Source organism: Rosa chinensis, chromosome 4, assembly GCF_002994745.2.
Source record: "Rosa chinensis cultivar Old Blush chromosome 4, RchiOBHm-V2, whole genome shotgun sequence".
NCBI classification, from domain to species: Eukaryota; Viridiplantae; Streptophyta; class Magnoliopsida; order Rosales; family Rosaceae; genus Rosa; species Rosa chinensis.
The window spans coordinates 15,874,105-16,018,283 of NC_037091.1; the positions used below are offsets into that span (position 1 = coordinate 15,874,105).

The 144,179-nt window shown below is 38.5% G+C and overlaps 4 protein-coding genes and 1 long non-coding RNA gene across 9 annotated transcripts; 1 reads left to right on the plus strand and 4 right to left on the minus strand.

Annotated features, from left to right (window-relative positions):
* Positions 1-30,204: 30,204 nt before the first annotated feature.
* On the minus strand, positions 30,205-31,231 carry LOC112196256. The gene is made up of 2 exons (XR_002935069.2): positions 31,062-31,231; positions 30,205-30,347 (listed from the first exon to the last, which is right to left on the minus strand). It is a non-coding gene; the product is annotated as an uncharacterized LOC112196256 (long non-coding RNA).
* Positions 31,232-47,857: 16,626 nt separating this feature from the next.
* On the minus strand, positions 47,858-48,462 carry LOC112198886. The gene is made up of 3 exons (XM_024339981.1): positions 48,358-48,462; positions 48,003-48,246; positions 47,858-47,892 (listed from the first exon to the last, which is right to left on the minus strand). The coding sequence occupies exons 1-3, from the start codon at positions 48,460-48,462 to the stop codon at positions 47,858-47,860; spliced, it is 384 nt and encodes a 127-aa protein (XP_024195749.1).
* Positions 48,463-58,518: 10,056 nt separating this feature from the next.
* On the plus strand, positions 58,519-62,596 carry LOC121052788 (zinc finger BED domain-containing protein RICESLEEPER 2-like). The gene is made up of 2 exons (XM_040518657.1): positions 58,519-58,953; positions 60,386-62,596. The coding sequence occupies exons 1-2, from the start codon at positions 58,519-58,521 to the stop codon at positions 62,594-62,596; spliced, it is 2,646 nt and encodes an 881-aa protein (XP_040374591.1).
* A 1,464-nt stretch (positions 62,597-64,060) lies between these two features.
* On the minus strand, positions 64,061-98,996 carry LOC112200064 (calcium-transporting ATPase 10, plasma membrane-type). Of its 5 annotated transcripts, XM_024341065.2 has the most exons (39): positions 98,880-98,996; positions 98,660-98,772; positions 96,038-96,180; positions 80,989-81,103; positions 79,714-79,880; positions 76,717-76,862; positions 73,428-73,544; positions 73,308-73,347; positions 73,102-73,211; positions 72,886-73,017; positions 72,680-72,769; positions 72,493-72,562; positions 72,117-72,187; positions 71,955-72,038; positions 71,793-71,870; positions 71,640-71,711; positions 71,069-71,152; positions 70,909-70,991; positions 70,510-70,618; positions 70,359-70,414; positions 70,111-70,153; positions 69,941-70,024; positions 69,656-69,793; positions 69,469-69,534; positions 69,280-69,378; positions 68,889-68,999; positions 68,401-68,571; positions 67,919-67,978; positions 67,479-67,640; positions 67,261-67,377; positions 67,035-67,133; positions 66,621-66,758; positions 66,425-66,525; positions 66,216-66,261; positions 65,966-66,100; positions 65,595-65,702; positions 65,422-65,513; positions 65,156-65,282; positions 64,061-65,028 (listed from the first exon to the last, which is right to left on the minus strand). In XM_024341065.2, exons 6-39 carry the CDS (start codon positions 76,849-76,851, stop codon positions 65,017-65,019), a joined length of 3,240 nt encoding a protein of 1,079 aa, XP_024196833.1. In that variant the 5' UTR covers positions 76,852-76,862; positions 79,714-79,880; positions 80,989-81,103; positions 96,038-96,180; positions 98,660-98,772; positions 98,880-98,996; the 3' UTR covers positions 64,061-65,016. The 5 variants fall into 5 exon arrangements, with proteins under 5 accessions (XP_024196833.1, XP_024196837.1, XP_024196835.1 ...); XM_024341069.2 differs by lacking the exon at positions 79,714-79,880; XM_024341067.2 differs by lacking the exon at positions 98,880-98,996 and having other exon boundaries at positions 98,660-98,782.
* Positions 83,712-115,325, minus strand: LOC112198887 (zinc finger BED domain-containing protein RICESLEEPER 2-like). The gene is made up of 4 exons (XM_040518658.1): positions 113,205-115,325; positions 113,024-113,102; positions 112,857-112,930; positions 83,712-83,786 (listed from the first exon to the last, which is right to left on the minus strand). Exons 1-4 carry the CDS (start codon positions 115,323-115,325, stop codon positions 83,712-83,714), a joined length of 2,349 nt encoding a protein of 782 aa, XP_040374592.1.
* Positions 115,326-144,179: the final 28,854 nt, after the last annotated feature.

A 144,179-nucleotide genomic window follows, 5' to 3' on the forward strand; every position in this document is an offset into this window, starting at 1 on the left:
TTTAGCTGATCATTCCAATGACTAAAATATCGAATATCGAGGAAATATCGGTAGTCTAAAAAATAGAAATTTTAATGGAAATATCGAGGAAATTTTGATCTAAGTAAATTTTCAAAAAAAAAAAATGATGGAAATTTAGAAAATAACATAGAAATCTTTAATGAATTTTCATAAAATGTTTACATGATCAGTTACCTATAGTATTTAAAAAAAAAGTGATTGATAAACTTAATTGTATAATTATTGTAGTAATTTGGAGTATAACAAGATACACTGACACGACAAAGGTTTGGGATTTTACATGAGAAATCTCAAAAATGATTTAAATAGGAGATTAGGAGAGTTAATTATTAATTATAATAATATTTTACAATTAAATATATATGTTAAAAAAAATCGGTCTTCAAATAAACAGAAAAAAAAAAAACAAAAAAAGTAGAAAATGGTCCTTAGAAATACATAGAAAAGTTTTTTTTTTTTTTTTTAATAGAGCCAAACGTTTACTAGTTAGCAAATTAGATAATTAGAAGAATTATAAGTGTAACGTCCTGTATCTCAATTTACCTGTTTAGTAGTCATTTGGACGGTAAACGACAATTACTTTCACTTTTACTTTGTTTCGATTCTTTTAGTGGCCCTAAAAGTTGACTTTTTATTTGGGTCAAAATTTGAGAAAATAATCTTCATAAAAGTTGTAGAGGACATTAAACTGAGCGCGTGCATATGTGATACGTAAAAATCGGAGTTCGTATGTGAAAGTTATAAGCGAAAATGTGAAAATTATTGTTCATCGTAAGTAGTATATATTTGAATTTTTACTGTGGCAGCCAGTAACTTTTCATTTCTCTCTCTCTCTCCTCCTCCCCACATCTCTCTCCCTCTTCTCTGCAACTCCGGCCATCTCCCTCTTCCGGCCACTTGGGAATGAACAACCGGCACCGGTTGACTCCTCTACTCCTACCCAACCTCCCCACGGTGGTAACTCACGGCGGCTTGGCCGGAAAATGACGCATCGGGTCCTTGAAGTTTTGAGGAGGTTGGAATTGTTTGTGAATTTTCGAAGTTCTGAGTTTTGTGATTGAATTGTGGGAAATCCGGCCGTCGGATATCTCTCGTTTTTGTTGTGGAATATGTAAATTGAGGAATTGGTGTTTTGGGAGAGATTTGGGTTGAATCCGAGAAGTTACGGAGATGAGATTTCGTTTTAGGTTCGTAAATATTTTATCAGATTGCTGTTTATGGAAATATAATTGTGTACAGGGCAATGTCGCGAACTACGGCTAAATGAAGGAACTCGTTTGCGTGGTAGCCCAATAGTACTGTGAGTGGACCTTTGCTTTTAAATATGGATGCATGCAATTGTTGATTTGTCTTGATTTGATTTGGGAAATGAATTAGTGACTTAAATCATTGTTTTAATTTATCGAGCATATTAAACGGATTTAAATATTTTATAACTATGTCAATTGGATTTTCGAATTAAAGTTGTTATGCTCGATTTTGAATTTGTGATTTATGTTAAATTTCGTTGAAGTAATTTTCCGAGGTGATTTCCGGAATTAAGTATATTGCTATTCGTTGATTTGAGATTTTTGGAAAGCTTTTCGAAATGGGATTTCGATGAAGTTATTTCCTATTTGTTTATCGACTTTCGGTTTTGGCATTGGGAATGCCTTGCTGATAATCTAATTATTCTTTTAGTGTGTGGGACACGCTGTTGACTTATGTGACTTTTTACGAGAATTTCAGGGTACGGTTGGGAATCGTACCCGTGTTTTCTTTATTCGCGGGACTTATGGGGAAGCCTTATAGATTTACTGGATTTGAATAGTTTTTACCCACCATACCTGGGTCGCTATATTTTATTGCTAGCTAGCCTATTAGTACTCCTCCCTGCTTACTATGTGTTCGTGGGTGAGTAGAGCAGAGCATGGGATGCTCCAGAGTGTGGGACACTCCGACCCGAGCCTGGGAGGCTCCCTTCTTTCGTATGGTGATACTTCTTCCCCATATCTTATCGTTGCTTGACTAGTGGGGCTAGTCCGATTTTCACTGTAGCCAGCGGGGCTGGTCTTATCTTCTTGAGAAACGAGATTTCGGTTTTACGATATATTTTTCGAATGTTGTGACTACTGAGGCTAGTCGGTTTACCATTTTGAAATCCTTGGATTTAAAGCTAAATGTGTTTTACCATTTGTGCATGCATCGAGTTTTTAAATGAATAAATGTGGGAAAGTATGAAATCCTTTTTCTATTAAATTGTTTATTTTTGTCCACTCACGCTAACATTTTTTTGTCTACTTTCCCCTGGGCCTTTCGGTTTCTAATGCCCAGTTTGCAGACGTTATTAGTTGAGGTCGGGCGTACATGATTCAAGGCATAGTTGACGAATAGCTTCCGCACTTCTTCGTTTGGCTCTGATCTATTGTGGGTTAGTGTTTTGGGTAGTCTACTTTATGGGTAACTGGGCCAGTTCTCGGTAGAGTTATCTCTATGATGGGCCCCGCAGGGCCACCTCGGATTTCAAGGTGAAATCTGGGGCGGGTCCTGTCAATAAGCATGGTGGGAAAAGACTCAAAGAGCGATACATGACCATATAAATTTTTAAAGTTTTCCTCTAGATGTTATTCAGTTTAGTCGGATTGGATAAAGACAATGACTAGTTTTCACGAGCGACATATTGTGAGAGGTGATGATAATCTTGGAATTTCGAGAGAATATTAGGAATTTAGCAAAAATTTTGAATATTTCCTGAAATATCGGGAAAATTTCGAATATTTCTTCCAATATTCTCTTAGTAAGTAAAAGATATATCGAGACCCTAAAAAAACATAAATATCTTAGAAATTTTGAGGATATTATCGATTTTTCAGTCCTTGGATCATTCTCAGCTGTTCTTCCCCTTTCACGGCTGAAAGGAAGGAGAGAGAAAGGGAGAGAGAGAAAGAAAGAAAGAGATCTTCCGGTGTCGATTCCGGCAATTTCCGGCAGCAAAAATGGTATCAATCTCTTCCTCACCTCATGGGCTTTGTTTTAAGTATAATATTGCATAGATATATCGGAGGATTTTAGAGATTGAAAATCTGGCACTATCAAATTGGGGTTTACTGGTTTCTTAATTGTTGAGGTAGTTCTAGTTGTTTTCTGAACTTGGTGTAGTTGAGAAAAATTGTAACGTCCCGTATCTCAATTACCCGTTTACTAGTCATTTGGACGGTAAACGACTTTTATTTTCACTTTTACTATCGTTTCAGTACGTTTAGTGGCCCTAAAAGTCGACTTTTTGTTCGGGTCAAAATTTGAGAAAATTTCCTTCATGAAAGTTGTTGGGGACGTTAAACCGAGCGCGTGCATATGTAGTGCGTAAAAATCGGAGTTCGTATGCGAAAGTTATGAGCGAAATAAGGAAATTACTGTTCATGGTAATTTTTGGGATAAAAATAGAAACTTACCAGGGTAGGTTTCCAAAACCGGAAACCCACCCCCCATTCTCTTTCTCTCTCCCCGACTCTCCCTTCCTCTTTCGGCCGATTCGCTCCCCCTCCGAGTTCTTCCTCTTCCGGCCGCCTCCGGACGTAATCCGGCCAACCCCAAGCTCGGTTTCCTCCTCCGGTCACGTCTGTGGAAGCATCTTTGGACGATTTGGCCGGAAAAGCTCGGATCGAACGAATTTCCTCCCCGGTTGCAGTTTTGGATTTTGGCCGATTCCCGGCCATTCCGGCCACCTCCGGTCCCCATCTCGCCGTCGAAGGTTCGGTTTTCATCACTGATCATTTCCCCTATGGCCTTGTATCACGATTTGTTGTGTAGATGCCGAATCGACGAATTGAAATTCTAGGGTTCTTGAGGATTTCTGGGTTTTTGTTCATTGATCGATTTCGGCCGTTTTTAATTGTTATTTGGGAATGTTGTAGTTGAGAAGTTGAATTAGTGTGTTGAGAAGGTGCTACTGTCAAATTTTGGTGTCCATTGGAGTTGGTGGCAGTGGCGGCGGCGCCGCCACTGTGGGCTGCTGTAACGGCGGCTAGGGTAGCTTTTTAATTTCAATTTCTGGCTAGTTAAATTCTATAATTATCATAGAGCTTGTATGTGAAGTTTGGTGAATTTTGGAGGAGTTTGGAATTGTTTGTGAATTTCCGAAGTTTGGGAGTTTCGGTTGTTGAATTGTGGGAATCCGACCTTCGGATTTCCCTTGTTCCGATATGGAATACATCAATCGACGGATGGATATTAATGGTGAAGTTTGATTGGGTGTGGAAGAGGATTGGAGAAGTTGGGGTTTTGGGTTTTGAGATTTAATTATTGATTATCGTAAATATTTAGCAATTTGTTGTTTACGGATTATAATTGTGTACAGGACGTGATACCGACCTATCGCTCGACGAGGATCCTTACGCTTGGATACCACGTTAGCCGTATATCGTGAGTGGACTTTTATTTGCAAAAGAATGATGCATGCATTTATTTAATCGGTTCCGAAGTTATAATTTATTTATCAATTTACTTTCTCGAGCATATGATTATTTTCGGAAACAGTTTTGGTTAATTGATTTATTTGATGGTTTTATGGCGTGCGGGGTCACGTCATTGGATTATGCTTATTTTCCTTTATTTATTTATCTCCGATGGGATTCCCGGATTTATACTATTTATATTTTATTTATATTCGGTAAATTGAGATTTTTATGAGATTCAAGGAAATTAATCTTTATATTTATTTATATTCCTTTTATTTTGAAGATGAGATTATCTTGGCGTGTGGGACACGTCATTGGGAATTCATTTACGAGAATTGGGGAAGTTTTATGGATTTATACGGTTTTCGGATTTTCTGTTGCCATACTTGGGTGACTTATCATTGCTAGCATTGATTTTCCGCCTTTGTGGCGCGGTGATGGGATCACCGTAGCCCTCCGCCTTTGTGGCGCAGGTTACTGTCTTTGTGACAGTAATCTGTAGCCCGGTATCCTATCGCTACACTTAGTGGCGTAAGGGTATATTACGGGAGTCATGGGAGTATTTTTAGCCTGGGAGGCTATCACCCAAGCCTGGGAGGCTCACTTGTATGGCTATCGTCTTCCCCTACTCTTTATATTATTTTCGACTAGCGGGGCTAGTCCGATTTATTTTAGCCAGCGGGGCTGGTTCTTTTTCGTTGAGTATCGGAGTTTCCACCTTTTCTTTTATTCGATTGTGACTAGCGGGGCTAGTCGGCTTTCATGAGTGGAACTCCTTTTGTTTTACTTTCGTTAATCCTTGCATGCATCGGGATTTGTAAAGAAATAAATGTGGAAAAGTATAAAACCCTTTTTCTTTCAATTATTTATTTTTGTCCACTCACGCTAACGTTTTTATATACTTTTCCCTGGGCCCTTCGGTTTCAAATGCCCAGATTGCAGTGTTGTTGCTCGGTGTACGAGTGTGAGCCATAGTGACCGCACCTGCTTCCGCCATCACCTTCTGTAGGTTACCTGGTTAACCTACTATATTCCTTGTCTATTTATATTCCTAGAATGCTCTGATTACTAAGGGATATGTGACCCAACTTATATGTATTATATTCGAGGTCGATGACCTAACTTTGGTGATTGTAGTAAATTGTATCTTTCGGAGTTTATGTTTGATGTGGATAGCTTTGAGTTGGGTTGTTTAAATTTGGGAGTAGGGTGGCTCCAGGAGTTGTGGTTGGATTTTTTTGAAGTGAATTATTAGCTTTCAACAGGATTTTGGGTTACCCATTTTTAAGGGAGGTTATGCCGAAATTTTTGGTAAATCTCCTTTAGAGGTGGGTCCCGCAGGGCCACTTCGGATTCCAGGGTGGAATTCGGGGCGGGTCTTGTCAAAAATGCTAGGGACGTTGAGATGAAGCTGCTGCCAAAATTTGGTGACCATCGGAGAAGTTGGCCACCACGTGAACAAAGCCGGCGCATGAACAGTGGTAGCGCGTGAATAGTGACTTAAATTCTGTTTTTAGCTATTTAAATCACATAATTGATGTAGAGTTTGTATATGTGATTTTGGTGAAGATTGGAAAAGTTTTGAATCGATTATGAATTTCTGAAAATTTAGAATTTCGGTTATTGATTTACAAGAATCTAACCGTCGGATTTCTCTCGAATTTTTCTATAAATTGTAAATCGACAAATTAATATTATTGGTGAAATTTGGAGGGAATCCAATGAGAATCGAAGGCTTCAGATGTAGAGAAGAGGATTAGAAATTCAATTCCTATTTATCATGTACTTACATGAGCATTTGCAAGCATAATTAGCTATAATGAGCCACGCTCATGCTACCGCCAGTGGTACCAACTCCCGCCAAAGGAGTGACCTACGGGAACACAGCCAAACAGGCTACCGTCTGAGCCCCGGCTTACCCCCAGATCACCGCTGACGCGCCGCGCCAAGATAGTATCAGAAGCTCAGAAACTGGGAACTGAAGCATGTCAATCCCACATCGAAAACATGGAGAATATCAGCTCCCTCCTCACCTATAAAAGGTTCTCTCCTCTCTCCTCATTAATTACACATTTACTACTTACTTATTGTTATTCTGTCAACTAAATACATTGACTAACTTAGGCATCGGAGAAGAGAAGACTGCCCAACGCGGTCTTCCTTTGACCCCCTTTGTATTTTACTTGACAGGTAGCGACAGCATCAATCATATCCAAGTAGCGGTCCGCCCAGCGGACCAGCGTTAACCAAGGTTTAGTTACCGCTGAACTTCAAACATTAACATATCGTAAATTAAATTTCCGTCCTATTTATTCATTTACGGATTATTATTGTATAGGGTGACGTATCGAACTACTAATTGGTGAAGAAGCCCTTATGTGCGATCGCCTAAATAGTACAGTGAGTGGACTTTTGTTTTAAATAGTGATGCATGCAATTATTTTCTCGAAATGATGATTGATTTATTCAATTATTTATCGTTTTATTTATTAAGCATAATATTTGGCTTTGGACTATACTTTTGGCTTTTTTTTTCCTTATGAGTTTCAGAATTGAATTTATTATACTCGGTTTTGGACTTATGAATTGTTTTCGGGAATATGAATTGATTTTTTAAGAGATTAATTATGATTTGGGAATTGGATTAGTGATATTATTTTTGGATGTTGAGTTTTCGATGTTTATCTCCAATATATGATTATTATTTGAAATTATGATTTATATGATTCTCGGCGAATTATTTTCCGGGGTGATTTCCGGAATTTAGTAAAATATTTTATTTGTCGATTTTGAGCTTTCTGCCATATTATCGGACTTCTGGTTTTTGGAAGGATTGTTATATTTATTATTTCTCGACTATTTGTTTATGTTTTCGAGAATGTTTTGGCGTGCGGGGCCATGTCATTGGAATATATTTGTTTTCTCGTGAGAAATTGGGGAAGCTTTATGGATTTACTGGATTTGAATGTTTTCTTCACCATACCGGGGTCATTCTATTAGTTCTCCACCTCATATACTTTGTGTGTGTGGGTGGCAGTTGAGGTGATTGGTTCTCCTTCTCACGTGAGTGGCAGTCGAGGTTGTTAGTTGTCCTCCTCACATACTCTGTGTTTGTGAGTGGTAGTCGTGGTTATTAGTTCTCCTCCTCACACAATCTATGTGTGAGTGGCAGTTGAGGGTAGAGCCTAAGGGACTCATTTACCCGTATGGTGATAATTTCTTCCCCATTTGATATTGTTATTTGACTAGCGGGGCTAGTCCGATTTCTTCTAACCAGCGAGGCTGGTGTGTTTTCACGATCTTTCCTGTGGCGAGAAATATTTTTATAAATATTGCATGCATCGAGATTTTGGAAATAATTTATTTGTGGGAAAGTATCAAAGCCTGTTTGATTTAAATGATCTCGGTTATTTATTTTTGTCCACTCACTCTAACGTGTTTTTCAATACTTTTCCCTGGGCCCTTCGGTTTCAAATGCCCAGTTTGCAGGCGAAATTAGTTGAGGTCAGGCGTACACGGAGTTGAGGCATAGTTGTCATTGCTTCCACATTGTAGGGCTCATTAATTCTTTACTCTCTTTATTTTCACTTTAGAATTGCTCTGATAACCTATGAGATTTGTTTTATGTGAAAATGGAGTTGGTAAGAGCAAGATGGCTCCAGGAGTATAAGGATGGTTGATTAGAAGTGTGGTTTTATTTCTTTTCAGGTTAGGGTTGTCCAGGTAAGTTCTGCCGAATTTTCTCGAAAAATGGGCCCGCAGGGCCACTTTGGATTTCAAGGTGAAATCTCGGGTCGGGTCCTGTTAGTTGGTATCAGAGCATTAGGTTGTCAGATTCTGTAGACTCGTTCCTATTTTTACCTTGTATACTTGATGTTACTCAGTACCTCTTGAGTGATGGCCCGACTGTAGCGGTTCCCCATCATATAATCTTCAGTGCTGATGTACTCATCAAGTGTGTAAGGTACATGCCGAGTTGGTTGTTCCTTCAAGTACTATGCCTTATGTACGCCGACCTCATTTGGATTTCACCGCGTATCGGATTGCTAACTTGTGTTGCACCTTTCTCTGGTGATGGTAGAGTAAGAATACTCTACATGTTTGAGTTGTGCTACGAAATGTGAATCGAGGAAATATTGTGACTATTTCTTCTTCAATGCCAACAGGTTTGTTGGGACATGGTTTAAGGTGCAAGACTGAAGTTTTATTTTGTGCTTAATTGTTAGAGATGAGCAACCATAGTTTTCGGTTATCTCTATATACTATAATTGTTTTGAAATCAGGATTGTTGGTGGAAATGGAATGGGTAATAATGGTGGTTCTAATTTTGAACCAAGGTTCGGGAAATATGTCTTGTGATTTGATTGGTTGTTAAGTAACATTTGAAAGATTACTGAAAGTTGTTGGAGATTCTTTGGGAATCTCAGTGTTGGAAATAAATTGCCGGGAAATCCAAATTGAAATTTCTTGAATTGGACACTTTATGTGGGAGTCATGAATGTACTACCTTCCGGTAGACAATAGAGGAAAATTGAATAAATATCCTGGGTTGTTGTGGCTAGATGCCTTGTTTTCAAGTGACTTTGATCAGTGATGGTGGTAAGTGAGAAGTGGAAGTGATGATAGTAAATGGGAGTTGTGAGTAGAATGAAAATTTTAAAATTTTTCATTTTTGGGTTGTTGAGCTGACCAAGGTGTATAGGCAAAATTTCTTTGAGGTGAAGGGAATTGATTCCAAGTACACTGATCTATAAAATGGGTCTTCTTAAATTTTGGATTGTAATGTATTGAAAGACGGACAAAGAGTTGTCTTTTGAAGTTGATATGTGGTGGAAATTCAAGGAATTAGAAGGATAATTAAAGTTTTACAACAAAGTTATGACCTTGGTCAATATTTTTAATTAGCAGAGTTAGAATCAACTCTTTGTATGTGATATTGTGCAAGTGAGTGTCTTTAGTTATTCGTTTCAATGATGTGGTTGAATGAAATTTCAGAGATTTTCGGTTGAGATATTGTTTGATATCCAGGGTAATTCAAGCGGAATTACTATGTAATATGAAGTATGATTCAAGTTTTGAATAGTGGAGCGTTGAAGGTTGAATTGTGATAAGTTCGTGATGGAGTTGTTGCTAGATAGATGAGTTGTGATCTTATAACAGTAATTAGTGGCGTAGCTTTATGGAAATAAGTTTTTCAGTTGGCTTCGTAATTAATTTAAGTCACAGCTTGACTAACATTATAATTTTATTTAATTTTAAAAGTCAAAGATAATTTATATCTCATCATGAAAAGTTTTCTAAAATTTAAAAATATTTAATTAATAAAATATGTAATTTAAAAAAAAATGATTTTACTGGAATTTTATTCTAATATTTTAATGTTTATTAAAATTTTGGTATATAGTTTATGTTTCAAATGTTTTTTTTTTTTCAAAACATCCGAGTCCCCCTATTAAAATTTTGCTATATAGTTTATGTTTCAAATATTTTTTTATTTTTTTTCAAAACATGCGGGTGCCTCACTTTGAGATCAAATTCTGGCTCCGCCGCTAAGTGATATATGGTTATTTTTGTTGTTGTTGTTGTTGTTTGGTGTACGGCATGACATCTGGAAATTGATCTCTCGATCAAATAAATGGAAGAAGCTGCAAGGAAAATACTGCTGGTGTCCCACTATACCATGCCATTTGCATGACTTCTATCCACACGTCTTTCTTTTAGCAAACCCCACCTAAGAATAAAGTGATCGAAGCTAGGATCTCTTGGAAACGAGGTGTTAAGAGGAAAATGTTTTGTTACTAAACCAAATACATATTTATGTGCTAACAAATTTGAACACCATAAGAGAGAACTTAACTAACACATGCGAATGATCACGAGAGAAAGAAAGAGATTCGGATCACCGACATGTATTTACACTAATAAGCTAGAATGGCCGGCTAGATAACATCAAGTGCATGCACTCTTTAGTTATTAAAAAAATTAACTACAAATATAAAATAAAAAAAATTAAGATTATGTACCTAATAGATGCATAGAAGAATTTTCAAGAATAATAAAGCTAAATTAAATATATATATATACACACACACATAGGGCCCTTCTAGTGAGGGATCCATTTTTTGGGTCTTTTCTAGAGATAGGGCATTAGACCAACTTTTCGATCATATTTTAACATCTTAATCGTTCATATTTTAGGTACAAATGTGTAGATCACTTCTGCAAATTTTCACCCAAATTGATTATCGTTAAGGCATTCGAAACGGTGACTTAAGATTATAAGTATGAACGGTTCAAGTTTGACAGATTTGGTTCGTCATTGATTTATTCTAGTTTGAGACCTTAATGATCACCGATTTGGCTGAAAATTTGCAGAAATGATCTACACATTAGGACCTAAAAACTGAAGAATTGAGATGCCAAAATATGATTAAAAAGTTGGTCTAATGCCCTATCCTGATGCAGTCGGATTAATAACTAGGTTTACCAGCAATAAACCTAACAAAAAGGTTCTGGAGTCCACCAGAGATAAAAGAAAAAATTCTCAATTTTGATTGATAATATGATAAAAGATAAGTTCTGCAGCCGTTTAAGGTTGCTTATATTTGGGAAAAGAAACCCTAGGGCGACTAACAATGAAACCCTAAAGCCCACGGATTAAAACAAAACAAATCCAAAATAAACTAGAAAACCTAAAATAAAAAGAATGTAAAACTAGCCTAAAAATATTAAATCACGAATCGGATAATTAAGACGATACATTTTGGCCTAAATTTGATAGGGCTCACTAAAGTGAGTCTTGAAGATCTCGTCGTTCCCATTCTGGAAAGGTATCATGCGTCTCAAACCGACGTTCTGGCCAAAAGTTAGTTAAATCTGATTCAAATCAAAACCTGACTTTTCGCACGAGAAACCCGAAAAGTCCAAAACCAAATCTTCTTGAATATTCCAGCGGCTAGTAACTTGATTACACGTGAGTTACCTATTTTCCAATCACTTTTCTTGATTCTACGCCGCTTCTTTACTTTTATGATTTTTCGGCTAAACTGGGTCCATTCTCCTCCACTATGAAAGAACTCGCCCTCGAGTTCCTCTTGAATAAAGGACAAGAATAGGGAGACAAAAGACCTGAGAAAAAATTAGACAATTGAACCTGTAGATTATTGGCCGGATCTTCTGCATACTCTGATGGCACAATCATGAACCCAACACCAAAGATGAGTTTGTCATATGCATTTTGGCTTTCATAGGCAACCTTAGTATATTCTTCTCGGCTCTCAAGGTTGCATTCTTGAATGACATCTGGTTCTGAATGATTTATTTCAGGCTTGAAAACTTCTTCATTATTAATAACCATGTCAACACGAGCAATTTCATATTTAATCTCTTCTTCATCATGGATGATTTCCTGTGGGGCTTCTTCTGTTGAAAATTTTTCTATCTTCTCTTCAGTTAAACTATTACTCTCAACGGGCAAAGCAAACTCTTTGGACTTTAACTTATTCTCAAAAACCTTAAGAGGGTAATTCTTGATCGAAAAATCTCTAGGCAAAAATTTTTCGTTAAGAAGACCTTTCATCTTCCTCCATGTTTGAACACGCTCATTTCCTTGCCTCTGACGAGAACTCTGCAATTGATCCCACCAATAAGCAGCATCTTTTTTTAGCTTTCGAGAAACCATCTTAGCCTGCTTGTGTTTTGGAACCTCCATGATCTCAAAGAAGTTATCCACTTCAACCTGCCAATCCAGAAAATCTTCTACACCCAAGTTGCCTGAAAAGAAAGGAATCTCAGCCTTGACTTTGTAATCCTGGTCAGCTTGTCCTTGGTGTTCATGTTGCACAATTTCTTCTTCAGACTCAGACTCTGAAGAATTAACAACAACTTCACCACGTGGAGCCCTAACTCGCTGGCCTCCTTCCCTGCCTCTATTCCAATCGTTGTTGTTGTTTCTCTCTCCCAACAACCCACGAATTTCTCCAATCTGCTGGTCCATCCGATTGTTCATGGTGTTTGATGTAGGACGAGAATGGACCCAATTTAGCCAAAAAACCATAAAAGTAAAGAAGCGGCGTAGAATCAAGAAAAGTGATTAGAAAATAGGTAACTCACGTGTAATCAGGTTACTAGCCGCTGGAATATTCAAGAAGATTTGGTTTTGGACTTTTCGGGTTTCTGGTACGAAAAGTCAAGTTTTGATTTGAATCAGATTTGACTAACTTTTGGCCAGAACGTCCGTTTGAGACGCATGATACCTTTTCAGAATGGGAACGACGAGATCTTCAATACTTACTTTAGTGAGCCCTATCAAATTTAGGCCAAAATGTATCGTCTTAATTATCCGATTCATGATTTAATATTTTTAGGCTAGTTTTACATTCTTTTTATTTTAGGTTTTCTAGTTTATTTTGGATTTGTTTTGTTTTAATCCGTGGGCTTTAGGGTTTCATTGTTAGTCGCCCTAGGGTTTCTTTTCCCATATATAAGCAACCTTAAACGGCTGCAGAACTTATCTTTTATCATATTATCAATTAAAATTGGGAGTTTTCTCTTTTATCTCTGGTGGACTCCAGAATCTTTGTTTTAGGTTTATTGCTGGTAAACCTAGATATCAATCCGACTGCGTCATATCCCTATAAAAGACCAAAAAAGAGATCCATTAGTGGAAAGGGCCCGGTATGTATATATATGTATGTGTGTGTGTGTGTGTATATATATATATATACAGGGCTCTTTTTAGTGAGGATCTCTTTTTTTAATTTTTTCTAGGGATAGGGCATTTAACCAACTTTTCGATCATATTTTCGCATCTCAACCGTTCAGTTTTTAGGTCCTCATGTGTAAATCATTTCTGCAAATTTTCAGTGAAATTGATTATAGTTAAGGCATTCAAAATGGCAATTTAAGATTATAAGTATGAACGGTTCAATTTTGACAGATTGGGTTCGTCCATTGATTTAATCTAGTTTGATACCTAACGATCACCGATTTGGCTGAAAATTTACAGAAATGATCTACACATTATGGCTTAAAAACTGAACGGTTGAGATGACGAAATGTGGTCGAAAAGTTAGTATAATGCCCTATCCCTAGAAAAGACAAAAAAAAAGGATCCCTTAGTGGAAGGGCCCTCACACACATATATATAGACTCCTTTTTTTGGCCATATTAAGGGATAGCTTATTAGACTCACTTTTCGATCACATATTCAAATCTCCACCGTTCAGTGTTTAGGTCTATATGAGTAGATCACCTCTGCAAAATTTCAGCCAAATTGATAATCATGAAGACATTCAAAACTGTGATTTATAATATAAACATGAAAGGTTCAGATTGGACAGATTTGGTTCGTCCATTGATTTAAAGTAGTTCAATATTTTAACTATCATCAATTTGGCTGAAAATTTACAAATTTGATCTATATATTAGGACAAAAACTGAACGGTCAAGATGTCGAAATGCGATTGAAATGTGGGTCCTATAAGAGATCCCTTAAAATGGCGAAAAAAAAAATCTCTTAATAGAAGGGCCCTCTATATACATAATTATATATATATACAGTCCTTCTCAGGTAAGGATATCCTACCTTAGCCTTGGAACGGATTTTCAATTTTTGACCACTTTTCGATCACATATTCACATCGTAACGGTTCAGTTTTTAGGTCCTAATGTACAAGTCCTCGTTAAAAATCAAGGGCTGCAATTACTGTTTGCTTTTGATTTGTATCAGCTGCTACCATGGCAACTATGAGATTGCTACTCTTTCTTGCTTTATACTCTGCAGGGATTCATGTGATCTCCTCTCTTACGGACCAAAATGTCGACAGTATAGTCTAAAAATGTCGATGCTTAATTGCTTATTGTTCATACATTCATATCCTAATAAATCGGAAATTTAGGTAGAGTTTGTGTTACTATTCTTATGTCAAGTATCATATAGCTTTGGCAGAATTTTGATTGTAAAATGAAACATCTTGCACACATATATGTCTAAAAGATGATGATTTTTTAGTGTTGATTCAGCTAAGGTGATGAAGATCTTGAGAGATTCATGGAATTGAACCTATGGTCAGCTTTTTGTAATAATTGTTTAATTATCTTTTGGTCAGCTTTTTGTAATAATTGTTTTGTGGTTTCTGTGCTTCATTGAACTTATGTCCTGCTCCTTGTCTCATCAGGTTTACCAGTAAACTCTTATAGCTCTTGGCTTAAAGATTTCTGGGGAGGCTTTGTTCTTAGGTTAGTTGCTTGAGGCCAGCAGAACAGCAATTTCCTATAGCATCATGAAAAATATGTCCTATAGCATCATGGCAGGTACTTTTTTGGGGAAACAACCATAAGAAGAGAAATACATTTGGAATCTCCGAACTAATATGACCTAACTATGGTGCATTCATTTCTTTTCTCCCGAATGATACTGAAAACTCTCATTTGTTAGAACTCTCCGTTCATTGGAGGTATTAAATTTTGAATTCCTCTGTACAGAAGCAGCAGAGCTATAAACTTCACTTTGAGAGTCCATGTGGAGAATATCAGAATATTGGTCACTCTTGGAGAAACACATGATATGATTCTATATCATTATAGATCTATATATCGATCTAGGGGCAGTAGAGTCTCATCCATATCATTTGGGGTGCTCCACCCTTCCTATTGTCTTCTAAAAATTGAGGTTCAGATTCTGTTTTGTGGATCTTCCATTTCATTAATTGGTTACTTACAAGTGTAAATACTCTAATTTCTTCCAGCTGGTTGTGTATTATAATTGTACATACCTTGAAATTGTGTAGGCACAATGAGTTCTAGTACCAGTGGGACAACAAAGAAAGATCATGCTAATTTATAGATGTTCAATGTATGTTTATGTTAATGCTCAAGTCCGGCGGTAGCCGATTCCTTGCTTAACGCGGGTCCGGTGGGTGGACCGCTACTCCTAGGATTAGGTGATTCCTGTTATTGCAACACGATAGACAGGGCGTCAGAGGGAGACCGCGTTGGGCGGTCTTCACTTCTCCGATGCCTAAGTCAGTCACTGTATATGCGCAGCATAACAATAAATGAGTAGTAATTGCGTAATTAATGAGGAGAGAGGAGAAAACCTTTTATAGGTGAGGAAGAGGTTGATCTTCTTCTTGTTTCCGATGTGGGACTGATGTGCTTCGATTCCCAGCGTCAGGGGCTTCTGATGCTATCTTGACGCGGCGCGTGGCGGTGCGTCAGTGGTGATCTGGGGGCGGTCCGGGGCTCGAGCGGTAGCCCGCCTAGCCGTGACTTCGCAGGTCATCCCCTTGGTGAGATTCGGTACCTCCGGCGGTACAATGAGCGTGGCTCATTATAGCTAATTATGCTCGTTCTAGCACATGTAGGTACAAGTCCCTCAAGTCCCAGTCAAGGAGGGCAATCTTGGTTGGGGAGTTGATCAGCGGTGTGAAGCGTTACTTCCGCTAGACTTGCAACAGCATAATTAGCGTCAGTGCGTTGTCAACCATGGATTTACTGAGCAAACGCTTTATACCCTTTCGGGTGGGCCCCTGCTAGGCCTGCCAGGGAGTCCCCCACTCCCTAGCCAAGACGGACCTCCGGATGGTCGGCAAATTGTTTGTTGAGGGGAAGCTGCGCGGAGCAGAAGGTGTTGGGTAGCGAGCCCAATCTTAGTACCCAAGTGGCGGGGGTCAACGTACCTGATCAGGGTCGTCGTAGACTATTGACAAGTCCCCGTGTCCCGTAGGGACGATCTGACCGTGACGCCGCGTGGCGGTCGTTGTCAGAATGAGGCGTAGCCTCTGGATCCGCCGCTGGCGGATACCCCCCGCTGGATGCAGCAGGAAAACAGCGTCGGGTAGACCTGTTCGGCCGTGGTTACTGAGCGGAACTGCGCTCAGCAACGCACGGGGTTTGCAAGATGGAGAGGGCTCTACCGGCAGTGCCATGTATAGCCAGGGCTGTTTTTGTCAAGTGGAAGTCTAGCGGGAATTCGCTCAGCGGACTTCGACACTTGGAGGATGACAAGCTAGAAGTTCCGCTAGTGGGGTTTCGCTCAGCGGACTTCGATACTTGGAGCCTGGTATCGAAATCCGCTAGCGGGGTTTCGCTCAGCGGACTTCGATACTTGGAGCCTGACAAGTGAGAAGTTCCGCTAGCGAGGTTTCACTCAGCGGACTTCGATACTTGGAGCCTGACAAGGGAGAAGTTCCGCTAGCGGGGTTTCGCTCAGCGGACTTCGATACTTGGAGCCCTTTTACCCAAAAGTTGTGGCTTCTGTCGGACGCTTCGCCTGATGGTGGTGGACACGTGGCAAGCCCCTAAAGGGTTAGCGTGCGGAGGCGTGTCTCCTTCGTCGAGCCGTCTCCTCGCCATTAATGTCGAGTAATGATGGATTTCGTAACTAAGGCGACGCCTCGGTTAATCCGGAGAGTAACTGCAGCTATTGGACACGCGTACGGCTGGCAGTCGATGTCGTTTTTTAAACGGACGGCGTGGGATTGTTTGACGTTCACATAAAAGGGGGAAGGGCGCATATTTGGCACTGTTCTAAATTTCGAACTGTGCCCTCGTCGTCTTCAAGTGTTCTGTGTTTGAGATCGGAGAAGAAAGGCGAGGCGATATCGGCGAGTTCTTGTACGTGGACGAACAGACGATTTCCGGCTGCGAAGAGTAGTGTGCACACTGCTGTCAGAGGCTCCACTGTCAAGGTTGGTAATCTGGCCTTTTTCCTGTTTGATTGGGTGTCTGTGTGGTTGGATTTCTGGGTTTTTCTGTGATATGCTCTTTGTCGATGTTCTGTGAGGGTGTGAGTGGGTTTGGGGAAGGGTGGTTGTGATTGACAATTAGGGCTTTTCTAGATGGTCGAATCTGGGTTTTAGTAGGTTTGTTCTTGTTTTGGCATTTTCTGGGTTGAGTATTGTTGATGTTCTTGGGCACTAACTAATATAGGGATAGGTTAGATCCTGTGTGAGCTAACTGATTTGGGTTTTAGGGTTTTGGGATGGCCGATGTCATAGAGATCTCAAGCAGTGAGGATTCCGGATCTGAAGTGTCGTTCAGCGCGGCGGATAGGAATTTTATTGACTCGTTGCGTCCATCTGCCCGTGTAGGAACCTCACTGCCAGAACCGCTAGAAGTCGAGCCACTACAGACCATTCCGTGGGACGTAGATATGGGTCGTGCGTCGCGTCCAGAGAGTTCTAGGGCAGGGGAGGCTGCCGCTGTGCACACCTTGCACGAAGAGCGGCTAGAAAGTAATAGTGCCGCCAGCGATTCCGCTGGCGGGGGAGGTGGAACGGGGGAGGATACCGAGTCTACGTGGGTGTTCGAGGACAGCACCCCCATTGACGAGGCGGGAGGTGGGATGACAGCGGTTGCCGTCAACCGGCTGAAGCGGGTGTTCCGGTTGCCCGGCGCGGTGAAGCTTCGTCCGCTGTCGGTAGAGGAGAAAGCTTCGATTCTGCCAGTAGGCCATGCCGCGGTGCACAAGGCCATATTCCGCGAGGGAGTGACCCTCCCGCTGGTGCCCAACCTTCAGATTCTGCTGTGCGAGTTCGGCATCGCCTTTGGGCAAGTGTGCCCCAACATGTGGCGGTTACTGCTGTCGCTGAACTCGTTGTGGCGGTTGTCTGGCTGCGAAGGACCGACCGTGGCGGAGGTGTTGCATTTCTATGAATTGGTGTACGTGAAGCTCCAGGGTTGTAGAGGGCAAGTAAACCTCAGTCGTCGGCAAGGAGCGCCCAAGCTGATCGAAAACTTGCGGGAGTCAATGTAATACTGGCGGGGCTCGTTTTGCATTGCTACAGCGGGATGGGAGTACCAGGCGGGGGCTAACGAGGGGGAGCCGTCGTTTAGAATTAAATCAGAATTTCAGCCCATCCGAGGTTGTTTGTTGTTTCCGCTGAACACGACTGACGTGGTTTCTGTTTTTTTTTTTTTTTTTTTTTTTTGTGTACTCTACTGATGATGACCTGTTTGTGCAGCGGGGTTGCGGTACAACTTAACTCGCGAGGAAGAGTGCCGGGTAGCACGCATCAGAGGTTGCTGGCGGAACCGCAACTTGCTGGACTTCCGTCTACTTAGCGGGTGGGAGTTGCTGGTAGCTCAACAATTGACGCGCGCCGTTGGTAAGTAATCTTAGCTGTACCGTACCTTTGGTGAGGTTGTCCCATGCTAACTGGCCTACCACTAACTTTTGCAGAGACTCCGCCAGGAAACAAGGCTAGCCGCGACGCCTTTTCAAAAGCCATGGACCGCACTGAAATTGACAACTTCCTTAAAGCTATGTATGCTTCCGGGATGGCGGCACAAAAGACACTGGCGTTGAGCCAGTCGGAGGTTCCCGTGGTGCTGCCAATGCCACACTACTCCCATCTTGGTGGTGATGGGCTGCCCGCCGTCCAGGCGGGGACCGGCGGGGCGAGTGAAGCGGCGCCGAGGAAAGAGAGGGCGCCGGCCTTTCGGCGCGGCGTGGCGAAGAAAATGGTGCGCCCAACCGAGGGTGTCACCATAGCGGGGTTGGCGCCGCTGGCAGGGGGTTCGAGGCCAGCTGTTGCTGGGAGCACGCGGGTGCTCCAGCGAAAACTCCGCAAGCCGGACTATGGTAGGGAAGAGGAGGAAGTGGAGGTAATGGGGGCCCGAGAGCAGCCCAAGAAGTCGAGGCCGGCTCCGCCCGGGGCTGTCACGGACGTGACGAAAGAGGTGGGTTCGAGCGGTCTGGATTCGTTTGCTGCCTACGCCGAGTTCCTCAACGACGGTGAGCGGGACTTCCTGTATCACCTCTGTGAGCGGCTGGGGTTCAGCGGCCTGGAGGGAATCGTTCAGTCGACCGCCGTCAGCGAGTCGCCCTTCAGCACAGCCTTTGGGCACGTCGCCGTCGGGCTTCACGAGATGTTCCAGGCGGCGTCCAAGCAGCCCCTGGTTGAGCGGGAGCTGAGGGAGGAAGTGGCGGGCCTCCAGAGGGACTTGGGGAAGACCCAGGAGAAGTTGGCTGACGTCGAGCGGCGTCTGACAAAGGCCGACTGCGATGCGGTGGATGCCAGGGGCAAGCTGAACGTTGCCATTGACCGGCACCTGGATCAGAATGAGCGGTACGCCAAGCTGGAGCAGGACATGTCTGTGGTGCGGGACCGGGTGACTGCGAAGGAGAAGAAAATTGAGATCCTTCAACGGGAGTCCGCTGCTAAACAATCTGAAATCAAGCGGCTGGAGGGTGAAGTTGCTCGCCTGGAGGCTAAGGGAAGTCGTGCTGCGGCTGCCGCTGTTGAATCGTTCAAGCAGTCGGCGGAGCACAAGAAGGCGCTCAACGAGGCAGCCAAGGCCGGTGCCCTGGCCAATGTAGAGATGTTGCGGCAGAGGGGCGCCATTGACTGGGCGAAAGCTGCAATGCCGGTGGTGCAGCCGAGTAAGGAAGCGCCGCCGACAACAAGTATCGTTCCAGCTGTGGTACCTGGTCCTAGAGTCTGCTCTGGTAGCGAGCCTCCAGAAGGTGACTCCCAGCGGACGCCTACGCAGTCGGAGGCGTCCCGCGCTGGGTTCTTGGCGGCCCACGCCCGGGCGGATGGCACGATAGAGACTCCCAGTCCCACGGCCCGAGGGTCCGACCAGACGAGCCGCTCCCATCCTCCGCAGGCCGCCGGTGGAACTGCTGAAGGTAGCGGGGTCGACCCAACCAACCCTGCTGTTCCCGCCAACCCCGTCAACCCCTAAATAGTAGGAAAGTTTTTTGTATAGCCTTTGAGGCATAATGATGTAATTCTGTTTTGAGATGAATGAAATTTGTTGGCACCCAAATTCCAAGTGTTTCTTTTTGTTTGTGATAATGTGTGTGCCGCTAGAAGTCTTGATACTTGCTTTTGGTCATGAATGAAACATTAAAGGAATTAAAATTGGTCCAAGTGCACAATGTAGCCGACGTAGTCCGCTGACTGGCGTTGCCAGTTGCCCTCAGTGCTAGACTTGGTAACAATGATTTGAATAATTCCTCATTTCATTGATAGCTGTCTGAACAGCGTTTACAAAAGCGGGGTCGTACCCGTTGGGTAGCTTCCCTTACCTAAATATTGAACAAAAATTTAGCTAAGTCAAGATGCTCTTTGTAGTAATACCGAAGGTGTTCGGTATTCCAAGGGTGGGTCGTTGTGACGCAATCCTTGTCCATTAAGTAGAAGGTGCCCGGGCTAACGACCTCTACAATTTTGTATGGACCTTCCCAAGTTGGGCGGAGTTTCGTTGGCGGGGGTATAACTTCTTTCATTACCCAGTCCCCCAGTTGGAGGTTGCGGGCCTTAACCCTGGCGTTGTAGAAACGTGATATCCGCCGCTTATTCTGGAGATTGCGCAAATGGGCTGCGTCTTGCTTTTCCTCTAGTAAATTCTTGTCGAGGTTAACGTCGTCGCTGTTGGTCTCGGGGCAGTAACCCTCGACCCTAGCGGTTGGTTGGATTACTTCGATAGGCAGGACAGCCTCGGTCCCAAACATCATACAAAAGGGGGTTTCACCTGTAGCGGAGGTTGGGGTTGTTCTGATGGCCCACAGAACCTCCTGGAGCTTCTCCGCCCACAAACCCTTTGCCTCATCGAGCCGCTTCTGCAATAGTTTCTTGATTATCTTGTTTGCCGCCTCGACCTGGCCGTTGGTTTGGGGATGGGCGACCGATGCAAAACACATCTTGGTGCCCAGATTGGCGGTGAAAGAGATGAGTTCCTTATTGTTGAACTGTGTGCCGTTATCTGTGATGATTGCATGCGGGACACCGTAGCAGCAGTAGATGTTCTTCCAAAGGAAGTGGATTACCTTGGCAGTAGTTATTGCCGTTAGTGGCTCTACTTCTATCCACTTGCTGCTGTAGTCAATGGCGACAATGATGTATTTGAATTGACCTTTGGCGGTTTGGAATTTTCCCATCAAGTCGAGGCCCCACGTTGAGTGAATCCAGGGGCTGACGATAACCGACAGAGGTCCCGGTGGAGCGTGTGGAAAGTCTGCAAATTGTTGGCATTTGTGACAGGATCTTGATATCCGCCGGGCGTCATCACCAAGCGTAGGCCAAAAGTAGCCTTGCTGCATTGTGCGATTGGCCAAAGACATGGCGCCTGCGTGATTTCCGCATTCCCCGGCATGTATTGTTGCCAGCACGACCTTTCCCTCCTATGGGGTTAGACAACGAAGGTTGGGGTGTGTGAATCCCTGGCGGTAAAGTTTGCCGCTCTGCATGTTGTAACGGGTTGCTCTCCGCTGGAGCTGCCGCGCCTTAATCTTGTCCTCTGGTAATGTCCCGTTGCGCTTGTATTGGATAATCTCGTCCATCCAACTAGGATTGGTCTCAATGCTAAAGATCTCCGCCAGGGTTTTGGTGATACTTGGCCTGTCCAGGGATTCTACCCTTGTGTCTGCTGGGCTCTGGTGTGGTTGGGCGGTTGCCAGTCTTGCCAGTGAATCAGCCTTAGCGTTCTTTTCCCTGGGTATTTGTGTGATGGTGTGGAACTTGAATTTTTTTAGCAGCGTTTTGGTGTACCCTAAGTATGCCGCTAACTGCTGATCCTTGGCCTGGAAGGTGTCGTTGACCTGGTTAACGACCAATTGAGAGTCGCTGAAGATGTTGACACTGTCGGCTCCTGAATCAATGGCGAGGAGTAGGCCGGCAATGAGTGCCTCATATTCCGCCATGTTGTTAGAAGCTTTGAAGTTGAATTTCAACGCATACTCGACGCTAAGCCCCCCTGGTCCTGTCAAGATAATTCCGGCTCCGCTGGCCTTGGCGGAAGCGGAACCATCGACGTGTAGGTTCCAGTCTGATTGTTGGGGTGCCGACTCCACAGCCATAGCAATTTTCGTTCCGAGCGGTATATCGATCTTGGTTTCGGGCTGACGCTCGGTGAGCTCAGCAATGAAGTCTTCCACCGCTTGACCCTTCATGGCGGTTCGTGGTTTGTAATCAATGTCAAACTCGCTGAGCTCAATAGCCCACTTGCTGAGGCGCCCCGAATGTTCAGGGTTCTGCATAACTTGTCTCAGCGGTTGATTGGTTAGCACATGTATTGTATGGGCTTGGAAGTACTGGAGGAGGCGTCTGGCGGCAACGATGAGTGCGAGAGCAAGCTGCTCCAATGGAGGATACCGTGCCTCCGCTCCATTCATGCCTCTTCCGACATAGAAAACTGGGAGCTCGTCCTGGCCCTCCCGCCGGACGATGGCGCAGCTAACCGCTGACTGAGATACCGCTAGGTAAATGTACAGTGTTTCTCCTTGGACAGGGATGGAGAGGAGCGGTACTGCCGCCAGGTATTCCTTCAGGCCTTGGAATGCCGCCTGGCACTCTGGGTTCCAGTCGATGACCTTCTTGTGGGTATTTTAAGGACTTTGCAAAATGGGGCACACCTGTCGGTCAGTCTGGAGATGAATCGAGACAGGGCGGTTAACTTTCCCTGGAGGCATTGGACGTGCACCTTCCATTCCGGGTCCTTCAGGTTGAGGATGGCCTGTACCTTGTCAGGGTTGGCCTCGATGCCCCGTTCACTGACAATATATCCCAGAAATTTGCTGGCGGTGACGCCAAAGAAACATTTCTCCGGGTTGAGGTGCATGCCGTAGGCCAAGAGGATGGTTATTATGATTTTCAGATTTGCCACATGTCCGCTGGCTTTTATACTTTTGACCAACATGTCGTCTACGTATACCTCGATTATCTTGCCCAGATGTTCCGCGAACATGGCGTTCATCAGCCGCTGATAAGTTGCCCCTGCGTTCTTCAAACCCAAAGGCATCACATTGTAACAATACAGGCCTTTGTCGGTGATGAAGGTGGTGCATTCTTGGTCGTCGGGATGCATCCTGATCTGGTTATAACCAGAGAAAGCATCCATCATGCTGAGAAGCTCGTGTCCAGCTGTTGCGTCGACGAGTTGATCGATGCGAGGTAATGGGAAGCTATCTTTCGGGCATGCCTTGTTAAGGTTTTTGAAGTCGACTCACATCCTCCACTTGCCGCTAGCCTTCTTGACCATAACCAGATTGGAAATCCACTGGGGATAGATGACCTGGCGGATGAACCCAATGCCCTAGAGCTTGGCAACCTCCTCTCTGATAGCGCGGTACTTTTCTTCGTCGAAGGCTCTGTGCTTCTGTTTGATAGGGTAGAAGGATGGTTTGATGCTCAACTTGTGTGAGATGATTTCAGGGGAGATACCTGGCATGTCTGCATATGACCAGGCAAAGACCGTAGCGTTGTCACGTAGGAACTGGGTGAGCTCCGCCGCCAGCTCTGGGTCCAATTGAGCCCCTATGCGGACCGTCCGCTCAGGGTGCTCGTCCGAGATGCTGACAACCCTCAGTGATGTTTCTGGGTTGACCGGCTCCTTCCTTACGTACTTCTTTTCATCCTCCCTGGGGTCCTCAAAAATGTTTGGTGGCGGTGCCTGACTGCCTACAGCTAGGATCTCGTGGCGGCGGGCCGATTGTGCCATGGTAGTAGAATAACACTCGCGTGCCAATTGCTGACTTCCCCTGACACATCCTGTGCTGTTGGGTGTGGGGAATTTCATGAGCAGCATGTACCCGGCGATGATGCACTTGAGTTTGTTGAGCGTTGGCCGACCAATGATGGCGTTGTATGAACTCGAACAATCGACAACTATAAACTCCGTATGTATCTCAGCCATACATGGACTAGTGCCCATAACGAGCCGCATATAGTCAGAACCCAGCGGTTGCGTGACGTCGCCGGAGAAGCTGAGCAGTGGTTCATGGTCTTGGAGCAATTTTCTGTTTCTCTTAAGGTTGTTGTAACAACCGCCGAATATAACGTTGACAGCGGAGCCGCTATCAACCAGGATTCTTCCCACTGACATTTTGCCCAGAATAGCGTCAATCAAGAAAGGATCGTCGTGGGGCAGATGTACTCCGCGTTCCTCCTCCTCCGAGAAGGTAATGGGCTCCCAACCAGACCTTGGGAGTTTGGCGGATCTTTCGTAGCGGATGTTGCAGACTTCCTTTGGGTGATTAGCTCGAGCATAACGCTTTCTAGCTCTGTGAGACATGTTGGTGATTGGAGCACCTCCGTCGATTGTGTTGATGCGGCCCATGGGCTTAATATCGGCAATCACAGGTGGCAGCTGGCGTACCTTGAACTGCTCAAGCTTGCCGTCCCGGTACAAGGTCTCGATGGCCGTTTTGAGGGCGTTGCAGCTGTTGGTGACCGCTGTCCTCGTGGTATTTGCACCACCTGCCGGTGTTCCTTGGCTTTCCTGTTTTTGGGTATTTTCCCGGGGATGGCGGTGGGATCTGATCCTTGCACTGATTGTATATTTCTTCATGTGAAGCCGTGAGGAACTGAGGACTGTAAATACCGCATACCGCTGGGAAGATTCCGCTGATCCTTTTGCCGCTTGTTTTGGTACTGACCCTGCTGCCATTCCCTCTTCTTGTCAGTTGGCGATGTGGAGGTTTTATTAGCGGTCCCTTGCTGACTGGAGGAGGGTTGTGTCGATTTTGCCAATGCCGCTAGTGGCGGTGGGGCCTCCCCATATGTGATGAATTCTGCTTGGGCATGAATAACCGCCTCACTCATGAGGTGGTAGTATACCGCATTTGGATGATTGTAGTTGAGGTGATATAGAAATGGCCCTTTGAGGAGTCCCTGCTTAAAAGTTGCCGAAGCCATTGTTTTATCGAGATCACGGCACTGAGATGCTGCCGCTCGCCACCTTGTGACGAACGCCTTCAGTGTCTCCTCCGTACCCTGCTTGACGTTGAACAGTTGGCTTGTGTTGTGGTGCCCGGCGGACAGTAGGATGAACCGAGAAAGGAAAGCATGCGATAATGCCTGAAATGAGTCAATGGATCCCGGCGGGCATTCGAAGAACCAATTCATTGCCTCATTGTCCAGCGTTTCACTGAACAAGTGGCATAGGGTGGCGTCATCGAATCCCTTATTGTTGGTGACCTTCTTGAAGGTGTCCATATGGACGAAGGGATCAGTCTTACCGCTGTAATGTGACATTTTAGGGGTCTTTGCATACGCCGGTCTGACGGCTAGCAAAATTGCAGCGGTAAATGGTCCTGGCCTGGCCGCGAAAAGCGGGTTTGAAGCTGGTGCCGGGGTACCCGATTCCGCCCGGATTAACCTTTGTTCCAACTGCTGCATCCTCTCCAGTATTTGAGTGGTTGCGTCGCCGGCGGGATCTAGGCGGGTACTCCGCTGAACTGATCCTCGCCCGGGAGCGGGCGGGTCTCCCTCTGTTCTCGCCCTAGGTCTTGAGCGGTGGGTGCGCAGTGATGACTCCGCCTCCTGTTCCGACATTGGCTGGGGTGCAGGGGGTGGTCCTATTGCCGCTAGCTCTGGTGGGTGTAGCGGGACTTGCATGTGTACAACCGGTGCTGGCATCAATGCTCCCATGCCGGGTCGGCTATGCCTGGTGCTTCGTGACTGTTCACTTCCTGCCGGGTTGGCGGTTGCCTCCAGCGCTTTCTTTAGCTCGTCGAAGCGGGACACCAGGGTGGCCACCTGCCTCTGGGCTTCGGCCTTTTCCTTGCGCTCTTGTTCACGTTCTTTGTTTGCCTTGTGAAGATCCGCCAGTGCTAGCTCATACAGGGAGGCGAGGTCTTGGCCTGGCGGGCGGCTGGTACCTGGGTTCGTCTCATCGCCGGGGTTGACCGGGGTGGTGAATAATGCGCTGTTGACGCCTACCGCTGGGTTGGTAGGTTGGGGAATGGCGGATTGATCTGCCTGCTCTTCATCATTTCCCCCGCTGTGGTTAGTCATGGTGATTGTGGCGGGATGACCTTTTGTTCAAGGGTTCCCACAGACGGCGCCAATGTTAATGCTCAAGTCCGGTAGTAGCCGATTCCTTGCTTAACGAGGGTCCGGTGGGTGGACCGCTACTCCTAGGATTAAGTGATTCCTGTTACTGCAACACGATAGACAGGGCGTCAGAGGGAGACCGCGTTGGGCGGTCTTCACTTCTCCGATGCCTAAGTCAGTCACTGTATATGCGCAGCATAACAATAAATGAGTAGTAATTGCGTAATTAATGAGGAGAGAGGAGAGAACCTTTTATAGGTGAGGAAGAGGTTGATCTTCTTCTTGTTTCTGATGTGGGACTGATGTGCTTTGATTCCCAGCGTCAGGGGCTTCTGATGCTATCTTGACGCGGCACGTGGCGGCGCGTCAGTGGTGATCTGGGGGCGGTCCGGGGCTCGAGCGGTAGCCCGCCTAGCCGTGACTTTGCAGGTCATCCCCTTGGTGAGATTCGGTACCTCCGGTGGTACAATGAGCGTGGCTCATTATAGCTAATTATGCTCGTTCTAGCACATGTAGGTACAGTTTACATATATATGTTCTATATATAAGATCGACTAGTTCTATACATAAACACAGCTAATTTATACTGCCTTAAGGCGAACGCTTTGCTAATTAAAGCTCTCCTGAAAACACCTCGGCTACGCCTCAGTCTTTTAAAACATTGGTTAAGACCTGCGTTATAATCAGTAGGTAGGAGAAGTCCACTTCTGCTACTGACAGTTCTGGATATATATACATGAATAATGGATCAAGTTTTTTCTTGCGTATGTCTTCCACCAACCCCAGGACACGGCATCCAATTATATACATCGTCTAGTCTTTTCTTCAGTTTTCTTCTAACTTTTCCTTGTAATTAGGCCTTGAGGTGGACGTAACATTGATCAATCTCAAATTTTCACCACCGGGGGGTCAATTAATATATTCAGTGCATGTTATATGTTATTATGATCCTCCAAGAGTAGGTCCTGGATGTTTTCTTCTTTTCTGTGGTCGATCATGACGACAAAACGGGTACAGAACCAGTTAACATGGACCATAGTCTCTCATAGAAACCAGCTAGCTGCATGTCCAAACTACTCGATTAAGTTTTGGGCATGTGTGCCAGCTCGATCGGTCTGGCCATTGCCAAACCGGCCAGTTCCTTCTTGTCTAAAGCTACCTGCTTAGCTCTCCTTGTTAACCGAAATCAACGTCACTGACGACAAAAGCATTTCGCCTTCGCTAGCAATGTACGTCCCGCCATGTCCGTCATGCATGGATAGATATTATTACTCGTGGATCATCACGTATTGTTGTCACAATGATTGTGTTTCAAGGGTTTTTTCCTTTAGCATTTAACTAATAAACTCACCACTTATTGGCCAAAAGAAAAGTAGCTCTTGCTTGCGAAATAAGTAACACTGTTAAGTGCGGGATGGTATATACAAATTAGTAATCAGTTCTCTTGTAGCCAACAGGAAAATTTAGTTTCTCGATCTTGTTGTGATGTGATGTCATGATGGTGAACTGGGCCAACTGGCTGACCTAACTCTGTGGAATTAAACTAACTAAAAAGATCTTTTTTGAAATCTATGTAGGTAGAAATTAACTAAAAGTTATAATCTCACTCAAGCCATTAGACAATATAATTCTGATGTTGAGAAGAAACATGTAGATGGATCCAGTAGGGATGCAAGTTCTGGTAATTGCGCTACTTTTTCCCTTTTCCCTCGATTATCATGAACTCCGTGATCGAATAAGAGCTAGTCAATCGATCACATGCACCGAAGAATAAAACAAGAAAAAAAGAATCAGACATACTGAGTCAGTTACTGCGGTTAATACGGAAGATAGGTGGGTCGGTTTGGACTAACGCTAGGTCGAAGATCGACTTGGAGGTCAAGGTCAAAGTCTACGACTGAAGATGCACGGATTCAAATTTGCTTACTTTTTTTTTTTTTGTGGTGATCGATATCATCATCCTATTAAAACTTGACACGTCAAATAGAATTAATTTAAGGGTAAAAAATACAAACAGTACCCAAACTATGGTCGACTCCGAATTTCTGTACCCAAGTTTCCAAAACTATCACTTTGGTACCTGAAGTTCGGACCCTGACCCAACTTTAGTACTTAGAACATTATTGGCCGTTACGGAGTTAGTCAATTGTCAAACTTTGAGGGGTATTCTCATCCTTTCACTAGATTTCTTCTTCTTCCTCAAACTCTCTTCATTTTCTTCTTCCTCCCAACTCTCCCATCATCTTGGGCACGGGTGGGCTACGCAGTCGCGGGGCGCTGGGTGGGCTGCGCAAGCGTGGGACGCGGGTACATATGTTGGGTCGGGCTAGATAACCTGGGTACCATTGTGATAGTTTTTGAAAATTTGGGTACAGAAATTCAGAGTCGGTCATAGGTTGGGTATTGTTTGTATTTTTTTCCCTGGAGGTAAAGCTAGAGGGTCGGTTTTACCCCTAAGAAAATGCCATGTGGCATGATAGTTAACGCCGTCCATGACGGCAGGTACGAATGTTGGGTCGGGTGGGATATTTGGGGTACCATTGTGATATTTTCGGAAGCTTGGGTATAGAAATTCAGAGTGACCCATAAGTTGGGTACTGTTTGTAATTTTTTCCCTTAATTTAATACTTAAAATATATTTTTTTAACAATAATTATATTTTATAATACTTCATAGTTTCATATTGAGTGGTGGTGTCACCACTAAAATGTTGGTGATGAGCAAATTTGAATCCGAAGATGTACATAGAGAAAGGAAATGTAAAAGCCATATAGGACGGATAAGATTGGCTAGCCAAAACATTAGATACACACTTGCGTGCCTGAATGTAGGGATTTGGTAATTGGTATATTACTGGGAACTTCTACTAAATACATACATATATAACATATACATGTAATTTGACGGTGTCTAACTCATAAGTAGCATTTTTCTTTCATTATTAACCGTCAACTTTATGTATACATGACATACATGTTTTCAATATTATTAAGAGTATATCTAAGTGATCTTTTTAAGCAACCGATCAAACTGACAAACAAATCTTAGTTATATGTATTAAATTCAAATACTAAAATTATAGCAATTTAAAACTGTGTATTTAATATCAGCTGTCATATTCATTTGTCCATTACAACTCATCAAAATTATCTCTCAGTTGAGCATACCCCTCATATTCAAATTGAATTATTTTTATCACGTACAATCCTAATCAGATCAAATACCAGACAAAAATAAAAGTATATCTGGCCGAATCTTTTCCTCTACAACTCAATTGCCATAGCATTTCTGGAATATTCCTATTTAAATTTTGGGTGTCTGTCTTTACCAAAGGCTAAGAAAATCAAAGCTAGAATATTCAATTGAATAAGACTCGGGTATTTTCGTTGCAAAATCAAATGAATGTTTCATAATTTTCATGATGAAACAAATCGATAGTCAAACTAAACTTGGTCATTAATAATTATTCTCATCTCAAAGGACTAGAAAACTTGCAGAGCTCGTTTAATTTTAAAAAAAAAACGTATCGGTTATATGTGAAGGGATGTCGATCGTCTTCTTGTTTTGGCAATCCTTTTCTTTGTTGCAGTTGAACGAGAAAAATTTAATGTCATGAAATGAACTTTGTGGCAAAGATGTTGCAACATCTCATGACCGAACTTTATTGAAACCCCACGTATATATCAAGTTAGAAAAGAGTGGTTGAGTTTAGGCCTGGGCATAGTCGGGCTGGGTCGGTTATCAGGCCCAAACCGAACACCAACCGAAATAATCGGAAATCTCATTTCTGGAGTTGAACACCATATTCTTGCTGGCCTGGGCCGAATTTTCGGTTGGGCCGATTTCTTGAATCAGGGAGAGTTGGTTTCGGTTGTATTATAGGCCCAAATTTTTTATTTTGAAGCCCAATATTTATGCTTACTCTAAGTCAATTTTTAGCCCAGTTGGAATTTTTCAGTCCATTTGCAATTTACAAAATCCAAATGCATAACATTATAAACAAGAATATTCAAATATAAGCATACAAACTTGCAAATACATCATCCTAACAGTACAAAATTTCATCCTTGAGTTCCTTCCATCATCCTTGAGTTCCTTCCATTATCTGCAAAAAAAAAAGATCGAACAAAATTTCAGCCTGAGCAAGCAGAAGAAATAATTCTTTAATTTCATAATCTGAGCAAAAACAAGTGAGAGATCAAGAAAGTGCAAACAATACAATAAGCAAAGCACCAAACAATAAGCATAAACAACGATAAAAAACCAATCAGATTTCATGATCTGAGCAAAAACAAAATCCACAAACAATACCCCAACAATCATATAACCATTCTTTTAGTTTAACTCCTATGTCAGGATTGACCTACTCCATTCACAATTGAACAATCACAAGCTTTCTTCAACCAGCCCACATATGCAATATGCACAATTCCATTTTGGAAGTTATGAATGAAATGAACACGGTCTAATTGCTTAACAATTATACAATGTCATCTAATTTTTGACTTCTCCAAAACTCAGAAATTCAAACTCCATATACATACATTAGATCAGTACTCTAGGTACAAATGCTTTAAGCTAGCTATTAGCTAATTAATTTGTGTTTGTTTGTTTAGAGACGCCCCAAACCCAAGAGCCCAAAACCTAAGCCTCCTTTCCTTTGAAACAATCCAGTGACTAGTGTCATATAACAATTGAAATCATTAAATCAAAGATGTAAAACCCACAAACAACGAAACAATAACCCATCAGAAATCAAAGTAGAAACCCAACAATCTAAATTCCCAATTTGACGATTGTGAGTAGTTTCATCACATACCGGAGCTCGGACGAGTGAGAGAGATTGCTGAGAAGGGCCGGATTGCCGGTTCGTCAAATTCTTGAAGGTGGCAGCCGCGTTTTCTAGAAGAAGTCTTTTTTTTTTTTTTTCTAGATCTGAGTCTCAATGAAATGAGAGAATAAGAGATCGGCTATTCGGCAGTTAGGGTTTTCTTTGTTTCATTTAGATTCTGTGGTAAGGACCAATAAGTGAAAGACATGTAATATAAATTATATATTTATATATATATATATATCTATACTATTATTAAGAGAAGAGAGCTTGCTCTCCAAAACTGAAATTTTTTACTAATTTAACCTTTATATATTAAAAAACTATGAAATATTATTAACCAATAAGGATAATATGGTAAATTGTAAAATAGAAAAAAAATTTAAAAAGCAGAAAATGTAGTAGTTGTACGAGAAGTTTTTCCACTGACTTTAATTTCTCTCTCCACACACATAGTAGGTGGGCCCTGCTAGTATATATTATAATAACCGGTCGGGTCGGTTTTAAAACGGTTGGAAAAACCTCTAACACATATTCCGACCCGCATATAGTCGGTTTCGGTTCGGAAATTTTGGGATTTCGTCTTTCTTCTTTCGGTTTGGAAACCGACCTCATATTATTTGGTTCGAAACGGTCGGAAAACCGAATGTAAATCGGTTATGCCCAGGCCTAGTTGAGTTGTTTCTCTAACAACCACGACAATTAACCACGTCGTCTGCTTCTGTACTCATTCCTGTTAGCCTGCTTCCAGATCTTTAATCTTGATTATTGTACGTGAAATTGTTACTTTTACAAATCCCCTAATATAGATACTTGGAACTTTTTCACCGATTTCCTTAGTTCTGTTAGTTGAGTACTCTTAAGCAGGAGGTTATTATAGAAACTCAACAACGGCAGGAGCTACGTGAAAATGCGCTAAATCTCTCTCTGAATGATGCATGTTTGTGTAAGAAAGACAATATTCCTGCCCCAACCTTAACCTATCTCAACTCACTGGCCAAAAAGAAAAATCCTATGACGTGGAGTTTTCGAGCACATCATAAAGTGTTTCTAGCTACAGTAGCTAGCGGCTGGGTTGTAGTATTTTGAACTCGTATAATCAAGTCATTTTCACAAAGTGATTATTATCTCAAGTCCTTTCTCTATCAAATCTAAAGTCGATGTATACTCTTGATTAGTATTGTTTGTTTTCAAAGCAATGCCAGTCTGATGGTCCAGAATTTCCAGCACGCAGCTTATACTACAAATTGCAACTGCATCAACAACAGTAGCGACACTTAATTCATTTCCTTCAAATTCAGGCAAGGCTTTTCGGCAGTTGTTGACAAGTAGGCCGTGAATTCTTTTGACAAACACAAAAGCAATAAGTATGAATAGTTCTGTTAGCATCAGTAGCTTGCTTGGTGCTTAACTCAAGCTCATTGTCAAACTATACGTGTTTCAAAGTCCGTAGAATTGATGCCGAAACATAGACTAAATAGGCATTAAGATGTTGAGATGAATCAGATTGTTTTTCTTCATGACGCGTTGGAATGTAACATCTTTAACAAGTCTTCATTTCCAGTTTCTTAATCGAAGAATCTTGCTTCCCTTGTCAAAAAGCACATCATAAAAACTACTAGAAAGAAGTAGTCAAAAAACACATCAGAAAAACTACTAGAAAGAAGTAGTTAGTGTGTGAATGAATCTCTAATGCTTGTATTTTCCGCAAGCTAGCTACGAGCATGATGTAAGAGCAGTAAAGAATATGTTCGAGCACTCTATGCATTTGATTAATTAGTGGCTTGTCTTAGGCTTATACCCACCGTTCCACTCGATCATTTTCCAAACATAACCCTAGAACCCATCTACAAGTTGAGACCTGTAAGAAGTAAACTTGACAACATGTATATTTACATGAATAAAAATCAACTATGACAAATATAGGATTGATATAGTATTCTAATCTTAAGTTAGGATGCGTAAATCATTGTAATCCTATAACACAATAATCACATACATATGGCAGTAAATGATATAAATTGGAATAAAAGACAAAGGATGTGTAGAGAGACACTAACTAGGTTCACTGCCTCCTTCCATTGTTCTTCTCCTAGATCTACCTTTGATCTTAGTTTGCTAATGGAACCATTTGATTGAGGTTTGGTGTTCTAGCAGAGATTAATGCAGCATTGTTTATCCTTTATATCAGACAAAACAGTTATGCAGTTACATTCATTAAGGCACTGCTGCATAACTTCCTTATCTTTGTCAAATTGGTTTGATATTGATAACCACGCAATTTGAAATTCAAATTCAAACAAATTTCAATATATATATATATATATATATATATATATAAACTAGGGGTCGTCAACGGGCCGGGCCGGGCCCATTCATAGCAAGCTTGGGCCGGGCCGGGCCGGGCCTTGCTATATTTTTAAATAATTGTGGGCCGGGCCGGGCTTTATTAAAAATCAAAGGATCCAAGCCCGTCCATATAAAGCGGGCCTTGCGGGCTTTTTCGGGCAGGGTCGGGCTTGGCCTTGCGGGCTTTTTTGGGCCGGGCCTTGCGGGCTTTATTTATAAATAAATATTTAAAGACACAAGTTTTTTTTTTTTTAATCAAGCTTTGGAAATTCAATGGATAATGATCAAATACAACCAAAGATAACATATCTATATAACTATATTGTACCCAAAAAAATCTATATTTATATATAGATACTAATTTATTAATAAATAAATTTTTTAAGACACTAATTTTTTATAAATCTATATTTATACATCATACACTCCAAAGAGCTACATATAGCAATTCAAAGAAAATGAGAAACCGACCGTTGGATGAGTTTATTACAATAAATTATGAGTGTGGTAAAAAATTTAGCCAATTTCACCATATTTTTGAATCCGATCGGATTGGTCAACCGTAGTCACTTATATGTTTTATTGGTTGACCGATGGCATGGCAACCGCGAAACGTGCTTATTTTTTCACATCACGTTTGTATATATTCCATTGATGGATGTGCGTGGACATAAGATAAAAAAAATTTAATTTTAATTACAAACACATTGGACTATACCAATTTTATTCCTAAAGTTATATGACTTATACATTAGATTTAAATTGTTTAGGTTCATTCTAAAGCAACCATGAAGTGGAAAATGAATTCGGAGAAACCAACCACTCGATGAAGAGATTGTAATGTTTTATGGTGGTTTTAGAAAATCCAGCCAATTTGGTTCTCGTTTCGAATTCGATCAACTAGGTCAAACGTAGTTACTCTTATAAACTTATATTTATATATCATACACTCCAAAGAGCAACCCCTATCAATTCAAAGAAAATGAAAAAACCGACCGTTGGATGAGTTTATTACAATAAATTATGAGTGTGGTAAAAAATTTAGCCAATTTCACCATATTTTTGAATCCGATCGGATTGGTCAACCGTAGTCACTTATATGTTTTATTGGTTGACCGACGGCATGGCAACCGCGAAACGTGCTTATTTTTTCACATCATGTTTGTATATATTCCATTGATGAATGTGCGTGGACATAAGATAAAAAAAATTTAATTTTAATTACAAACACATTGGACTATACCAATTTTATTCCTAAAGTTATATGACTTATACATTGGATTTAAATTGTTTAGCTTCATTCTAAAGCAACCATGAAGTGGAAAATGAATTCGGAGAAACCAACCACTCGATGAAGAGATTGTAATGTTTTATGGTGGTTTTAGAAAATCCAGCCAATTTGGTTCTCGTTTCGAATTCGATCAACTAGGTCAAACGTAGTTACTCTTATAAACTTATATTTATATATCATACACTCCAAAGAGAAACCCCTATCAATTCAAAGAAAATGAAAAAACCGACCGTTGGATGAGTTTATTACAATAAATTATGAGTGTGGTAAAAAATTTAGCCAATTTCACCATATTTTCGAATCCGATTGGATTAGTCAACCATAGACACTTATATGTTTTATTGGTTGACCGATGCTGTGACAACCTCGAAACGTGCTTATTTTTTCACATCACGTTTGTATATATTCCATCAATGGATGTGCGTGGACATAAGATAAAAAAAATTAATTTTAATTACAAACACATTGGTCTATACCAATTTTCCTCCTAAAGTTGTATGACATATTCATTGTATTTAAATTGTTTAGGTTCATTCTAAAGCAATCATGAAGTGGAAAATGAATTCAGAGAAACCAACCACTCGATTGAGATATTGTAATGTTTTATGGTGGTTGTAGAAAATCCAGCCAATTTGGTTATCGTTTTGAATTCGATCAACTAGGTCAAACTTAGTTACTCTTATAAACCTATATTTATATATCATATACTCCAAAGAGCAACCCATATCAATTCAAAGAAAATGGAAAAACCGACCGTTGGATGAGTTTATTACAATAAATTATGAGTGTGGAACAAAATTTAGCCAATTTCACCGTATTTTCGAATCTGATCGAATTGGTCAACCGATATGTAGAATATATATATATATATATATATATATATATATGCACATATTCTATATAGAATAATAGAAGTATAAGAACTTCCACACACACACACAGATATATATTATATATATATATATATATAATCACACACACACACACATATATATATATATATATATCTCTCTATATATATATATATAAACACACACACACACACACACACACACACACATATATATATATATATATATATATATATATTATATATATATATATATATAAACACACACACACATATATAAATATATATACATATATATAAACACACACACACACATATAATATATATCTATATATATATATATTTATTATGCGGTAATGCATATATATCTTTTCTATATATATAACACACACACACACACACACACACACACACACACACACACATATATATATATAAACACACACACAAATATATATCTATGTGTGAGTGTGTGTGTATATATATTTATAAACACACACACACATATATATATATATATAAAATATTTTACGGGCTTTTACGGGCCAGGCCTAGCGGGCCTTTGGCTGGCCGGGTTTTTGCGGGCTTTTGCGGGTTTTTTGATGGGCCGGGCCGGGCTAAAAGCCCTCAGGGCCGGCGGGCCTCCATCGACCCACTTGATCCGCGGGCTTTTTGATGAGGCCTAATATAAACTATTTTCAATTACAAGTTTATATATACAACGTATTAATATTTATTTGAACTCTAAACTTCTGAAAAATATCAGCTTAACTAGACATCAACTAGTTCTAATGAGGTTTTACAATCTCCAACTGAACTAGACATCACATAATCTATTGTATCAATGAGTTGTTTCTTAAGTGTGCACTAGAGTTCAAAAACACCATCTGTCCTCAAAGTTCTATCAATTTTCCTTAACTACATTGAACTACAGAAGACTATAATGAATTCGCAAAACATTGATCTTCTGCAATCACAATATAGAGAGAAAAATTACAGGAACTACCTCAAGTGTGATTTATACCAGTTTAATATTTACAGTAATCGATTTGTAACATATATTTGATCCAAAATTAATTTCAACTAGATGAAGAGCTGTATTATCTTACTGATTTGGCATATCAGTATTAGGTTCTTCTACATATGTACATATTCACTGATTTAGTATATCAGTATCAAGTTCATCCTTATATGTACATGGTTCTGCACTTCTACTGCTACATATGTACATGTTCTACCTACAGTGACTAAATGTTGAAAACAAATTTTATTCAAATGATAAGATATTAGATGATGAATTTCATGAAGATACTAACTAATTAAAATATAATAGTTGATAGAACTAGTTCACATAAAATGCATCACATATGTATGGAGTCTAACACTCCCATATTCTTAACATGATCAATGAAAACAGAAACTAATAATACCTTGGTTAAGGGCTCTGCTAGCTGTTCTTTGGTGCCTATCTTAATCACCTCCACTTCTTTATCTCTGACACTTTCTCTAACTAAGAAATACTTAACATCTATGTTTCTAGAACCAGATGTCCTTCTATTATTCTTTGAGAAGAATACTGCTGCAACATTATCACAATAGATAGGCAAATGTCTTTCTATGGAATCTACCATGCCCAATCTCAAAATGAAATTTCTCAACCATAAAGCATGTCAAGTAGCTTCATAAATGACTATGTATTCTGCTTGAAACGTTGAAGTGACTATCAAGGATTGCTTGTTTGTTTTCCAAGAGATTGCACCTCCAGCCAGCATGAAAATATAACCTTATGTGGATTTTAAATCATCTAAGCCTGGCTTGTAGGATTTATCAGTGTAAGCTTCTACTCTCAATTCCTGATCCTCCAACTTTCTGTACACAAGCATATGATCTCTTGTGTTCTTCAAATACCTCAAAACTTTCTTCCCAGCCACCCAATGTTCATGTCCTGCATTGGATTGGTATCTTGACACATACTCACAGCAAAAGGTATGTCAGGTCTAGTGCAAACCTAAGTATACATTAAACTCCCAACTAAGCTAGCATAAGGTATCTTTTCCATTCCTTTCCTTTGCAATGAATTTTAAGGGCACTGACTGGCCTTTATGCAATTTATCACCTCTTGACATAGGTGGTTCATCAGACTTGCATTTCTCTAAACCAAACCTCTGCAGCATCTTATCGATATAGTTTTTCCTGAGACAAACCAAGTGTGCAGAAGGTTCTATTTTTGGTAATCTCAATTCCAAGAACATAATACGCTTCTCCCATGTCCTTCATATCAAATTTCTGCAGCAAAAACTCCTTGGTAGATTTCAGTAGATTGATATTGCTACTGGCTAGCAAAATATCATCTACATATAGGATTAAAAACACCACCTCACTCCCACTGACCTTGCAGTATATACATTCATCTAACTTATTCTCTTCAAATCCAAGCTTGGTAATGACTTCATCAAACTTTAGATACCATTGTCTGAATGCTTATTTGAGTCCATAAATGGACTTTTGAAGCTTGCAGACTTTCTTCTCATCATCAACAAATCCCTCTGGTTGTAACATGTATATCTCTTCAAGCAAACTTCCATTCAGAAAAGCTATCTTGAGATCCATCTGGTGCAACTCCAAATTTCAGTGTGCCACCAAAGCCATGATCACTCTAAATGCATCCTTTGTTAAAACTGGAGAAAATGTCTCATTGAAGTTAATACCTGTTTTAGAGAATTGAAAAAATTGTATTGTATTGTATTCATCTCACCATGAGGTTTATATAGGGTTACATCATGTATACAAAAGGATATATAATAGCTATACTAATCAATCGCACATTACAAGTATGTCAATCTCATACATTACGACTCTGTCAATCGCACATTACAAGTATGTCAATCGCACACATTACGAGTCTGTCAATTGCATACATTAAGCAATATCTATTGCATGGAATAGTCATTATCATTTACAACACTCCCCCTTGGATATTCCATGTCAATAGTGTTGCCTTTGCTTTGAGCTTCTAAGTTGCCTCGTTAAAAACCTTGCCAAGTACTAAAACCCTGTGGGAAAAAACAACCTTGGTCAAAGGAGAAAAAGAGAACAACGCTCGTGAATGTGGAGTAGTTGACATCCTTCAACACTCCCCCTTGTGCCGCTCAAACTTGGTGATGACGCTTTGATCATTGCCTCACTAAAAACCTTGCCAGGTAACAAAAACCTTGTAGGACAAAAATAACCTTGGTCGAAGGGCAAAAAGAGCACAACACTTCCTTCACTCTTCGAGATCGAACATGTAGACATCATACCTCCCCCTGATGTCAAGGTCTCCCCCTGAGTTCTACAATTATGGGAGTTCGGATAACTTTTTTAATCCGATGCTCTTCACATGTTTCTCGAATGTGGATTTAGGTAACGACTTGGTAAACAAGTCCGCTACATTATCCTCTGAACGGATTTGATTCACTTCAATATTTAGAAGTGTTTGTTGTTGCTGATTGTAAAAAAAACTTAGGCGATATATACTTGGTGTTGTCGCCCTTAATGAAACCTAACTTCATTTGCTCAATACAAGCTGCATTATCTTCATAAATGCAAGTAGGTTCATCTGTGGTAGACTTCAAACCACAAGTTCCTTGAATGTGTCTAACTACAGACCTTAGCCATATGCATTCTCGCACGGCTTATGTAGAGCGATAATCTCTGCATGATTTGAGGAAGTAGCAACAAGGGTCTGCTTTGTAGACCTCCAGGATATCGCAGTGCTTCCATGGTAAAGACATAACTCGTTTAGGAGTGACGTTCGTTTATGAGGGTCAGAGAGATACCATGTATCAGCAAAACCCATCAAGACATCGTTGTCATTTTGATGGAGGGGAGGAGGAGCACCGAAGGTGGCGTTTTGCCTTATGGAGTCCGATCCCACACTTCTGTTATTTCTTTTCTCTCTGTAGGGATAGAACAAGTCCATATCAATCGTACATCTCAAGTATTAAAAGATTGTCTTTATGCCAATCCAATGGCGGCGTGTTGGCGCAGAACTGTGTCGAGCTAACAAGTTCACTGCGAATGAGATATCCGGTCTTGTGCATTGAGCTAAGTACAATAATGCGCCTATTGCACTTAGATAGGGCACTTCAGCCTCTAATAAGTCTTCGTCCTCATCCCTTAGACGAAACGGATCTTTTTCAGGCTTAAGACTATGACCGATCATGGGAGTACTCACAGGCTTTGCTTTATCTTCATTAAAGCCCTTAATAATTTTTGAGTATATGCTGACTGATGGATCATAATATCATCACTACGGTGCTCAAGTTCTAGTCCGAGACAAAACCGTGTTTTCCCAAGATCTTTCATCTCAAATTCGGATTTCAAGACTTAGCAGTTTCCTTTAACTCATCTAGAGTTCCAATTAGGTTCATGTCATCAATATAAACTGCTACAATTGCAAATCCGGAACTTGTCCTTTTTATAAACACGCACGGGCATGTTTCATTGTTCTCATATCTCTTCCCAATCAAGTAGTTACTTAGACGGTTATACCACATCCGTCCAGATTGTTTCAATCCATATAGTGAGCGTCTCAATCTTATTGAAAATGCGCTCTGTTTTTTAGAGTCATTTGACTTGGGTAATTGAAGTCCATCTGGAACCTTCATATATATCTCTAAATCTAGATCCCCATAGAGATATACTGTAACAATATTCATAAGTTGCATGTCAAGATTTTCGGAAACTACCAAACTGACAAGGTAGCGGAACGTTATAACATTCATTACGGGAGAATATGTCTCCTCGTAGTCGATTCCAGGGCGTTGTGAGAAACCTTGAGCCACAAGGCGGGCTTTGTATCTAACAACCTCATTTTTCTCATTACGCTTTCTAACAAAGACCCATTTATGTCCAACAGGCTTTATACTTGGGGGTGTTAGCATTATAAGCCCAAATACCTGTCTCTTTGTTAGTGAATCTAATTCAACATGGATCACATCTTTCCATTTAGGCTAGTTTGCTCTTCGTTGACATTCTTCAATGGAGCGAGGTTCGATATCATCGTGTTCTATAATTCCTTGAGCAATAGAATATGCGAACACATCATCAAGGATAATAGAATCTCGATTCAACGTCTCATGTACACTAGTGTAATTCATGGAGATCTCCCTATTCCCTGGAATTTGTTCTAACATTGGAGCGTCCCCCAATGATGTCTCTTGGACATAACCATAATCCGGAATATCTTCATGAGACGGGCTATTTATGTCGATGATTAATGGATCTTTCTGTGCCACACTCACTTTCTTTCTTGGGCGAAAATCCATCAAACCTTTAGGCCTTCCACATTTCCTTGCTGGGAGCCCGGCCTGAGCCACATTACCATCACTATTGGTGGTGGCAGTGCCATGCCCAATACCCCTAGGGGTGGCGCCCATGTCCATGATCTTTAGGGACATCAATCCTTGCAGGCACGTTTGCAGCAAGTATATGTGATCTTGTCACTTTAGCGATATCAGAAAACGCATCAGGCATAGAGTCTGCTACGTTCTGAAGATCGAGAATTCTCCGCACTTCAATTTCAGACTGTGCGGTTCAGGGATCAAGATGAGATAAAGTGGGGATAGACCATGACAATTCTCGTCGTTCCTGTTGAACATTATTGTTCCTACCTCCCCCTAACGACAGAAAGACTGTCTCATCAAAGTGACAATCCGCAAATCTAGCGATAAATAGATCGCCTGTTGTACATGCATGTACATTTGCAAGCATAATTAGCTATAATGGACCACGCTCATTGTACCGCCAAAGGTACTAACTCCAACCAAAAGAATGACATCCAGACACACCGCCAGATGGGCTACGGCCTCAACGTCGGACCACCTCAAGATGGCGGCAGAAGCTTCTGAAACTAAGAACTGAAGCACAGCGATCCCACATCGAAAACTACGGGAAGATCAACCTCTTCCTCACCTATAAAAGGTTCTCTCCTCTCTCCTCATTAATGACGCATTCAATACTTAACTACTGTTATCGTGTCAACATAAATACATTGACTAACTTAGGCATCGGAGAGTTGAAGACCGCCCAGCGCGGTCTCCCTCTGACGCCCATTATATTCCACTCGACAGGTAACTGGAGCCTCGAGAACTATACAAGTACCGATCCGCCCACCGGATTAGCGTTAGCTAAGATCCAGCTGCCGCTGGACTTTTAGACATCAACACCTGTCAAGGGTTCTAAGTAGCGGATAATGGTTGGAGAGTCATATCCAACATAAATGCCTAATCGTCTTTGAGGACCCATTTTGGTGCGCTATGGCGGCGCAATCAGCACATAAACTATACACCCAAATATGCGTAAGTGTGAGACATCATTGCGTAAGTGTACACCCAAATATGCGTAAGTGTGAGACATAAACTGTACACCCAAACTGTACATTTCTGTCGTTCCTGTTGAACATTATTGTTCCTATCTCCTCTTAACGACGGGAAAACTGTCTCATCAAAGTGACAATCCGCAAATCTAGCAGTAAATAGATCGCCTGTCAAGGGTTCTAAGTAGCTGATAATGGTTGGAGAGTCATATCCAACATAAATGCCTAATCGTCTTTGAGGACCCATTTTGGTGCGCTTTGGCGGCGCAATCAGCACATAAACTATACACCCAAATATGCATAAGTGTGAGACATCAGGCTCATATCCAGTAACCATTTGAGTGGCAGTAGGCCTCAGACGAATGAGCACAGCTGCATGCAGTATTGCATAGCCCCAAGCAGAAACAGGAAGATTGGTGCGCATAACCAATGCTCTAGCGATCATTTGTAGTCTTTTAATGGCAGCTTCTGCCAGACCATTTTGGGTGTGAACGTGAGGAACAGGGTGTTCAACCTCAATCCCAATGGACATGCAATAGTCATCAAATGTTTTTGATGTAAACTCTCCAGTATTGTCAAGACGAATTGACTTAATGGGATGATCAGGGTGGTGAGCCCTTAATTTAATGATTTGTGCTAGGAGTTTAGCAAATGCAGCATTTCTTATGGACAATAGCATGACATATGACCATCGTGTCGATGCATCAACCAAAACCATAAAATATCTAAATGGTCCGCAAGTTAGTTGAATAGGCCCACAAATATCACCTTGGATTCTTTGTAAGAATGGAATATTTTCCTTAGTGTCCTTTGCATAGAATGGTCTCAATCCTAATTTTGCTAAAGAGCAGGCTTTGCAAAACGAAAAATGGGCTTTAGAAGCAACAAGGGAAGCATCCGGTTGAGCCACGAAGTCACAATTGACTTTAGAAGTAGAAAAAGGAACCAAGGAGGTATTGGTGGCGTCAATACCACTTTTCGGCCGCAGGGGGTAGGCGGCGCCAGCTCTACCTTGGATCGAATTATGGTTCTGTCTTCTTTTCGTTTTGAAAAATGGATGTCCGTGTGAAGTCTTTAATATACAGATCATCATATCACGACCGGGGTGTCCCAAACGGTCATGCCAAAGCCTATATGTGTAAGAATCCCATAAGTCATCTCTCATGATATGGTTGGATTCAATAATTTGAATAGTGGTTGCATACAACCCACTAGATCGACACATAAGTTTCTCTAATACTCGTCTATATCCGTAGTCATTAGAGGTGATGGAAAGGAACTCTTGTCCATTCTCACAATGTGTTCCCATATGAAAACCATTGGCTCTTGTATCTTTAAAACTCAATAGGGTCCTTCCAACCCTAGGAGCATATAGAGCTTCGGTGACTTTAATGCTTGTGCCATTTGGCAACATAAATTGAGCTGGTCCTCGACCATGAATCAATTGTGATGAGGACAACCATCGTAGTCACAGAAGATCGACTAGGCGTCATCCATAGAAATAGTTGCCTATATCGCAATATAGTATGTGTGGTGTCACTATCAACAAGGCATTCCAACTCTCCAGGAAACATATTGAAAAATAATAAAGTTCGGAATTAAAACATGTCCATGACATTGAATAATAATATGATACTTTATTAATAAAGATAGCCAATGATTACATCAAAGGTCCCAAAAAGTCTAATCCAAAATAAAATCAAACTAAGACATATTGTAGTCATTCTATCCGTTTGGTAACTCCAATCAAATATGACTAGGAAAGTAGTGAGATGTTGGTGGAGCGAGGCTCTCTTATGTACCAATGATCTCAATTACTTTCCTAGACATCATATTTTATTGGGTGCGCCACATGAGGAAGAGTTAATACAATTGTCACTTATCAACTAAGGCATATTGCCATTACAAAAATTCTTGGAAAATAAAAGGACTAATCTAATCAACGTATGCGGCATCCTTGTGCACTTCATTGTCAGCTTTGAAGTCCTCTATGGTGAGATGGACGTCTCCACCATTTTCTTCTTCTTCTGCAAGGTACACTTCTTGCTCCCTCAAGTCCCTGTATGCCCTATATCTTGCAGTTAGTTGCTCGCTTGCCTTGCATTGCTTGAACCAATGCTCACTTGATCCACATCGATGACACACATCATTGTGGTTGCCTCCCTTTAATTGAGGTGCACGTTGTGGGCGTTCCCTAGGAGGGTTGGTGCCACCACCACGACCCATGGTGCCACCACCACGGGCCATGGCGCCACCACCACGGCCAGGGTTTCCACCACCCCCTCTCCCACATGTGGCATTGCCACCGCGTGTATCCGCACCAAACTTGCGGTTTTCTTCCTGGTTAGGGCGGTTATATGGACCCATACGTCCCTCATATCTCTTATTCTTAGGGTTTCGCTCCTTGCGCCCTCTTTTGGGTGCATTATAATTAGCCTCATGAACGCTCTTAGTTCTAATGGGCCTTGAATTATAATTCCTCGCGAGTATGTTATCATGTTTCTCAGCTACAGATATGAGATTGATAAGTTGATGAAACCTCGTGATCCGTCCAACATTGACTTCAGTGCGGTATTGCTTTGATACCACAATAGCTGAAACGGGGAAGGTGGAGAGAGTTTTCTCAATTAGCTCTTGCTCTGTGACAGGTTGTCCACAAAACCTCAACATAGACTGTAGGCGAAGAGCTTCTGAATTATATTCAGCAACAGACTTGAAATCAGCAAAGCGCAGATTATTCTATTGAACCTTCAAGTCAGGGAGGAGGGAATCTTGGACATTGCCAAAACACTCTTCTAGGGCTACCCATAGCTCTCTTGCATCCTTGATCGACATATACTCCAATCTGAGTGCCTTGTCCATATGGCGTCGCATCAAGATAACTGCTTGAGCATGCTTTGTAGGTGTTCACACGAACACACGATCCGGGTTAGGTGCCTGGATTATGGGTAATATTCCCTTTGAAGTGAGGTGGTTCTCAATATCGGTTACCCAACTATGGTAATCCGAGCCTGTTGAGTCAAGCATGGGAAAGTCGAGTCCAGGTTCATTCGACATCCTGAAAATAAGAAGAGAAGATATATTAGTTTCAGAGCTAAACTTCCACGAAAACTAAAATAATAAGATTTCCGAGCTATGCTACCAAGACAACAATTTCCAAGAATCTCTTTTGGATTAGACCAAATAATAATGTTTTAATATGGTCACAATTTGATGCTTACAGACGCTCTTAGTCCAAGCATTATGAACACTCTTAGTTCATACGAATGCTCTTAGTTCGTTTAATTAGGAACACTCTTAGTTCATACGAACACTCTTAGTTCGTTAAGTGTGAATCCCCACAATTCTACTTTGTTAAATACTCAAAACCATTTAGCAACAAATATTCCAACATTCTGCAGAAAATAAAAGGAATTTAAAAGACAAGAATGCATGAACTTTAATCTTTAAAACTTACTTGTTGAAATTCGGAGCAGATTCGCTTCTGAATAGCTCCCACTTTGAATAGTGTACAGGTCTCAAAACTACTCCAATAAGGATGAAATTTGGAGGTCAGATAGAAGAGGCATAGACGAACAACTTTGATGAAGAAAATATTTTAATATGAGGTTCCGAACTAGATGTTCCGGAGCATGCAAACAGGGTGATCTGCACAGGAACTAGCGTGCTGCTGTGCTGCAGGGGCAGCAGGCGTGCGACGATGCTGCGGCAGAGGGGGGTTTTTTCTAGCTAGGGATTGGGTTAAAGTATCGTGCTGATAACGTGTTGTAGAGAATTGAAAAAATTGTATTGTATTGCATTCATCTCACCATGAGGTTTATATAGGGTTACATAATGTATACAAAAGGCAATACATAATAGCTATACTAATCAATTGCACATTACAAGTATGTCAATCGCATATATTACGAGTCTGCCAATCGCACATTACAAGTATGTCAATTGCACACATTTCGAGTCTGTTAATCGCACACATTAAGCAATACCCATTGCATGGAATAGTTATTATCATTTACAACAATACCTTCTTTTTTATTATATCCCTTTGCAACCAATCTGGCCTTGTGCCTCTCCACCTTTCCATTTGCATACTTTTTGGTTTTAAAAACTCATTTGCAACCAATGGGTTTCATATCTTTTGTTCTATCCACCAAAGTCCAAACTTCATTTTTGGACATGCTGAAAAGCTCATCTTGCATTGCCATTGTCCATTGCTCACTGTGCTTTGATTGCATAGCTTCCATTAGTGATACAAAATCTTCTTCCCCCAAATTAAGTTCAGCTTCAGTTAAGTACAACTTGTAGTCATTAGAAATTGCTGGTTTTCTGGTTCAAGTAGATCTTCTCACTGCTTCTGATGTACCAGCAATATCAACTTTTGAGTTTTTCACACTTTCACAATGCTGAACTTGATTTTCATTTACTACTTCTGCTACTGTATTCTCATTTTCAGATGCTACTGCTTCTGCAAGTTGTGTTCCATTGTCCAAGACTGGTGTAACACTACAATCCTGATATGCGATTGATGCATTGCTACAGTCCTGATTTAGGATTGATACATCACTACAGCCCTGATATAGGAATGAAACATCATTGCAGTCCTGATACACGAACCATTCTTCCATATTCTGATGTGCTTGTTCTGTGCTTGAGCCTTCACCTGTTTTTTCAATATCATCAAATATTTCATCATAAAAGGTGGCTCTGTGAGTTTCAAAAATTCTAGTGCCTCTTCTTGAGTTGTAGAACTTGAATCCCTTCGATTTTTCTAAATAACCAATAAAATGATCACTGACAGAGAGTGAGTCCAACTTACCATTCTTCTCCATGTTATAGACTCTTGCTTCTGCTTTACAGCCCCATACATGCATATGATTCAAGCTAGGCTTGTATCCACACCAAAGCTCAAAAAGAGTTCCTTTGATAGCTTTACTTTGGTGTTCTATTGCATATGTAGTTAGCCGTCTTTAAGGCTTCCCCCCATAAATACTTTGGAAGCCCTGATCTTGCAAACATGCTCCTTACCATATCCATTAAGGTTTTTTTTTTTTTTTTTTTTTCTCCTTTTAGAAACGCCATTCTGTTGAGGTGTGTATGGTGTTGTATATTGAGCTTTAATGCCACATTCTTCCAAATACATTGCAAAAGGACATTTGTGTTGTCCTTTCTCAGTAAACTTTCCATAGTATTCACCACCTCCATCTGATCTTACCATTTTGATAAGTTTTTCAGTTTGTCTCTCAACTTCAGTTTTGAATACTTTAAAAACATCTAAGACTTGAGACTTTTCATAAATTAAATAAACAAAACAATACCTAGAAAATTCATCTATGAAGATGACAATATAACAATTTCCACAAATGGTTTGGACTGGAAAAGGATCACAGACATCTGTATGAATCAGTTCAAGCAAGTTTTCAACCCTTTTAGAACCAAAATTTCTAGCATTAGTCATCTTGCCTTTCCAATAGCTCACTCGTGTTTCAAAATCACCAAAATGTAATTGAGGTAAAATACTTTGCTTGACAAGTTCTTGCAGGCTAGACTTAAAAATGTGTCCCAACCTTTCATGCCATAGAAAAGATGAAGAACTAGGATTGCTTTTCCTTTTGGATCCTAATAATTTGTTTATTGACAGAACATCCAGATGTTGGGATCTTGCATTATTAACACAATCGATTAACCAATGACCATCTATCAACTTAGCACCACCAAAACAAACACTTTTATAATAGAAATACATATCTATATTATTACTAGAAAAGCCATAGTCACCACCTAATACAAATTGAGAACTTGAGATCAGGTTTCTCTTTATTGCTGGAATACAGTAAACATTGTTTAGTTCTAATATAAACTTATTCCTAAAACATAATTCAACAACTGATACTGCTTGAACTGTCACCCTTTAGCCATTTGTTGCGCAAATTCTTGTCTCATTCCTTTTTGGGATTGTTATCCTTGATAATCCCTATAGTGAATTGACAATATGTATAGGTGAGCCAATATCAAACCACAATGAGTTGTCAAAATTAAAAACTTTAGACTCTACAAGAAAAATAGTTTTTGACAGAAATGTACCTTTCTTGTTCAACCAATTCTTGAATCCCTCACAATCCTTCTTGAAATGGCCTAACTTCTTGCAAAAGAAACATTTCACAGGACCTGAGATTTTGAGACATTTTCCCTTATCATTTTCAGGTTTCACAACATTCTTTGAGGTGCTTCCCTTAAATTTCTTATTGCCAAAGGTTTTCTTAAATTTTGGCTTTGTGATCAGATTCACACTTACTACCTTGCCTTTCTTAATTATTTCTTCTTCCTCCTGCACACAGAATGAAATGAGTTCGTTCAAACTCCATTTCTCTTTCTAAGTGTTTTAGAGACTCTTGATGTGGCTGTATAGGTCTGGCAATGTGTTGAGCAGTATGTGTACAAGAAAAGAGTCCTCAATGGTCATGTTCAGACCTTTCAGCTTTCCAGCGATGTCTATCCCCTTCATTATGTACTCTCTAATGCTCCTTTGGCCAGTGAACTTCATCCTAATAAGTTTGTTCATCAAATTTCATGTTTATGCTTTGTTAGACACCTTGTACTTTGTTGGATCATAATTCATATACATATTTGTCCCCTAAAACATGGAAATTACTTGTTCTAAAGTCCAAATTTAATGTTGACTAATCCAATTTCATTATTTCCCTAATCTTATACTTTTGCTTAACCTTTGTGTTTATTTATATATATTTATTATGTTTTTCTTATCATGCTAGGAAATGATGGAGAAGAATGGAAATGCACTAAAAAGTCAACCTTAGAACATTTTCTTACTCAGGCTAGGAGAAAGTGAGCTAGACAAGGAAGAAGGAGCGGCCGCCTAAACAAATGAACTCCAAATGAGCTGAAACTCTGCAGATCAATTCTAGACATCCTAAGAAATATTTCTTATGAAGAGTTCAAGAGCCAGATAGAAGTAGAAGGCCTTCAAAAAATCAGTTCAATTTTCTGCAGAAGCAAAACTGGAAAACTGGATCTGTAAGGAGTCCAGTAGCATTTTCAGCCCAACCACTATTCCAAAAGCTCTGAAATTCTATCAGGATAATCTACACTCATAAAGGAACATTCGTTATGAAGAAGTCACAAGCAAAATCTGAACTTTTGGTGGAGAAATAATTGAAGGAATAAAGGGGCAGAAACTGACCTAAAACCAGCTCAATATTCACATGTTCATGTTTCCTACCCACATGAAGAAAGCTAGATGCTTTTCTCTTTTTCCTTGGATATATTTTTCTACTCCATTCTCTTTAATAGGTCATCATCACTTCCATGTTTCTGCACTTTCATGCTTTGCTTTCATTTCATCATTACCCCATCTTTTACTTATTTTACAAACCACTCCTATACTCCACTTTCATTATTTTTCTTTCTCTCATCATTTCACTCTTCTTTTTCTTCCCTATTTAAACACATTCTCCTCTCACTCTCATGGACCAATTCCTTCATCCCATTACATCTGATTTCTCTCTTCATCTCCTTCACAAAACCTTCATCTCCACCTCCCAAAATCCAAACCCACAATACCCAATCTACTCCATCATCACCACCACAACTACCATCTTCCACCACTATAAACTTCATCACCACCACTCAAAGTTAGCCAAAGGAACATCATATCTTCAACACCATTTCATTCATCATTACCATCAAGAAGTTCATATCCATCCATTCCACCGTGAAGGAGGATTCAAGGAGCATTGAAGGAGAAAAATGAAGGAGAAGCTATCCATTGATTTGTCAAGCTTCAACTAGTTCTTTCTTCCCTTAACTCTTTAATTTACCTTGATTTACTTTATAGATTTGATGTCAATTTGTATGATTATGAGTGAGTAGTTACTTTGTTGGGGCTAGGGTTGAAAGCCGTAGCCAAACTTGTATGAATTGATGTTTTAATTGACATTTGTTATTATTTGTGATTTTCATCTTCATATGCTAATTCTCGAAGTGAATGCATTCATTCAAACTTAACTATTTTGAATGTGTTGTGTTTGTCATCTCATGAAAAAATGTTTAGGGAGTAGTTAACCTTGAACATTAATAGCATGATAGCATCCTCTATGTGCATGTGAGGGTAGTGAGTTAAAATCACCTAGATCTAGGATTGGTTTGCTTGCTTGATTATCTAAACTCAAATCTTTATGCATCTAGGAGCAAGGAATTGATACTTATCCGGTAATATAACTTGTTCTTGGATAGTTAGTTTCGCACTTATCCGGTAGAAATTGATAAAATAAAAGGAGTTTAAGCCTTTGTAGTCTTATCCGATACAAAGAGGGTAATTGGGAAATTAGAATAGCATCACTTGTATTTAAACTTCAATACTTGCAAGGGAGGTTAGTGGTAGACAATCCAACCCCTAACTTCATCCATTATATTACTAGTTTAGTTTAGAGTAATTTAGTTTACATTTGAGCATTTAATTTAATTTGGTTCACAACTCTATCCAACAAACAATTTCACTATCACCACAATGCACATACTCACCATGAGCCTAGATTTCCTTGTGAATTTAGGTTTGTGATTGTACATTTGCATATTCTAGCTCTCCTTAGGTTAACACCCTAGCTAGTGAAAGGAATCCAATCCTCGTGGGTTCGACAACCTTTCTTAAATCCCTATATTATTACTTGTACTCCTTATACTTGAGGGTGGCTATTTGGCTAACATACTTCTCTGCAATAGAGTTAAAATAAATTCTAGCATACTCAGAATCAGGTATTCCTCCTTTCAATGCATCTATCATACTCTTCTTCATGCAGATCAATGCCATTCTGTTGTGCCTATGCCACTGTACATACTTGTCTTTTGCTTCTTTGCTTGCATTTGCAGCCAATTCTGTAGGTGGTTCCTCCCTCAACACATGATCAAAGTCTAAGATCCACAGATTCAATTCTATATCACTCTTCCACTTCTTGTAGTTCAGTCCATTGAGCAACTCAATATGATTAATGCTCATGGGAAAATGCATTGCTGTTATGTGATGCAATTAATCTAAGTCAGTATGACATTCTAGTGTTTGCAAAATACGTACACCAGAATTATATATATGTCCCAAAATGCTATATCAAGATATGAAATAACATTTGAATAAATGCAGATACACAATACAACAAACTATAGTATTTTCAAGAAGTTTTAGTGTTGTTTGTAACACACTTTTCTCTAATATCATATGAATGTTCATTGAAGTGCATATGCTAACTCAAATAACCAAATGTCTGATCACTAACTTCTTTGGAAATCAGAATCATTAGATATATTTTAAGTTTATCTGAGTCTTTGTTCTCTATTGATACATGAATTAATTCATGCATTTACACAGCAGCCACTTTGATGGCAGGAAGTATAATGTGGATGACCTATTCTAGAAAACATTGCAGAATGCATATGAATTTGTATTAGTGGCTACTTTGGCAGCACACTAAGATACAATGAAACATATGCAGCATTTTATGGGATTTCTCATTATGCATATCAGTAAGTATAATCTTATATAGTAACTTTGCAGATGATTATAATGTGTGAAACAATGATACAAATGTACTTCCTATATAACCAGAATGTATCAATTGGAATATACATAATATAAATATCATTTATCATATCAAAAAGTGCAAAAAAAAAAAAAAAACACAACAAGAGAGCATGTTATTTCATATGCAGCAATATTAGAATAATTATTCATATTGATCATACTGAAACAGTATCATAATCAATCCTAATTTGAGCATGGTAGGCTCTGATACCAATTGTAAGAAGTAAACTGGACAACATGTATATTTACATGAATAAAAATCAACTATGACAAATATATGATTGATATAGTATTCTGATCCTAAGTTAGGATGCGCAAATCATTGCAATCATATAACACAATAATTACATACATATGGCAGTAAACGATATAAATTGACATAAAAGACAGATGGTGTGTAGAGACACTAACTAGGTCAACTGCCTCCTTCCATTGTTCTTCTCCTAGATCCACCCTTGATATTAGATTGCTAATGGGACAATTCGATTGAGGTTTGGTGTTTTAGCAGGGATCAATGCAGGCGTTGTTTATCCTTTATATCAGACAAAACAGTTATGCAGTTCAATCCATGAAGGAACTGCTGCATAATTTCCTTTTCCTTGTCAGATTGGTTTGATGTTGAAAACCACACAATTTGAAATTCATATTCAAACAGATTTCAATATATATATATATATATATATAACTATTTTCGATTACAAATTTATATATGCAACATATTAGTATTTATTTGAACTCTAAACTTCGCAAAAATATTAGCTTAACTAGATAATGTTGATGTCTAGTTCTAATGAGGTTTTACAAGACCCATCAACATTGTCTGCTATTTCTGATCAGAATAAATACACACATACACAAAAGAAAAGGACTATGAGCACCTGGTCTCACTACAAACCCAATGGCCTTATACCACCCAAGGCATCATAATACTATCATAGTCGTATGTAATTATCCAAAAATAACTTGCGAGGACTCTCCTCTCACCTGAAAATACTTTCTCAGCACCCAACTTAATGAACTATGAAAAGGAAAAGTAACCCTAAATACTTAGAAAATGAAAAGGAAAAGGAAGACAACCCAACCCAGCCCATCCTTCATCTCTCGATGGCTAAATGATGCACCGCAAAAGGAATGAAAAACGAAAAGCCGCGTAAAATATAAACAAAATTATTTGAAAGTTCACGGTCAATAAGAGTTTTTATTGCTGGAAAAAGGAAAAAGGAAATGGAGATTCTATTCATACCTCCTAAATTGTTATTTAGATCTCTACTGAATTTTTTCCTCAAAATTTTCCAATTTTATCCTTCACTAGTGTTTCTCTTTGTACCTTCTTTCTTTTCAATTTGCACTGATCTTTTCTACTTCCGCAACCAATTGGTGGAAATAGGGGTCATCATGAGCCGGGCTAAGGCCGGCCCCATCCTAAATTTTAGGGCTTAGGGTCGGGCCTGGCCGGGCCTAGTCAAAGTCAATAAAATTTAGGGCCGAATGGGGTCTTGTCGGGGCTTAAATATACTAACCCTTACCCGCCCGAAAGGCCTGAGCTACTAGGGCCGAAAGGGCTGGGTCGGGCCGGTCTTCCAAATAGGGGCAAATAGGAAAAAGTTCTAAATAGGGCCAAGTTGCTAGTAAACCTCCAAATATCCTGCCCGTCATTCTTAACAAACACATCAATATGGCTAAAAGAGCAAGACTTTGGAGAAACAGCAACATCTTCCGTCCATAACAAACTAATAACTCCAAACCGGCTAACACCCTTACCATTCTTTTTATTTATAAATTTACAGAAAAAACATTTCGCCAACCAATCCGACGTCTTATAGGCACCATCTCCGCAGCAGTACTGACAGAACCCGCCCCGGATTTCACCCTGAAATCCGAAGTGACCCTGCGGAGCCCACCTTAGAAGAAATTCTACCAAAAATTTGGCGGAACTTCCCGTAAAATGGGCTACCCAAACCTGTAGAAAACATTTACACTTCTCAATCAATTCATCCTTATGCTCCTGAAGCCACCCTGCTCCCCAAATCAACATCAGTCTCCAATTCACAAAACACACATCTCAACTCGAATAGCACAAATCCCATAGGTAATCAGAGCAATTCTAACAGAAAGGTATAAGAGGAAAACCTAATTCAAGGCAGATGCGGAAGCCATGCTGTTGACTATGCCTCAACTCTGTGTACGCCCGAGCTCAACCAATTCGCCTGCAAACTGGGCATTTGAAACCGAAGGGCCCAGTGGAAAGTACATAAAATACGTTAGCGTGAGTGGACAAAAATAAACAATTTTTAAACCAAATGGATTTTATACTTTCCCACATTTATTTCCTTAAAAACTCTCGATGCATGCAACGATTTAGAAAACAAATCATGAGAAGCTCCGCTCAAGAAAAACCGACTAGCCCCGCTAGTCACAAACAACTGAGAGGAAAGATCGAAACTCCGATACTCAACAGGATAAGACCAGCCCCGCTGGTTACACAGAAATCAGACTAGGCCCCGCTAGTCGAGAAATGATAGGATATGGGAAAGAGATATCACCATACGGGAAATGGAGCCTCCCAGGCCCTACCTACCCTCAACTGCCACTCACATATAGATTGTGCGAGGAGGAGACCAAATAACCTCGACTGCCACCCACGTGAGGAGGAGAATAAATCACCTCTACTGCCACTCACCAACACAAAGTAGGTGAGGAGAAGAACAAGCTACCTCAACTGCCACTCACCAACACAAAGTCAGTGAGGAGGAGACCTAATCACATAACCCGCATATGGTGAGGAAAAATCATCGAAAACCAGTAAATCCATGTAGCTTCCCCACATTTCTCACGAGGTAGATACCATGTATTCAACGACGTGACCCCGCACGCCAAGATTACTCTCAATCTCAAAATGGATAAGTGAGAAATAGGAATAAAACGACGGCGTGTCCCACACGCCCAAAATATTCTCAAATCCGTAACCGAAACCGGAAATTAGTATAAGCAAATCCCATTTCCAATAATCTCTCAAAATCTCCAAGAAACCAACCAAATCCAAAATCCTTAATTAGGCATTCCCGATGCCAAAACCTAAAGTCAATAAATAAATGAGAAAATCCAACTCCATCAAAACTCATCTCGAGAATCTTCTAGGAACTTAAACCGGCAATTAGAAATATACTTAATTCCGGAAAATTACCTCGGAAATAAGCAATTTGTCAAATAATATTATAAATCATAATCAACCTTTGAAACTCATTATCGAGAGCAAATCCACGAGATAAACCGAGATCGAATTCCGAAAATCAAATCATTTGCTCAATAAGTAATATGATTAAAACTAGAGCATTATTTAAGAAAATAAATGCATGCATCAATATTTAAAAATAAAAGTCCACTCACAGTACTATTCCGACGATCACGCATTCGTGTCCCGTTATCGAGCAATAGCTCGGTACGTCGTCCTGAACACAATTATATTCCATGAATAATTCTTCAATAATTTAATACGATTCCTAAAATCAATTCCTCATAATTACATCTCCCATTCTCCTCGGATTTAGCCCAAATTATACCACTAATACCAATTCGTTAATTTAAAGGTTCCAAGGCAGAACCGAGAGATATCCGACGGTCGGATTCTCATAATTCGATAATCGAAACCCTAAACTTCAAAATTCATAATTAATTCCAAGTTTCTCCAAAAATTACCAAACTTCACATACAAGCTCTACACGATTTATAGGATTTAATGGGCTAAAAACCGGAATTAAAACACTGCCCTACACGCCTCCACGCGCCACCCACAGTGGCGGCGCGTGGGGCTCACGCGCCGGTGGCCACCACCTCCTATGGTCACCAAATTTCGGCAGCGCCACCTATTCATCAGACTCAACATTTTTCATGTTCACAACATTTTCCAATTTTACCTCGAAGGGCTCTAAATTGGCCGGTGAAATTTTTCCAGAAAACTCCAAGAACCCTAGAAATTGCAAATCGTTAATTCGATCTCTACACTGCAAATTGAAATGAAAGACCTTAGGGGAAATGATCTATGTCAAAAACTGAACCTTCGACGTCGGTTTGGTGGCCGGAGACGGCCGGAATCGCCGGAAATCAACAAAACCCCCAAACTGCTACAGTGAACTTTACGGCTCGATTCCGAGCTCCACCGGCGGAGCCACCGCAAAACACCACCCCAGGCGTGACAAGGATGAAGAGGCGAACTTGCCGGTGCCCGGATTCCGTCGTGGGGTGGCCGGAAACGGAAGAATTCGCCGGTGGAAGAAAACGGCAGAAGGGGAAGGAAAATCGGGGAAGAGGAGAGAGAAAATTCGGTAGATTTCCGAAAATGGAAATCTACCACAGTAACTCAACTATTTATAGAAAGTTACCGTAAACAGTAACCATAAACAGTAACTTTAATCTTTCGCTTATAACTTTCGCGTACGAACTCCGATTTTAGCGTACCACATATGCACGCGCTCAATTTAATGTCCTCTATAACTTTCATGAAGGAAGTTTTCTCAAATTTTGGCCCGATCAAAAAGTCAACTTTTAGGGCCACTAAAAGTACTTAAACGACAGTAAAAGTGGAAGTAGAGGTCGTTTACCGTCCAAATGACTAGTAAACCGGTAAATTCAAGTTCGGGACGTTATAAGTACGCCTGGGGGAAGTTTGTTTCATAGGACTATCATCCTCCACCTTAATTTCTATAATAGTCCGGGACTCTTCTAACCCGACTTATGCTATATATACTAATACTTGACCTATGTTTAGTGCTCCAACTGATAATAAGAAAGAGCAACAACAGAAGAAAGAAGAACACCAGATAAGCCTAATTAGTGGAGTTGAAAACTAACTAAGGAGAACCAACTCAATTAATGATTAACCAAACCTTGAGGAACTACGCAAAAATCAGAGACAAATCTCAACCTTAAACTAATGAAAAAAAAAAAAAAAAACACGTGTAAAATTGATGACAATTCTTACCAGGTCAAGCAACCTAGACACCAAATCTTACGATTTACCTTTAGCCAAGTTGCTAGTAAACCTCCAAATATCCTACCCGTCATTCTCAACAAACACATCAATATGGCTAAAGGAGCAAGACTTTGGAGAAATAGCAACATCTTCCGTCCGTAACAAACTAAAACCTCCAAACTTGCTAACACCCTTACCATTCTTTTTATTTATAAATTTACAGAAAAATACATTTTGCCAACCAATCCGACATCTTATAGGCACCATCTCCGCAACAGTACGCCTAGGGGAACTTTGTTTCACAGAACTATCATCCTCCACCTTAATTTCTATAATAGTCCTGGACTCCTCTAACCCAACTTATGCTATACTAATACTTGACCCATGTTTAGTGCTCTAACTAGAGGTGGCAAACGGGCTGGCCCGGCCCATTTTAAACTGGCCTAGTCGTGCTTTGTGCCGTGCTTGGGCCGGCTCATTTATTATGGTGCCGGCCTATTTACTTAAATATTAAGCCGGGCCCGAGCCCATATCGTGCCGGGCCGTGCTCGTGCCGGGTCAATAACGGGCCGTGCTCATGCCTACCCACTATAAAGCACGATTTTAAAATCTTAATTTGAACAAATAAAAATTAATTTTATTTAACTATTTAGAAAATTAAAATAAATTAAGTTCTACAACGTTTTTCTTAATTTTAGCTTTTTAAGATTAGATTTCTAATAATTTTTTATATTCCACTATAAGAAAGAAAGAAAAAAAAAACTCAAAATATATTGTTTTTAGTATATTATTGTGAGATTAATCTTTATTAATATAATGAAAATTTAGTATCTATTATTCTTTCCTTCATTCTATAGTTGTATTATTATGAGATTAGTCTTTATTAATAAACAAATATAACATTTAGAAAAAATACTTACGTCAAAACAAGGATATAATGTTTTGTTTCAATATTTTGACAATATAAAATAAAGCATTGGTGGAATTATCATGAGATTTTAAATAAAAATGTCTCATATTCAAATCTCATCATTGTAATTTTTTAATATTTTTAAAAAGGGCTAACTACTGTTTAGTCTCTAAAGTATGGCTTCATTCTCGTTTCAGTCCCTGCCTTTCTGATTTAATCCCAAAAGTCCCTGAACTCACAATTTTCAGTCCAACCGGTCCATCTCCTCCATTTCCTCCGGTTGCTTGATGACATGTCAGTCACTCCTTGCCAGCTCAGCGCCACGTAAGGCATCCATTGTGTAAATTGACGAGAATACCCCTGCTTCAGTTTTTTCCAAAATTTCGTCCGTCTTCTTTCTTATCTTCTTTCTCCAATGTTCTCCTTCTTCCTCTTCTCCACTCCCCGTTTGCAACTCTGCATGAAGGTGTATGTAGAACAGTAACCCAAAATGAATTGAGCTGGATAATCGGGGTTGTTGCTTCTCACATGAATTTCTTAGTTAACTGTTGATATACATGAAACACATTAAGGGCCTCATTGGACCATTGACTATAGGACAAAGAATATTCATCAATCTTCCACAAAATACCTCTAGTTACAGAGACCAACACCAATTAGAAGCAGCAACCCATAGTAGTGAAAATCAGAGCCCCAAGACTTGTATCTACAAACCCAGATTATATAGGAGCCTCAATTGCAAGTTACCATTTCCAAGAACTAAAATGTTCTGCAGAGACTAACTGGTTTGAGAAGCAGCAACCTAGAGTTGAAATCTATACAAACTCATATGATGAAGGAGCCTCAATATGCAAGTTACCACTTCCAAGAATCAAGAAACTGAACTGGGACCAAAGAATCTTAGTCAATCTTCTGCATAATACGCCTACTTACAGAGACTCAACAATGGTGAAAAGTAGCAACCCAGAGTGAAAATCAGGGCTTCAACACTTCAAATATCTAGAAAACCCATATGATCAAGAAGCCTCCTTTTGCAAGTTACCACCTCAAAGAATCAAACTTTTCTACAAAACATACCCATATTGACCGAAATTACCAACTGGTGTGAGAAGCAGCAATCCCAGAGTGCATGAAGGCAGCGACCTCGTTCTCCACAGCGGCTCTGGCTCCGGCTCCGACCTCGTTCTACACCCACTTCATACCAATACCCCTCCGACCCTTTCACTCCCAGTCTCCCACACTCCGACCCTTTCACGCCCAGAAGCCACCGGAGCCGCTCCTCTGCTTCGATCTCCTCTCCGATCTAAACTCCGCCGTCATCGAAGAGCCCAAGGTCCCTCTGCATATGCTATTAAGACTTAACTCTTCGTTGATAATTGGATTGAAGTTCTATTTCATTGTAGTTTTTGCTATGGAAAATGGATTTGATTTGTGTTATTATGGAAATGGTGAACTGCAGGAGTCGATGGGCAGGCATGGGAGTGGAGAAGAGGAAGAAGGAGAACAATGGAGAAAGAAGACAAGAAAGAAGACGGAGAAAATTTTGGAAAAAACTAAAGCAGAGGTATTCTCGTCACTTTACACAATGGATGCCTTACGTGGCGCTGAACTAATAAGGAGTGACTGACACGTCATCAAGCAACCGGAGGAAATGGACCGGTTGGACTGAAAATTGTGAATTCAGAGACTTTTGGGATTAAATCAGAGAGGTAGGGACTGAAACGAGGACGAATCATACTTCAGGGACTAAACAGTAGTTAGCCCTTTTAAAACAAAATGAAATTTTGTGTTTATACCAGGCCGACCCACAATATGTCGTGCTAGGGCCGTGCCGGGCCAATGGGCCAATATTCTTAGGCCTAGCCAGACCTGTTATTCTGCTCAGGTCGTGCCAGGCCCGTGCCGTGCTCGTGCTTAGTGGCCCGTTTGCCACCTCTAGCTCCAACTAATAATAAGAAAGAGCAACAGAAGAAAGAAGAACACCAGATAAGCCTGATTAGTGTTGAAAACTAACTGAGGAAAACCAACTCAATTAATGATTAACCAAACCTTGAGGAACTATGCAAAAATATCTCAACCTTAAACAAAAACCAATCCTTAAACCAAGGAAAAAAAAAACACAAACGTGAAATTGATTACAATTCTTACCAGGCCAAGCTACCTAGACACCAAATCTTTAAAATAATTACAACCCATAAACAAATCATCTAAAATACAGTAGACAGAGAAAGAAGGTAGGGGGGTTCAAGGAGAGTGAAAAATATCAGTGCAAAGAGAAAGATCATGAAATTGAAGTCAAATAAGAGCTGTTGAAGGAGGCTGAAGCAACAGAATGGCAGAGTGATTCTGAGGCGAAAAGCAGAACCATAATAGGCTTCCACTAGGCCTGGGATTTTGAACCCGAGAACCGGTGGAACCGGAGGTTCGGTTTGGTTTCAACTTCTGAAAACATGTCAAAATGGAAGCACCGAACCATTTTAGAAAACCCGGTTCGGTTCCGGTTATGCTTTTTCCTTACTCTCCGGAACCGTTGGAACCGGAATCCATGTATAGTAGCTGAGTAGCCCATATATTCATTCACTGAAGCCCATGTATATGCAGAACTCAGGCCCGTTTTTTTGCAAGTCAACACGACATCACGACTTAAACACTCGACCTAAACGGCTTAACCTAAAAATCTCTCAACTCTCAAAGCCTCAAACACTCAACCTCAGACCTGCAGTCGAACTATCGAACACAATGCACTTCCCTCAGTTCCCTGATTCAAAGTTCCAAACCCAGAATCCGTCTATCTTCATAACCCCATATGTGCTTCAAAACCCAAAATTCCAATTCTTAAATCCCAGTTTGTATCCCAAACCGACAAATCGTAACTAATTCCTAATTCCCAATTCCTCCCAAATCGTTCAATACTTCGACTGCAAATGAGTTTGAATTCACTTTCTTCTAATTCAAGTACTCGGAGTCCTGGAAATGAGATTATACCTGCAACATAGCAAGGAGAAGAGACTGAAGGAGCTCAGTCGCATCATCCTAGCACCACAAAGAAAGGTGCTGCAAAGATTGCTACTACAAAGAGAAAGAGGGCAGAGAACGCTCAGAAAGTGAAGAAATCTAAGGAGAGAAGTTGGATTTGGGCACATTTCATAAAGGTGGAGCACCCGCTTATGGAGACTGTGGATGGAATTGAGCAGGAAGTTGGCCACACCACAAGAGCACAATGTAAGTATTGTACTACTCACCTCGCATGTAATTCGACTAGTAATGGAACTAGTTCTCTGATTAAACACATAGAGGTAATATGCAAGGAATATTCGGGTAGAAAAGAATTAGCAGCGAGTCAAACTCAGCTTGGTGCTGATGACTTAGATGAAAATATGGTAACTAGGCACTGGACTCAAGAAGCTTGCATTCAAGCTGCTACGGTTATGATAGTGATGGATGAAATGCCCTTTAGTTCCATAGAAAGACTAGGTTTTAAGTATTTCTGTAAGGTGGCTATTCCGAAATGGAAAATTCCTTGTAGGAAGGTTATAGTGAAATTTTTTTTGAAAATGTATCAGTCGAAGAAGGAAGAGCTTAGGAAGGAATTGAGTTGTCATTGTGTGTGCTTGACAACCGATACTTGGACATCCCTTCAAAACATCAACTATATGGTATTAACTGCGCATTTCATAGATAATGGGTGGAAATTGCACAAGAGAGTTCTAAATTTTTGTGTAATATCAAATCATCAAGGAGTTACAATCGGAAGAATTTTGGAGTCATGTTTGAGGGCTTGGTCTATTGATAGAGTCTTAACTATTTCTGTGGATAATGCTTCTGCAAATAAGCATTGCATAGATTACATTAGGAATGAAATGAACGATTGGGAAAAGAGTGCTATTTTTGGTGGGAAATATCTGCATGTCCGCTGTTTAGCACATATAGTCAATCTCATTGTGAGGTCTGCCTTACATTTACTGGATAAATCTGTGTCTAGTATAAGGAATGCAGTTCGATATGTTAGATCAAACTCATCAAGGTTAGATGCATTTAGGTCTTGTATTGAAAAAGAGGTGGGTGATTGCAAGAGGATTTGTGTGTTAGATGTTCCAACAAGGTGGAATTCCACCTACATTATGTTGGAAACAGCTTTAGAGCTTAGAAAGGCATTTGATAGGCTAAAAGATGATGAGGACAGCAAGTACACGTCTTATTTTGATGAAGATGAAGAGGCTGTTGAGGAAGATGGTGAAGAGCCGGGTGATTTCAGTGTTGATTTATCTGCAATTAGGAGCAGCAAGGCATCTAGGAAGAGGGTTGGACCACCTAATGCAGCAGATTGGGAAAAGGCAGTTGTGTTTGTCAAATTCTTGAAGGTATTTTACAATGTAACATTGAGTGTTAGTGCCACAAATCACCCTACCTCACCAAAAGCTTTCCATGATATTGTTTCAATCCATGTTGAGATTGAAGATTTGTTTTGTCAACCTGTGGACAACCATGATGTTATACAAAAGATCCTATTTCAAATGGCGCAGAAGATGAGGGTCAAGTACGAAAAATATTTTGGAAAGCTTGGGGACATCAACCAACTATTGCTAGTTGCCTTGGTTTTGGATCCGAGGTATAAGATTCTATTTTTTGAAAATGTGTGCAAGAAGATGTTGAACATGGAGGATTTAGTGATTAAGAAAAAGAGTGCTGAATTGAAAGAATTGGTGGTCTCCTTGACTGATCTGTATGCAGCTGCGTTGCCCTCACAGAGTTCACAAAGAACTAGATCATCTGAGGTGACTCAAACTGCTGGCAGTAGCAGATACACTTCAACTAGAGTTACCGGGAAGATGGCAGATATGCTTGAGGAATGGGATAGAGAGCTTGAAGATGGTGATGCAGTGGTGGTGAACAATGAGGTAGATAGGTACCTTCTAGACCCTATAGAGAAGCCTCCCAAAGGCACTGAGTTCAATATTTTGACATGGTGGAAGCTGAATGGTCCTAAATATCCTAACCTCCAAACTGTTGCCAAAGATGTTCTTGCCATCCAAGTGTCGACATTGGCAAGTGAATCTACTTTTAGCACTGGAAAGAGGATTATAGATCCTCATAGGAGTTCTTTGACTCCTAGATCATTTGAGGCATTAATTTGCCTTCAAAACTGGCTGAAATCAGATTCCATTACAGGCTTGGCTTATGTTCCTACTCCGGAGGAAATGGAATGATTTGAAGAAGTGGAAAAATGTGTGATTCCCTCATTGTTTGTGTTTGACTTTTTCTGTTACCGATGTTGCAGTTTCTGATCAAATCCATGTGTTTCAATTATTTGTTATGCAGAACAAGATAAAGAAGAAAGGGAAAGGAAGGAGAAGGAGGCAACTACATCATCGATACCTTCAAAGGGTAGTAAGGTCAGTAGGACATCCACGACTTCTGATGCAGCTAAGTCAACCAAAAGAAGTTCAAGAAGCATCAAAGTGACTGCCTAAGGTGAGCAACTTTGTTTTTGTTTTCATTTCAGTATGTAACTATGTATCATTTTGTGAAAATCAGTATGTATAGAATGCAGTTTGTGACTTTGTGTTGTGTTTTCAGTTTATGCTTTGTTCATTGTGTTGTGTATTGATGTGTAAAAGAGTGATACATAATACATATCAGTTTGTATCATTTCAGTTTATTGTGTTTTTGTATCAGTTTGTGTCATTTTAGTTCATTGACACAAACTTTGCAATCTGCTTTTGCATTGTGTTTTTGCTTCTGTTTTGGTTCCAGACTTTGCGACTATTTTGCTTCTGTTTTGGTTCCAGGTTTTGTGAATGTGTTGGTTATGTTTTGGGACTGTTTTGCACTTTTGCTTTTGTTTTGGTTCCATGTTTTGGTCTCATGTTCAATTGTACTATTAATGCAGGAATTCAGTTTTAAAGCATCTCTCTCTATGAAGTATGGACTGTGGATCAAAGAATGAATGCAATTTGGAAGTTGGAATGTGGAGTAAACTGGTTTATCGATTTCAGTATATTGGTTCTTTTTCATTCAAAGATGTTTATGTTGCACATGTGCAAGACTGCAATATTTGTGGATTGAGGATACAATTCTTTGTGCATTGTAATGATTGTACTGCATCAGTTTATTGTTGGAACAATCTTTGTTTCATTGTTTCTTTTTCTTATTTTCATGCCATTAACTGAGGCCATTAACCGTTTTCATTGATTGCATTATGTAATAGTGTAATCTCAACTCTCTAGTAGTTGAAGACTTAAAGTTCTGTACTTTCTGGAGATGGAACATTGAACTATGTTGATTGAGTTTATATGTGTTGTGCTACAGTCTTGTGTAGCTGGGAAACTGTAATATTCTTTCATTTTGTTGTCAACTACAGGAACCGAAAACACATCAAAACCGAACTGAACAGTTCGGTTCTCAAACGGTTCCTAATATAAATGACATGGTAACCGAACCGAAACATGATTAGCGGTTCCGGTTCCGGTTCCGTTCCGGCAAAATATGACGTTTTCAGAACCGATCCCAAGCCTAGCTTCCACAATCCCATGAGTTTTGGTGTCACTCTCATAAAAGATCTCGACTGTGTTTTAGGGACTGCAGAGTCTCATTTAACACAATCCCAATTGTCGCCAATCCCGTCCAGTCCTTCATACCAAAAATCCCCCTAGTTTCACAAAGAAAAATAATAACGGGACTATTTAGGGAAACCAGCCCTTTAAGAGAATTAATTGTCCAAGAATTCCCAATATGGCAGTTCCAACATAATACACTCATTTCTCATGAAATGAAACCGGACCCATCACGGTGGAACGATTTGAAGCACGTTAAGAACTCTTCTTTGCAGAATGAAACACCACCCCTCCAGAATGCTTGCCAACCAGAAAACCTGTCTTCACATTTTCTTGGAAACAACATCAGTGGCCCAGGCGGCTTGTTGATTGCTAATTGTCATAGAAGTACATGATTCCAGACTTCCTTGCTGAATAGACTGCTTATGGACAACAGAATCTCTCAAGGCAGTATGCTTTCCTGTTTTGGGAGCATCCGAAAGTACAGACTCAGGCCCAGGTTTGTTTTCCTCTTGCAGGCCCATTACCTCTCTCTTTATACACTGCCGTAATTTCTGCTTTTCTCCCAGGATCCATTGGAGATGCAAACTGCGGAGTTGACGCGTCATAGCCCGCATCCTCCAACACAGGAGATAGGATCTCAGCTCTACGGTCTGCGGAAGAAAACTGATTTTGATGATAACTGCCGGTCTTATCCAGTTCAACCGTGCTCGCTTTCATCAACAAACCAAAATGTAGGTCACTGTTTTCCTCCAGGACATCATCATAAGTGCCTCCCTCCATTGTCGTGTCCATGTTCCGCCCCTGGCCAGCGCCGTCAGGATGCAGTAAGCACTGCCGCTTCAGAGCACCACGCACTCTAAATTCATCATCAGGTAAAACTTGTTCCACTTCCATGCTGCTAACATCCTGGTAGTGAAAGGTTTGTCACCGGCCTCTTTCTTCTCTCTCATCAAATATAATCAACCTACTCAACAGAAGATTTGACGTTCCGTGAAAAAAATGCTTCGCCATGTCAGCCAAAAACAAAATGGAATTCCACAAAAACCGTGATGCTTAGTACTCCACACTTCCTACTGACTACCCTGAAAGATAAGCAATTCAAAAAAAATAAAAATAAATAAATAGATAAATAAATAAATCAGAAGCTGGTAAACACGGATAAACAATAATTTGAAGCTCAAAAAGATGTACACAGCTTAATGCTCTCACCTCTGCTCTCTCTCTTCGCCAATGGAATATTCGGGTGATAAACTTAAAGGGAGGACTCCTAGTGAAGTACTTGTGGAAAGGAGTTTCAGGCACTGGAATAAACTTCCCAACAACAGCAAGAGGCCAACTGCAAGAAAAGAAAAGAGTACTATGAATTTCAAAATTATGTAAATATAAAGTGAAACAGCTAACACATTAGTGTTTGTTTTATGATAACAATAGCACGAATCAGACTTCAGTCAATACCAGTTTCGTTATGGAGTTACCTGATAAATGCGATGACAACAGAAATCAACCAATGCTTCCAGTTAAGCCGGACTGTTGTAGTAAACTTCCCCAGAAACTCGACAATGAGAATCTATATAAAAACAAGAAAATTTTAAACCACTGCCAGTACCATTAAGGCCCCAAAACAAAAACAAGAGGATATAGGTCTCACCTGAAGTACAAGTGTCACTGCGATTATTCCCATAAAGAGATAATTTTTGGTAATTCCTTTGAATATGTTGAATTCATCTGGCTTCCTGGCATTGAATTCATTGAAAATCTGCAATTTGCACAATGAAATTTTATTTAAGTAGAGTAACATACCATAGCAGAAAGAACAAGTGAAAAATACAACTAAAACTCAATTATACAGGTATACTCCCAAAACAAGCCACAAATGTGCCCTTGTTGAAACAGAGATATAAACCATTTATTATGGATCTTTTATGGTCATTTTAAAGAAAGAATTCAACACAATACTTGTGTGGATGCCAGAATACAATGGAAATATAAACTACTTTTCAGTAACAGGTAAGGACTTACTTGACAAAGGACAAATGTATTGAATATCAGTGTGTTCTTCACTTTGTCTGCATGGTCAGTAGAATCATGTTCCAGATTGAGAATACTTTTCCCTCGGAAATTAAGGATAAGAAGGACAGTAATTTGGTAGACAGCCTGTGTTGGAATAACCAAAAAACATTAAACACTGGCATATTCTGCAATAAAACAAAACACGAGAACAGGAATAACAACTACTTTTGCTTGAGGAAATTGAGAAAAAAACATGTACCTGAATCAATAAGTTCCTCCACATTATATTAGTTATCAGCGGTTCCCTGTAAAACCATAACGTTACAATCAGAGAGGTGAACAGCCCAGCCAAATTTAGTTTTGCTTGAAGGACATGAAGTTTCAATCAATACAGGCCAATTACAGTCGTATGTCCAACCACTGTAAGTAACCGAGTATAAAAGGTGAACACCCTCAAAGAAGTCTTACCTTCGACCAACAGGAAGTCTGTCCATCAGATGATTCGTAGGAGGTTCAGTAGCCAATGCTAGTGCTCCAAGAGTATCCATTATAAGATTCACCCAAAGAAGCTAGACAAACCAGAAGCAAAGACACATCAACAGGTGCACAAATGGAGATATAAATGTGTGTGTGTGTGTGTGTGAGAGAGAGAGAGAGAGAGAACCTGAACAGCATTTAGTGGTACTGCACCAGAGGAAATCGCTGCCACAACATTGATAACAAGTGCGGCAACATTGACAGTGAGTTGGAATTGGATGAATTTCTGAATATTTGCATATACAGAACGTCCCCATCTGACAACCTACACCAATCAAGCGAATTTCAATTATATATGAATCAGCATTAGAGAATAAGATTAAGAATCACAATAAAGATAACAACAATAATAATAATAAAGACAGCAACAAAAAACAACACTGTTCTTATCCAACTCTCCCATACTCAGGGCCTTAGATTGGAATTGCAGGCCTCACGCATATCAAATCTCATGATCACTACTTTAACTAGAGAAGTTATGACCGCTGAAACTAAAGAGCAACATAAACTTGAAAACAAAAGGTTAAATATCAATACTAACCTTCACAACTGAAGCAAAATTGTCATCCAAGATAATGATATCAGAACTCTCTTTGGCAACCTCAGTACCTTGAATACCCATAGCAAGACCAATGTCGGCCTGGTAAAAAAACAAAACAAAACAAAACAAAACCATTATAACCTAGAACAATCGAGTAAAAATGACAATACAACTTACCAAAGAATCGAAAAACATAATTAAAATAAAAGTAAAAAAAGAACCAAACCTCATGTAGTGCAGGAGCATCATTAGTGCCATCTCCAGTAACAGCAACAACATGTCCCCTTCTCCTTAGCGCTTGCACAAGCAGAAGCTTATCATTAGGAGAGGATCGTCCCATTACCTATACATAAAATAAATAATAAATAAATCGTTTTATATACGCGCAAGCGTCAGTTGATCCAAGATAATAAACAAGTAGATAATCCATTACTCCGATCTTACCGAGATTTTCTCAGCAACCTCTTCTCTGCGTCTATCAGAAAGCTCACGGAAGTCTTTCCCTTCAATTAGAAGCTCACTAAGATCTGAATCAGCATGCAGTATACCACACTCCAATGCTATTGCCTTTGCAGTCTGAACATTGTCTCCAGTAACCATGCGTACCTATCACATATATAAAATTGGAAGGGAAACATAAAACTCCAACCCAAAATCCAAGTGCTGCTTTTATAGCATGTCTAATTAAAAGAAATCCCCGCTAAGTAGTTATGGAACCCTATAAATGATTGGTTAACAAAGGGAAAATGGCCCATTGGAGCAAGAGACGACGCTAAACAAAGCTGAGAAAATCTGGTCCCTGAACCCTATCTTAATCAGATGTAAACATCCCTTCGTTTGAAGAATAAACATTTACAGTATATTTGGAATGAGTTGAAGTATACCTTAACGCCAGCATTTTGGCATAGTCTCACTGCATCTGCGACTCCTGGTCGACAAGGATCCTGCATTTTTTCAATATAGAGTGGATACACAAGTTAAACTTACTGACATCTATTTGGAAAGAAAAAAAAAATCAGTATGGAAATAACAGCTAAACATAGGAGCCCAGAAAACAATACTAGACTGCCTACCACCAAAAGCATAGCTGTTTTGTTTTGTAGGAAGCATTATAATTGCATAAAAATGTATCAGATACAATCAAGCGGAACATCAAACCAGAATGAAAACTAGTATAAAACGACAGCTATCAGTCCACAACCCTCACCTGAACCAATCAATTTGCAAAATAGAGGAAAACAAGCTAGAGGTGTAAACCTAGCAAAATAATTGTATATCACAGTAGGACTCCCAATTAGCTTTCAAAAAGTAGCAATGCATCATCTATGTGTCCATGTGCGTATGTGTGAACTTGTGGAGGCACTACCTTTATACCAACAATAGCAAGTAAAACAAGGTCATCTGCAGGCATGGCCCAATCAGCTAATTGTTGTTCACCAGTTGGAACATTTTCCAATTCATATGGTAAATATGCTATAGCAACACAACGCAAACTACCAACAGCCATATCCTCAATAGATTTCCTGAAAAGCATAAGCTGCAAACAAAGGCATATCTTATTAGAAGGAGCATTTAACAAAATTTATGAAGTAAAAACAAGTAAACAACCCCACCATTTAAAACACAAACAAATAAGTTCTTATTTGTGATACTCTTTCAAATGGTTTAAATTCTGGGCTAGTTACAATTTTCTTTTGGCTCAAGGAAAAGTTGAGATTGAAAAATTAAGTTAACATGTGAAAATCACTCAGCTGGGAAAAATTAAAATATAAACAAATAATCAGAATGGTGTATCTTTAGTCTGTCTGTGTGTGTGTGTGTGTTAACAACTACGTTGTTTCTGTAAAAGCCAACCTTGTTGTCGTCCATTGCTACCACCTGATCATTGTCGTCAATATATCTTGTGCATGAGGCCAAGATTATTTCAGCAGCCCCTTTCCAGTGTATATGAACTTCATTGTTTGGCTGTATATACAGAAAGAGAATCACACAACAGTTAATGGGAATAATTAAAATGCCATCCTTTTCCGTCTAATGTAATGAAATTCTAATATATAAGTCTTTCACTTTACGAGATGCCCAAGAGGCACAACAATGCTCAGGTTGTGAAACTATTATAGAACTGAAAATATATTATCTAAAGTGCAAGCACAACCACAACTAGCATACAATAAGTAATCCTTAAGAAATCTGATGCAGAAACTCAATCAAGTGACTGTAACCAAGAATAATCAGTCAACTCTACCAATTTAACTGCTACACCGCCTCGTTTTTTCTCGGAGTTGAATGGGAACACATGAAGAATTGAAGATTGAGACCTGGTGGCTTCAAAATTCATCCCAAGCTGCAAATAAGGTTCAATATCAAACAGTTTTTAAAAGTTACCAACAAGAACTGACATGAAATGAAATTGAAAGACCGAACAAAAAAGAACCTTGAGTGCCCACTGCAGAATTGCCTTCTCCGTTGGTGATCCAGTAACCTCTACATCACCACCAGTCTAACAAAAAAAAAAGAAACAGCCACAAAACATAAATTATTTTACTACAGTCGGAAAAGCTTAATATCCTACCAGAGACTAACCGTACACAGAGAAGCAAGACAAATACTTCTATGCATACCTCGGGCACATAAACATTGCCAGTTGTATTCTGAGCTATGCCTTCAATAATCAAAGACGATATCTTTGGTGACAAGTCTGGCTTGCCATCAGAGTCATTGACTTTCTTCAAACATGCACAAGACTCGACCACAGTCATCTACACTCAAAACAAACAAACAAAAAATCATCCAATAGGGTTGACATTTAGCTCATCATCTGCAGTAATCTAACTAATAGGAGGTCGAAACCTTCCCAAAAAATATGAATAATATAAGGAAAATAATCAGAGTCTAATATAGCCCACCTGGTTCAAAGTTAAGGTACCAGTCTTATCACTGCATATAGTAGTGGCCGAGCCCATTGTTTCACAAGCAGAAAGCCTACGTACCTACATTTTTAAATTCCATTTTAGTTACATAAGATCTACTTCAGAATCAATGAAGGTATACATATAAAAAGGAAAAATACACATACCAAGGCCTTATCTGCCATCATTTTTCTCATCGAGTAAGCAAGTCTGTCAAGAGGAAAAAACAAGGAATGATGAAAGATGAATGAATAATAGAATACATAGTACACACAAAATGCACATATAGAGTTCTATAACTTGTTTGATGAGGTTCGACTACCTGAGTTGCATACTTGGCTCAAATTTAGAATTAAAAGACTCACGACCAAAAATATTTTTCATAGTTTTAGCATCATAGATTCAGCTTACTTACGTTAAGGTAACAGCTAAGGGGAGGCCTTCAGGAACAGCAACCACTACAATGGTGACCTATAATATTTTTCCCATTAGTCAGGAACACGCACAAGAACACATGTATTGGTAAATGATTGGCAGGACACAATAAGTCATAGATATTGACATACTGCAATAGTGACAATTTTGATGGCTCCATCAATGGCTTTCCCAAATTTTGTTTTTCCGGCAACAAACTGAGTAGTTCCATCTGCATTTGTTGTATGGCCAGTAAAGTATCTGCAGAAAATTTGTGATATGATGATAAATTGTCAGTTTCTGTAATGTACTAACAGTCACACAGATACCGAATACGGCCTCAGATATATGTACTTTGGTAAAATGTCAACATTATCACAACAAATCATAGTCATCAAATCCACACAAATTTAGTATGAATGATTTAAAATTCAATAATAATTGAATATCCAATAGTCAACTTAACAGAAAAGTCCACATATATTTAGCTTGGGTCCATTCCGTATCAGACATATATGTAAAGGATTTATTCATATTTAAAATGTATTCACCTGACCAAAAGGACACATAAGACGAGGAGAGCTACAGTGAGTCCCACAACACCAATGAAGGTAGCAACCCCATTCAAGCGCACCTAATAAGAGTCAAATATAGTTTAGTACAGCATACCATGTACAAAACACTTTTGAATAATAGTTTATCAAAACTGACCTGCAAGGGTGTTTCTTCACCAGTGTCTTCCGAGATGCTAGCCATGAGTAATCCCCATTCAGTATTAATCCCAACACTGGTTACCTGAACATGGAATAATAACAAATAACAAAATATTGAAAGTTCTTTTGAGTACTACTATGTGAAATAGAAGGCAATTGAAAACAAAGAACCAACTTAGACAAGGAATTTCAAATGACCTCTTGACGGTCAACATGCATACTAACAATGAAAACAAAACACAAAACATAACTTGTAAAACCAAACACATAACGAATAAACAAACAAAAGTTGAACTGCAAATTATCTATCCACACAATCAGAACAGAATCCCGTGACTTAACAGTTTCAATCAAACTCAAATATAGAGAAAACCTGCTAAACAACTGTGGCATTTTTCTTTATGAACCTTCCATGCTAGTACTCCAATCAGACATGATACTAAACAACCTTTCCTAACCAAGACTTGCCTCGCAAGTTGGGAACTTGGGATAATATAGTGCACTAGAGGAAGAGAAAACTAGAATGTTCACCATGCGAAAAAGGAAATGATAGACATTAGGATCCTTACCAGCATTATACCATTTCCATCTGCTACTTTGCAGCCGGACATTAGAAATGGTTCTTTGGAGTCCTTGCGAACCTGCAAAAGAAATAAAATACAACTTTACAAAAGTGAAAAGGTTACTAAAAAAGGGAACAGAGAACAGGCATAAAGGCTCACAATCTTGGACTCGCCAGTCATGCTAGACTCATCAATTGAAAGTGAATGACCAGTGATTAAAACCCCATCAGCAGGAACCTGAAAAATAGAATCAGATAGATAACGAATTTTGAACATCAATGGTCTTATATACAACAAAATAAGACTGCCAGCTACAAATACCTGATCACCAATGTTAAGGGGTATAACATCACCTACAACAAGATCATAAATTGAAACCTCAACACGTCTACCACCTCTGATAACCTGCACATAACCAAAAAAATGAAATGACACAGAAAAGAAGACATCAAGGTATGATATAATGAGACAATGAAAACACACCTCAATTTGTATATTTCTCTTTTCCTCATTTAGATTCTGGAACTGCAGAGATTGTTTGTAGTCACTAATGGCTGCAGGTAAAGAAAAAACATGCAGTTGAGTTTGATAAGACTGTTGTCCATCACTTCAAAGACTAGATCCCCCAATGTATTTAAAGCAGGATTCAAGTAATATTACTCCCAACAGAATCATAGCAAAAGAAAAAAAGAAAAAAAAAACCATTAAATATAAAAAATGCTTAACATTTGAGCAAGCTTAAAGTACATGCAACACAAATTTCACCTACTAGCAAATAAATGAATATGTGGTAAACGAAAATGGCATCAAAGTAGACAGATTTTACACACATCCTTTGACACAGATGTTCATTTAGTACCTGTCACAACAATGACTAGGAGAACTGCAAAAGCAATGCTGCCCCCATCATACCATCCCTCCTTTATACCCTATCACAAACAAAGAAACAAAAGCTAAACACTCAATGTTGTCCAAAACACACTGTTATTTACAAGTGTTCCATATTTTTAATTTATTTATTTTTTAGATGGCCCGACCAAGCTCACCTCTGTTTTTATACCCAGCGCTAAAGAAGCCACAGCAGCTACCATCAAAATGATAAGAGTAAGATCTTGGCAAGCTTCCCAGAGAAATCTCTATCAAACAGAAAAAGAAAGAAAAAATAAATATAACAATATCGCATTAAATCTGTACATTAGACTAATTTTACATACAATAACTGCAAAAATTCACAATCAGTAACAAACTGTACCCAGAAACTCCTTGGTTTTTTCCGGGGATATGTGTTGGATCCATATGCAGTTTTTCGTTTTAGTAAATCATCATCACTTCCAGGAATTCCCTTTTCTAAACTTGTTTTCAATAATTCTCCGAGGCCTTTGACCTGATGTAAAGAAACAACAAAAGAATAAGAAAACTCATTAATATACAAAGTCAGATAACAAAAGAGGTTCCTTGGTAGACTTGCCCCCCCATATTGCTGCAGAGTAGTAAAATTATGATCCCTTGAAATTGAAGCTATTTCTTTTTGTCCAATTGGAAATTCACCAGCAGAACTTGGTTTTGGTGGCAAAATTCCTGAAAATATGAAGTATCAAATCAGTTATAGAAGGAAATGTATCACATTAAATTGTATTACAAAAATAGATGAAAGAAAATCCAGATGGGAAGTACCATTTTCCTGTGTTACGGATTCCTTAAAAAGAAATGCAGCCTAATACAACAAAAAACAAGCATTATAATACGAATAGCACATGACAAAACGTTGAATGCTTTTCTTTTCAGATAAATTACTCGTATGGCTTGTGCATGTGCTCTAATCTTCCTTAACGTCTGCTTTTTTTCTTCCTCCTTTTTCAAGTCCAAGGTATACCGGAATCGACGAGAAGCATTTAGCACAAGTGCCGCTTGCTACAGAGAAATAAAACTCAGTTTAGCCCAGACCTTGATTAAATGAAACAGATGAATATATTCGCAAGCATGGTAAATTGAGCAACCAACAGAAACTTTATTATTAGCTAAGCAAAATACAGAGACTGGCCGTAAAATAAGACAGACCATTGCGGACAGATAGAGCAAGATTGAATGTACTAGTTGTTGGATCATAATTCATATACATATTACATTTTGTGCCCTAAAACATGGAAATTACTTGTTCTAAAGTCTAATTTAATGTTGACTAATTAAATTCCATGTTTTATAGAAAATCTTGAGAAGAGGAGAAAAAAGTGAAATTCCGCCAAATTTTCCTTGCACTACCACTCACGGTGGTGCCATGTATTTTTTGGCCATATTCATGGAGCAAGGAGGAGGAGTACCATAGCATTTATTCCATTACATCCATTCACTATCATTCTATCTTAACCAAATTCCAAATTTTTTTGTTCCAATTCAACCAAACACTCCCTATTACCCAAAAATACACCATCATCATCACTTCAATATCTATCATGTTTTAGGCTTAATCACCATCCCTCACTCATCATTTCCTACTCTAACCTACACCATCACTCTCATACTCTTTTCCCTTAATTTTGGGATCTATCACTATTCTTATACTCCACCTCTTTGCTCAATTCAAAAACCTAGCTGCTATCTTAACTTCACAACACCATTTTCACATCCTCTCTATCCATTTAAGCACTCATTCTTCATAAGGAAGAGACATCACCCACACTTAGTCATTACATCTTCTTCTGTCTCTATTCTCTACACAATCCACTTGCATCTCCTCCACCTCCATCACCACCACCTTCAATCCATAACCTCCATTACCACCACCACCAAATTCATCATTCCATCTACCCATTCCATTTCATATGCATAAAGTTTCACCACTCCACCATTTCACCACTAAATCATCTCTATATCTCATATTCCATCATCAAGCTTTAAAGAAGAATGAGAGGAGTCTAACATCACTTGAGGAATCATCATCACCATTAGCATCATGTCAATGCTTTCATGAGTTCATCTACACCATCCTCAAGTTAATCATCATCAGTCACTTCTCTATCCCTACTTTTTAGTTTGGTGTTCATAAACATGTTGAAGCTTATGTATTTGATTATGACTTTATGTTTGATGCACTTTTCATTAACACCTTAACATGCTAGTTCAAGAGTTGACTGTTTATGCTTAACTTAATCAATTTGGGTATGAATATTTGCCATGACATAAGAAACAATTAGGATTTGATTAATCTTGGTTGTTTGAAGCATGATAGCATATAATATGTGCATGTTAAGGTTGTGAACTATAATCACTTAGAGATAAGCATGATTGGTTTGCATAATCTCTTCATCTCCAAGCTTTATGCACTTAGGTAAATGCATTAGATAATTAACCAGAATGAAATGCATGACTTAAGTAGTTAAGTACTACACTCAAGAGGGGTTGCTTGATATCATCAAAGGAGCATGCCCCTTGTCATATCCGAGAGGGATGCAAGGGGAGAAATTGACTAATTAAAATGACATCATTCACTATAGAAGCATCATTGTTTGCAAGAGAAGCTAGTGGTGAAAACCTTAAGTCCTAACTCTCATCCATTTATCTTACCCTTGTTTACATTTCAAGTATTTAGTTATTTTCGAATCAATTCATCTGCAAAACCAAAATCAAACCACTACTCCACTTTGCATATAATTACCATGAACTTTGGTTCACTTGTAAGCCCTTGTTTGTGATTTATACATTTGCATATTCATCTAGCATCCTCTAAGTTTTCCCTAACTAGAGTGGGTATTCCAATCCCTTGGGTACGATATCCCCTACTCATAATCCCTACACTATAACTTGGCCCTTATATTTGAGAGTGGCTATTTGGCTACATGCATCACAAGAGGGAAAACAATACAAACGCAAATGCTTGCTATTTAAATATTGATTTTTAAGACTAGACAATGACTTTCTCCATAGTTTATATTAGAAAAGACATACACTGTACAACTTAAAAAGATGGACCTATACTTTGTCTTCTATAATAAACGAAATTTTATTGATTTAATAAAAGAAAACTTGCAAAGAGTGGATAAGATACCCACTATAATTAACACACAGAAACACCACCACAAACAAAAGCACCAAGGTTAATTAACTAACTGCAGCAGTCCAATCTAAATGAATGGCAAAACCAATGAGCTATTCTTAAAAACTGATAAGCCCGACATAAAGCTGCCCAGAAACAAAATTTACCCCACAAGGTGTCAATGTCAATCTCATCCACACTTGATATATCGTTCAGCTCAGGAAAAGAAGAATCCCACAAGATAACCCATCCACTTCCATTGTTCAAAGTAAGGACCAGGTAGGGGTTCCCACTTTGCAGTTTCAGCCTAACAAGATGGGTTCGCTATTTTTATGCCTACCTCCACTGGTATTCAACTTCTTAATTGGCACAGTCATTAATGTAATGTAGGGTATATGCCCACTTGGGCATAATCAAGGACACGCATAAGCCTCTTTCTTCTAGTGCACATTTTACTGCATTCTGAACCCGGCAGATTGTATTCAGATAATGATGTACATCAAACACTTCTTGTCAATATGTTGCTCCTTTATTTTCTAAAAGCAATACTCTGTATATATTCTGAGAACAAACCTAACGACAAATTATTTCCTTGTTGAGAACTCAATGGTCATTGAGATGCAAGGTATACTTCAAGAGACATCACACCATCTCTGAAATCTGGCTTCAATAACAGAAGTGGAATGTATGATGAATTGGTAGCGAAACCAACCCGAACCCAAAACACCAATTGAAACATCATATTGACATAAAAGGTTGCCCACTGTGGCGCAAATCTAAAAGCGAAAACTGACAGAAATAGAAACTAAAGAATAAACCAATTGAAGAACACACACATGGCATATACAGCAGGAAATTAGATGTGCACAGCTACTCATTTGACTAAATAGCCACACCAAATGGCAGCAAAATTCATAACAAAACAACAAAAAGCAACACCTAAAATATTCATTACAAAACAAAAAAACCAACAACAACAACACCGAAAATGGAAAAGAAATAATCTCTAACAGAAATAGAAAGCAAAATATATTAGAGATAAAGAATCCATACCCTCCAACGGCGGAGACGGTCGATGGGAGCATGCTTAGTTCTGGTAATATCAAAAACATTCGACGACTCCTCGTCGTCGCCGGAACGGTTGCTTCCGGCTTCCACATCGTTTGGCGAGCCCGTTGAATGACTCATCCTTCAGTAACCTGTCGCAGGAGAGATGGCACCGTCAGTTTTTCTCAAACCGCTCCGTAGTCCTCACTCATATCAAAATCTCACACACACAGAAACCCTCGCTTTCTTCAAACTCCGATTATCCCTATCTGGATTTCAAATCTGACCGATTTAGTAAATTTTAAACTCCGCTCCCCAAATTCTAACCCCTTTCGGCTTCAAATAGCAGCGATTATTGTACTACTCTAGTATTCCCAGTCGGTAAAACCTCAAAATATCATCCACAGATTGTAAGTAGAGACAAAGAGAAAATAGCGTTTCGAAACGGAGATAAGGAAAAATATCGACACCATATAGTAGAGCAGAACACGTTTTGACTTCGTTTTTCTACGCCGGCCGTTTCAGTAAAAAAACAAAAGCTTAAAACACTACAGTACTACAGTGTTAAAAATCTCCATACCGGTGGTCCTCTTCGATAAAGATGTAGCTACGGTGGTTGAGAGTAAGAACGATGAATATAAACTAAACTACAGAGCAAACATTCTCTCATATGAAAGATGCAAACATTCTCTTATATGAAAGATTAGAAGAGACTGGAATAAATTTTGAGTCGTTGAAACTTCGCAGAAGATACTGAAATGACCAACAACTTCTCGTCGCTCTAAATTTCATTAAATTTTTAGTCGGAGAAACTTCGTAGAAGATACAGGAAATGGTTATCCAGATTTTGTGGAGAGCGTGAATTTTGCCGTTTTGGATAAAAAAAACGCGTTTACGCTTTTTACGCGCTATAGTAAGCTGACGAGTCCACTTTCCGTTGCTCTCGCCACGATCAAAGGCAAAACATAATTATGAAGATCGTGGGTTGTGCTTTCCTTTACTTGCTTGACTGATTTTTTTTATTTAGATTTTTCCTTTTTTTATTTAGCTGTTTCCTTTAGTGTTTTTAATTTTATAAAATAAGAATGAAGAATTAACCGTAGAAAAAAAATTACTACTTATACATATGATACAAAAATAATATCTACCTATGTCATCATATCAATGAATTTGTTGCCCTCAACAAATAAAATATTATGATTTGCATGAATTTCTCGTTTACGAGTCCAAAATTTTGACTTATAATAAATTGCTAGGCTTCTGAAATTCAAAATTTTTGACTTATATAATAAATTGCTAGACTTTCGTATAAGAAATTTGCAGTTTTTTTTTTTTTGGTACACAGAAATTTGCAGTTTGTCAAAAAGTAAGTCACACAAAGAGGGCGTGTCACATAACATCTAAAGCGACATCGAAAGATCAACCCATGATATCGATTGGTACACTTTGTCCAGACTACAATCGACTTACCGAACACTGTAGTGGTTTATGAAATATTGCGAAAGTACGAAACAGCAAAGTTGGCACAAGTGTATGTTTAAGCAATACATTGCTTACACGATGTTGATTCGCTGGAATTATGTCCTAACTTACCAAATTTTCTGACCTACTTGAACTTTTGACGACAAAAGCATGTGTATAATATCAGCTCTAATAATATCTTCAAATGGATTCAATTTCAGGCAAGAAATTAATCAAAATGAAAGGAAACATCCATCACGATTTGGCCAAATATTGATTTTCTTTTAACTTGTTGTCAAAGATTTGGTCTTTCATATATTTAAAAGTGGAGATTCATGTATCTGCCGACTCGTGTCCCTGCAGAAATTGTTTAGTGGACGACGGGTATTGGGCGATAAGGCGGCAAAATATACGAGTGCCTGGTGGCAGAAGACGTGGGCAGCGCACAACAGTATGCCAATTCTTTTTTGTCACCTATTGTTTCTGACGGACTTCGCGCCTAGTTCTCGTGCAAATGCAAATTAAGATTATCATGGAAGTGCGTGTACGTTTTGATAAGTTGATCGATAAATTTTGGATGAGTACGGAAGAACATAATTGGAGCAGAATGATCGATATAACAGTTTAGGAGGAAATATTAGGTGGTCCTGGAGTACCACGTGACACTGCTATGTGGTGGTTCAAGTTAATAATATCACAAGAATGTGGTGGGGATCATGCAGGGGTGAAAAAAAAATTTAACTTAAGAGACCAATTAGAAATCACTACGAGTCACATGGCCTAATAACATCATCTCAGATCACTATGTGTACTATGATCTGGGACCATGTACGTAATAATTTCCCACAGTTTAGACAGTAAAATATAATAATATGGCGAATAATGAACAGAGGCCGCATCTTCTAAAAGGTCAGAGCCGGTTTATCTGGGGGTGGAAGGCAAAGATTTTGGGTAGTGGGCTGTTGGGCCTCTACCGATCTGGGCTGCAGATGCAGGCTAGTGAACTGGGCCTATTTGGTCCAGTTCTACTTTCCTCCAACACTTGGGTTGGGCTTGGTTTTGGGATTTCTGGAAGGTGGCCTATCCTGCTCTTTATCCTGTACTGTTCCTCGAATGTTACTATGGCTGTGTTGAGTGTTGCGACGTACACCAATTGGGTCTTAGGCGTCAAGATGTTCAGACCAGTGGCTTCATACTGGGGCAGTGTAGGGTTAGAAAGTTTTTTCAATTCTATATTTTGTTTTCAGCAGTTCCTTTAGGATTTTAGCTTTTTTGGAGAACCTGTTTCTGATTTTAGTACTCTACTGAGCTTGCATTGTAATATGAGGGGTGCTTGTACCCTTCATGCTTGACCGAGTGAGGTCGTTATGATTTCGATCAATGGATTAGTTTTCCGTTGCCCTAAAAAAAAAAACAGCTACGGCCGGAAAAAAACTAATGAAAAGGCCGGATAATAAGAAAGGATGGTTTGATTGGAAAGAAGTCTAGAAAAGAAATAGGAATGAATAAATGCCGTAAAAAGTTGAGTGAATTTATACGTACCAGGAAATTGAGCAGAAATAGATCGAGAACAACCGTGTTGTTTCTCTTCGATTGATCTGTAACTGTATAATATCTCCAGAAAATGACGCTGATTGAGAACTACGGCCAAGGAGATTGAGATCTATGTCCAACTTATAAGCGTCTGATCGAGTTCTTCCTTGCTTTAACTGAGAATCGCAATTTCAATGATGCAGCAAAGCTTTAGCGCGTGCTAGTGTTTCAATGTTCTTTGAAGAAATATGTCTATCTATATGAGATGAGAAGAAAACAGCTTCTCTTGTGTGCATCTGTCTATATTGATGAGCTGGACTAAATAGAAGAATGGAGAGCTCGCCTACTGCTGCTAGTCATTCCTACGTCATGAAAAGACTAACTAGACTGGTACATTTGCCTTTTAACGAAAATTCGCCATATCTCTGTATTCTTTGGCTAATATTGTCCCAATGGTGGGTTATTAGACTTGCAGTGCTAACGATAATAACTCTCTGTCTAGACTTGTAATGAGATGAAAGAATTTGGTAATTAAATGCATGGAGGAGGAACAGAAAGTTCAAATGGAAGTAAATACGTACAATAACAAACTACTTTGTCATTGAACGTGGTTTCTAGTTCACATTTGTCATTTATTTACGCGAATCATTTTTTTTTTTATTGTACAATAGTCACCTTTTTGGCTGGCAATCTTTGGCATGTTTCACTTTTAATGATACTAAGTTGTGGAGATCTTGTAACAGCTATGACAAGAAAACCAATCCCTCCTGGCCCAATTGAAAGGAAAAAAGCATACTATAGTCCCGGGTAATAAGGTGGATTTCCTGGAAATATGAATGCATTCCAAGGTTGTGTATCTCACGCAAAGGATCAATGAGTCAAAACGAAAGAATATATACCCGGCAACCCAAAAAAAAATTCAAAGAAAAAAAAAAAGACTTTTGGGTTTTCAAGCTTGACTTAATTTGATCGATCACTCCCTAATTCGCGATTACATCCAAAGCTATAGATGATACGTACGGCTGCCTCATGATCGTATGAAATTTAAATAAAGCTGCCTGTCGATCTATTTTGGTAAACAATTAAAACCATGATCCAATAAGGCTTCAAACCCAGTCAAGAAAATGGCAACAAGAGGAAGAAAATCAGTAGAAGATGACTCCCCATAAAGCCATAATGTTATTCTTGCTTAAATTTATTTTAATTGATGAAGAACATAACAGATATGTAATACATTCTAAGAAATGAACGAATGCATGCATGCTGTAAAATTTAAATACGTACCAAAGCAAAACTTAACAGCAGAATCTTCTTCCTCTATTTTCTGGTTAGTTACTTGGCAGAACCTTCAGATAGAACAATGTAGACTAATCTTCAAAACAGATGACAGTATCTATCTCTGCAGATCAGACCAAGAAGATTGATGAAGTCTAATGAGATCATGACTGCACGTATATATATCCATACTAATCATGAAATTGACAAAAACAATAACGTAATCTAGCTGGCATATGTGTGTGTGTATTCTTCTTGATCATTTAGAGTTGCAAGCTAGCTAGCCACTGTACGTACATATATAATAAGGAATTAGTACTCACTTTCAAAACGAAGAAAATGCATGCGCATGGGGACAACTAATTACAGAGCAGCACAATTTATAAATCTCGTTAAAAGTCGATCTCCAGTAATATTCTAATATTATTCGGCCATTCTCAATATAAAGGGATAATCAAAGAACAGTTCCAAAGAATAACTTGCCTTATTTTATATTTGATTAAGAATCATTTTAGAGAATTATGTCAAGGGCTGCTTAATTTTGCGAAGGTTCAAGGAAGGTCAAGCATAATCAAATTAAGATACGAAACGTGCTGCGTGCATGCAATTTGTGGCAATAAAGCCTGGAGTAGTCATGTACGTGATTCCCAACGCAGTCGCCACCATCTTTCTTTTGGCTTTTCGTTTCAACTAAGAATATAACTAACTTGCTTCTGTTCTAGACCCTAATATTGTTAAGCAGATCCTTGGCATTCCTTTACCTGTTTGTGAGCAAGAAGATGAATATATTTGGGGCCCCTCCTTAAATGGTAGATTTTCTATTAAATCTACTACGTGGCTGTAATATGATCATCTTCGTAAGCATAGCCAGTCCGAGTTAATTAATAAGTTTTAGAAGCTTAATGTTCAACCACAAATTAAAATCTTTGGGTGGTTGTTACTTAGAGAAAGACTCAAAACTAGGGACAGACTTTCCAAGTTTGGGATTATTAATGATAACTCGTGTCTTCTCTGTAATAGAGATAATGAGACTGCTGATCATTTATTTGGCTATTGCAAATTCACTAAGGAAGTGTGGAGGTTGGCAAACATTAACACCCCAGTAGACTGGGAGGAAGGATATCTCAAAGTTTTTGAGGAACTTTTTTTACTACAACCTTACAATGCTGATCTGTTTGCAAAGATTATTACTTTATGCTGGCAGGGTTGGAAGACTAGAAATGATTTTATTTTCAGAGCAGCTTCTGTCAATCCTATGTCAATTGTTATGTCAGTTGAAGCAATAATGAAAAGCTTTGCTGATTTTAACACTAGTACTAGTGGAGCAAAAACTTCAAACATTTCAACCACAATTAAGTGGTCTGCTCCTCCTAGTCCTTTTGTTAAAATCAATTTTGATGGCTCAGTTAGAAGAGATTTAGCTGCTAGTGGTTTCATTATCAGAGACCATAATGGAAGACCAGTTATTGCTGCAACAAAGTGTGTTGGCAATTCTTCTACCCCTGTTAAAGAAGCTAATGCACTCAGGGATAGTCTAATTGTAGCCAAAGACAAGGTTTTACAAGAGTTGAAGTTGAAGGAGACTCAAAGATGGTTATTGATGCAGTTACTGGAATGGTGATTCCACCGTGGAGGCTTCTCAAATTAATTGAAGACATTAGAACCATTGCAGCTTCCTTTTCTCAAATTACCTTTAAGCATATCTATAGGGAAGCAAACTTTGTAGCTGATGTTATTACAAATTTAGGACATGATGCTGCTTCTCCTATGTCTTGGAGTGATAGGGTCCCAAATGAGGCTTCTAGAGCCTTATTTTTTGACGTTGTAAACTTTGGTTGCCCAATAGGCTTCCTTCTTTAAATAATTTTCTTTTCTTATCAAAAACTAAGAATATAGCTATATATACTGATCAATCACATTGATCTGTTACCGTGTAATGTGTAAGATAGCTTAGCTTTGGCCTTTTCTTGAGATTTAATTTTGGTATCACATTTTGGTGAATCATTGATTCGTATATATTATTATCATATTAAGGGTGGTTAAACCTATCCTCCAAACGGGACATTCATATCATATAGACCGTCTTCTTAGAACGCAAAGGTTTCTGTATTCGTTAATTCTGATTTAGTTTAATTAGGCAGTGATGATAAAGTTGTAAGGATTTATGATATAAATAATAGAAAGGGAGAAAACCTCTTATAGATTAAGATATAATAAAAGCTTCAGTATGAAAAACAATTAAGAGAAGGCCTTGAGTTTGGCCAAATGGTGAGGGAGGTTGAAGGTTATGTTATGAATATTCGATTTCCCTTTCATTAAATAAAAAAATAATATTTAAATAAAAAGAGTCGATAAGTTTTAGCTCAGATTTCTGTGATGATATGCATCATTTATGCGTTTAATTCTGGAGGGGGGGTGATGAGAATAAAAAGAAGATTCATTGGTATTCTTGCATGTGAACATCTTTGTATCCCAAAAAGTGAAGGTGGTATGGGGTTTAAAGATTTACATCTCTTGAATTTGGCTATGTTAGCAAAGCAGGGTTGGAGATTCCTACACAAGATGGGTTCACTAACTGCTAGACTCTATAAGGCCTTCTATTTCCCGAATTGTTCTTTCTAGGAGGCTAAATTGGGTGTTCAACCATATCCTTTTCTTGGAGAAGCATTTTGGGAGCTCAAGGGGTTAAATTGAAACTGGTAGTCAATGGCTAGTTGGTAATGGAGAGAATATCAAAATATGGCAGGATTCTTGGCTGCCAGGGCATTATCCTTTGAAGGTGACATCCCCACATCTTCCTCAGACCCCTATTCAGGTCAGTGCACTTATTTACATAGTTAAATGTTCTTGGAAAGCTGATTTGTTACACGAATTATTTGATTCGAGAGAAGTAGAGCTGATTCTCTCAATACCATTGAGCAGGAGTTTTCCAAATGACAAACTAATTTGGCATCCTCATCGAAAATGTATTTCTACTATAAATACAGCTTATTTTTTTTTACTAGAGATCTGGCCTTGGACGACATTGTTCACCCTCTAATTGATGATGGTTTTGAAAGGTTATGGAAGACTAAGGTGCCTAGAAAGGTGGTTATTAGTGTATGGAGGGGTTGCCCAAAACATTCTTCCTACAAGGGAGTGGCTGCTCACTAAAGGATACGAAGGTGAGACATCTTGCTTATCGTATGATTCAAATATCCATTTGCTCAGGATTTATTGGGTATGCTTCTTTGCAGTTAACTTTTCCTTTATCTCGTGTTTATTTTCAAGGAGTGGTTATTAGAGTGTTCTTCTACACTCTCCATTTAAAAGTTTGAAATATTCATGATATTTCTCTAGGCTCTCTAGAATAATCGAAATGCTAAGCTTTGGGAGGATAGACCTAGATTGTCGATAGATATCGATATTGCTATTGCTACTCTTGGTTGGTTTGCATAATATAAAATTAGTACATAATACGTCCTCTACTAGAGTGGTCAGCCCCATAAGGAGATTTTGTGAAATGTAATGTTGATGGGAGCTTTCTTCCTGTTCCAAAGATTAGTGGTTTGCGAAGTGTGTCACGCAACAATGCAGATTATTTTAGAGCAGCGTTTGCCAGGTCTATGCAGTTGGTCAATTTTGCTCTTCATGCCGAGTTGTGGCGCTCTATGCTAGCCTGCACTTTGCAATTGGATTATAGTACCACAAAGTTGTGTTCGAAAGTGACTACTTACAACTTGTGTAGGCAGTTAACTCTATTGAAGAGGATTGCTCTCTACTAGGTTTTGTGATTGAGGAAGTGAGGCTTTTATTGTCCCAAAATACTGAGTTTAAAGTTTGTCACGTAAGCAGGAAAGCTAACAGTTTGGCTTACACTTTAGCTCATAATGTAACTAGTATAGCAACTGACCATTCTTGGTTCATATATGCTCCCAACTTCATTTGAGATGCTCTTACGAGCGATATATCTCTCTAATTCAATGAAATTTATAATTTTTCAAAAAAACAAAAAACAAAATTATTATCATATTAAAAAAAACATATAATTGAAAACAAAAAAACAAAAATGAGAATCAATTTGGCTACAAAGAGAACTTGACGTATGATAATATAAACCGTGAATGTCAATTTAGCTAGAAAAGATAAAAAGAAAGGCTTGAGATAGAATGAAGAACTGTTCGAAGATTGCTTTCTTGAGAAAATTCTTAATTATATTTTATTTAGGACTTAGTTGTCGAAAAGCACCGGTCATACTTTGTATTGTTAGTTCAAATATTCCATATTTCAATAAACAATAGATTTTCTTCACTTTACTAACATTTTTGTGTGTGTTTATCTTATGTTTGTTGCCGTCCAAAATGTCATTTATGATTTGACAAATATTTCATTCCTTAACTCATGGTCGATTATTGAATGATAGAATATTAGTATTGTATTGAAACTATAACTCAAGATACTGCATTCAGCTAATCTGACAAATCCAATGTGCTCTGCTAGGGTTTCTTCACTTTCTCCTCTCTTTTATCATTTGGAGGTTGGTCTTTTGCCTTGCACCTCCGATGGACATCAAAAGGAGTATATACTTCTTTTCTAGGCATCGTTTGCCTAGTTTTCAAGAAGAACTTTTATGTTAGATGTTCTCGAGTCTTCTATTTGTTATTTCTAAATAGGTGGGCGACCTAGGATAACATTTTTCTACTGCTATTTGTACACTAGGACAGTACATTATCCTCATTTTTGTTTTGGGTTGTAATCTCTAATAAAAAAATATAGCTCCGTGAGCAAAAGTCATTGTCATAATGAATCCTGCGATGTATTGGTGATGAGTATATACCGCAGTTTGAGTAGTAAAGTCTTGCAGTATAAATGCATAAGCAAGTAAATAGTACATGTATTGAGCGATCAATGACGTAATAATCCTAGTTTCATCTAGTTTGGATTGCTTGATGGTGGTGAAGGATGATGTTTCATCATCTCATTCTAGTTCCCTTGCTGATAAATATCGGGATTAGGATGTCAGTTTGGCACCATCTATTTTCTTCTTAGATTTGGATATTGTTGCCTCATCCTTCCCAATCGTTTGGGTCTTTGAATTGGTTTTTCCACCTCTTTGGTATTGCCTTGGTTCTAGTTGTGTTTCTCTTAGGAAGGTGTGGTTCTATTATGGTTGTCCGATTAGAAGACTTTTGTGTTTCTTTTCGGGTAGTAGAAAGCTCATTGGTAGTTTTGGCAAGACCTTTGCTCGTGTTTAGCGAGACACTCTATGTGTTGTTTGTCGATAAGTGGGTGACCTAGGACAACCTTACCTAATGCTTATTGTAAACCTATGGCAATGATTTCATCTGGCTTTGATTGCTGGTTAGTGGCGAAAGACGGTGTTTTGTCTTCTCTTTTGGTTCTCTGGTCTTTAAATGTTGGCCTGAGATGTCTATTTGTCACCATTTATTTTTTGGGTCTTTAGATTGATATTTTCATCCTTTAAGCATTGCCTCATTTTTTGTTGTGCTTCTCTTAAGACGGTGTGGTTCCATTGTGATTATCCAATTACGGGACATTTGTGTTTCTTTCAAGCATGAGAAAACTTATTGGTAGTGTTTCGCAAGGCACTGCATGTGTTGTTTTCTGATAGGTAGGCAACATAGAATAGTCTTTTCTGGTGCTTGTTGTATACCTAATGTAGTGGTTTCATCTGGTTTGGATTGCTGGTAAGTGGTGAATGATGAATTTCTTCTTTTCTTTTGGATTCTCTGGCCCATAAATATCGAGCTTGGGACGCCATTTAACAACATCTTTTTTATTTTTTTATTTTTTTATTCCCCTCCCAACTCTTCCCGCCCTGAACCCCCTCATACCTAATGTTAGTTAGATTTGAACTAATGACCTTAACAATGTTAGATCATCTGACCAATAACCCATGATTCACCTCAGTTCGGTGCCATCTTTTTTCTGCTTATGTTAAGTTTTCTGACCTCGTTATTCCTTATTGTTTGGATCTTTGGGTTGATTTTTCCATTGTTGAGTCACAATTTGCTTTGCAATTGTGCCCTAAAACCTTGAAGTTTAACTTGTTTTTCATTATGTTTCACCTATATTTATTCTATTTCCTTTCTTTTCTTTCTAGGAAACCATGCACGAAGAATAAAATGACCATTTGAGGCTTAAAATGTGAAGAATTGGAGCAAGGAGAAGAAGACATGGAATTTGGGCGAAAAACGCAAATCGGATTTTTCGACGATATTTCCCGGCGAGCCACCACTCATGAGGACCCTTTGTCCAGCCAAGGAAGACCATAGTTGTGAGAATCTCCCACCATTTGAAATTCAAACATCTCCCTACACCTTGTCCTTTTGTCACCTTACAAATTTTGGACCATTTGGGGGACAAAGGTGTAAGGACATCTCTTGTAAATCTTGGGACCAAAGGGACATAGCTAATCAAAAGAGGCCAAGGACCTTATCTTCATCATTCTTGACTCTAATGATCATCTTTATCTCACCAAGACATCTATTTCTCTCTCTACAACACCACACCACACCATCATATTTTCACCTCTATAACCACCATTTCCACCACCAAACTCATCTTCCCACTAATTCCATGACTCTCTATCACCACAAATCATTACTAGCTACTCTCATTTTCATTGTTCTCACATCATCAAAAGCCTGAAGGAAGGAGAAGCAGATATCCACCACATCATGAGCTTGGAGATACATCTCCATCACCACTTTTAGCATCACCGATAGTCACTTTTTACTCCCTAACTCTTTATTCTTGATGTATCTTAGAATGTTGAAGTTTCTAGTTATGAGTGAGTAGCGAATTTGTTGGGGCTGAGGTTGAAAACCCTATCCAATCTTGTATGATATTGATGTGAATACTATGTTTGATGCAATTTTCCATTACCACCTTCACATGCTAAATAAAAAAGTGAATGCATATATTTGAATTTGACTAGTTTAAGTATAATGAATTTGTCATCTCATGATTAGTGTTTTGAGATTAGTCATATCTAGACATTAAGAGCATGAAAGCACATCATGTGCGCATGTGAGGGTAGTGAGTTAAAATCACCTAGAGCTAGGATTGGTATTCTTGCTCGGTTATCTAAAATCTAATCTTTATGCATCTAGGAATAATGAATTGAGACATATCCGGTAATAGGATTTGTTCTTAGGTAGTTAATTCTAGACTTACACGGTTGGAATTGATAAAATCAAAAGAGTTTAGGTCTTAGTAGTCTCACCTGGATGCTAAGAGGGTAATTGAGTATTTGGAATTGCATCACTTGTGGTTTGAACATCAATGCATGCAAGGAAGGCTATGGTGGACAATCTATACTCTAACTTCCATCCATTTGATAACAACTTGTTTAGCCTCATTTACTTTACTTGCTCTAGTTGTTTCAATTTGAATCAAAACTATTCCCAACATAAAATCAAATCACAATACATCATCTTGGATATGCTCACTATGACTTGGATTCAGTTGTGAGCTTTTGTTTATAATTTTATATTTGCATATTCTTTTTAGTTATCATCTAGGTCTTCCTTAGATATAGTGGGATTTACCAATCCCTTGGATAAGATATCCCTCACTCTAAAGCCCCTACACTATAACTTGTACCTTTTGCACTTGAGGGTGGCTTTCACACTGACATCCATCCCTCTAGTATTGCTTAGTTCTGATGGTACTTGTCTTAAGACAGTTAGGGGACCTTTGTGTTTGTTTTGGATCGAGGCAAAACTCATTAGCATTGTTTGGCTAGCCCTTCGAGGTTCTGGTCTAGTAGAGGTTTCAGTGTTTTTTCTTATGGGTTTCACTAATGTTGATTCCTTTTTTAACAAGGTCATGGCGATAGTTCTAATGTTGTCGTCAATGGTGTAGGACTCTAGGTAACTATGAGTTTCAAGTTAATGACTTCTGGTGATACAGTTGCAGGCTCCATCAATAAAATGTCTTCTTCCTCTAGCTGCTGGTGGTTTCAATGTTCCCCTTATAGGTATCACTAACATCAACTCCTTAACAAGGTCATGACTACAGTTTTACTATTGCCATCTATGGTCCAGGTACCTGTGAGTTTCAAGCTAATGGCTTTGCGGTGGTGGGGTTGTAGTCTCCATAAATGAACTATCTTCTTCCGCCCATGACAGCAGGAGACACTACTTAAGTAACATCAATGCTATGTCTATCGTATTTCTAGTTGGGCCATTACTCAGATATTGACTCCATAAATGAATTGTCGTGTTCCGCTTAAGAAAAAAATAACTTGGTTCAGAATGGGATGAAAATTGGTTCACTCACATTATTAATTTTAAGCAAAGTTACTAATGTATACAGTCATTTTTGTTTTTAAATGCCATTTAACTTTTGTTAATTGTCAGATAGTAAATTATCTAACAAAAACTTCCCATTGTGAAATGTCATTTATTGTTAGACATAAATTGTCAAACAAACACTTTGGTTTGCCTATCTATAACCAATGTCTGGATGACTAAATAGAAAAAGAATCATTAGCTAAAACCTAGTCATATAACTAAAGAGCGAGCCTAAAAGGCCCACAACTCCCAGGCCAAAAGTTTAGGATGAAAAAGGAATTGCCACCAAGAGCCTTGAATGATATTTTGGGGGTACCCAAACCCAGCTCAAGGCAAATATGAGGCCTAAGAATAATGGTATACCCCGTACCTAAATTTACTAGTTTACTAGTCATTTGGAAAGTAAACGACAATTATATTTACTTTTTGGGACCTTCGTTTCGATACTTTGAGGGTTGTTAAAATTTGAATTTTTATTTTGTTCACTTTTTTAGGCAACTTCCATATGGAAAGTTGTAGAGCACGTATTTTTTTCCCCTTTTTCTTTACCCAAGATCGTGGTCATGCTGCACACAAGAATCGGAGTTCGTATGAAGAAGTTACTATCTAAAAAGCCAAAGTTATCATTTTGAGAACTTCCTATAAATAGCAAGTGTGAAGGAAAACTTTCCATCTAGGGAAGTTTCCATTTTCAGCTAAAAAACCCTAATTTCCCTTTCTCTCCAACGCGACCCGGATTAGTAACCTGACCTGAATACAAACCCGGCGGGTTTTGAAGTTGTCTGGTTGCGGGACCAGTCCCATTTGAAGCACCTCCTCACTCCGGCCATGTTTCCAGTGTTGGTTTCCTCCTATCACCATCGATGGAAGCAAATCAAAGTAAAAACATCATGGCAAACCCGTATTGTTGACCAAGTTTGATCTCTGGATTCCGACCACCTTCTGCAACGCCACCACCTTGGTTTTAAAGCTCCTATCTTGTTGGTCATCCCTATAACCACCAATTAGCTTGAATTGAATATAGTACGTTAATAGAATCGAAGGCTTGAATATATCGGGTGTTGAGAACTTTCGAGTCTTTTTCTAGCTAATCCACTCCGAGTTAGGCTTTTTTTCGAAGTATGAAAAATCTTCCGCATGTTGAGATGAATTGATTAGTGTATGGGAAGTGTTCCTTTTGTTTATAGGTTTGATGTTTTGGGTAGTCTACTTATAGGGAAATTTCTGCCAATTTTTTGGTAAAATTTCTTCTAAAGTGGGCCCTGTAGGGCCACTTCGTATTTTGGGGTGAAATACGAGGCAAATCCTATCAACTTGATATTAGAGCAACGCAGCGAAAGTGCGATGGGCCTATAACCCACATAAAGTGATATGTACGATGATCCGTTCAATAGTGGGACTTGCACAGACATAGGAGGTAGATCTATCGCTTAGGGAGATAAGAATCAACGAGAAAACCTTGGGACCAGATTTTAAACCTTGTTTCAGCATGACAGTTATCATTTTTCAAATGTCAGTCATCCATTTCTAATTGACCAACCCTTATCTTGCATACTCAAGGAGCAACACTTCCTTTTGTCTTGAGTAGACTTATACTCCTAGTCAATGTGATGTTGTCATCTCTTCTGTGAGATTGATACGCTTTTCTTCCTCTCAATAGATCTTTAGATTTGTGTGTGCCCCACTTATACTTTGACAGCTTGAAATTTCGGGGACATCGAAATTTTTATAAGGGGAGGTTGTTACACCTGGTACCTAATTTACCTGTTTACTAGTCATTTAGATGGTAAATGATAATTATCTTTACTTTTTTACCTTCATTTCGATACTTTTAGAGGCGCTAAAAGTTTACATTTTATTCTGTTCACTTTTTTAGGAAACTTTATTCTAGAAAGTTGTAAGGCATGTTAAACTGAGTCTGTGTATACACGACACGAAGAATTGAAGTTCTTATGAAGAAATTACTGTCTAAAAAGCCAAAGTTACTATTCTGAAAACTTCCAATAAATAGTAAGTGTAAAGGGAAACTTTCCATTTCGGGAAGTTTCCATTTTCAGTCAAAAAACCATAATTTCCCTTTCCCTCTAGTGCAACCCGAATTAGCCACTTGACCCGTATTGCTGACCCGACCCAGATTTAAACTTAAAGTTTTTTAATATTTGAGAGCTATTTAGTAGAGGAGTTTTAAATACACACCCCTATTTTCTTAATACACACCCCACACTCAATACACCACCTATTTAATTTTTCATTCAAATATTAGACTAGATACACCACCCAAATGACCTAAAATACCCTTAATCTCTAAAACCATGAAATATCATATTATTTGACTATATTAAGATTATTATTTAATATGATTATTATATATTAGTAAATTGAGATTTCATAATTTTCTTTACATATTTTCTTCTGTTTTTTGCTGGAAATTTTGACCTATCCCAACTCCTTTTCGACACCAATCAATTGGAATTTGAAAATATAAAATTTCGAACATTTGCAAGTCCTTCAAAATTTTAACTTTCAATATAGTCTGCAAAATTTACACTTTCATGCACTACCTATTCAATATGTTAAGCAAGATGAAAACTAAAAACTGATAGGAAAAAAAAAAACCCAAATGCTTTGCTTTCTTACTCTACTCACTCTCACAACTTACTGGCTACCACCTCCAAAACGATGGTGGATCTCAATGAGATAGCTCTCGAGATTACGTTGAATTGTATTCAATACAAGATGAAGAATACATATCTCAACTGAAGATTGTTGAACGTGGTCTTCAAATTCATGTCCATAGTCGAAATTCAGGTGATGAAGTGTGGAGAAGAAAGATGTATTGCAACGTATAGGATTTAGAAAAAGAGACACAGAAATGCGCGATTCAATTTTTTTCTTATTCTAATACATAGATGTCTATTTTGGTCATTTAACATACTTATAAAATCTAATTTGAAATATAAAATAATAGGGATGTGTATTAAGTAGTTAGGGGTGTGTATTTAAAATTTCTCATTTTAGTATAGTAAAAATAATTCTATTTTGACTGCCAAGCACTCTTTTCTTGATAATAGTGTAGATAAAATGAAATAACGAATTAAAAAAGAAATTCAAAGGATAATGTGCAGCAAACAAAGAAAAGTAAGCGAGGCGGCTTCTTCCACATTGTCAAAAGCGGTTCAATTCAGTTTCAATTTCAATCCATCGCAATTTGTATAAAAATCCAATGGTGGGGAAGAAAACTTACTCTGCCATTGATTTCAATTTTTGACCACCTAATGAAAAGATCTCAACCATCGGGAGTTGTAGTTTTGAAATTGCATTTTTTTACGAAAACAAGATTAATGCAAGAAAGATTAACCAGTGGGGTTAGATGTTTCATTGTTTTGTAAGTCTTATCTTTTTCTTCTTGCTGAGTGGTTTTGTGCTTATGGTTTTCTTTTTCCTTTTACTTTTTTAGATGATTTAGATTGCTCTGTATCGAGTAATTGGACAACATAAATGCAAAATTAGGTGTGTCTAATTTTTTATGTAGTTCTTACTTTTTGTTGGTGATTATGTAGATATGTTTGTATTATTCTTCCTAAGATAAAAGTATATATTTTGTTTATCTCTTTTTTGGCTGTACTTCCATCGTGATCTCTTATTGGGTCTTTATAGATTTTTGAGACTGCTATTTGTTAATTAGTGATGTATTCATCTGCATTCATATGTTTTGCATCTAACAGGTTATAATTTGAAGTTCAACAATCTATTGACTGAATTTTCTAATGATTTACTTTGTTTTAGGTCTTATATATATATATATATATATATATATATATATATATCATATCCTATCCAGAGCGGAGTTCCGCTTTGAAATTACTGAGTGAACTTCGAGTTTTTGGTCACTTTTAGGTTGCATATCCACATCTCGACCGTTCAGTTTTTAGGTTCTAGTGTATAGATCATATCTGCAAATTTTCAGCAAAATTGATGATCGTTAAAGTATCTTTCTCGTTTAAACCAATGGATGAACTGAATCTGTCAACCTGAACCGTACTAGCTTTAAGGCAATTATTAATGCCTTAACGATCATCAATTTGGCTGAAAATTTGCAGAGATGATCTATACACTAGTACCTAAAAACTCAACGGTCGAGATGTGGATATGAGACCTAAAAGTGTCCCAAAACTCGAAGTTCACTCCGTAATTTCAAAGCGGAACTCTGTTTTGGATAGGATCTGTAATGTTTCAGAAACCTTTCTTTTCTATGTTGTTATTGAGCACAAACCAAAGATAATAAGTAGTTGAATAAGTTGATGATAGAAATCTATTGTCTTTGGTTATGTTTAAAAAAGAAAAAAAAGAAAGAAAAAAAAACCAATTCAATAAGTAGAATTCTAGGATTTAGTTCCACCACCTTATCTAGAGAATATGGAAATTGTTATATATTGCTATTAAAACGAAGAATTAATTAGTACGTATCTTCTGAAGAAAATTCCACTACATTCTTCAATTTATTAGAAATGAAGTAGATCATGCAAAGAATTACCTTTCACTATTATGTTTGTGAGGTAGCAGATTTTTGAAGAAAGAAAATATATTCAGTACTTAAAAGCAAAACAATTCACACACTGCAGGAAGGCTAGAGATTTATATATTAATTAATATCGATATAAGAGCATCTTTAGCAATGCTAGCCATTTTTTAGTTAAAAATGAGCTAAATAGTCATTTTGTCTAGCCACTTTTAAAATATGTCTGCATAAGTTTTCTTTATTTTAGCTAGTTTTAAATTTATATTATCTATTGAATGAACAAAAAAAAAGTTTAAATGTATTCTCATAGATTACATAGAATGACTTAAAATGAATTTTTTAAATTAAAAAAATAATAGAGAGCCTCATGTCGCTCTCTATATTTAGGAGTGAGATAGCTAAAAATTAAAATGGAGAACCACTTAGGAGATGTATTGCATCTGCTGAAATTGATAATAAGTTAAAAAGCCATTTTTTAGTTAAAAATGAGCTAAATAGTCATTTTGTCTAGCCACTTTTAAAATATGTCTGCATAAGTTTCTCTCTATTTTAGCTAGTTTTAAATTTATATTATCTATTGAATGACCAAAAAAAAGTTTAAATGTATTTCTAAATTGATTACATAGAATGACTTAAAATGAATTTTTTAAATTAAAAAAATAATAGAGAGCCTCATATCGCTCTCTATATTTAGGAGCAAGATAGCTAAAAATTAAAATGGAGAACCATTTAGGAGATCTATTGCATCTGCTGAAATTGATAAAAAGTTAAACATGCTCTCCAAAATAGCTAAGGAGCTAATATTGAGAGTAATTTTGGCTGCACTCTTAAAATACGTATGCATCAGTTCTCTCTATTTTAACTACTTTTAAATTTATATTATGGAAGCTTCTATTCATACCTCCAAAATTGGTATTTTGACCTCTTTCTTTTTCTAAGTAATAGTTGACTTTGTCAACTCATGTCAAATTACCAATAAAGACATTAATAAGGAAAAAAAAAATCTCTTCTTATCTCTACGAACAGTAATAGTCTTCAATTTGGAGAAAACTTTCTCCTCCACTATAAACCTTAAAATATATATCGTCAAACGTTTTTTAACGTTATAGTCAAAATTTTCAGAATTTGACTTCCCTCGTAAAATGAAGGATGAACTTTCAAAAAAAAAAAAAATTGCTTTATCCAAGAACCCGTAACTCCACCAAAGTCGTCCATCACCCATAATCCCTAGGATTCATGAGAAGTTATACCATGATCTAGGCCAAAAATAGCTACAGATTCATTCCACACTATAAGACGCAAAACATAACTCCACATATAGGTCTCATATACAAAATCTGGAAGCAACATATTACAAAATACCTCATCACCCATATCAAACGAAATGATCACCGGCCTAATTAATATGATGCTCCTCTTGAAGATCATAAAAATTTTGGTATTCCTTCAGTTGCTCAAGCCCATTCCTCTGTTACTCGTATATGGAGGATAAACTTCCAAAAAAAAAAAAATTGCTGCAATTCTAATTTCAAAAACTGAAGGAGGTCTAACTACTGAATTTTGAAAGTATAAATAGAATCTAATAAAAAAACAGGGGCTTATATTGATTTTATTGGACGATAGGCATTATATGAAAATTAGAGAGGTGTAAATAGCAAATTAGTTATTTGTAAAAGCAAGTTGGAGGTTTATTAAGTGGGGAGGTCCAAATGTCAAATTTAGAGGTATGAATTGAAACTCCCTTATATTATTTTTTGAATGAAAAAAAAAATAGCTTAAATATATTAATAAATTACATAAATAACTTAAAAGAAACATTTTAAATTAAAAAAATAATAGTTCTCTTCATGTAACTCTCTATATTTAGGAGCGAGATAGCTAAAAGTAATTGAGAGTCACTTAATTAAGATGCTGGTGCAGTTGTCAAAATGATCGGAAAAAAAAAACAAAACAAAAACAAAACAAAACAAAACAAAACATTCTCTCTAATATTGACTTTGGTAACACAGGAACTGAGGAAAGCCTAATCCTTTTGGTTTGAGGAAATGAACAAAAGCCAATGGGAGGCCTCATAAGCCAAGAACACGCAAGGTGTTACCTTAGGTTTCACTCTTAGTGCTATCATTCTATTTGTCGGAAATGTGATGTCCTAAAATAAATTACTTTCAACATCCTTAAGATATCAAAAAAACCTTGGAGACATGATTTTGTGAAAAATAAGACTCAAAGAAACCCTAACCTTAGAGTCGTGCAGCAGGGAGAGGAGGAGAGGGAGTAAGTCCAAACGTCTCTTCCATCATATATGACCAAACTTCGTTACTGTTCATGTCTATACTCGAAGAGGATTTATTTGTAGCTATCCTTGAACCACAAGATCATCCACTGGGAGAAAAAAAAAAATCCCATTCAAAATTGGTGTAACTGTGCAATACATTCTTGTTTTTAATGTCAAAAAACTCACGAATAAAAAGTTTTGTATCTACATCCTAATCTATCTATGCATTTGTATATGTCGATATATGTGCATGTTAGCTTGTTTATAGATTGTATAATATACTGATGTTGAAACATGATTTCATGATGGGCTTAATTGATACGGTAAATCAAATCAAGTTTTGCAGGTACTCGGTTCGAGTCTCCTATCCCATTGTGTGAAATTCTTTGATCATCTTTTAAAGAAAAAAAAAAATTCTAATAAACAATAAATAATGTTTACCACCATGTTTCGCTCACTAAATCCCAACAACTCGCTCCTTTTGATTCCATAATGGATTCTTCTTGCCCCTGCTTAAAATTTGCTCCTGTAGTCAATTTTGGCTTCGGATCCAGCTAGTCGGATAACGGCAATGTCAGACATTTCTTTTGACCTACATTAATAGCAGCAGGCACCTTTGAGGACCGAATACATTTGTGACACCATGTTTTACGGTCTCTCACTCAATCCACCAAAGGGAAACTTAACTTGTATGTCAAGCACTAGAATTTTACATCATGAACTTGGGATATTCCAATTGATCGATCTTTTGTAAACGAACAATATTGATCATTATTACCCTGGCCAACAAGTGCATACTAATTACTTAATCCTTCATCAAGGTCTACTGCCTTGACACCAAGTCTTTATCATAAAAAATTCAATATTTCCATCTCGATGTCTCCATTGATGACTCACCTCATTTGGAGCTATTAACAATCTTTACTTCAACAACCAGCTCTACTGTGTTTCAGTGGCATAGTCCAATCCAACATATTACTGTATGCACAGTTGTCTTCCAATAGATATATCATGTGTACGTGATCTGTACTATAGAATTGATTCAATGATTCATGAGAAGTCTCTTCATTTCCCACCAAGATCTAACTTGACTTTACCATGATCGATGTTGTTCAGTCATCATCTCTAGTTTGATCTGAACATGTAGCTGCAGAACCATTAAATCTCAGAGCAACTTTCTTCCAATATCTGAAAGGAATGTTGCACTTCTGAGATCCAATCAAGAAATCTTTATTGTTTCATACCCGTACGTTTTTTTTTTTTTTTTTTTATAAATGGGTTTGGAACCCAACCTAACTGGCTGAGCCTACTAGTTAAAATTGCACTCATTCATTTGTCTCATCCATGCCCTATATAAGGCAACCGAATGAAGAAACTATACGCCACATTTAGCAAGGTTGACCAATTATAAAGCCAACCAAACCAGCACATATATGTACATCAAAAAGAGGTTAGATGACCCAAAAATGCAATTATAAGAACATTTAAAAGCCTTGAAGGAGTGCGGAATAAAACCTCATAGATCAAAATTATTGGCAAACTTGCCAATTTTCGATTTCTGGTTTGTACTAGAGGACCGAAAACTAAACCGTAGACTAGATTGGATTAAAGGGAGAATTCTACAAATGATCACTCAATTATGACTTATTTGACACTTTGGTCACTCAATTTTTAATTATCTCACTTTGGTCACTCAACAATTACTATGTCAATTACTTTAGTCACTTTGCTAAATTTAACAGAGAAATCTTAGTCAAATATACGATATTCTTATAAAAATACATTTTTCGAGGGTAATTTTATAAAAATCTTACTTCTCCCTATCATTTCAATTCAGACTTCTCAAATTTCCACGATTAGTTGGACAAAAATATACTTGATATCGGGGTAAAAAAAGTTTTTTTTTTTAACGGAAAAATTAATGGAGTTACTAAAGTGAATAACAGAGTTAAAGTTGAGTGACCAAAGTGATATATTTGAAAAGTGAGTGACCAAAGTGTCGAACAAGTAAAAGTTGAGTGAGTATTTGTGATATTCTCCCTAGATTAAGTAGGTTGATAAGGAACGCTGAGTTGTGTAATTTTTATTGGTTGTGATTTATTCATTTATATATTCTTAATAAAGGGGAGTTTTCTGCCTTGTATGAGAAATTTTTAAGTAAAACTTGAGATCTCTACCAATATTTGGTCTATTAGACTAACTGCTAATCAACAATCTTCAAAGAGTTTGAAGAAAAAAATAACCAGGGAAAGATGCAAAGTAGAGGGTCTCCACTTTTTTCTCCGTATATATTCTTTTCTAGCCAAAATTTTCAGTCACTCGCATTTCCATTCGCAATGCTACTATGTAAAGGTTCAGAAAAGTCAATACGACGCACCTTAGTTTCAAAAGAAAAGCATCAGTACGTTGACTATAGACAAACTTAGCATCCATATCTATCCTATTGCTAGCGTATGTCATTTTATTCGTTTCTCATTTACAGCACTCAGTAAAGGCAGAGAAAGCAAGCATATGTACCATGGAAAGAACAAACCATGAAAGCAAGCTAAATATACTAATTAGGTATTGCAAAAGTTAAATTCTTACCTTTCCAAGAAACCAACTGGCAACTGAGGACGTTGCCGAGAAAGCCTTTTTGGAAGTTGGAAGTTGGAAGCAAAAGTTGACTGGATGCTGACTTGAAAGATCAAATTAAATACCTTGGCCACCAGGAAATGCAGAGAAGTTAATCAAACTGATTCATGTATTTGGATAGCTAGAAAGCTTCATTTTAATTCCGAATGTTAAAGAAGGAATTGATACAGACAGAAAGCGATGGCAAGCATAAATTGGCTCAGATCCTCGTCCTCAGCCCGGTTTGCATATTTTCTGTCGACAATTGATCAAACATCTCCAAATATATGCGGCCTCCACGCGCTTTCATGGCAACTTCCTCATGTCATTCATTATTATTAGTTGAATAATGAGATCTGAATGGAATAATGAAGTTGCCAGGAAATTGCATGATGCGCCCCCACCTGTTTTGTTTTGGGATATTGGCAGAGCAACCCCACCTGCGCCTATAGCCAATCCTTTGGGAGTTCTGGTTGGATTGTGTTCGTGTCTTGTTATTTTCGTGTTTAAATTAATTAGTATTTTGCGATAAATTAATTTGGAGTATGTTATTAATTAATTATTAATTGGTAATTTTGACAGTAAATAAACCTAGGTATTAGTGTTAAACCGTAATATTTTAGTATATTGAGTAATGCTATGTAACTTACCATTTTTGGTACCACCTGCATTCTATCTTATATGGCAGCTGATGTAGCAGAAAACTCAGTTTATCACAAAATTTCATTAAATAATGTGGTTGTGGCACATTAGCTGCTAAATAAGGTGACATACAAGTACTACTAAAAAAATTAGTTTACTTAATATTATACAAAGACATTTCATGTTACAACTAAATAATAAACTTTGACATGTTTCAAGCATGAATTTTATGATTTTGGACATTTTTAAAGCATGAATTCCATGTTACTGACTTGCATCAATTTTCTACTTTTATGGTATAACTTTTCTTGTATAACCTTCTTGGCGTACAATGATCAATAGTTAGTTAATATTACTAAGGATTCTTGACCCAAAGCACTAAAATTGGCAAAACTTATCCTACGTACCCCAGTAACAAGTTTTTATTCTCACTTACCCTGTTTAAAATGAAATGACAATTTTGCCCTTGACTTAATTAATAAACTACATTTATGCCACTCCCCCTTCTCCAGCACGACTCTCTCTCTCTCTGATCTTTGATCTCCGATCTCCACCTCCGGCACAGCGATGGCGTCTACACCTGAAGACGACGATGACGACCTCACCGTCCGCTTCCCTCTTGCCATCTTCGAAGTCATCCACTCACATCCATCGATGAAATATTTATAAATGTGATGCAAAGAAATAAGCACGTTTCGCGGTCGTCATGTCATCGGTCAACCAAGAAAATATACAAATGACTATGGTTGACCAATCCGATCGGGTCGAAACTATGGTGAAATTGACTAAATTTTTAACCACATGCATAGTTTATTGTAATAATCACATCCAAAGGTCGGTTTTCCCATTTTCTTTGAATTGATAGAGGTTGCTCTTTGGAATGTATGATATATAAATATAGATTTATAAAAAAATTAGTGTCTTTAAATATTTATTATAAATAAAGCCCACAACGCCCGTCCCTAAAAGCCCATAGGGCCCGGCCCGAAAAAGCCTGCAAGGCCCACTTTATATGGATGGGCTTGGATCCTTCGATTTACAATAAAATCTGGCTCAGCCCGGCTCACCATTATTTAAAAATATAGTAAGGCCCGGCCAGTTGACAAAGCCTATCTTTATGTAATAAAGGGGTTAGAGTAAAATAGTTTCAAAAAAAATTAATAATAATTGAGCATTAGGGAAGACCTTATTAGAGTCTTATGGATAAGGGGAAATTAAAAAAACTTAATAAGTGAGAAAAAAATCCTTAAAATTAAAGTAAATAGACAAAAACTCTATTACTAAATGTTAAACGTATATAATGTTCGTAAAACAAGACATTACAAATTTGATCAACTCGTGAATCACTTAAAGCACTGAAATGTAAATATGTTTCCTACTTCGCTAACTACCTGTCCACTAATCAATTCACTACCGGTCTACCGTGTAGTTAGGGTTGAATTTTTTATTTATTTTTTATATATCTTAGTCCGGGCACTTAATAGATAGTCATGGATTGGTGAAAACAACCAGAGTTTGAAGTTCTAGTTAGTTTTGGGTTCCCAATTGAGCAAGTAGACAAGTTGCCGCGTATGACAAGTATACGAATGGAGCAAATCGATGACAGCGTCTCTATACTCTAAGGAGAAAATAATTGGCAAAAACAAAGTTGGAGAAAAAGAAAGTTTATGTCTAGCTCTTTGTTTTAAACCAACGGATACTCTACAAACTTACATCACACAAACTTAAAAATCAAGAAATTAAGAAACAAAAAAGATTGTTCAATTGGTAATAATTTTTTTTTTTTTAAAGACGAACCCTAGTCAAGGCAAATAGAAAGCCTCAAAAACATTGTTTAGCTGCAACCTAGTTTGGCAAGCAAACAGTCTCTTTTAATGCTCGAGCATGCCAACACTGTGCTATGTAGTCATTGGGGCGTCCCTTGACCTGACTTCTTCTTAAACGTTGTGGACGGGGAGAGCACCAACCTCTTCACAGGGTTCTTTCTTCTGCCTTACGGATAAGGACTTCTACCTTACAGATAAAGACTTTGGGTGTGATCTCTTGTGTTACCGAGTCGATACTCAACATTGTAGGTTGAACAGAGCAATCACCGGGAAGTAGGAGAAAGCGTGAGGTTTGCTAAAAAGTGACTTTAGCTTCGCTAGGTTGCTAGGGAGTCACCCTTGCGTCGCTGGTTTCGACTATAGGTTGCAGGTAGGTTGCTCTGGAGAGATTTTGGATAATCTGATAGATTAGTTGATTGAGAGGTCGTGTGTTTTTTACCCTTAAACCTAGTATTTATACCTAGGGTTTCGGCAGTTCCTTTCCATAGAAGAATTATTGATTGAAGATTCCTAATTAGTCTCTGCTACTCAAATCCTTTTTCTTATGGACTCCGGAATGGCGAAGCTGTAACCCAAAACTAAGTAGACTTATTTTTGAGCCGCAGGTAACAGTCCGTTATGCGCAATCCTCTCAAGGATATTGGCAAAAATATTTTTGGGCTCAAACAAACACATCCTCTTTTTTGGACATATACTTGAAAGTCTTGGGATGAATCTTTGGCCAATGTGAATGCATATATATGTAGTACTGGATGGTCACCCTAGTTAAAAGCTGACTCTGATACATAGTACAAATTTCTGGCAAAGCGCCCGGCCAGTCGGTGACTGGCTTTATAACAAATATTGTCTTTGAGTTCCCCTTGAGCCCAATTATGTCTTAGTTTTCATTATTCAGTTCACATTGCGCCAACCTATACCTAGCTGTATGAAATACTAAGCAATTTCCATGAAAGGTATTTCGATCTCTCATCTTTATAGTATACACTAGTCATGAAGCCCGCACGATGTTGCTGGTCTTTTTTCTTTCTAAATTTTATACATAATAAAATAGCGATTATAATTCAAAATTTGTTGGCTTACGTCCATGGCACATATATTATATAAATTTGATATAGAAAAGACATTAACCTATCTGCAGGGTCATATTTGTTTACAAATTGAAGAAGTTTATTCTTTTTTAAACTATGATAAAAAAATAAATAAAAATCTGTCATTTTTTATGAGCGGTGGATGTTGTCGTTGTTGCAGGTAATGTTTATACATGTGAGCTTCTGTCCTTGATTGCAATAATTTTTTCCTTAAGCAGTTGTTTTAAGGTTTTATTAGCACTGGCCGATGAGTTTGTATTAGTGATAGGTGGGATGTAATTAGTTTGGGAGCTGAATTTTCTTTTGAGGTTTATCTAGGGTTCAATAATGATAGTGTTAGATGGAAATGAAAAAAAAAAATGTAAGGTATAACATTTAAAAAAAAAAAAACTAGAGGGACATTTCTGTAAAAGAGGAAGCAGAATAGGGGTAGAATGATCAAAATACTATTCATTTTGTTTATCCTTTTAGTATAGTTATAATTAATCTATGTACTGCAAGAATTGTATAGTACCTATGTGCTTTTGGTCGTACTACTTCCAACTTTCTGAGAAATTTCCATAGTAGCTTTTTCTTTTTGGAACAACATAAGTTTTTCCGATAGAGACTTAACAGAAGACCTCGAGATTAGGGATCAGATCAGATTTTTTTTTTGGTTACAAAAAGTTTGGAGAGAGAAAGTCTATCATACACCTCCGCATCAAGGTAGACCTACAACCTCAATTCTGAAGAACTGTTGTGGGAAATGTACCTGTCTCCATAGCCTCTGATATGGATTTCCGTAGGAAATTTACGAATTGCTTAACTCAATGAAGGATTGCTAGCAGCGGAGATCGAATTTAGATTTGGGCTTAACCACAACCACAACCACGCTCATACCAACTGAACCAACCCACATTGGTCATCAGATCAGATTTATTATAGTTAGATAAGCTTGTGTCCGCATCATATGTTTAATTCCTTGGTGTCCAGAAAGTGGATATTATTACTCAACTGATATTAAATACGTCTTCATTCAAAAATATTACTCTTCAGAGAATGTGAAGTTTTGATGAACACTGCAAGAAAGCTGTAGATGATAAGTTAGTGGCGTGGATCATGGATTATAACATCACAACGCATGCCTTTGCCATCCTATGATTCCTATCCAACCATATACGTTTCCTATATAAGAATGAATGAAGTTAATTATTTATACTGCGGGTTGGATTAAAGAATAATAAAATCCCGCTGCTGATGTTTCTTGGTGATTATCTGATGAACTTCCATATATGCTAAGAGAAACAAGATAGAAATCCATACAGAATATATATGCTTTGTTTAATTAACCATATGCGATCCAATTCGTAGACATCAGCTAGTGGTTAGTTAGTAGGAAAGCATTGACTTTGAGTTGATGAAATTTTTTACGTACTTTGTTTCTTACTTTTCTCATCTTGCATAGTTGTACTTTAAAATCCATTCTAGATCTGATCGCCAGATTGGAGTATGAACTGAGCAATCGCTCTTACAGGAGAATGATTCCTAATTCAGCTTTGCAATCTGCAGATCATCAGATTGGATTATGAACTGAACGATCTCTCTTATAGGAGAATGACTAATGCAGTTCTGCAATCAGACAATAAGTGCTTCATCCCTAAGCAGGATGCATGCTTTCTAATCCAAGTTAATCAGAACATTTTAACCAAACTGAATACTAGTTAATGGGAGGCTTTGCTGTTTTCCTTTTTAATTTTCAGGATAAAATTTAGGTCCAGTGTTCTAGTGACCCCGCCAACTATAATTTAGACTAGTCGGGACGGTAGGGACATGCTGCATGTCGCTGGCAGGCTCTGCTACATCATGAAGTTTATTTCTTGCGTGCTCCATGCTCCAGCTCCACCACGTACGTACATTGATAATCATCCCTAGCTTTTCCTGGTAATTTTCTTTCTCATCATTCCTACTGGCAGTGTATATATCATATGGCTAGTCTGTACATTTTCATGTACTGATCATTCGTTATGATCCTAACATTACGCCAACTGCACGCTACTGTGAATCGACTTAGTCCTTTTTTTTTTTTTTTTCTTGTTTCTTTTTTGGAGAACATCAACTTAGATCTTATACAAGTGGAACAACACTCCACATTCTCTTGGTGTCGGTGCGCGGCAAGAATATAGTTCCTTATATGGTTTTCGATCTTCTTTTCTGAACTGTGATGACGCAAAACTAGCAGGTTACACGAGGACCATATACAGTCTTCATCACGAACGGAACCCACCATCGGCATGGAGCTGCATGTGGAAGTAATTATATAAAAGCAATAATTTCAGCTAGGGGTACGTGACTGTATGCCAGCTCTGCCATGATCAAACCAGTACCCGCTCTTGTCTAAAGTTTTCCGTTGACGAAGACAACAAATTAAAGCGTTTAGGTGGAAAACAGTCGGATTATCTGGTTTATGATTTATAATATGAACCTTTTCTTTCTTCAAAGTTTATTTATGAAGTAAAATTAACTGCTAAAAAATATATGTTGCTTCATTGCAAAGCCTCAGCCCTCAAGATCGAGATGGAGATCATGACGAAGAGGCGTGGATAACGTAATGAGTCGGTGACAGCGGCACCGTCCGACCGTCGTCGTAATGCTTTTTATATCGACACAAAAAAAGCTCCGAGTAATTTGTTCGGTTGGTCGGTTAGGGTTGGCACTTGAGAACAATAATCAATTAGAATTTTATAGCAGGTGTCGACATATGCATGTGACGCATAAGAGTTTAGGTGTCAATAAAGTCAAGGTCAATGAAGAAAAAGCTATCCCATGTTCACATAGAATGGATAAGAATCCAATGGACCCCTAAACAAAGCAAATCTTCGTTTAAACTATTCGGTATAAGAAAGAGTGGTCGATTTTACTTTTCTGTTTAAAAAATTTGGGATATGATAAAGACCATGATAGGAAATTTAATGAGGCTTAATATTTATGATCTTAATGTTAGGTGTCATATTAGGTAAGTAGATACATATTTTTATTTTCAATTTTACATAATATATCTTGCCAAATTATAATCTTACAACACCAGTTTTATCTTTTTATATTTCCTTTTATATTTTATAAGGTAAATTAATGACACTAATGAATTTAATTAGGGGACAGAAAAAAAGGATCGTATTAATAGCAGTCATGTTCAAGTAAATCATTGTGTCTGGCCCAGACTCTAGGTTACTTGCTCTAGTTGTAATAGAGTCCGTATTAGAGATAATTTCAGAGAATCTTAGTAGATATCCAATCATTGTATGATTATATTTCCATGTACAACACTAATTCTATGCTTGTAATCCTCTATATAAATATACCCCTATTATCAATGAAAACACAACTCAATTCTCTTTCAATTTCAATTTTCCTAAAACAAGCCATTAATTATGTATTAATTTAAGAGATATATAAATTCTTTGACCTATTTAAGGAAAACTGAAATTGGGAGAGAATTGAGTCGTACTTTCATTGATAATAGGGGTCTGTTTATATAGAGGATTACAAGACATAGAATCAGAGTTGTACAATGAAAGATAATCGTACAATTAATCGGATATCTATGAATATCTCCGAGAATATCTCTAATTCAAAACTCTATTACAACTAGGTAAAATAACCTAGAGTTTGGGCCAGACACAAATTCTGGATTTACTTGAATACTCTTCCTTGTGTCGCCCAAACATGGTGCTCTTCTCGTTGCCTCATTAAAAACCTTGCCTAGTAACAAAAACCCTGTGGGATAAAAATAACCTCAGTCGAAGGGGAAAAAGAGCACAACACACCCTTCACGTTTCGAGACCACACGTGTAGACATCTTCCCCTGATGTCTGCATCTCCCCCTGATGGCTACAGTCATGGAGTTCGGATAATTTCAGCAAACGATGCTACCAATATGTTTCTCGAAAATGGAATTTAGGCAATGACTTAGTGAGCAAGTCTACCATATTGTCCTCAGATCGAACATAGTTCACTTTGATCTTGAGGAGAGTCTGTTGTTGCTGATTATGCTTGGTGTTGTGGCTTTTGATGTAATCTTGCTTCATTTGTTCAAAACAAGTAGTATTATCCTAAATGCTCGTAGGCTCATATGTGGTAGACTTCAAACCACAATTGTTCGAACATGCGTAATTATGGATCCAATCCATATACATTTACGAACCACTTTGTGAAGAGCAATAATCTCTGCATTGTTCGAAGATATAGCGACTAGGGTCTATTTTGTAGACCTCCAAGATATCACGGTCTTTACCCATGGTGAACACTTAACCAATTTGGAAATGACTTTTGTGTGGGTCAGAGAGATACCCAATATCAGCAAAACCTTCCAAAACACATGTCATTTTGGAATGAGGATAGTGGATGCAGGCCAGTGTTGGCGGTGTTCCTGGTGTGTGATGGGTCCGAATCCATCGTCTCTCCGCAGGGATAGAACAAGCCTATATCAATCGTACATCTCAAGTACCGAAAGATATCTTTTACACTAATCCAATGCGTCACGTTGGAGCAAAGTTATAACTAGCTAACAAGTTCACAACATATGAGATGTCCGGTCTTGTGCATTGAGCTAAGTACAATAATGCGCCTATTGTACTTAAGTAGGGCACTTTTGCCTCTAGCACATCTTCGTCATCATCCTTCAGACGAAGATGATCATTTTCAGGATCAAGACTACGAACAATCATGGGGGTGCTTGAAGGCTTGACCTTGTCAAAATAACTAAGCACCTATCAACACGGTGCTCAAGTTCCAAATCGAGACATAATCGTGTTCTCCCAAAATCCTTCATCTCAAAATCAAATTTCAAGTGTTCAGCAGTTTCCCTTAATTCTTTAAGGGCTTCCAATAAAGATCATGTCCAACATGAACCGATAAAATCTGAAACTTGTTATGGAAATGCGCGGGCATATCCCTTCCCAATCAAGTAGTCACTTTAGTGAGCGTTTCAACCTCATTGCAAACGCACTTCGTGGTCTAGAGCCACTTGATTTGAGTAAATGAAGTCCACCATGAACCTTCATGTATAATACATATCTAGATCCCCATATAGATACATAGTGACCACATTTGTAAGCTGCATGTTCAGTTATTCGGAAACTACAAAACTGACAGGGTAGTGGAGTGCAATGACATGCATTACGAGAGAATATATCTCATCATAGTCGATTCCAGAGCGTTTTGTGAAAGGCCTTGCGCCATAAGGAAAGATTGCCATCTATTTTTCTCATCACGCTTTCTTACAAAGACCCATTAGTCAATAAGTTTTATGTTAGGAAGTGTTGGCTCACTGGCTCGAAAACCTTCCTCTTTGTTAAAGAATCCATCTTAACCTGGATCACATCTTTCCATTTAGGCTAAATTTCTCTATGTTGGTATTCATTCATCAACGGAGCGTAGTTCGATATCATCTGACTCAACAAACTCATATGCAATGAAACGCTCAAACACGTAACTACATCATCAATTATGATGGAGTTTCTATCCCACGTCTCATGTACACTAGTGTAATTTTCAAAGAGCTCTATATTCTCAGGAATATGTTCTAACGTTGAGGCATCCCCCAATGATAACCATAATCTCGAAGATTCTCATGAGGCGGATTTTGAGTGTCGATGATCCAAGGATTGGGTTGTGCCAAAGTATCCTTCGAACCCACGGGCCTCCCATGCATCTTAGCTGGGGCCATGACCTGTAACGCCAGAGTGCCACTTTCTTTGGCGTTAGTGCCATGCCTACTTCCATGTAGGGTGGCGTTACGTCCTCTCTTAGGGACGTCCATCCTTGCAAGCATATTTGCAGCAGATATGTGTGATCTTGTCACTTTAGCAGGGATCGAGATGAGACATAGTGGGGATAGACCATGATAATTCCTATCGTTCCTGCTGAACATCTGTGTTCTTATCTCCCCCTAACGACGGGAAGATTGTCTCATCAAAGTGACATTTGTAAATTTAGCGGCAATGAGATTGCCTAGCAAGAGTATTAAGTGGCGGACGATTGTTGGAATCTCAAATTCAACATAGTTGCCCATTCATCTGTAAGGACCCATCATAGTACGTTGTGGCAGCGCAATTGGTACATAAATGGCTCATTCAAATATGTGTAAGTACGATACTTGTACCCAATCACTAGTTGTAATGCAGAGGTAGATTGAATGGCGGTGGGTCGTAGACAAATTAGCATAGCTGCATGCGATATTGCATCACTCCGAGTGGATATAAGGAGATGGGTGCGCATTACCAATGTCCAGACTACCATCGTAGTCGTTTCTGTGAGACCATTTGGGTGTGTTCATGGGAATATGATGTCCAACATCAGTCCCAATACAATAAGCATCGAAAGTCTTTGATGTAAACTCTCTAGCAATGTCAAATCCAATTGACTAAATAGGATTATCAGGGGAGTGAGCCCGTTGTCATATGATATGTACTAGGAGTGTAGCATAAGCAACATTTACAGATGGACAATGGCACAACACGTGACCAGCGTGTTTGCGTGTCAACCAACATCATGAGATATTTAGACGTCCGCAAGTTGATTGAACTAGTCCACAGAATCCCTACGGATTCTATGTAAGAACATAATAAGTATTTTCATATCATTTGCATAGGACGGTCTCAGTCCTAATTTCCCTAAGGAACGAGCTTTGTAAAACAAGCGAGAGGCTTTAGAAGCAACCAATGAGAATTTTGGTTAGGCCTGAGCGTCTGAAACGCTATTTTGAAGCAAGTTGGTGATTGCAGCATCACCTGGGGCGCCATCACCATGATGGACGCCATCCATAGCATCATGGATAGGGACTAAGCCAGGCCTAGGTTGGTGGTGGATGGAGGCGGTGCCCTAGGCAGCAGCGTCGGTCACACTTAGTTTAGGAATCAACTTTTGATTCATGCTTCATTTCGCTCGATAGAAAAGATGTCCATGTGAAGTCTTTAGTAGACAGATCATCCTATCATGACTAGGATGACCTATCCTGTCGTGACAAAGCCAATATGTGTCTAAATCCAAGAGATCTTCTCTCATAACTTTATTGGATTTAATAGCTCGAATAGTGACATAAAGTCTACTAGAGACATATAAACTTCTCTAAGATGCGCCTTTATTTTCAATCGTTAGAGGCATTGCAAAGGAACTCATTTTCGTTCTCTACATGCGTTTTCGCATGGAATCCGTTGGCTATTCATAGGTGCGGTTCGCCCTAGAAGCGTAGAGAGTTTATGTAACAGTAATCAAGGTGCCATTTGACAAGGGGAACTTGGGCTATTCCATGTCCTTGAATTAATACTGGTGGCCCAGCCATTGTAGTCACAAAGTAATATGCTTAGAATCAAAATGGAGTCAAAATGAAACGAATTCGAAATTTTTATTCATAAGCCAATTGAGTTACATCATTTTCTCTTTGACCAATGAAAATCTAATCCAAAATGCTAGCTAATGCAAAACAATGGTAGTCGTCTAACTTCTTTTGGTAATTCTAAAATGAATGTGATCAGATGAGTAAAGAGATGTCGGTGGAGCAAGGCTCCTTTAAGTACCACTAATCTCATAACCTTCCTAGACATCACACTTACTTTGGGGTGAGCCTACTTTGAAGAAAGACTAAACTATTGGAATCTACTACAAAAATATATGGCAATTACCTATTACATCTCTTGGAAAATAAAAAGATTTAATCAAAATCGCCAATCTCTGGATCTTGGCCTTTGAAATCTTCAACCCTTAGAGCTAGATCATCATCTTGATCTTCTTGCTCCATGTAATTTGCTTCCCTTGCTTCACGATACGACTTGTACGCGTTAGCAACATTCTGGGGTGCATTACATGCTTTAGCCCAGTGTCCGGACGCTCCACACCGAAGACAAGCATCATCATGGTCAGGTTCCCTTGATTGAGGCGCTTTAGGAGCGCTTTGGGGATGGCTATTCCATTTGGTGGCGTCACCACCATAGCCAGAGGCTTGGCCTCTCTCTCTCTTCACACGTTTACCTCTACGGTTCCGTGCACGCCTATCTTGGTGATTTCCTTCCTCTTTGGGGCTAGAATATGGACCAGAACGTCCAGAATAATCCCTTTCCTTAGGGTTTCTCTCCTGACGCCCTCCTTTAGGGGCGCGACTATAATTAGACTCTGGAATTGGCTTTTCTCCCACGGGTCTAGAGTTATAGTTTTTCACAAGTATGTTGTCGTGCTTTTCAGCTTCATTCATGGCTCCAATAAGCTCATGAAATCTTGTGATGCGTCTAGCATTGACATCAATCCGATAGTTCTTAGCTATCATCAATGTAGAGACGGGGAAGGTAGAGACTCTCAATCAACATCGTATCATTGATTTTCTGCCCACAGAATTCCATCAAAGACTCGATACGAAGTGCTTCTGATTTGTAGTCAAGCACAGACTTGAAAATCGTAGAAGCGGAGGCTATGTCATCTCACTTCTAAGTTTGGAAGCAGGGAGTCACGGACATTGCCAAAACGCTGCTCGAGTTCTACCCATAGTTTTCTTGGGTCTTCCTCATTGAGACTCATTTTGGAGCGCGTCATTCATGTGCCTTGTCATGAGAATGATGGCTTTAGCTTCATTCGCCTCTTTTGTAGCTTTATTTGCTTCAAAAGCAGCAGCTTGTTTAGGAGTAATCGTACTCAGGATCCTATCAGCCTTAAGGTGCTGGCGCACATCACGGACCCACTTGTGGTATCCTGTGCCTGTTGTCTCTAGTGGAGCGAAGCTCAACTTGTTCAGGCTACTCATCTTGAAAAACAACAAAAGATTAGGGTTAGTTTCAGAAAGAAAAAAAGCTACCACGAAAATAATTGAATTTCTGAGCGTAGTCGCTTCCAAGAAATTCGCTTCCAAGAGGGGTTTGATTAGATCGAAACAATGATGTGAGTGGTCGATCATGAATTCTCTACAAACACTACGTTTAGAGATCTCAACAAGCTCTAAGTTTGGAGTGAGCACGAACCCCCATAGTTCGGCTTAATTAGGTATCCCCTATGATGAAGAAACGGCAGTAGAAGAAAGGAGTTTGCAAGTCTCCGAGAAAAGAAATAAAAACTTAAAAAACGGGAACTTTTAGTAAAAATTACCTGGAAATAGGTCGCCAGAAAATTTGGCCTGAAAAAGTCGCCGGAAAAAATCACCAGAAAGTTGGTCGGAGCTGACATGGCCGCTGACTGGGCTAGCTAAGGGCTGATGTAGCTTGCTGACTCTTCGGGTCAGTGGGCTTCTGTAGTTGGCCTTTTGGGCTGCTCGCAGGGCTTCTGGCTTTGGGCTTGTGGGTTGCGCGCAAGGCTTTTGGCATTGGGCTTGTGGACTGCGCACAAGGCTTCTGGGTTCTGTGGTGCTGCAGGTGCAGATGGCTGGCAATGGGAAGGCCGGCTCGGGATATCAGGGATTCTGCTCGTCGGTTCGGGATTTTTGAGGTAGGTTCCGGAAAAACTAGGCTTGGGATCGATTCTGAAAACGTCATATTTTGCCAGAACCGGAACCAGAACCGATAATCATGTTTCGGTTCGGTTACCATGTCATTTATATTAGGAACCGTTCGAGAACCGAACCGTTCAGTTCGGTTCGGTTTTGATGTGTTTTCGGTTCCTGTAGTTGACAACAAAATGAAACAATATTACAGTTTCCCAGCTACACAAGACTGCAGCACAACACATATAAACTCAATCAACTGATGAACTTCAATAGTTCAATGTTCCATCTCCAGAAAGTATAGAACTTCAAGTCTTCAACTACTTGAGAGTTGAGATTACACTATTACATAATGCAATCAATGAAAACGGTTAATGGCCTAATCAGTTAATGGCATGAAAATAAGAAAAAGAAACAATGAAACAAAGATTGTTCCAACAATAAACTGATGCAGTACAATCATTACAATGCAGAAAGAATTGTATCCACAATCCACAAATATTGCAGTCTTGCACATGTGCAACATAAACATCTTTGAATGAAAAAGAACCAATATACTGAAATCGATAAACCAGTTTACTCCACATTCCAACTTCCAAATTGCATTCATTCTTTGATCCACAGTCCATACTTCATAGAGAGAGATGCTTTAAAACTGAATTCCTGCATTAATAGTACAATTGAACATGAGACCAAAACATGGAACCAAAACAAAAGCAAAAGTGCAAAACAGTCCCAAAACATGGACCAAAACATAACCAACACATTCACAAAACCTGGAACCAAAACAGAAGCAAAATAGTCGCAAAGTCTGGAACCAAAACAGAAGCAAAAACATAATGCAAAAGCAAACTGCAGATTGCAAAGTTTGTGTCAATGAACTAAAATGACACAAACTGATACAAAAACACAATGAACTAAAATGACACAAACTGATATGTATATGTATCACTCTTTTACACATCAATACACAACACAATGAACAAAGCATAAAATGAAAACACAACACAAAGTCACAAACTGCATTCTATACTTACTGATTTTCACACAATGATACATAGTTACATACTGAAATGAAAACAAAAACAAAGTTGCTCACCTTAGGCCATCACTTTGATGCTTCTTGAACTTCTTTTGGTTGACTTAGCTGCATCAGAAGTTGTGGATGTCCTACTGACCTTACTACCCTTTGAAGGTATCGATGATGTAGTTGCCTCCTTCTCCTTCCTTTCTCTTTCTTCTTTATCTTGTTCTGCATAACGAATAATTGAAACACATGGATTTGATCAGAAACTGCAACATCGGTAACAGAAAAAGTCAAACACAAACAATGAGGGAATCACACCTTTTTCCACTTCTTCAAACCATTCCATTTCCTCCGGAGTAGGAACATAAGCCAAGCCTATAATGGAATCTGATTTCAGCTAGTTTTGAAGGCAAATTAATGCCTCAACTGATCTAGGAGTCAAAGAACTCCTATGAGGATCTATAATCCTCTTTCCAGTGCTAAAAGTAGATTCACTTGCCACTGTCGACACTTGGATGGCAAGAACATCTTTGGCAACAGTTTGGAGGTTAGGATATTTAGGACCATTCAGCTTCCACCATGTCAAAATATTAAACTCAATGCCTTTGGGAGGCTTCTCTATAGGGTCTAGAAGGTACCTATCTACCTCATTGTTCACCACCACTGCATCACCATCTTCAAGCTCTCTATCCCATTCCTCAAGCATATCTGCCATCTTCCCGGTAACTCTAGTTGAAGTGTATCTGCTACTGCCAGCAGTTTGAGTCACCTCAGATGATCTAGTTCTTTGTGAACTCTGTGAGGGCAGCGCAGCTGCATACAGATCAGTCAAGGAGACCACCAATTCTTTCAATTCAACACTCTTTTTCTTAATCACTAAATCCTCCATGTTCAACATCTTCTTGCACACATTTTCAAAAAATAGAATCTTATACCTCGGATCCAAAACCAAGGCAACCAGCAATAGTTGGTTGATGTCCCCAAGCTTTCCAAAATATTTTTGGTACTTGACCCTCATCTTCTGCGCCATCTGAAATAGGATCTTTTGTGTAACATCATGGTTGTCCACAGGTTGACAAAACAAATCTTCAATCTCAACATGGATTGAAACAATATCATGGAAAGCTTTTGGTGAGGTAGGGTGATTTATGGCACTAACACTCAATGTTACATTGTAAAATACCTTCAAGAATTTGACAAACACAACTGCCTTTTCCCAATCTGCTGCATTAGGTGGTCTAACCCTCTTCCTAGATGCCCTGCTGCTCCTAATTGCAGATAAATCAACACTGAAATCACCCGGCTCTTCACCATCTTCCTCAACAGCCTCTTCATCTTCATCAAAATAAGACGTGTACTTACTGTCCTCATCATGTTTCAGCCTATCAAATGCCTTTCTAAGCTCTAAAACTGTTTCCAACATAATGTAGGTGGAATTCCACCTTGTTGGAACATCCAACACACAAATCCTCTTGCAATCACCCACCTCTTTTTCAATACAAGACCTAAATGCATCTAACCTTGATGAGCTTGATCTAACATATCGAACTGCATTCCTTATACTAGACACAGATTTATCCAGTAAATGTAGGGCAGACCTCACAATGAGATTGACTATATGTGCTAAACAGCGGACATGCAGATATTTCCCACCAAAAATAGCACTCTTTTCCCAATCGTTCATTTTGTCCCTAATGTAATCTATGGCATGCTTATTTGCAGAAGCATTATCCACAGAAATAGTTAAGACTCTATCAATAGACCAAGCCCTCAAACATGACTCCAAAATTCTTCCGATTGTAACTCCTTGATGATTTGATATTACACAAAAATTTAGAACTCTCTTGTGCAATTTCCACCCATTATCTATGAAATGCGCAGTCAATACCATATAGTTGATGTTTTGAAGGGATGTCCAAGTATCGGTTGTCAAGCACACACAATGACAACTCAATTCCTTCCTAAGCTCTTCCTTCTTCGACTGATACATTTTCAAAAAAATTTTCACTATAACCTTCCTACAAGGAATTTTCCATTTCGGAATAGCCACCTTACAGAAATACTTAAAACCTGGTCTTTCTATGGAACTAAAGGGCATTTCATCCATCACTATCATAACCGTAGCAGCTTGAATGCAAGCTTCTTGAGTCCAGTGCCTGGTTACCATATTTTCATCTAAGTCATCAGCACCAAGCTGAGTTTGACTGGCTGCTAATTCTTTTCTACCCGGATATTCCTTGCATATTACCTCTATGTGTTTAATCAGAGAACTAGTTCCATTACTAGTCGAATTACATGCGAGGTGAGTAGTACAATACTTACATTGTGCTCTTGTGGCGTGGCCAATTTCTTGCTCAATTCCATCCACAGTCTCCATAAGCGGGTGCTCCACCTTTATGAAATGTGCCCAAATCCAACTTCTCTCCTTAGATTTCTTCACTTTTTGAGCTTTCTCTACCCTCTTTCTCTTTGCAGCAGCAATCTTTGCAGTACCTTTCTTTGTGGTGCTAGGATGATGCGACTGAGCTCCTTCAGTCTCTTCTCCTTGCTGTGTTGCAGGTATAATCTCATTTCCAGGACTCCGAGTACTTGAATTAGAAGAAAGTGAATTCAAACTCATTTGCAGTCGAAGTATTGAACGATTTGGGAGGAATTGGGAATTAGGGATTAGTTACAATTTGCCGGTTTGGGATACAAACTGGGATTTAAGAATTGGAATTTTGGGTTTTGAAGCACATATGGGGTTATGAAGATAGACGGATTCTGGGTTTGAAACTTTGAATCAGGGAACTGACTCAACTGAGGGAAGTGCACTGTGTTCGACAGTTCGACTGCAGGTCTGAGGTTGAGTGTTTGAGGCTTTGAGAGTTGAGAGATTTTTAGGTTAAGCCGTTTAGGTCGAGTGTTTAAATAGTGATGTCGTGTTGACTTGCAAAGAAACGGGCCTGAGGTCTGCATATACATGGGCTTTAGTGAATGAATATATGGGCTACTCAGCTACTAGACATGGATACCGGTTCCAACGGTTCCGGATAGTAAGGAAAAAGCATAGCCGGAACCGAACCGGGTTTTCTAAAACAGTTCGGTGCTTCCATTTTGACATGTTTTCTGAAGTTGAAACCGAACCGAACCTCCGGTTCCGGTCCGACTCGGTCCGGTTCCACCGGTTCTCGGGTCCTAAATCCCAGGCCTAGGAAAAACTTCTTCCGATTCCCGGCTTCTGGAGTGGTGCTACAGTCACTGACGGAACATGAAGGTTATAGGTCGACAGAAAAAGGTTGAACCAGGCAGGAGAGTTTGTGCTTCTTCTCGGTGCCAGTTCGATGTTTTTCCAGCCGATTCAAGGGGTGGCGCCTCCGATTCTGGACTCTTAGAGTTGAGAGCTTCAAGGTGGGTGGCAGAGGTTTCTGGGATTTGAAGGCTACGAATTTAGGGTATCAGGGTTAGGGCTTCGTGCTGATAACGTGTTTAAGGAAAACTGAAATTGGGAGAGAATTGAGTCGTACTTTCATTCATAATAGGGGCAGTTTTATATAGAGGATTACAAGGCATAGAATCAGAGTTGTATAAGGAAAGATAATCGTACAATCAATCGGATATCTATGAATATCTCCGAGAATATCTATAATTCAAAACCCTATTACAACTAGGTCAAGTAACCTAGAGTTTGGGCAAATACATATTCTGGATTTACTTGAACATGACAAATATTTTTCTTTATTTAATTAAATTCTTTCCTATAAATTTTGTTTCCAAATATTAGTTAATTTTGTCCAAAAAAAAGTATTAATAAATTGAATTTGAAAAATACGTATGTCCAAATTAAGAGGGAAGAAAATATTATATGTTAGTAGCAGTCATAATTATCATCTAAAATATAAATATAAGGAAAAAAATAAAAAATAATAAACTGTAAAAGTAAATTGGGAAATTAGTCTTCTCATTTTATTAGATTGTCTCTTTATATAGGGTGAGGATTTCAATGGTAATAGCAATTACAATAATGGATGATTGAGCTGTAAACGCTAATTCCTTAATTCTCTCTTCGTCAGTTACTTTGACGAAGGCACACAAAGTGTTTTTCTTTTAACACTCCCCCTTGTGCCAAGTCAAAGACAAATCGTGCATGACTTGTTGCCTCACTAAAAACCTTGCCAAGTAACAATAAAAACCCTGTGGGAAAAATACACCTTACTCGAAGGAAAAGTGCACAACGCACCTATTATATTTGATGATGACATGCGTGTGTGTTAGACCCCCCCCGAAGTCTACACCTGCCTCCTGATCCTTACATCAGTTAAGGGAGCTTCGAACGTTTTCTCATTCCTATGTTTTTCACATGTTTCTCAAATATGGTCTTAGGTAATGATTTGGTAAACAAATCTGCCACATTCTCCTAAGACCTTACTTGATTCACTTGAATCTTGAGGAGAGTCCGTTGTTGCTGATTGTAGAAAAACTTTGGCGATATGTGTTTTGTATTATCACCCTTGACATATCCTCGCTTCATCTGTTCGATGCAAGCTGCATTATCTTCATAAATGCAAGTAGGTTCTTCAGTGGTAGAACTCAAACCATTAGTCCCTCGAATATGTGTAATGATAGCCCTTAACCATATACACTCACGAACTGCCTCATGTAGAGCAATGATCTCAAAGTGGTTCGAGGAGGTAGCCACAAAGGTTTGCTTGGTTGATCTCCAAGATATTGCCGTGTTGCCAATGGTAAATACATAACCAGTTTGGGAATCACATTTATGTGGGTTAGAAAGGTACCCAACATCAGCAAAACCAACCAAAACATTATTTTCGATTTCGGTGTAGTGGGTAGCACTTTCACCATCAACACATTTCCTTTCGGGATTGCAGTTCCATCTGCGGTCCATCTTGTCTCTTTGTAGAAGAACAGCCCCAAGTCAATGGTTCCTTTTAGGTATCAGAAAATGTTCTTGATACCATTCCAATGATGCTGCATTGGTGCTGAGCTAAATCTAGCAAATAAGTTCACTGAGAATGCAATGTCTGGTCGAGTGCACTGGGCTACGTACAATAATGCGCCTATTGCACTTAGAGAATTTCAGCTCCTAACACCTCTTCGTCATCTTCCTTTGGACGAAATGGATCTTTCCTTGCATCCAAACTTCGACCGATCATGGGAGTGCTAGCAGGATGCGCTCTATCCATATTAAATCACCTGAGCATCTTTTGGATATACGCAGACTGGTGGATTAGTATTCTACAAACTCAGTGTTCTAGTTCAAGGCCTAAATAGAATTGAGATTTCCCAAGATCTTTCATCTCAAATTCAGATTTCAAGTACCTCGCGGTTTCTCTTATTTCATCAAGAGTACCTATTATGTTCATATCATCGACATATACAGCTACAATTGCAAATCCAGAACTTGTTTTCTTTATGAATACGTAGGGGCATAATTCATCGGTCTTATATCTCTTCCCAATCAAGTAGTCACTGAGATTGGGTATACCACATCTGCCCAGATTGTTTCAATCTGTAAAGTGAGCGTTTCAACCTAATTGCAAACGCACTCCGTAGTTTAGAGTCACTTGACTTGGGTAATGCAAGCCCATCATGCATTTTCATATATATCTCTGGAACAGGATCCCCATAGAGCTATGCAGTAACCACATCCATGAGCTGCATTTCCAGTCCTTCGGAAACTACAGGCTAACTAGGTAGAAGAATGTTATAACATCCATTACGGGAGAATATGTCTCCTCGTAGTCAATTCCAGGGCGTTGTGAGAAACCTTACGCCACAAGATGAGCCTTGTACCTCAGAACATCATTCTTCTTATTATGCTTTCTGACAAAGACTTGTTTATGTCCTACAGGCTTTACACTTGGTGGGGTTAGCACTAACGGACCAAATACCTATCTCTTTGCCAGAGAATCTAGTTCTGCCTAGATTGCATATTTCCATTTAGGCCAATCTGCTCTTTTTTGAAATTCTGCAACAGAGAGTGGTTTGATATTATCGTGCTCTATGATTTCTTGAGCAACAATGTATGCAAATACATCATCAATGTGTATGGAAAATCTTTCCATCAACTCATACACACTCTCATAATCCATTGGGATTTCTTCGTTATCAGGAATCATTTCAAATATTGGAGTGTCGTCCAATATTGATTCATAGACATAACTATAATCATAGACAATCTCATGAGAGAGATTCTCTACATTGATGATTAATGGATCGGTTTGTGCCTTACTCGCCCTCTTTTTCCTTGAGTGAGTGTCAGTCGAACCAAGTGGCCTCCCCCTCTTCCTTTGGGGAGGCACGGCGTCAACCACACCTCCATTAAGTGTGGTTGCAGCGCCTTTATCTGTAGCATCGTGCTCCTTGTTGAGGACTTCTAACCTTGCAGGAACATTTGCAGCTGGTACATGTGATCTCGTCACTTTTGTGATATCAGTAAATGCATCAGGCATCGAATCTGCTACGTTATGAAGATCAATTATTCTTTTCACTTCACTTTCACATTGTGAAGTGCGGAGATCAAAATCAGACCGAGTGGGGACAAACCACGGCAATTCCTGTCGTTCCCTTGGAAAATCCTTTGTCCTATCTCCCCCTAACGAGGGGAAGACTGTCTCATTAAAGTGACAATCCGCAAATCTAGCGGTAAAGCGATCGCCTATCAAGGGTTCCAAATAGCGGATAATTGTTGGAGATTCGTATCCAACATAAATACCTAATCATCTCTGAGAAGCCATTTTGGTGCGCTGTGGGGGAGCAATAGGCACATATATTGCGCAACCAAATATGAGTAAGTGTGAAATTTTAGGCTTATATCCAGTTACCAACTGGTACGCAGAAAATGGTTGGCTAGCAGTGGGTCTGAAACGAATAAGTAAAGCTGCGTGAAATATTGCACAACCCCAGACAGATATAGGCAGGTTGGTGTGTATAACCAGTGCCCTAGCCACCATCTGTAGTCTTTTGATGGTGACTTCTGCAAGACCATTTTGTGTATGCACATGGGGTACATGATGCTCTACATCAATCCCAATAGACATGCAATAATCATCAAATGTGTTTGATGTAAACTCTCCAGCGTTATCAAGCCTTATAGACTTGATAGGGTGATTAGGGTGGTGAGCCCTTAAACGTATAATCTGTGCTAGGAGTTTTGCAAATGCAGCATTTTTTGTGAACAATAGTGCGACATGTGACTTGCGTGTCGAAGCATCCACCAGAACCAGAAAGTACTTGAATGGTTCACATTCTGGATGGATAGGTCCACAGATATCTCCTTGTATCCTTTGTAAGAATGGAATATATGTTTTGTTTTGTATCTTCAGCATATAAGGTCTCGATCTTGTTTTTGCTAAAGAGTAGGCTTTGCAAAACGAGTGATGTGCCTTGGAAATAGTCAATGAGGCATATTGGGAGGGAGGTAGTGCTTCTGGTACTTCAGAAGGCAATGGCTGCATTTGAGCAGTACTAGGACCGACAATTTGCTTTGTGTCGTATTTTTGTCCCATTATATTTTTCACTCGAAAGAAGGGATGTCCGTGTGAGTTCTTTAAAATACAGATGATCATGTCACGACCAGAGTGCCCTAGGCTGTAGATCGAAAGCTTTAAGCAACTGAGGTGTGAGTACTACGCTGAGGAAGTTTCCAAGAAAGTTCCTATTGCTGCAGTCAGTTGCAGATTTAAGGAGGTCACAGTGAAGTTGACTCTGGTAATTAAGAAAGTGACTTGAAAAATATCGAATATTCTCTGGCCGACAATGAAGATTATTGCAACAAGGAAAGGGATGAGCTTCGGCCATTTGATACCAGATGTGTAGAAAAAGATTGGAGCTGCGAATAAATTCATGCATGCGGATCGCAACCTCGATCCATAGTAGCTGATATATATACTAATATTCTTGTCGATCTGTTGAACTGGTTTAGTACCAATTCGTAGTCACAGAGAGAACTGTTGAGCTAACATGTAAGACCCCGGAAATTTGTTATTAATTCTTAAATGTTTCCTGGAATTAATAAAGTATTCGTTTGTACGAGTTTGTGATTCAAGGGTGGAGCGGAAGTGTTTCAGATGAATTTTTATTCGGAAAGTATGACTTTAGGGGGGCACAAAGGTTGACTTTTTATACGTTGGGTTTCTCCGAAAACTTCCTTCAGGAAAGTTGTAGAGCGCGTCGATAGGAGTTCGTGAACATGTGGAACGCAAGAATCGGAGTTCGTATGAGAAAGTTATGAGCGATTGAAATTTGGGGAAATTTCTATAAATAGAAGAAAATTCCGGATTTTTCATTAAATCCCAAAAGTTTCCTTTTTCTCATTTTCCTCCCCAGATTTTTCTCCGTTCTCTCTCCTCAGACTTGACGGGTTGCGCTCGACCCGACCCGAATCCATCTTCGTTTTCCGGTGACTTACGACGGCGGAACCGACCCAGATCGACTCGCCCAGCTCTCCTCCGTCGACCTCTGGTGTCAGTTGCGCCGGTGGAACAACCTAGAAGGAGATCGGAGACGTGAACAGTGACGGCGGACCGACCCGGTTGGATTTCTCAGTTTTCGGCGACTCCTTGGCCGATCCTTCCCGGTTTTGGAATGTCCTCCTCATCTTGATCATCCTCATACCCGCCTTGCATCACTATTTTACCTGCGGAGTTAAAGATCAAGGTTTGAATAAATCGACGGTTCTGGTCGAATTTGGAATCTGATCAAAGGGCCGAGATTAATCCAACTTTCAGGCTTGATCTAGGACGATCTAGGCCGATCCAGACTTAGCTCCAGGTATGAAAGTTGCTCATATCTTCATTTTGAACAAGTTTGTTGTTGGTCACTTTGCCATCGGAGGTGGTTGGCTGGTGTTGACCGCCGTTGACCCGCTGCAGTTGACCGGGCGTTGAACGCCCATTGCCGACAGCGCGTGGCGGCGCATCCAGCTTCCTTTTTGTGTTCTGTTTTCAGTTTATTCATCTACGCATCGATACGGTCGTTTTGATATATTATAAGGTTATTTTGGAGAAAGTTGATGCATGCTAGGGTTTCGTTTTTACGCATTATCTTCGATTTGCAATCCGCGAAGATCTGACCGTTGGATCTTTGAATAATTTTGATAGGATGATTCCAAGGGCAATCCGTGAGAATCTGACCGATGGATTGTCGTTTAAGTGTGTTATGAATCAATTGCTAAGTTAGGATTGTATTTTGATTAGGTGACTAACGATTTTGGTTGGGCGGACGGTTGTGATTGTGATTTTGGGCTGTATTGAAGACGCAGCTGGATTGAGGTGAGTAAATCTCACGTGGTTCATTTAAGAACGGATTTAATTATTACTCTGAATTACTTGTTTAATTGTTGAATCATTTTCGAAACAAATTATTTGTTTTAAAATATATGAACTTGATCGACAACGGTTCATGGGTAAGTTAAAACAATGTTTTGATATAAAATGATTTTTGAGAAGTATAATTTATGAACTATAGTTGGTATTAGTGGTCATTCCTGCATGAATGACTTCGTGTGTGTGTGCGTGTGTCTATATATATATATATATATATATATATATATATATATACGTGGAATATATATATATGGATGGTGTGGCATTGTGTGAAGTATAATAATTGTGATTTTATTCAGATTATTATATTGGAGCATTTACTCTTGTCGGAAATGTGAATTGTTGATTTATTTGTGTGGAAGAGTATTTGAAGTTTTGATTTGGTTTTAGATTGTAAAACCAAGTATTGTAAAGAGTACCTTGTGTTGTGGGGTAACTGGGTGGTATGCGTGCGTGCGGTCATGGTGGTAACTGGGTTACCGCATCATGAGTACGTAGTCTGTGGTGTGCGTGCGTGCGGTCATGGTGGTAACTGGGTTACGGCATCATGAGTACGTAGTCTGTTGTATGCGTGCGGTCATGGTGGTAACTGTGTTACTGCATCATGAGTACATAGTTTTCGAGGAATATTGCTGATGTTCTTTCTTTAATTTATACATGAGATTTGGATTTCTATGAATTCTATTGTTGATTTAATTGTAATCTCCTGAACTAAGTTATATGCAGGGATTACTGCCTTTTGAATTGTTGTTTTATTGTAATCTCCTGAACTAAGTTATATGTAGGGATTACTGCCTTCTAAATTGTTTGTTTTAATGTAATCTCCTGAACTAAGTTATATGCAGGAGTTGCTATGATTTGAATTGTGTGCTTTTAGTGATCTCCTGAACTAATTTTCTAAGCAGGGATTATTGGTTTTATTCACTTTAATGATGTGAGTGCAGTTGTGGTTGAGACTCGTAGAGAGTCAAGAAATGTTTTATCACGTCATTGTGGTGATAAATGCTTTATGTTGAGAGGAAAGAAGTGTGATTTCGTGGTTGTGTTTTGTGGAGTTAAATGTTGTTGCTTTAATTTATCTCACGAGTTAAGAAATTATAAGCATGAGTGACGTGAGTCATTTTAATTGAGTTTACTCATACGGGCTTAAAAAGCTTACCGGGTTTGTTTTGTTCAACCCGGTGCACTATTCTATGGTGTAGGGTTTATTGTGCAGGTTAGAATATCGATTAATTGTCGTCGAAGCTGAGGGGTACGTTCGGTAGCGTGGACGTTGAAGGGTAATCTTAGTTTTAAGTCTTCCGCTGTGTAGTGAGTTGTGGTGGGTGTGTTTACTTATTGAATTATCATTCAGTTTAATTTGTAAACTATCTGTAATGTAATATGTGACTCTAAAGAACGAGTCGGTATTGACATTGTGAGCTCAATTTGTTTAGTTGTTTAATTTAAATGAAAAATTTTCTATATGTTTTTCTTGTGCATGTTAAGTTATCGGGTTTCGGATTTGAATTTATTTATTCAAAATTCGGGGCGTGACATAACAAATTCGAACACCATAGGAGAGAACTTAATTAACAGATGGCGAATGATCGTGACAGTAAGAAAGAAATTCAAAGCATCAACGTGTACTTACACTAACAGAAATGACTGGCTGGATAATATCAAGTACATGCATTTTTTAGTTATTAGAAAAATTTAACTACAAATATAAGCACTGAGATTACGTACCTAATAGATCGATATTGGGTGTTGGTTTACCAAGGCATAGAATATTTGTCAAAGATAATCAAGTTAAATCAAGTTTACCAAATATACCACGGATCGGTCCATGTACGAATCATTCTGACGTCTAACATAAATAGTTAATTGATAGAATAATAAATAGTTAACAGACGTTCAACTCTATCAATCCATACCGAGCCACGAAGCATGTGCATGAAGGATGATGCTAATTTAAATTTACTCTATAGTCTATACAACAACTTCGAGCTTCGATCCAAAGAAATAAAGACAGACTGAGAGGAGTGAGAGCCATCTCCATCATTAGTTCTCCACCACGACATTAACTTTCGAAATCCTCTGACTGTAATTTCTAGTAAGTCAAAGCCTTAATGATAACGCTAAAACGAAAGTTTGTGTATGCATTTGCTAGCTTGTTTAAGAGCAACTCCAACAGATTCCCTATATTTTTATTTTTCTCTACTTTAGGGAAAAATAAGCCTTTTTTGCTCCAACAAATTCCCTATAACTATCTTTATTTTAGGGAAAGTGAGGAGAGAGAAAATCAAATTCCCTATATTTACAGCAAACTCCAAAATTTTAAAGAAGAATATGAAGATTTAATAGATTACTGTAAATTAGGGAATCTGTTGGAGTTGGAGAAGAAAAATAGGCTAAAGGTTTGACTTTTGCTTCTCTATAATACAAAAATTATAGGGAAGCTGTTGGAGTTGCTCTAAGAGCTTCTTGTCATTTGTTTTTTTGTTTTTTGGCCATGCATGGTGCTTGAGTTATTTCCACACAAGATGACATACACAAAGGAATACGAATACTACTTCATTATTCGTTACAATAATTTTCTGTTTATTGATCTCATCAGCAACTACTAAAATTACTTTTACTTCTGTTCTTCTCCAAGTCCAGTAGTTAAGACCTGCGTTATAATTAGTACGTAGGAGAAGTCCACTTCTGCTACTGACAGTACTGGATATACATGAATAATGGATCAAGTTTTTTTCTTGATTATGTCTTCCACCAACCCCAGGACACGGCATCCAATTATATTTATCGTCTAGTCATTTCTTCAGTTTTCTTCGAACTTTTCCTTGAAATTAGGCCTTGAGGTGGACGTAACATTGATCAATCTTTTCACCAACGGGGGTTTCTCATATATTTCAGTGTTACGTATACGTTATTATGATCCTCCAAGAGTAGGTCCTGGCCGGATGTTTTCTTCTTTTTTTGTGGTCGATCATGACCACAAAACGGTTACAAAACCAGTTAACATGGACCATAGTCTCTTCTAGAAACCAGCTAGCTGCACGTGCAAACTACTCGATTAAGTTTAGGGCAAAGGCGTGGCTACACAGGCAGCCCACCCTCAATTTTGAATAAAATATAAAATTTGTAGTTTAATTTTAGTTTAAAAAGTTAAATTTAATGTCCAGCCCAAATTTTTTAAGTTAGCCCATGTGTTAATTTTTTTTAGGTCATAGAAATATTTGCTTGAAGTATTTAATTGTATTTTATTTTCTATTATGCTTTAAGAGGCATATTTGCATGAAAAGCTTACTTTTTTTAGGTAAATTAGATCAGAATAAGAGTTGGCTAAGAATTATGATACAAATTCAATAATTAAAGATTTTTGGTTCTATTCATTAGCACAAGATAAAATTTGAGTATCATCATAGACTTTTGTTAGAGAAATTTTATTAGCACATCCCTAAATACTTAGCGGGGTGTATTGTATTTGGATTTGTGTAGACTTTTTTTAAATGACAGACTTTTTGAAAAGTCCACAGACTCTTTAAAAAGTTGATAGACTGTTATGGATTTCTTAAAACCATTGATTTTAGCAACAGACTTTTATTGATTCATGAAAATCTATATACTCTATTATGAATGACTTTTACAGATTTCTTAGGATGTACAAAATATAAAAAAATAAAAAAAACAAAAACAAAAAAAACAAAAACAAAAACAAAAACAAAAAACAAAAAAAAAATAAAACAAATGCAACCCAAACACTAAACAAAATAATAACTTGTTGTCTCTTCAATGCTCCAATATCTTCTAATAGATATTGACTCAAATAAATGATTGTTAGTCTGTATAATGAGTTTGTTCTCATTCCTAATCTCCCAACAACATAAATATACAATATAGATCACTTGATGTTTATGGTTAATTATTCTCATCAATTTTGTTTTCGCCGATTAACATATATTCTAGCAATATTGGTCAATGTCTTGATCTATAATCAATCAATTGAAATTCAATTGTTCAACCTTTTTTTGAACCATAATATAAATTCAAATTAATGAGAATAATTAATTAATAAAATAACATTTAGTATAGTTCAAGGTCTTAGGGTTAGACCACAATATTTGAGTTTTAGGGTTTCATAAATCATTTTTATTGCTATTAGGATTCGAAGTATCACAATTGAAAAAAAATAAAAAAAATCACATTCAACAACTACAATGAACATGTTGGGTATCAAAAAAGGTTGATATCATAAAAGATTAGAGAAAAGACAAAAAATTAAGAAAGAGAGATGATGAAGAACAAACTTCTTCGTGCGTACAAAGAAGAACTTTGATACACCTTTTTTTTTTTTTTTTTAAGAGGAAACTTTGATAGACTTTTTGAAATCTTTGGTCTGGAGGCTGGAAAATTATTGGAGTTTGGTATGTATAGTTAACACTACAAAGTCCATGATTATCCATGATTTTCTAATTCCATAAGTATGAATGATATTTTGAATACCTCTGTACTTTTATTCATTTTTAAAAGTCCTAATTGAATACCCCTAGATTTTGGTGGAATTCATGAAGTCTTTAAAAATCCTAATTGAATACCTCAAGACTTTCATGGACTGTTAAAAGTCTATATTGAATACACCCAGACTTTTAAATTTCATAGATTTCTTTAAAAGTTCCACTAATTCCATATACAATACACCCCCCTTAATACACATTCTAATTTTTTTACATTTAAAATAAGATTATATGAGTAAATGAAATGACTGAAAAGACATTCATATTAGAAAAGGAACTATAGTTGGAATATGTTTAATAGCATTTAATATTGTTATATATTCAAGTTGAAATCTTTGTCATGAGTTCATGACAAGCTTGATTATTAGCAATTATGCATTACAAAATTTTTATGATTGTTCATATTGTTTATTGGTAATTAATAGAAAGAAAATAAAACCTAGTATGATATATTTATAAACCCTAATTGGAATCTTCTTCTACAAGCTTGACTACTAGCAATTTTGCATTACAAATTTATGTTGTTTCATGATAACTAATGGAGAGAAAATAATAAGAATGTAACTATAAACCTAGTTGGGATCCTCTTCATGTGTTCTTGATTATTTTTCAACAATTTTGACTACCAGCAATTTTGAATAACAAAATTGTTAAGATTGTACAGGTCTCATGCATGATAATAATTGAAATCTCAACTTAATTGAATCTAGACCTAGCCGCTCGCTCTGCTAGGGTTTTTGCAGAAAATTTCTTTGATCAAAATCTTCAAACTTTTGTCTGTGCTCTATGGCACAGACTCCTACCGGTGCTATGGCTGTTCGTCCTCCTTCTGATTCCACAAAGGTGTCGTTGGGCGAGGCGGGGCAGGCAACACTGCAAGACAATAACTGGTATATGGTCGGGCGACTGCTTGGATCAAAGTCGAGGTTTCCCTGGTTCAAAGGAACCATTGCATCGATCTGGCGTGTCAAGTCCGGCCTCTATGTTCATGATGTCGAAGATCGATTCCTTTTCCAATTCACTCATGAAGCTGATCATAATAGAGCGTTGCATGGAGGACCGTGGTTCTATAGGAACACGATGCTGCTGGTAGGGGAATATGATGGAGTTGGCTCGGTGGAGAGGGTTCCATTGTGGGAGATGGAGATCTGGATTGCGGTCAAAGGTTTGCCATTGGTACTTCGAAACAAGCATGCCTTAACCCTAATTGGATATGCGGTTGGTCAGGTTATTAGATTTGATCAATCGACTCTTCGTAGGAAGGAGGAGGAGCAGAGAATCCGACTGGTGTTGGATAATCGTCGGAGGGTACGTACTTGGATGCTTTTCGAGCTCTCACCCACGGTGCAACCTGAGATTACTATTATTTATGAGAAAGTTAAGGGATTTTGTAGGAATTGTGGCTTGTTTGAGCATGAGGCCTCGGGGTGTGATGGTTTTTTTTTATGCAAGAGAAGGCAGAAATTCAGAATGGGCCACCGGAAGCGGCTATGGCCGGTCTGTCGTTGGAAGTGGGTGCTCTCCCTCTGGAACCAGTGCTAGCTTCCATGACGGAGCAGATGCCTATTGCTGAGGTTGGGGGAATGGGTATGGAGCTTGTGGTGCAACAAGAGGATGCGGTGGCAGGAGGTAGATTGCATGGATCCCATTTGTTGGGAGCTGTGGAAGCCCATACGTCACAAGGAAGTGACGTGCTGCATGGCTCTAAGATTGTTGCAAGTCCAATAGGTGCATCATTGGGTTTGGTTGAGAATAATGGTGTAGGATGGTTCAAGAATTGGAAGAAGTTGGTCCCAGATTGTTCTAAGACAACCAGACTGCCAACAAATGCTTTGCCCAAAGTGAAGAAAGGCTTTCTGAAGCCAGGGGTGGAGTTGGGTTAAGCTAGCTTTGTTGCCGTGGGTACCAAGAGAAAAGCGAGCTACGTTTTGTTCAATGCGGGTAAGAAGCTGTTGTCACTTCTAGCTTCTGCTTTCAAAGTGGATGAAAATATAGCTTTGGTGTTACAACATAAGAATGGGCAGATGATAATCTCGCCAAAGAAAAAGAAGAAGTTGGGTCGTCCCCGAGGTAGTAAGAACAAACCGAAGGCTGCTAGGACTTTGGATCCGGAGCTGCAGGAGAGGAAATCTCGCAAATGGAAGAGCCATATTGACTCTGCTGCTGTGAATGGGTCCGAAGGTAGCTTGTCCAAGGAAGCAGTTACTTCTGAGGCATTGGATAAAGAAGATGGAATGGAAAAGGAGGTTGCTTCTCCTCTTCCAAATGTTATTTAATTTTAGCTAGGTCGCAAAGATCATGATCTTTGAGGGTTTTTTAATCTTGCTTTGGAGATTGTTTGATTTTTGTTTGCAATAAAAGTGTGTGAACTGTCTAAAAGGTGGGTGTGCTAGAGATATATTGGGTTATTGTTCTTGGTAGAATAGGAGTCTCAGGGTACTCTGAGGAACGATTCTTTCTGTCGACCCGTTAGGGGTGTTTCGTTTTTGTAGTACTGCTTGCTGAATCTATATAATGGGCTGGCCTCTTTTGATAAAAAAAAAATGATAATAATTGAAAGAAAATTTAAATTATTATGATGATTCTGATAATTAAATGCATTTAAATTCATTATGATATATATATATATATATATATATATAGAATGTTGTGATTATGATAACGTTTAGCATGATGATTTTAATATTGATTTATATATAGTGATTTTATATAGAATTTTGAGATTTGAGGATAATTTAGGTAGTTTGAGTGGTGTATTTAATAAAATGATAGAATAAGAAATCAGATGGGTGGTGTATTAAGTAACATGTGTGTATTAAGTATTTAGTGATGTGCGAATAAAATTTCTCCTTTTGTTATCGAATCTCTATCAACGTTATAATGTTGATTTTTTTTGGATCAGTTAGCTATTTGATTATTTAATATGTATTTAATATATGATGTGGTTTAATTTAAGGAAAGAATAAAACATGTTACTAGTAAAACTTAAGAAAAAAAAATTTAAAGCGTTTGTAAACTTTTATTAAATTTTAGCCCATTTTTAAAATCCTAACTTCGCCATTAAATATTATTATGATCCTCTAATATTTTGTTCTTATTTTGTGGTCGATGATGACCACAAAACGGGTACAAAACCATTCAACATGGACCATAGTTTCTCATAGAAATCAGCTAGCTGCATGTGCAAACTACTAGATTAAGTTTAGGGCATGTGTTCCAGCTCGGTCGGTCTGCCATTGTCAAACCGGCCAGTTCCTTCTTGTCTAAAGCTAGTTCTCCTTGTTAACAGAGATCAACGTCGCCGACGACAAAAGCATTTCGCCTTCGCTAGCAACTTACGTCCCGCCATGTCCATCCTGCATGGTTAGATATCATTACTCGTGGATCATCACGTACTGTTGTCACCATTATTGTGTTTCAAGGCTTTCTTCCTTTTGCGATTTACTAATAAACTCATCACTTATTGTGGCCAAAAGAAAAGGAGCTCTTGCTTGCGAAATAAGTAACACAGTTAAGTGCAGGATGGTATATACCAACTAATAGTCGATCAGTTCTCTCGTAACCAACACACTCTCTTGTTGTGATGTCATGATGGTGAAGTGGGTGACCTAACTCTGCGGAGTAAAACTTGGATCAACTATCTGATAAGACTAGGAAGATCTATGTAGGTAGAAATTAACTAAAAGCTATAAACCTAGTTAAGGCATCAGACAATATAACACTGATGTTGACAAGAAACATGTAGATGAATCCAGTGGGGATGTACGTTCTGGTAATTGCGCTAGTTTTTCCCTTTCCCTCGATTATCATGAATTCCATAATCCAAGTCTCCAAGATCTAGTCGATCACTGTCATCGAAAAAAAGATTTAGTCGATCACATGCACCGAAGAATTACAAAAAACAAAAAATTTGTGTCGGTTACTGCTGGTGAGTCGAAAGTCTCGTGGGTCGGTTTGGACTAACCCGGCAGATGTGGGACCCACTCTTTGTCAACTAGGACTACAGGGTTGAGACTTTTTTGTTTTTTTAAAGGGGATTCTATGAGATTGACATTTGGAGCTCTTGACTCTTTATACCTCAAGTTTACTTTTAAAATTACCAAATACACTAACTATACCTCTTTAATTTTCTGCAAAGGCCCTTAACAACCATCAATTTAGCTGAAAATTTACAGAATGATCTATAAATTAGTACCTAAAAACTGAACAGTGGAGATGTGGATATGCGACCGAAAAGTGATCTTAAACTCTAAATGCGCACTTTAATTTCAAAGCGGAGCTCTGCTCTAAATAGGATCTAATATATCTTATAGAAAGCGTAGCTCCGCTTTGAAATTAAAGTGCGTATTTAGAGTTTAGGGTCACTTTTCGATCGCATATCTACATCTCCACTGTTCGATTTTTAGGTACTAATGTATAGATCATCTCTGCAAATTTTTGGCCAAATTGATGATCGTTAAGGTATTGATAACTGCCTTAAAGCTAGTATGGTTCAGGTTTGACAGATTCAGTTCGTCAATTGATTTAAGCGAGTTAGATATCTTAACGATCATTAATTTGGCTGAAAATTAGTACCTAAAAACTGAACGGTCGAGATGTGGATATGTGATCGAAAACCATAAAATCTAAATGCGCACTATAATTTTAAAGCGGAGCTCCGCTCTAGATAATATAGATATATATATATATATATATATATATCAATTTTATATTATAAAGCATATATTATAAACCAAAGAAGTCGTTTGTTAGGAAATTAATCTCTTGCCACGCAAGTATTAATAGTAGAGATGAAAAGAAAAATAAGCAACTCAACAAAGATGCCAAGATTTAACGAGGTTCGGCCAATATCTGTGTCTACATTTTCGGAGAGTTTCACATTCACTAATGAAAGAATTACACAAGTACAAGATTACACGTTCAACTTTATGCCCAACCAGAGCCATCCCGAAATGAAACGAGGCCTAAGACAAATTTGGAAGAGGTCTTTCAAACTGAATAGAGAGTATAATTTGACAGTATGATGTAAGAAGAGAGAATCAGAGGATGATTTTATTAACATCTATTCATTGAGTTTAATTAGACAAAGACTAAAGCAACATAGATGAAAAATTTGCAACATGGGTTTGCAAAGCTTAGGAAAACTATTCATATTTTCTCGTTATGGACAAGAGAACCTACAATGAAAAAAGTAAAGTTCCTCGTCATTGAGTAAGTTTAGGGAGAAATGATTTTCTTGCTAAATGGATACATAGTGTAAGGAAAATAAAATTTCCTCATTGAAGATAGCTCATAGCAAGGAAAAGCTTCCTCACTCAAAGCTATCTACAACGACTAAATTATTTTCTTCCAAAAAAGGATATTTTAAATTTTAAATTTATTATTATTTATAATTCTTAAATTATTACTTATCATTAGCGAAGAAATAATTGTTTGGCGATGAAATCTATTTTATCGGGAAATATATTTAACGACTATTTCGTAGCTCTCAAATTTTTTCAATGAGGAAAAAGTATGAGCATAAGCGAGGAAAAAAATTGTAGCTAAAGAATATCGGCAAGAGAAAAGTATTTTAATTGTGAAAAGAGCTGGCGAAGAAATAATACTATTTCCTAGCAGAAACTTTCCTTAACCATTTCCTTGCTAAAACTTTTCTTGACCACCCTATTGCGAGGAACTGATGACCAAAATATTTTCCACGCAGAAACATTACGGCGAGGAAATTTCGATTTTCAGCGAAAACTTGTTCCTCAAATTACCTTTTTTATTATAGTGCAAGTTCATTTTCATTAGCTTTCTTCTCTATTTCTGCTCCTCAAATTAGAAAAAAATAAGGCTTCCCGGAGCCTGGGGCCTAAGGCGGTCTCCTTGGCCAAGGGAATACCCTGTGGCCAACCTAATTAAGTCCTTGTATCTAAAAAGATACCTCTTGTACACTTTCTTTCAACCTACAAGATCACTCTACCCTAAGAGCTATTCACACTCTAGAACACAACTCATTTTGCTTATGTACACCAAAATCCTTATATTTGCTCTTTTCTTGTGATCTCTCTCTTTCAAATGGTTGATGGACACATTTTTTTATTTTCATGGATGGAACACTCTAAAACCCTTGATCAGTGTGCTCACGTGCACCACCATCTGATCACATACTTCCTTCATGAACCTTCATGTTCATGAGTCTTCCAAGAAACATTTTGTCTAGGAATGTGTATGGATTTTTCTCTCTCAACTTGATGGGAGAACCAAGAAATTACACGGGCTAGAATCTCAACATCACCCACCTTCCACATTAACTCCCTAGGAATACTAAAAGGTCTATCATGAATTTAACCATGCATTTATTCCCAATGCATCAACTTAATCATGCATTTATGCCCAATGCATGCACTTGACTATGCATCAATTTTTCATACATAAGTTGTCACCATGAATGCACAAACCATAAGTACCACGCATTCATGTCATGCAAAATATCTCCACCGAAAATGGATAGTCACCAAACCTAACAGTTCTTATAGTCAATTAAATTAACTGTGCTCAATTGTACATAATATTATTTGGATTTAAATATAATGGTGGAAAATGATGAGCATGCTATAGTTAACCATTGGATCTTAATCTAATGACCGTTGAGCACGACTGACTACAGAATCAACTGACAACTTAAGCAAGACTGAAAGCGAAGCACTCAGGCTTCACAAAAATATGGATGGTCCAATAATCTTCATAATTAAAAGTCATCTAAAATGGTTATCAGGGTAAAATAAAAAATAAAAATACATAAATATGTAAAAATTGAAGAAGTGGATGATAAGAAAACTTGCACGTTCTTCTGTTTTTCACCAATAACAAATGTATCGCTTTATCTAAGTAATATTTTAAGAGCATCTCCAACAAATTTCTTATAACTTGTTTTTTTTATTTATTTTAGAGGAAAATCTAATTTTTTTTGCTCCAGCAGCTTCACTCTACTTATCCATATGTTATAGAGAAAATCAAAATCTCTATATTTTCAGCAACTCTAAATTTTGTTGAAAGGGACAATTCTAATTTCGGAAGTTTTTACTCTTTTCACTTTTCTCTCTTCAAATTATATTAATTTTCATCATTAATTATCTACATATTTTAAATTTACAAAATATACTATATTTAATTGTTATATTGAAGGAGAATTGAACCCCTACCCAATTCCTTACCGTCGATTACCACTTGAGCTAACCTCAAGGGCTTTTGGAATGTGATATAGAAGCCGTTAAAATTATAGAATAAAAATTATAAGAATTTTAACTTTTGAGTCCCTGTAAAAATTTTTATAGGAAAACTGTTAGAGATGCTTTAAGCAATTGTAAGTTATATAAAACATCTTAGTCATATATATTAAACTAGACGGACCTGCGAGAATTAATTAATTTTAAATAGGGAATAGACTTTCATGGAAGTTGGTATTTTTTTTATATTTCTTTTTCCACGTACTTATATTTCACACTTTTACCATTTTTTTTTTTCTGTTTATTTTGTAATTTGACGACATTATCCAACCTAGTACCATTTAGTCTAGTGGCATATATAAGTCTCTCCTTTGTAAGTGGGAGGTTGTGAGTTCAACTCACACAATAGGCTAGTTGCTGTATCTGAATTGTTGATTTGATAAAAAAAAAAAAAAAAATTATCCACATCTATTTTATGAGTAATAAAGTCTTTTAATATTTCAAGGTTATTTTGATACATTTTTTCTATTTTAGCTGACAACCTATGATCTCTTTAATATTGTGTAGATAAAGATGAAATTATAACAACTTAAAACTGTGCATTTTATCTTAGTCATCAGCTTCACTTGTCCTTATGACCCCTTAAAACTGTCTCGCAGTCTCATATTCAAATTGGCTTAATTTTATCACAATCCTAATTGGATCAAATAATAAAGTAGATTTGGCCTAATCTTTTCCTTTACAGCTCAATTGCCATGGCATTTCTGGAATAATTAATTTTTGTCTCTTTCTTCCCCAAAGACTAAGAATATAAAAACTAGCAAATTCAATTTTATTAGACTCGGGTATTTTCAGTGCAAAATCGAATGAATGTTTCATAAGTTTCATGATAAAACAAACGGTAGTCAAAATAAACTTGGTCATTAATAATTATTCTCACGTCAAAGGTCTAGAAAAATCGTAGAGCTCGTTTAATGTATTAAAAACATATTGGTTGTTATATGTGAAGCGATGTAGATCATCTTCTTGTTTTGGCAATCCCTTTCTTTGTTGCAGTTGAACGAGAAGACCTTGCTGTCATGAATTGAACTTTGTGGCAAAGATGTTGCAACAACTGACGATCGAACTTTGTTGAAACCCCACGTACATATCAAGTTACAAAAGAGTGGTTGAGTTGTTTCTCTAACAACCACGACAACCACATCGTCTGCTTCTGTACTCATTCCTGTTTCGCCTGCTTCCAGATCTTTAAGCTTGATTATTGTACGTGAAATTGTTACTTCTACAAATGCCCTAATATAGATAGTTGGAACTTTTTCACCGATTTCCTTGGTTCTGTTAGTTGAGTTCTCTTAAGCAGGAGGTTATTATAGAAGCTCAATAACTGTAGGAGCTACGTGATAATGCGCTAAATCTCTCCTGAAGGATGGCTGGAGTTTGTGTAAGAAAGACAATATTCCTGCCCTAACTGTAACGGTGTAACCTATCTCAACTCACTGGCCAAAAAGAAAAATCCTATATATGACGCGGAATTTTCGAGCACATCATAAAGTGTTTCTAGCAACAGTAGCTAGCGGCTGGGTTTATGGTATTTTGAACTCGTATAATCAAGTAATTTTCACAAAGTGATTATCTCAAGTCCTTTCTCTATCAAATCTAAAGTCGATCTGAACTTTTGATTACTATTGTTTGCTATCAAAGCAATGCTAGTCCCATGGTCTCCAATTTCCAGCACGCGTCTTATACTACAAATTTCTACTGCATCAACAGCATAGCGACACTTAATTCCTTCCTTCAAAATCAGGCCAAGGCTATAGTGATAGGTTTGACAAATTGCCCCGGCCCATATTTCCCGTAAAAGCCTCAAACTTAGGGGAGCAGCTTTCTTGGATTAATTTGAAGTGAAGCAAGGAATTTGGCGACTCTTTTTGCAGTTGTTGACAAGTAGTCCGTGATTTCTTTGACAAACACAAAAGCAATAGGTATGAATACTTTCTGTGCTTCTGTCAGCATCAGTAGCTTGCTTGGTGCTTAATTAAGGCAAGTTCATTGTCAAACTGTGTTTCAAAGTCCATAAAACTGATGCAGAAACATAGACTAAATAGCTAGGCATTAAGATGTTCAGATGAATCAAGTTCTTTTTTCTTCATGACGCGTTGGAATTTAACATCTTTACCAAGTCTTCATTTCCACTTTCTTAATTGAAGATTCTTGCTTCCCTTGTCAAAAGCACATCAGAATGTAGAAAGTTGCTAGTAGGTGAATGAATCTCTAATGCTTGTATCTTCCGCAAGCTCCGAGCATGATGTAAGAGCAGTAAGGAATATGTTCGAGCACTCATGCATTCGATTAATTAGTGACTTGACTTAGGCTTATACCCACCTTTCCACTCGATCATTTTCCAAACATAACCCTATAACCCATCTGCAAGTTGACACCCATCAACATTGTCTTGCTATTTCTGATCACAATAAACACACAATACACAAAAGAAAAGGATATGAGCATCTGGTCTCACTATAAACTCAATCGCATTATACCACCCAAGCCCATCATATTTCCACTCGATCCTTTTCCAAACGAAACCCTATAACCCATCAACAAGTTGACTACCCATTAACATTGTCTTGCTATTTCTGATCAATAAACACACATATGCACACAAAATAAAAGGATATGTGGACCTGGCCTCACTATAAACTCAATCGCATTATACCACCCAAGCCCATCATATTATCCAAGTCGTATGTACTGAACCAATATAACTTGCGAGGACTCTCCTCTCTAGGGATGGCAATAGGAGGGTAGGGTTGGGGATCAAAATATCATCTCCATGCCTGACTTCATTCCACATCCCTATACTCACCCTAATTCCTGTAATAATATATTGAGAATTCCCCGTCTCTGTCCCATTGGGGGTTAGATCCACGTACATACCCGCCCCAATCTCCATTAACAATATTACTATTTTATTGGCAAAATTTTAAGAACGGTACATGAGGTTTGGACCACTGAGAATTAAGATTTTTATACTTTATAAAACTCAACAATGGTGGCTGGGCTTCCAAACCCAACCCAACATAAATACATGCCATCAGTTTGTTCGTTACGGCCCAAGCAATTATGAATAATAAGAAGGGCAAATCTGTATTTTCCCTCATACCTTATCCGATACTTAAGGCCAGCTGTGGTCAGATGGGGTCAAAACCCTCGACTCCATTTAGAATCTCACCTTTGTCTTCACCTTCTGGGTTAAAACAGAGAGAGTAGAGAATCAAGTCAAAGGGTAAATAGGAAAAGTGAGCCTTTGCAGAAGATTTGATTCTCGAATCCGATCCTTTTGGAAGAATGGCCAATTTCTGGAGGTATTTTAGGCTGGATGGGGATCCACCCGACTATGCAGGTATGGAAAACTTGTTCACTTTTAGGATATATTGTCTTTGGATGGTTTTGTCTCCGTAAATGGGGGTTTTGAATGGGAAGTGGTCCAAAGTTTCCATCTTTGTTTACTCAGTCAAAGTGTCATTGTCTAGGGTTTGGGGGATACTGTTTATAATCAATTCCTTTCCTTCTTTTTCATCTTGTCGCTTTCAGGTTATTTAAATCTCTATAAATAAAAAAGGGCTAAATACTAGTTAATACCCTGTGGTTTAGGTCCAAAATCAATTCAGTCTCTGGACTTCTAATTTCATCAAAAACATCCCTGCACTTTCAGTTTTGATCTAATAGGTCCAATTCGTTAATATTTTGTTATGGGTTCAAGTTATAGTTGGATTATTTGTTGAAAAAACTATTTATTTTTATTAGTAGGACTCACTCCTAAATTGACTATGCAGACCACCTCGACACCACATCATAAAACATAGGCCATATATGAGCCACATTAACAAGTTAAATAACTCAATTGTCGGAAAACTAATAAATTGGACCTATTAGATTAAAATTGAAAGTGCAGGGGTGTTTTTGATGAAATTAGAAATTCAGGGACTGAATTGATTTTGGACCTAAACCACAGGGTAGTAATTTGTATTTAGCCCAATAAAAAATGGCATAAAAAATAGTTTTAAATGGGGGAAATTGGTTGGGAAGTGAAAATTAATGCGATTAGGGTTTCAGATTTGGGATTGGTTTGCTTTGATTAGGGTTTCGGGGTTGTTGGGCTTTTGATGGTGGAGTAAATGAATACCAGTTTTTGATTCGGATTTATGATTGGACCCGGAATTTGTTGTTGAAGTACACCCAGAAACCTTTAATGAAAATTGAAACTGACATATGATGTTAATGACTTTTTATGTTGTTGGATTTTGTTATCTTCTGTGTGGAAGCTAACATTCAATTATATTGAATGCAATTTACAGGTACATCATGGTTTACAGTTGCCATTCACCATGGGGGTAGGTTCCATAGTAAATCAGGGATGAATAGGGTGTATAGGACCGTTGAACCAGTTGTGTGGGTGGATCGAGTTGACCCAGACAAGCTGTCTGTAACTGACTTTAGTTACTTGGCATTTGATTTGGGCTACACTTCGGGCCCAATTAGCTATTGGTTTAGGATACCAGGTTTTTAGGAAGGGACTGGCTACTTGCCAATTGTAACTAATGCTGACACTTTGGACATGGTCCAGTTTATTCCAGGGGGTATGAGGATTTTAGAAATCTATTTGGTGACTTACATTGGCAGGAGGCATTTTAGCGAGTGGGAATTGGAGAACTTTGATGAAGACCCTGACCACTTATATTATATTGGTCACTATATTGAGGATTTACCTCTAACAGATGAAGAAGATGTAGTTCCAGAAGAAGATGAGGTTGATTTGGATAAGGTGTTTGGATTTGAAGGACGGGGCTTTGCTGAACCAATAGTGAGTGGATCAGATAGACCAAGATAGTCTGATGGGCCCAGTAGTGGTACAAGGGGCAATCAGGTTTTGGGGCAAGTGGTCAGTCAAGTAGGCAACCAGATAATAGGCCAAGTACTGGGTCAAGAAGGCAATTAGGTAATGGGCCACGTACCGGGTCGATTAGGCAAGAAGGCATTTCAAGGAGAGGTGCAAGGATTGGGCCAGGTAATGGATCAAGGAGGCAATCAAGTAATGGGCCAAGGACAAGGTCAAGATATGGTATTCATATTAGTGAGCCATCTGAAAGGCCTACACAATATGTTCCCACTTCAAATGTGACAGGCCCCAAAGGCAAAGGGAAGGAGAAAGTGGTTGAAGAACCTGCAAGGAAGAAAAAGGCTGGGAGACCTAAGAAGATACCATATGACACTCGAAGTGGAGGTGAGTGTAGTAGACCTATCCCAGAAGAGGAGTTCAGTTTTGAAAGTGATGAGTCAGATGATCCGAGCTACGATGGAATCAGAGACAATGATTGTGAGTTGGACGCAGATGATAAGTATTGTTTGAGATGAATGTTGATGGTGATAGGGACAGGGTACCAGAGTATGATGAAATGGGATTCGAGGGCAATATAGGTGAAGGTGATGGTACAAATTCTGATGGCTTTCAAAGTTGCTATGAGTCTGACAGTGATGGCCAAGATATAAGGCCTTTTAGGGTGAAGGGAAAGAGGAGATTCTCAAGTTGGCAAGAGTTCAATGAAAAGACTGATATGAAGAAGCCTAGGTTTCAACTTGGGATGGTCTTTCCCAACTCCAAAGTCTTCAAGAATGTAGTTAGGAAGCATGCAGTACTTACCAAGAATGAGCTGAGCTTTCCTAGAAACACCAAACACCAGGTTTTGGTGAGATGTTTTACTTCGCCAAATTGCCCTTTTTGGCTTTATGCAATAAGTCATTCTAAGGAAAACCCCACTCTCCAAATCAAGATATTCAGGCCTAATCACACCTGCAGCTCAATTGCGAAGAGGGTTTACCATTGCCATGCTCCTTTTCTGGCAGAAGAATACAAGGACTGCTCTATGGCAGATTCCAAGTGGTTAAGGGAGGGAATTCAGAATGCTGTTAACAGGGACTTTGGCATGCATATAAGGTATCAGCTCTATTATAGAGTGAAGGCGAGGGCAACTAAGATGGCACAGGGCAGCTTTGAAGATCAGTACAATCTTCTAGAGTCCTATGCTCATTGAATTGAAGAAGAGGAACTCAGGTTCAAGTGTGTGGATCTAGACAGAGTTTGAAGGGGAAGTTTGTAGATTCAAGAGAATCTATATTTACCTAGCTGCACTAAGAGAAGGATGGCTTGCAGCTTGCAGGCCCATCATTGGCTTGGATGGCTGTCACCTGAAAGGTGTTCATAAGGGACAGTTACTATCAACTGTTGGAATTGATGACAACAATGGGATGTACCCCATTACATGGGCCATTGTTGAGCAAGAAAGCAGAGACTCTTGGACTTGGTTTCTTACATTTCTACGGGAAGACTTGCAAATATGGAGTTCAAGCCATTATTGCTTTATATCAGATAAACAAAAAGGGCTGGAACAAGCAATCAAGGATCTATTTCCTGATGCAGAGCACCGACATTGCGTCAGACATTTACACAACAATTTCAAAGGTGATGACCACACTAGATTGGAGTTGAAACAGAAGCTGTGGGTAGTGGCAAGAGCAACCACAATGAGTTAATACACAAAGACAATGCAGCAGCTAAGAAAGGTTTCATTCAATGCTTGGCCTGCCAAGAACTGGTCAAGAACTGGTCAAGGTCTCACTTTGATATGAAGTTCCAATGTAATATTCTTCTAAACAATCACAGTGAGGCTTTTAACAAAAGTATTCTAGAAGCTAGGAAGAAACCCATATTACCCTGTTTGGAAGACATCAGAATTGCATGCATGGTGAGATTGGCCAATAGGAGGAATTCAGCAGCAAAATGGAAGTGCAATGTTGGTCCACGTATTGAGAAACTCTTGAAGAATAATATACGTTGGGCCAATGAGTATAGGGCTGTTGAGTCTAGTGAATGGAGGTTTGAATTACAAGGCAGGGGGTGGCATGTGAGACCGGAGTGGTTGCTCAGCACTCTGTGCAATTGGATACAAGGTCATGCACCTGCAGAAGATGAGATCTCTGTGGATTGCCATGTGGCCATGTTATCTCAGCAATTTACTCTAAGGGCTGGTCTCCAAATGATTTTGTGTCAGAAAGGTATACTTAGCAAAAATTTATGGAGGTTTATCAGGTGATGTTTAATCCAATAGCTGGAGTTTCAGAATGGCAAGTTATAGACAGGAAGATTGCTCCTCCATTGCAAAGGAGGCAACCTGGAAGGCCCAAGACAAAAAGGACCAAAGAACCAGGTATATTGGTAAAAATTGTTGTCTTCACTTAAGATCTAGCATTTACTTGTTGACCACTGTACTTGATCATGATGTAGGTGAAGAACCACTAGCTGCTGGAATTGAAAAATTACCAAGGGCCTATTATTCTCAAGTGACTTGAGGAAGATGTAACAAGAAAGGGCACAATGCTAGGACTTGTCAAAGAAGGAACCATGTATAGCTTGTGTTGGTACAATGTGCTTTATGTGGAATTTGATTCAATTTCTGTTATTTTTAACCTCAATTTCAATGTCAACACATATGTTTGGGATGGATGTGCAGGTTCCCAATGTTCCTAATCTGATGGAAGAAGAAAATGGCAATGATGCGATGGAAGAAGATAATACTCAACATCAAGTGCCTCAACAAAACCATGATCTTCCCCAGACTCCTAATCAAGCACCAATGCCCACTCAAGAATCAAACTTTCCAAATACTAGCCCTAGCTACTCTCAAGCATCATCTGTGCCAAACATGAACAATCACACCAACCATGGGAATGAGAATGTCAACCTTAATTTTAATGTCAACTTAAATGTCAATGAAGAATCTGGAGCTGATAACAACAATTCTGTGCTTTCTCAATAAGCCAACAATGTTGAGCAAGAAAATTCTCAGGTAGCTTTTGAATATTTTATGCAATTGTTGGATGTGACCTTCACTTGGTATATATTTAGATGATAGATGCCTTATTATATCTTTGGAGTACTACTGCAATGTCATAGGTTACCTATGCACAACCTGCAACTTCTGGCAAGAGATACAAGAAGCTTGTAGGGAGGATTAGGTTTAAGCCAAGGAAATCAACTAGGCTTGCTACAGCATTTAGTACAAGCAATGCTAATGTTCTAGCTCCAAAGAACCAAGTGCAGAGGAGATTGTGGAAGCCATGAAGGGGTGGTGTACCGAATAGAACTTTTAGTGGGAATCATACTGAACTGCTATTAATTGTGGCAACTAAACCAGCTGTTATGGTGGGATTTATGGTTATTTGTTTTGGTTTTTTTTTTTTTTGTGTTTTGGAATGTTGCAAAAACCATGCTTTATATAAGCTTTTGTGTAACAGCTGGTTTTTTTTTTGGTTATTTTGAACTATGTCATCTGCCAAGTTATTGGAAGAATGTTGATTCCCAGATTTTAATTTGGTTTGGTTTTTGTTATTTTTGGTCCCACATCAGCTTTGTTAAGGTATTAGGTAACAGGTTCTCTGTTTTTTGGAGGGAAACATATAACTTTGGAGGAAACTAATGTGATGTGGCCAGGTGTACAGTACTGTATTGGCGGGATAGTATGGAGAGACACATTTGCCCTCATAAATTTGACGGAAACCAAGTAGACTAACAGTCAAACTGACGGCATGTATATATGTTGGGTCAGGTTTGGAAGCCCAACCACCATTGTTGAGTTTTGTAAAGTATAAAAACCTTAATTCTCAGTGGTCTAAACCTCATGCGCCATTCTTAAATTTTGGCCTAATTTATTATATAAAAATTCATATAAATAATTATGGAATGTAAAAGTATGAAGTTAAAATCAAACACGTTCATAAAATATTTTTGTCAAAAAATCTTTCTTTTTTAACAATTTTTTTAAGAGAATCTAGATATTTTTTTTCAAAGAAGGAAAAGCCAAAAGCCAAAATGACCATTACATACACTTCTACTGTCATTTAGATAGACAAAAAGATGTGTTAGTACCCATAGTGGTACATAGAACTAGGTCACTCATTTGACATTAAATACATCGAAATAGCAAAGAATTCTCCTTCGGTACTACTCCAGAGGATTCGCTAAGAGGCACAAAAATGCGTAACTCCCTAAAAAACTTATGGAATTATTGAAAGTAAAAAAATTACTAGCCTAAAGTTCCTTCAACAAAGAAAATAATAGAAAGAAAAGGACTAACTAATGAAAAGCCCAACTGGTCCAAGGAAAAAACAGAACCCTAGGCCCGACAAGTGACCCAGCCCAGTTCCACCACCACCACCATGTGCTGAGAACGACGCATGTAAGCCGCAAACAGCCTCCGCCACCACATCATGCCGCAACCATATTGTTGCCGCCCCGCTTCAAGGAACACCGCCACCCACGCCATACTACCTAGAGAACACCAGCGATGCCGGAAAACACCAAATCCGATTAAGGATCCCCATGCCCAAAGAAACTAAAGTGCACCTGTCAGTGTTGCTGCGCTGCCACCGCCACTTGGACCAGAACCCACGCCTACCTAAGCCACAAAGAGGCTTCGAACTAGATCAGAGGTAGATCCCCTGTCAAACTTTGAGTCACCATAGATCCTAGAAGCCAGAGAACTTTAGATCACCATCACCCATCTGACAGCTTCACAACAATGACGAGGCAAGCTCAGTGCCGACGCAGAATGCTGCCGAACGGGAGGAGCTCGGCTAACCCTGGACCAAAGCAATGTGCGTGTGGCATGTTCTGTCAATTTTTTGGTTTGATTTAAGAGAATCTAAATATTGACAAAACAAAGTTTACATAAATATTTCTTGTAAATTATATCAGAAAATATATACAATAAATATTACACACACACACACGCCCCTGATTTTTAACACAAATAAAAATCGATATACAATCCCATAATTATACATGCGTGATCGTTTAGTCATCAATATCAAATACCTGGAAACTTTTTCCCTTTAAACTACATACATATTGATGCCCTGAACCCACTATGTCAAAATTGACCTGCTCCACAGAGTCATATATTACATAAGCTTAAGAATTAAATGGTCAACAACAAAATAAAACGTAAACGCGCCTCAGAGCTTACTACAACGGAAGTCCAAATAACGGTAAAGTCACAAAATTGGCTTCCTACCGTTAAGCTGCAAAGGCGCTATCTCAACTTCAGCCATGATTATCCTACCCTGCAAGATTAACCCCTACACCATTTGAATGGTGCACCGGGTTGCCACACTACAAACCCGGTAAGCTTTTGCAAACCCGTATGAGTAACTCAAAACAATCAACATAACCCACACAAGAATTAAGGAAAACAACTCACACTTTGATTCCTTAAAAACACGCAACTTACAAAACAACATACTCACTCCTTGGTTTCTATCAAAGCGTAACATAGAAAGCAACTCACACCTTGAATTTTATCAATCGTACCATAGAAAGCAA

What these genes read in the sequence shown, in the direction of transcription:
- LOC112198886 (XM_024339981.1), bottom strand. Translation starts at nt 48,462, where the DNA reads ATGAAGTTCACTGGCCAAAGGAGCATTAGAGAGTACATAATGAAGGGG. An exon ending in CCATTGAGGACTCTTTTCTT is followed by an intron (nt 48,247 to 48,357) that starts GTACACATACTG and finishes TTCTGTGTGCAG; the next exon opens with GAGGAAGAAGAAATAATTAA. An exon ending in GAATTGGTTGAACAAGAAAG is followed by an intron (nt 47,893 to 48,002) that starts GTACATTTCTGT and finishes AATTCACTATAG; the next exon opens with GGATTATCAAGGATAACAAT.
- LOC112198887 (XM_040518658.1), bottom strand. Translation starts at nt 115,325, where the DNA reads ATGAGTTTGAATTCACTTTCTTCTAATTCAAGTACTCGGAGTCCTGGA. An exon ending in GTTTGAAGAAGTGGAAAAAG is followed by an intron (nt 112,931 to 113,023) that starts GTGTGATTCCCT and finishes TTCGTTATGCAG; the next exon opens with AACAAGATAAAGAAGAAAGA. An exon ending in TACCTTCAAAGGGTAGTAAG is followed by an intron (nt 83,787 to 112,856) that starts GTCAGTAGGACA and finishes TGACCTGAATAG; the next exon opens with GGGTCTGAGGAAGATGTGGG.
- LOC112200064 (XM_024341069.2), bottom strand. Translation starts at nt 76,851, where the DNA reads ATGAGTCATTCAACGGGCTCGCCAAACGATGTGGAAGCCGGAAGCAAC. An exon ending in TGACTGGCGAGTCCAAGATT is followed by an intron (nt 71,712 to 71,792) that starts GTGAGCCTTTAT and finishes TTTCTTTTGCAG; the next exon opens with GTTCGCAAGGACTCCAAAGA. An exon ending in TAGCAATGGACGACAACAAG is followed by an intron (nt 68,572 to 68,888) that starts GTTGGCTTTTAC and finishes CTTTGTTTGCAG; the next exon opens with CTTATGCTTTTCAGGAAATC.
- LOC121052788 (XM_040518657.1), top strand. Translation starts at nt 58,519, where the DNA reads ATGAAGGCAGCGACCTCGTTCTCCACAGCGGCTCTGGCTCCGGCTCCG. An exon ending in TGGAAAAAACTAAAGCAGAG is followed by an intron (nt 58,954 to 60,385) that starts GTATTCTCGTCA and finishes CCTGCAACATAG; the next exon opens with CAAGGAGAAGAGACTGAAGG.